The sequence below is a fragment of the Thamnophis sirtalis genome, unplaced genomic scaffold, assembly GCF_051295495.1.
Source record: "Thamnophis sirtalis isolate CommonGarterSnake01/CBP01778 unplaced genomic scaffold, rThaSir2_p1.2 scaffold_15, whole genome shotgun sequence".
Classification (NCBI taxonomy): domain Eukaryota; kingdom Metazoa; phylum Chordata; class Lepidosauria; order Squamata; family Natricidae; genus Thamnophis; species Thamnophis sirtalis.
This window is the reverse complement of record NW_028261395.1, coordinates 17418791-17562969: the sequence shown is the minus strand read 5'-3', so window position 1 is coordinate 17562969 and position 144179 is coordinate 17418791. Positions and strand designations below refer to the sequence as shown.

The following is a 144179-nucleotide window of genomic DNA, read 5'->3' as shown; positions in this document are numbered from 1 at the left end:
ACTTCATCCTTTTCTTTGAAGAAAAAGATATTCAAATCACGTGTGCATCTTTCTGGCTACAAGTATCCAACCAAACCTACAGATCCAAGTAGCTAGTAGAGGAATTTCAGATCTAGTCACTATCTAGATGAACAGGGCTATAGTCTGGATCGTCCTCATCATCCTCCAACTCCAAGTCATCCATGTCCTGGAACAATGATTCATCTACTTTCCACCATCTTCTAAGAACTGAATATCAGATGTATCAAGGTTATGATCTGTCTCAAACAGCTGCTTTCCTGTTAATTTATTTTTGCCTCATTGTTCTTCTTCTTTCATTTTTTTCTTTTAATTTCTAAAAGCTCCAAATCAAATGTTGCCTTCCAGCGTAAAAAGCTTTCAATAGTGATGGGGGTGCCATGAAAACATTGCTTTTCTGCCTCCTCTGCCTCTTTTTCTTTCTGTTTCTTTTCTGCTTCTCTTCTTGTTTTTATTAGATCTACTATTTCATTCAGTCTTTCTTGCACAGCTGACACCAGTGTGAAGATCATTACCATGCCTAGATTCTCTTCTGACTGTTCCTGCAGTAGTTTTAATAAGTCTGCAATATCATTATTTTCAAGATTCTCATGTGCAAGCAATTCATATAGTGGGACTTCATCTGGATACTTTTCTGAATAGGTGAATTTGAGGGTCGTCTGAACAGTTTCATCATTTTCTCCCGCTTCAGATGTCACAGTGATAGTGAAACTTGTAGGGTTTTCTGATAACACTGTGAAGGAGTCCGGATAGATGGCCTCCAAGGCCTCCAACTCATTGCGCTGTTCCTCCCTGTAGTCAGTCATGATCCCCCGCCGCCGGCCATGGAACGCGCCGACCCGCAAATTGCCTCCTCCGGCAGGGGGAGCCCTACACAGGAGACGCCGCAGCAACCGCGCAGCCGGAGGGAAGATTTGCCTAATGTTGTACTAACGGAAAAAGCTTCCAGTGACAGGAAACAAAGGACTGTTGAAAGAAATGTCCTTCTGGGTTCAGCTCCAAGTGGGGAAGAAGACAATGGAGACATGGAGGCTGCTTGGAAAGATGGTTTATTGTTGGACAGGGCCACATGGCTTGAGCCCTGAACAGAAAAGGTGATCACATGTTTCAATGTTGATGGAGAAGAAGAGAGACGGAAGGGCTGAGGAAGGGGCTTGCTAGGCTTTTATACCCTGTTCAGTCCCACCTCTCTGTTTCCTGTTCCTGTGTAAGAAATGTATTCTGACTGGTTGTCAGACTCCCATGGTGCCATGCAGGGGGCTACTCTCTAGGCTGTGATGAGTTCTCAGTTGCCTTGTGATCAGTTGAGTAATATCCCTTCCTCCTACAGCTGCAGTGAGGAGAAGTCTTTATTATGTAAAGTGGGCTAGCCGGGCCATCTTAATGGCCCATTAGCTGGGGATGGGCAGAAAGCTATAGGCAACTATTCTGTCTTTTAAAACATGTTTCTTTTCACATCCAGAGAAATATTCTGCCTTTTCAATATTTCCTAGGATATTTCATTTTTCTGGGAGAGGGCTGGATAATAACTTCCCACAGGACAAAACAAAAACACAAGCAAACAGGCAGTCATTTAAGAACCAGCTTCATTTGTTGCAGAATTAGCTGAAAATGTTCTGCATTATTTAACTGGGCTTTGGAATCGGGTCCCAAAAGATGGTTCAGGGGGCCTCTGTAGCTCCTGAGTGATCTTGGAAAAAGTTGAGAGAAGATCCTACTACCATTAGAAGTTAACTGTTATTAGCATGACAAAGAACCAGGCCCCTTCTAACAACAACCATAGTTAAGGATAAGAATGTGTAAAGCTCTTAGACATCTCTGGAGAGTGGTTATGCCGGAGAAGGGGAAATCATTTATGAACAATTGGACGTATTAAAGTTAATTTCTAGTGCGGGTTGAATGGACATTTTAAGAGCACAAGTGAGACAGATTTTAGAAACAGGTTCAGCTGTTATAAGGGAGGCTTATCATTCTTGCCCTGATAGATAGTCCCTCAATTCAGGTCATGGTAAATAATCTTTACTATGGAACTGATGAAAGAAATGTCCTTCTGGGTTCGGCTCCAAGTGGGGAAAAAGACACCGCCGGAGACATGGAGGCTTCTTGGAAAGATGGTTTATTGTTGGACAGGGCCACCTGGCTTGACCCCTGAACAGAAAAGGTGATCACATGTTTCAATGTTGGTGGAGAAGAAGTGAAGGGCTCAGGGAGAGGCTTGCTAGGCTTTTTATAACCTGTTCAGTCCCACCTCTCTGTTTCCTGTTCCTGTGTAAGAAATGTATTCTGATTGGTTGTCAGACTCCCATGGGGCCATGCAGAGGCAACTCTCTAGGCTGTGTTTTGAATCCAGGTTTGATTGAGTTCTCAGATGCCATGTGGTGAGTTGGGGCCAATATTATCATGCTTTAACCCCATCCCCCTGCAGCTGAAGTGGAGAAGTCTTTATTATGTAAAGTAGACTAGCTTGGCCCTCTTAATGGCCCATTGACAAAGTGGGGATGGGCAGGAAGCTACAGGCAGCTATTCTGTCTTTTAAAACATGTTTTTTTCTTTTCACATCCAGAGAAATATTCTGCCTTTTCAATATTTCCTAGGATATTTCATTTTTCTGAGAGAGGGCTGGGTGATAACTTCCTACAGAACAAAGGAGATTTTAAATAAATATTTAGGGACTGAGCAGGGAGAAAGAGCACAAATAATATTTGGTTTGCAATCATTCACTTAGTGACCCTTTGAAGTTACAATGACACATGACCATGCCATTACAGCATCTCCATGGTCATGTGATCAAGATTCAAACATTTTACAACTGATTCATATTTAGGATGATCTGTGTCCCTGGGTTACGTGATCACCTTTTGCGACCGTATAACAAGCAAAGTCAACGGGGAAGCCAGATTCACTTTAACAACTGTGTTACTTACTTAACAACTGCAGTGATTCACAGAACAACTGTGGCAAGAAAGGCCATACAATGGGGCAAAGCTCACTTAACAACGGAAATTTTGGGCTCAATTGTGGTCGTAAGTAAAGGACTTCCTGTAATTGTGCTATAGAAGGGGTGGGAAACTTTGGTTCTGTCATTCTGGATTTCTAGATCCCAAATCCTCTGCTTTAATTCAGCCCGAGTTTTATCAAGTCACAGAGAAGGTAGTTCTGACAAGGTAAGACCTCAATATGCCAAATATTATTACTTTGTAAAAAGATCTAAATCCAGGCCAGTGGCGGATTGAGACTCATTGGTGCCCTAAGCACTGACAAATGTTGGTGCTCCCCCTCCTTCGTTCATACTGTACAAATCTTCATTGGTTTTTTTTTCTTTCTCAACTTTGTGGTGCCTCCTTGGGCCTGATGCCCTAAGCACATGCTTAGTCTGCTTAAGGGTTAATACACCACTGATCCAGGCATCTAAATTACACAGTTAGAAAACTTCAGGTAATTCAACTAATTTTATATTCTTTGCAAATTAGGGAAGTGAAGTTGCCTTGCTCAGTGACTAGAAATCCTATTCATCCTCTCTTTTATAATTTCAGCAAGCACTGTCCTTATAGGATTTATTAAAAATTAAATAAAATTAGCAAGTAAAATAGCCAAGAAAAGAAAATATAGAGTAATATACACTATGTGCATGGAGGAAAGGGAATGCTGGAATGCTGTGGTCCATGGGTCACAAATGGTCGAATCACAACTGAACACCAACAATTGCATCCTTGTTCAGTTTGGTGGCCCCAGCACCTCAGATAGAAAGTCCCTACAGAGAGTGGTAAGGACAGCTGAGAAGATTATAGGAAGCCCACTTCTGGTTTTATTCAGGACACTGCTTATAATATTTAGAGCTCAAAGCATTGTCAGATTCCCCACTCACCCATTTTATGGTTTGTTTCTGTTGCTCCCTCTGGGAGGAGGTTTTGAAGTATCTATAGCAGGATTACCATGACCATATATATATGTCATGATTATGTAGTGTATATTGGAGGTGGTGACCCTTCGAGAGCTGTATGCAATGAAATTTCATTTTAATGTATGCCCATTAGTGTACATTCAAAGTGACACTAAAGTTCTCCTCCCCACTCCTCTTGCCTTCCATTCTATTCTATATACTATGTGTCATGGTTGATTTGCTATGCAGCTCCCTTACAACTAGACAACTGTAATGGCAGGGGAGAGGGAAGACGTGGGAATACAAGGGAGGTTTGGAAGGGAAAGCCTGAGACAGACGCAACACATCAAGGTCTGCTCGGTTGGGAAAGTCCAAGGCAGAAGATTGTTCCCAAAACAAAGAGAGTATAAATGATTGGTGGACAATGGACAATATGAGGTCCAGGGGAAGAAAGAGAAAGCTTTCCTATGCTGTTTGCGTTTGAGATTGTTAGAACTCGCTTTTCTTCTGTGGGAAGTTATCATCCAGCCCTCTCCCAGAAAAATGAAATATCCTAGGAAATATTGAAAAGGCAGCTTTCTGCCCATCCCCAGCTAATGGGCCATTAAGATGGCCAGGCTAGCCCACTTTACATAATAAAGACTTCTCCTCACTGCAGCTGTAGGGGGAAGGGATATTACTCAACTGACCACAAGGCATCTGAGAACTCATCACAGTCTAGAGAGTAGCCCCCTGCATGGCACCATGAGAGTCTGACAACCAGTCAGAATACATTTCTTACACAGGAACAGGAAACAGAGAGGTGGGACTAAACAGGGTATAAAAAGTCTAGCAAGCCCCTTCCTCAGCCCTTCTCTTCTTCTTCACCTACATTGAAACATGTGATCACCTTTTCTGGTCAGGGCTCAAGCCATGTGGCCCTGTCCAACAATAAACCATCTTTCCAAGCAGCCTCCATGTCTCCAGTGTCTTCTTCCCCACTTGGAGCTGAACCCAGAAGGACATTTCTTTCAACACTTCAATAACGTTTTTTTAACATGGTTAAAAAAATGTCCCTTCTGCTGTCTAACCTAGTGGAATGATTGACACCATGTGTATTTCCTGACTTAGGGATGGTTGTGTTTTGGGGTCAGATGAAAAAAAAGAATAAGCGCAGAAGACAGAAAAGATAAGCTCGCCTTGATGCATAAAGCCCAACAATGATTTATATTCAGAAATGAGGTCATTTTATGATTATCTGCTTATTTATTACTGGCCACATCAAAGCTGAATTTTCCTTGGCTAGGGAATCACTATGGTGATTTTAGGCAAGAAAAATCCTCCATAAGGCATCATCAGTTCAGTTGCATCAATTCATCAAGAATCACTCCAGTTCTGAAAAAGCACCGAGTTGCTTTATTATTATTTTTTCCAATCTCCCTTATCAATGGCCTCTAATTGCATCAGTCATCAAACACAGCACAAAGCTAATGGGGGATGATTTAGCCAAATTATATGTAATGAAGCTAAGTGATGCTAAAGAATGTATTAAAACAAATTGGGGCCCATCTAGCATATTTTGTTGCTTTGCAGAGCAAAATTGAAAGATTATTCAAAGGATTCAGGATGGGAAAATCACCCATTTTGCAACCACACTGTATGGAATGTGGTAGATTGGTAACACAAGGTTCCTGAAAAAAATCAGTCCACTGTTGTTTATATACTAGCAGGTCTTTCAACCAAGCGTAGAAATATTTAATATTTGCACTAAGTCCCATTGGTCTTGCAGCTCTCTTGTGTAAGGCTCAAAAGATGATGGCTTATTTGTTGCTTTAACTTGGTTCTCTTAAACAAGGTCAGTCGACTGATATCACAACATGGATGGTCCCACAAAGGACAGGAGACTTGTGTTTCTCTAGTTGTTGTCCAACTAGAATCGCTGTACTAGCAATTTTGAAACAGAAGTTTCATGAGAAAGTTTTAAAACTCAGAGAACACCAAGAACTCCACGGATCAACCCGGAGTTTATGTTCTCTTGTATTAGAAAGTTCTTGCTTCGGTTTCTTCTCTACAGATATGTAAAATAGTCCTGTTTCTTGCTGTGCAAGCAAGAAACAATGAAATACATCCCTCCCAAGTCTATAAAATAAATCCATTGCTCACCACTATGTGTTTTGCCCTGAGGGGAAAAAAAGAAAAAAGAAAACCAAGTAAACTTAAGAAAAGTTCTTCTAGTTATATTTACCCTTCCACCCTTTGTAGTATGGACCAGCTTTTCAAACCCTACCTACCAATTGAAACCAAAATTGGAGTCGTGCCTTTTCTGACCAGTTTCTCAAAGCATTAAGGAATTCTGCTGAACTGTGCAGGCTTTTCTAGGCCCAAGTAATCATGAATGGAACAAGGGCAGCAGGGGATGAAGCTGAGGACTTGAAAAATATGTTTTCTGTGCCTGGGTGCATGGGGAGAGTGCACCCTTCAAAACATTATGCTTTGGGTGAAGCCCTTTGCCACAGGTTCATTGCACACTGGCACTTTCAGGCTGACAGGCTCAGGAGAAGGCTTTGCAAACAAGGTGCAAAGTAGCTCTCAAAGAGAATGGAGGAGCGCAACCAGAGCTGCTCTTCTTCACAACAGCCAAGGATAGAAGAGTTCGCTCAGGAGCAATTCCAGCAAAGAAGAACGGTGGCATAGCCCAAGCTCTCTGGGATGAATAAACATGTGTGGGGAGAAGAGAGAGCACTGGACAGGAGCTACAGGGGGAAGAGGACAACAGCTCTTCTTCTTTGCCCCTGCCCGGAGAAGGATGCTCTTGGCACAAGGAGACTGAGAGAGGGAGGCTTAAGGCGGCTCTCCACCCTAACCAAGAGGTGGCCTGGGGTACAACTTGCCCTTGGGCAACAGCTCTGCCTCCTCTCCTCCTCAAGCCCGGAAAGGACGCCCGCTCCTCCCACCAGATCCATCCAAGGAAGGAGAAAGAGAGAGAACCCGACTCGGCCGAGCTGCCTCTCCCCAAGCTAGAGGAAGCAGCAAGCATCAGGCCGCCACTCCTTCTGGGTTAGTCTTAAACTCCACCCACAGCGCCTGAGAAAAGGAGCTTTATTTTCTTGCTTGTGCCATGGAGCGTTGAGATCTCTGCCCTTAGTTGGTTCTTCTGGCTCAGGGAGAGGCAGCTCCGCTGCACAGGGCACAGCTGGGAGCATGCTAACCTTGTCCTCCCCGAGCGTTGGACTCCACTGTTGCCATCACTTCAAGAGCAGGATTCTTGGCTCACCCCTGTGCCATCTGGGAGACAGGGAAGAGCCCCGGCCTGGTGCACCCTCTCCTTGTCAAAAATGTTCACCACTGTTTCATGGCTGTGGCTTGGTTATGGGGTTCATGTGACTGAGAGTGCATGAGTGATGTCAAATTGGCTACCCCCATTCAGTCACATGCCCCCCCTAGCCACACCCATTGAACTGGTAGTAAAAAAAATATATGTTCTGTCCTTAGAATTTGGGTGGGGGAATTTAAATTCTTAATCCCATCAGCTTCAGCCTGGCTAAAGGTGTTTTGTTTATGAATAGGATGACTTTAGTCTTTCTGAACAAGTACAAAATCTGCATTCCTAGAGGCCAGCCTCTTCAAGCCTCTTAGTTTTCCTATGGCAGGAAGACTGGGGCTGCTTTCTGCTTTCATTAGGACTTTTTCTCCATTTCTCCTTTGGGGAAATATTCTATCCTGCCTATTTTTAATTTTAAGAATAAAGAGTATTTTAATAAAGAGTGGTCTTTCTACAATACCTCTACTTGCAAATCTCAGTCTTTTCTATTTTATCTTTAACATTACTGTCTCTCAGAATGATTGATTATACATCAATAATCAAAGCAAAGTGCTCTTCTGTGGTTGTCATTTCTTCTTATCTTTTCTTGAGATGTTTTTTCATATTCTTCTGATGACCAAAGTAGCAGAAACTTTGACCTAGAAAGGGTGGTTTAAATTCTGGTATCCAACACTCTGCTTAGTGCAGACTTCTGGTGAGGTCTCATCCAAGCAGACCTGTTTCTCTTATTATTCTTAATAAAAGGTTATTGCTGAACATTATTTCATTACAGTCTGATCAACAGCATTCAGCAGGTTCTGACCAATTCTGGAGAACCGGTAGCGGAAATTTTGAGTAGTTTTGAAAACCAGTAAATACCACCTCTGGCTGGCCCCGCCCCCATCTATTCTCTGCCTCCTGAGTCCCAGCTAATTGGGAGGAAATGGGGATTTTGCAGTATCCTTCCCCTGCCATGCACACCAAACCATGCCACGTCCACCAAGCCACACCCTCAGAACCGGTAGTAAAAAAAATTAATCCCAGCACTGGTCTGATTGCTCAACTAGCTCTCACAGTGGAGCTATGTTATTTTACTGTTAACACTATCATTATGTAAGCCACATTTTATCAACTTCCTCAAAACATCCTGGTGGTGAGATTTTACTGAGATAAAAATGTTCTACCCATGGTTTACCACACGAGGATGCAGAGATAAACTAGTCTCACATTTATTTTCTTGAGATATTTTGTGGCTTCTCCTCCTCCTCCTTCCCTTCCCCCACTGATTGTTTGGTTCATTCTAGACCAAAGCTCCTCAACGTTTCCAGCTTTGTGGTCCAGGCGGGGGGGAGAGGGGATGGTTTGCACAAGTGGCCAGCAAGCACATGCACATGCAGCTCTATTTGCACAAGTGACATGGAAATGGAGTTTGTGCCCACACATTCGCCCTCTGCTTGAACAGGTGAGGATGTGCCTGTGCTTGCTGGCTGTTTCCATGGCCCAGTTGCAAATTCCTCATGGCCTGCTAGTGGGCTACGGCCCACAGGTTGGGGACCCTTGTTTTAGACCTTTCAGGATTCACAAGTGAAACTCACTGTCAGCCTCTGCTTTGCTGCTGCTTCGGCTGCCATTGAAACGGGGAGGGGGGGCATGGTATTTGGGAGGGGTTTACTAATTGTGCTGGAGGAAGATTCTGGAGTTCTGCTGCCTGTCAGACTGCGCATGCGGAGGAGGTTCCCGCCAAGGCAATGGTACTGACATTCCATCTTGGTGATGCCTTTCGAAGTTATCTCACACCTGACACTTGGGAGAATTATGATTGGACTGCAACTGGGATGCCAAGGGGTGGGGAATGGGTTATTTTATATATCACTCGCTTTCGCACCTAAATAATCAGTCTTCGCTTTGCTACACTTCTGATCATTTATAATTAGTAAAAGTACACTTGATTTCTATCAATGGAGTCTCGTGGTTTTCTTTCCTAATTACTCAATGAAGGAGTGCTGAGATTCACCAATGGTTAGTGGCTTAATTTTCTTTTCCCCTTTTTGAAAAGTGGGCCATTTAGCAGCATCACTTGGCTGATGTCTGGACTCAAAAAATATGTCTGATCAGTTCTTGGATGGGAAATCTCCAAAGAATGGCAGGCTTGAAGGTTAGATTGGTAGGTAAATGCACACCCCCACACCTCACCCCCACACCAAAAGACTATTGTAAAGAAAACCACATGAATGTTCTCCATGAAGTTGTCAGATGTTTAGCTAATTTAAGAGACTTTTTATGCTTTTTAATATATTTTATATTTCCTTTATCATAGCCGCTAGGGCTAGGAATATTACTTCTAATGAGAATTGGAGCTGATATTATAATTTCTTCAGGACCAGGTCAAGATACTTATATTTATCCAATACTTTGAAATTGGTTTTGTTTGCTTTTATGCCTTTGCATTTTCCCTTGCTTGGGTTGCTTCTGCTTCAGCATCAGCCTGGAAGGTGGGTCTTAAAATTTAGCTTTTTTCTCCTGTACCCTGAATTTAGGTGACCCTATAATAGCTTTAAAATTGTTTGAAACATTTATTGCAAGTGTAAACTCATTCTAAGTTGAGTTTTCCCTGAACTGTTGGAAGGAAGTAGCCTGAGATTGGAGAAGAGATGCATGAACATGGAATATGGTGATCTTTTAAAAACAAAAACTATTTACCAGATTTTGTGTATTTAATGGATGCATTTATTAAGTTTATAGGCTGCTCATTTCATTGTTGAGTGACTCTGGGTGATTTTAGCCTCCAAATTATTATTTTTTCTTTTAAAATAAAATCCAAAAGAATAGCAGGGAGGAATAAAAATTGATATATTACCCCTCTCTACTATATATCTCTTTAAAAATATAAAGCCTTGAATTCAGGGTTTGGGGTAGGTGGTAGTGGTGTTACTGATGAAATACAGCCAGGCATATCTGGAAGTAGGTAAGGAAGATTTTACTCATTATTTTTTAAAGCAGGAGCTTTTAAATATTGCACAATACTTCACAAAGAGGATGGAAGAGAATTATGTACAGGGTGAGAAGTTATAATGGGGAAATTATTTGAATTTGTAAGTACAGTACATATCCCCTCCCCCTCGCTCCTTTCCCCCCCTCTCTCTCCAATAGTAAGTCCTCAACTTACTATCATAATTGAGCCCAAAATTTATGCTGCTAAGCAAGACAATCGTTAAGTAACTTGTACCTGGTGATCAATCTGCAGAAGTCTTGGATTTATCAATAAGGAGGCAAAATCCAGTCCCAAACTCAAACATATGAACTGGCAATGAGTCCATTTCCTAAAATGCCATTTAAAGTTCATTAAAATCCACCAACAGCAAATCGATCATGAATGAGGGTTAGGTGTCAAGAAAAGGTTTGCAAGGGAAAGGATGAATAAAAGAGCAATGGGTGCCCCAATATGAGGTGGCAATTTGGTTTTGCTCAGGAGTTCGTTCACTTGGCTTTGCAATACTCCCTTCCTTCCTCTACCAGAGAGGAATGATTAATTTATGAATAACAGAGTTGGAAAGGACATTGGAGCAGGGGTGAAATCCTCCCGGTTCTCCAAACCGGGCATAAACATCCCTGGTAGCCCCGCTCTTGCCTGGTCACCTGCTTGCCCATTCACTCACCGGTTCGCTTCAGGCTGCTTGGCGCTTCCCTTCTGCCCCACCCGCCCCCTCACCCTCTGTATAAGCTTCCTTTGCCCTGTGGCCTAGCTTAAGGTGACCAGATTTTCAGGTTGGTAAAGAGGGACACCTTTGACCGGGGGGGGGGGGGTTGATTAAAAATTTTATACGGAGCAACAAAAATTTTCATACAACCCCAAATTGGCTATCACCAACAGAAAGAATGACACACCCAAATTTTACAGATTGGAACAAAATTCTAAGATACAGAGATCTAATTGACAGATAGGGAAATTTTAAAACAATTGAAGAATTGGCAGATCAGAATATGAAAGGTGACTGGCTAACCTACCTCCAAATTAAAACTAAATACAATAAAGACACTAAAATATATGGTATTGAAACAGAACCACACGAATTGGATAAAATTATTCAAAGTCCTGACAGAAAGATGCTAGGGAAAATATACAGAATATATTATTCCTCTATATTATATCTATTTTCTGTTGTTATTCAGCCATTCAGAGTAGAATCTTTCTTGGCCTGAGCAAAGAGCCAGAGATTCAACAAAGACTTTCCTACATGCAGAAGGAGGATGCAACAAGGATGTACCCCTCCTCCCAAAAAAGGAGTGTGTTTTGCAGTAGGAAAGGATGTGTTGACTAATGCTTCAGGTTTATTTTTCCTTTTCCTTTTTTATTCACCAGGGAATCCCAGACTCTTTTTGTCTTTTGCTCTGTATTTTTTAGAATTACATGGTTGTTCCCAAAACTACAGAATTTACGTGGGCTGCCATTGTGATGTTAATAATACTATTAACCTGGCAGCACCACAGAAAGCATTCATCATTTCTGCTTAAGTATAGTGATTGTCTACAGATTTAATAACATAAAAAGGACTAATCCTGAAAAAGCGGCATACTGATGTACCTCTTCTTTTTCAGTATGAAACCTGGCATTCAGACACCTATATATGCAGCCCTCGACTTATAACCATAATTGGGACAATTGGGACATTGCTAAGCAAGGCAGCAATGAGTGGCACTTGATTTTATGACCATTTTTTGATATGGTTATTAAGCTTCTTGTCCTGCCTTCTGATGCTTTGGAGAATAGGTTGCCCCCCCACTTCTTTGTGGCAGCTCCTCAAATATTAGAAGACTGCTATCATGTCTCCCCAGGGTTCTTCTCTTCACTAGAGTAGCCATGCCAGGTTTCTGTTTTAGCCTCCTATCCCCTAATTATCTTGATTGGTCTTCTCTGCTCTTTCTAGAATCTCAACGTCTTTTTATATCATGGTGACCAGAACTGTATGCAGTATTCCGAGTCTAGTCCAATTCTCTGTGAAGTGCAGGAAAATCAGTTAAATCATTTATATATTTAGAACAGAATAGAATAACAGAATTGGAAGGGACCTTCCTATCTAGTCCAACCGCCTGCTCAAACAGGAGTCCCTATACCATTTCTGACAAATGGCAGTCCAATCTCTTCTTGAAAGCCTCCAGGGATGAAGCTCCCACAACTTCTGAAGACAACTTCTATTGGTTGATTGTCAGAATTTTTTTTCCTTATTTCTAGGTTGAGCCGAGGTGGCGCAGTGGTTAAATGCTGCACTGCAGGCTACTTCAGCTGACTGCAGCTCTGCAGTTCGGCTGTTCAAATCTCACTGGCTCAGGGTTGACTCAGCCTTCCATCCTTCCGAGGTGGATAAAATGAGGACCCAGATTGTTGTTGGGGGCAATATGCTGACTCTGTAAACCGCTTAGAGAGGGCTGAAAGCCCTATGAAGCGGTATATAAATCTAACTGCTATTGCTATTGCTATCTCTCCTTGTTCAGTTTCCATCCATTATTCCTTGTCTGGCCTTCTGCTGCTTTGGAAAATATGTTGACCTCCTCTTCTCCAGCCCAACTGCCCAACCAAAGAATCTCTAAGAGTGCTCCCACCCACACAGACAGTCAAGACACCAGAATATAAACTGACAGCAAACAGCACTCCTTACTAGCCCTCCCTCCCTCCCTTTGTTCTTCCCTCCCTCTCTTCCTTGTTAGGGTAATGAAACAAGCAAGCTAAGAGAGCACCAAGGACTCCTAATCAAACATTCCCTCCATGCCAGTCATGAAGATCCTCATGGAATTGACTTCCAACCATCTATGGGGAAAAGATTAGAAATATATACAGTAGAAGACAAGTTGGAAGACAGAGTTTAATAATCAATTTATGATGTCAGTTATTTTTAAGCAACCTAGTTCAAGCCAGGTGGTGGGTTCAATTTCAATTTCAACATTTAACTTGTATATCTTTAGAAAACAATGTGCAGAAGATCCATGGTTCCACTAAAGATAGGCTAAGTCACAATGTTTTTTCAGAACATATTTGGCATGGAGAGGAGGAGCCAATGTCACGATTAGACGACGTGCAATCTCAACGCTCTGAGATCACCATCAATACTTTTGCTGCTGGGTGGTCCAAACAGACCTAAACCGTCTTGTAGAGACGGTGAATGGGAAGAATACGTCCTGCTGATCTCAGGGACATCGCAAAGTCCCTGATCAATCCAGGAGAAATTCTTCTAGCTGGTGACAAAAGCACAGCCTCCTAGGCTGATGTGGTCAGGGCAGCTCCAAAACGGAAGGATACGGAAAGAGAAAGAGTTTTCAGCTGGTGAGGAATTTTTACTGTTTTAAAAGAGACTGCCTATAAAAAACTTAAAGTTAATTTAAATTTGAGAACAGAAGAAATAAGTGGTGAAATTAAGCTTTGAATGGTTTTGGACAGTGGTTATCTTACTTTTTAAATGCTATTTTCATGGATGGAATTTATGTAAGCCTTGTAAAACAAATGGATTAAGTTTTCTTCTTCTATCTTTTTTTCATTATTATTTTTTGCAACCTATGGACTAAAATTCTCCTTCTTCGTTACTATGTGTGTTTTCCCTTTTTCTTCTCTATTTCATTCAAAAATTTGACTTTTTTAAAACTTGGAATAAAAACAATATAAAAAGCAACAAAGAAAATTGTAACAACAGAGGGAAATACAACATTGCTACTCAGAGGCTGGAGGTTTGTGTATTGGAAACAAAACACTTTTACTTTCCTCACTGATTATTCTGGCTTGGCACTTCAAGGTCTAACTGTTTTGTCTATAGAGAGTGATAAGAAGAAAAGCATACAGATGTTCCTTTGAAATATATCTTTAACCAGAGAAAAGTGAAAATATTATTGTGAATTTATGCTTAATCTTGCAAAAACCTTCCAAGCCAAAGCAGCAGTGTTTGTCAGCTAGAGATAATGGCACAATCTCCACACAGAAAGAAACTTTACGTTTCCAAAAGATATTGTTAGAAATTCAGAAATTATCAAACACATTTGAGAGGATGGAGAAGAAGTTGGAAAATCTAGCGCATCTAACAGTAAAATATGATGAAGAAGTTGGAGATGTTTATCAAGTGGAAAACGTGGAGGTTAGAGTCCTAAAAACCGAAGAGAAAAATGACCACAAAGAAATTAAATCCACTGATGTCTATGGTGATTGGTTTGTGTCTGGAAATGGAAAGAGTGGAATACAGAAAGAGGAATTAAATGGAGGAGAATTCTACACCAGATGGCAAGATATAGAAGAAGAAAAAATAAAAGAATTTATGGATTCAAAGAGAGAAATTTTATTAGCAACATCATTGAAAACACCACTGACAATTAAAGATAAGCTGATTAAGGAAACAGAAGAAGGGCATTGAAATTGCATGACAGACTTAATAAGCAATGAGTTGCAAAGAGGAGTCCATACAAATTTGATTAAGGAGATGATTAGAAGACTGATACCTCAAATGGCAGAAGACATGAGATTGTTTTGCTACTGGAAAGATACAGGTTGATAGATGAAAGTGTATAATCTAAAACTAGTTAAACAGTGAATATTAAGGGACAATAGATACAGTTAAATAAATAATGGATAATGATAATAATGTATACATATGTATTGCTATGATAAGTAATAATTGGATATGAATATTGAATGGTACCTATGAAAGGAAGATTAGAATTTTTTTGGTTATATATAAAGGTTAAAAAAAAGAACTAAGTTAAATTTAGTTAAGTTTTGATTATTAGGGGGAAAATGTTATGATAAAGGATACAGTCAAACAAAGGAGGGATAATGATAACAAACGTATATGAATATATGTATGGGTACAACATAAGGAAATTGGATGTAAATTTTAAACAGTGATTTAGAAAGGAGGATTAGACATTTTTGTTACTAAATATTATGGATGTTTAGCCAGAATAGGCCATAAGGATTCAGTGTTATTGGAGGATATTAGAAATAGCAGGTTGATAGATGGAAGAATATAATTTAAAACTAGTTAAACCTAGTGAAATTTATTGACAATAGATATAGTTTAAGTAAATAATTGATAATGTTACTAATGTATACAATGTGTAGTGTTATGATGAGTATAATTGGATATGAATATTGAAAGGTACCCATGTAAGGAAGATTAGAAATCCCTTTGGATTATACGTAAAGATTAATAAAAAAAGAACCAAGCTAGATACAATTAAAGTTTTGATTATTAGGGGGAAAATGTTATGATACAGGATATAGTCAAATAAAGGAGGGATAAGAATAACAACGTATATATGTGTATAACATAAGGAAACTGTATGTAAATTTTAAACAGTGATTTGGAAACGAGGATTAGAAAACTTTATTATTAAATATTATGGATGTTTAGCTAGAATAGGACATAAGGATTTAGTGTTAGTGGAGGATTTTAGAAATAGCAAATGAAATGCCTGTATGTGGTTATGTTTTAAATCTTGGTATATTTTATGATGAAGGACGTTTAAACAATTATAGTTAAATGAAAATGGAGGTATGATGAGGGTAATATGTATAAATATATCTGAGTTAAAATACTTGAGTTAATATGAATTATGGTTGATGACTGTGGAAGAGATACACGAGTCTTTTGTAACCAACTGATACACTTTCTACAGTATGTAAAAAAGGAGGATTCTTTGTGTTGTGTCTGTTTTGAAAAATAAAAAAAATTAGATAGATAGATAGATAGATAGATAGATAGATAGAGATAGATAGATAGATAGATAGATAGATAGATAGATAGATAGATAGATAGATAGATAGATAGATAGATCAAACATATTTGGCATGCCAGATTCTCCAGTTGGACTGTAAACCCATTATAAGGAGTGATAATTCTCCTTTTAGGATTATGGTTTCCAAAGCAGCTTAGAGGATATTGATTGTTGCATGAGCTAGTGATTCTAAGAACACTTCTAAATGATGACAAAATAGACATTCAAAATTGTCTTAGTTCAGAGAAGGGTTATGTTTCACTTGAGCCCTCCCTCCCTTGTCCCTCCCTCCCTCCCCCTCCCTCCCTTCCTTTCTTCTAAAAAACATAGTTCAGTCTGTCCATTGGAGGTCACTATAGGCTTAGGCATGTTCTTGGAAGAACTGCATGAGACAAACCAATCACATTAAGGAGAGAACAGTGATTTTTGGAATAGTTCAAAGCAGGAAATATTTGTTTCGCCATAAAATCCCTTCTGTTTTTCTGAAATGATCCAAGAAGCGGAAGACAGAGTTGATGACAATGATGCCTTATGCACAGTGGTGGGATTCAAATAATTTAACAACCAGTTCTCTGCCCTAATGATTTCATCCAACAACCAGTTCACCAAACTGCTCCGAAAGTTAACAACCGATTCTCCCGAAGTGATACGAACTGGCTGAATCCCACCACTACTCATGCCATACCAAAAGTTCTGAAAACTGTTTGGATGTTATAAAATGTTATATTAATAAAAATATAAAATGTTATATTTTATAATGTTAAAATGTTATATTTATTGGAACAATGCATGTGTTCCTGCAATATCTTTAGCTAGCCGAGAGCCTTGGGAATCAAATCCAGTCAAAACAATCTGGCAGATAATGGAAAGAGTAACAGCAGCAATAGCAACTTCCAAATCTTAGGCTCAGATCTCTTCAATATCTTCATAAATGATCTAGATATGGACTCATCAGATTTGTAGATGACCCCAGGCTGGGGGGAATAAACAACACTTTAGATGATAGACTCAAGATCCAGAAGGATCTTCACAGACTTGAACACTGGGGCCCTATCTCACTAAAGGAAAAGGTCTTTAGGTTTTCTTTCTCATGCTTGTTTCAATCTGTGGACTATGTAATCACTCCAGTGGTGGGTTTCCAATTTTTTTTGAACCTATTCTGTAGGTGTGGCCTGTTTTGTGGGAGTGGCTCAGCGGTCATGTGACCAGGTGGGTGTGGCCAAGTTGGAAAATGTGGTGAAATTCACTTAACAACGGTCTTGCTTAGCAACCAAAATTTTGGGCTCAATTGTGATCATAAGTTTCCTTCCTTCCTTCCTTCCTTCCTTCCTTCCTTCCTTCCTTCCTTCCTTCCTTCCTTCCTTCCTGTGTCTCTCTCCCCCACTTATTTTCTTTCTTTCCCTTCCTTCCTTCCTTCCTTCCTTCCTTCCTTCCTTCCTTCCTTCCTTCCTTCCTTCCTTTCTTCTTGTGTGTGTCTCTCTCCCCCACTTATTTTCTTTCTTTCTCTTTCTCTTTCTTTCTTTCTTTCTCTCTCTCTCTCTCTCTCTCTCTCTCTCTCTCTCTCTCTCTCTCTCTCTCTCTCTCTCTCTCTCTCTCATACACACACACATACACACACACCATTTCCCTCATGTCTGCCACTGACAGCTCTCAAAGAGAAGGAAAGACTCCTGCCTTGGGAAGGGGTTGGACTAGATTACCTCCATGTTCGCTTGCATCCCTCTATGTTCTCTGTCCCACAAACATCCCCATTCACTTTAAAGTTGGTCGCAAACTCCACTCACCCTGCACGCACCCTGGTCCCACCCAAGGAGGCAAGCTGTGGGGTAGGGGAAAGGGAGGAGTCTGTGCCTCCACGTCTCTCAATCTTCTTCCCCGCCTTGGTTCTGCGGGTGAGAGGTGCTGCTGCTGAGGTGGCACAGTGGTGGCAGTGGCGGCGGGAGAATTGGGGCGTTGCCCGCTGAGCAGCGTGACCCACAGCTAGCCCAGGAGCAGTAGCTGCTGCCAGTCCCTCTGACACCATTGCTTGCTACCACTCAGACCGGAGGCCAGGCACGCAGAGGGGCCATGGTGGCAGCAATGGCAGCCAAGCGGCAGCAGGGCTTTGGTGGGCACTGAGAGAAGGAAGGAATGAAGGAGGTTGCAGGCTCATTTGCCCTTGGCTACGCAATCTCCTTTTGTTCTCTGCTGCCCAAATGAGTGAAGGAGGCAGACTGAGAATGAAAGTGTCAGCGTTCCAAATATCATGCAGAATTAAATCAGAGTCCAAGGCAGAGCTATCCTTAAAGTTCCAATTTAATAAGACAGACATGTTGGCACATCTGTGGAAACCCAAATCTGAAAGCTTCCTAGGTTTCCACCCAGTTGAAAGTTCATAATCTTGTCCCCACACCCACAAGCTCATCACATGGTCCAATCTTCCTCTGCCTCACTGGCATTTCCACCCATCTAGTTCTGGTCAGATGCAGAGGTGCAGAGACAAAGAATGATCTTGATTTCTAGAAAGGAGTTTTTTATTTTGAAAACAAACACATTCTACTTCTTACTATTCCCCCCTCCCAATTCCCCACTAATGAACAGATAGTAAAGAAAGAGAGAGAGTGTGTGGCAGGCCAAATATCTTAAAAGGAAATATAACTGCAGGCCTGACAGAAAGGAGATTGCCTAGCTGAGGCAAATGAGCCTGCAGCCTCCTTCCTTCACAGTTCATACCTTTGGGCAATGGGGAGGGTGCTTTCTCGCACGCCTTTGGAGAAAGAAAGAAGGTGTGCGAGAAAGCCCCCCCCACTGCCCAAACGTGTGAATGAAGGAGGCTGCAGGCTCATTTGTCCCTGGCTACGCAATTTCCTTTTGTTCTCTGTTGCCCCAACGAGTGAAGGAGACAGACAGAGAATGAAAGGAAATCGCGCAGCTGAGGCAAATGAGCCTGCAGCTTCCTTCCTTCACAGTTCACATGCTCAGGCAATAGGGGAGGCTTTCTTGCACACCATCGGAGAAAGAAAGAAGGCGTGTGAGAAAGCCCCCCCCCATTGCCTCTCAGAAGTGGGGCGATTGGTGAGCCAGCCAATCAGTGAGCGGTGGGTGGGGAAAGCATGGTGTGGATGGGAGGGGCGAGCGCCCACCAGACAAATGGGTTCTAAAAGGTACAATAAATTTGACAAACCCCTTCTGGCATACCGGTGCAAACTGGGAGCAACCCACCCCTGAATCACTCCTTCAAGTTGTCCCTCCATCCCTGTCTCTCTTATACATTCCCAGATATACAGTACATTAATCTGCAGAAACAGTTCATAAAGTCCTACTTGCTCAATCTGGGAATCATCCATTTTGAAATGGGAAATGTATGAATTGGTTCTCTAAGTGGAAAAGTTTTAGAAAACCATCCAGTAAACCCTTCTATGAAAGCTTCTGCATTTTTAGTGAAGATCTTTTTGTCAGATGTAGGAAAGGAGTAGAGTCAAAAGAGGAATCAGTCTAGAATCCCTTTGTAGTCACAAGCCAACTGAGTCCAATCTCCTTTGAATTCTGTTTGTTTTTATTTATTTATTTTGTCAAGCATGTATTAGATAACATAAGTATAAACATGATTTTGGATACATGAAATGGATATGAATAAAAAAGAACATTAGGACAGGGAAGGTAGGCACGTTGGTGCGCTTATGCACACCCCTCACAGACCTCTTAGGAATGGGGTGAGGTCGACGGTAGACAGTCTAAGGTTAAAGTTTGGGGGTTTGGGGAAGAAACCACAGAGTCAGGTAGAGCATTCCAGGCATTGACCACTCTGTTGCTGAAGTTGTATTTTCTGCAATCAAGTTTGGAGCAGTTTATCTTAAGTTTGTATCTACTGTGTGCTCATGTATTGTTGTGGTTGAAGCTGAAGTAGTTATTGACAGATAGGACATTGTAGTGGATAATTTTATGTACTACGCTTAGGTCAGACCGAAGGCAGCATAGTTCTAAGTTGTCTAAGCCCAAAATTTCAAGTCTGGTGGCATAAGGTATTCTGTTACAAGCAGAGGAGCAGAGGACTCTTCTCATGAAATACCTCTGGGCTTGCTCAGTTGTATTAATGTCCAATATGCAGTGTGGGTTCCAGACAGATACGTTGTATTCAATAATTGGTCTAGCAAATGTTTTGTATGCTCTGGTTAGTAGTACAATATTACCAGATATTGATCTTATCTAACTCTAAGAAGCTGCTAATCTTTAGTTGAAAAGATTCCTGTCCATAAGTATGAGTGACAATAAATCAATTGAATTAGACTTTCACGTGTGGACCTGATCTTTCCTGCCTGACTCTGGAAGACTGATAAAGATTTAGAAAGCCAGTGTCCTAATATACATGGGATATATGAGTTCTAAATGATAAATAGACCACTTGCTGGGATATTCTTGTAAAGTCATCACTTCCATCTGAATAAGTCTCATTTAAGAAACATATTTGGCACTTAAAACACAACATTATTACTTTCCAAAAAGCAGGCTCAAAATTGGGCTTACAGTGCTGATGGGCAAGAGGACCCAACAGGAAGTTGTTAAAATTATTTAGTTGAAATAAGACTATTCCCTCTTTTGCCAAATTTAGATTCTAGGGGAGCATGGAACAGTATCAACCGTTCCCTTCATTAAGAGCTAATGAAGTGGAACAGTAATGTCCACTAGCCATAATCTAGCAGCACATCATGAGATTTCACAAATCAAAATGCTTGGAGAAATAAAACAATTTATCACCCAGTATTTCCAGGATTGTTAGGTAGGGACCAATTACTATCCCATTAGAGACAACATCCAAAATTTTGCTATCTGGGAGCAGATAAATCAATTTCTCTGGCATTATCCCAAGCTTGCTTTTGTGTAAATAAACTCTTTACCCAGCTTTCCAAGAGACATCAATTTTCCCCCTTATTATGCCAACCAAATCCCCATTTCTTAAAATGTGGGATTTTTTTTTTACAATACCAACTAATGGTTCAAAAAAAATGGGGGGGGGGATCAAATATTTTTATATTGTTCTGACATGGAAAGTAGTTTAATTTTGGTCCATGAAGGATAGTAAGAAATGGCTCTTCCACATCCTATGGAAAAATATAACATACAGTGAAGAAATGAGGAGATGGGAGATAATTCTTGTGTCCACAATGTGTCCACATTGAGTCCTACATAGCCAGCTGTCCCATCTGTGTGGCCGCAAAAAGACCACCGGGGAAACTCCAAGGTGTTCTCCAAACTGTTGCATGCCCTGGGGCACCATGGAAGGAGATGTCAATGGACTTCATTGTCGAGTTGCCAGAAAGTCTAGGAAACACCGTGATTTGGGTTATCACCGACCTGTTTTCCAAACAAGTTCATTTTGTGGCGTGTTACAAAATCCCATTAGCTAAGTCATTGGCTTAATTGTTTATTTCACATGTATATCGGTTACATGGAGTACCTGAGTGCATAATTTCAGATAGTGGGGTCCAATTCACCTCCCTCTTTTGGAAGGAGTTCCTGAAGTTGATTGGATCCATCCAGGGGCTAAGCTCCACCCACCATCCTCAGACTAATGGGGTTTGTGAATGGACTAACTCGGTTTTGGAACAGTACCTCCAGTGTTTCATCAACTATCAATAGGATAATTGGGCTGAACTGTTACCACATGCTGAGGTGGTGTACAATAACTCTGTGCACAGCAGTACCAGTATGACTGCCTTTAAAGTTGTGTTGGGCCAGGACTTTGTACCGATTCCTGAATTACCATAGGAGAAACCGCAAATTTTGTCCTTATTTTTGTCCTGAGTGGAGTGATCAACTTCAACAGTTTTGGCCCATGACTCGCAAAGCATTGGAAGCAGCCCATCAGGCTCACAAAAAACAGGCTGATAAGAAGAGGACTAAGCCAAAAGAATACAAAGTTGAGGATCGGGTGTTTTTGTCCACCAGGTTTCTTCAAACCACCCAAAAGGCGAAGAAGTTGGGGCTGAAGTATGTAGGTCCGTTCCCCATTGTGAAAATCATGAATCCTGTATCCGTAAGATTGGAGTTCCCTAAGAACCTTAGTAGGATTTATCCTGTGTTTCATGTGAGCTTATTGAAACCGGAGCACACTTCTTCTTTTTGTCCACTTCAACCTGCACCCCCGGCCCCTCTTCTCATTGAAGGAGAGCAACATTTTGAAGTTAAAGATATCTTGTATTTCAGAAAACATAGAAACCACGTTCAGTATCTGGTGTCCTGGAAACATTTCCCCCCTTCTCATGCTGAATGGGTCAACAAATCTCATGTTAGGGCTCCCAGACTTTTGCAGAAATTCTACGCCAAGTAACCTGTGATACAGTGTTATTTGACATTTGCATACTTATATTGTATTTTCTATTGTGTTTTTGTTTTCTTGCAGGGATGACATCTCTTTCTGAAGGAGGGCTGGATGTCAGCCTCTGCTTCACTACTTGCTTTCAGCTGCCATAGAAACTGGTATTTGGGATGGGAAATAATTGGTACAGGAGTGAGTTAAAAGGGGAGTTTTGTTCTCACCATCTTCTGCGCATGCTGATGGCCGATGTTTGGAGTTGGTCAAGGCCAACTGTCCTGCATACCAACCTGATGATGCTTCTTGGAGATGCACCCACATGACACCTAAGGGATTTGCAGATTAGGCAATGGGGTGGGGGTTGTTGGGGGGAGGGGGTTGGGCAAATGTTTGATAAGTATGCTTTCGCGTGTTTCTGCCTCAGACCTCGCTTTACTTTGCTGCTATCTTTTCATAACCAGTAAAAGTATTCTTAATTCTACAAATGGAGTTAAGTGGTTTCTTTCTTGGTTGCTGAAGGAGGTGTGCTTGACATTCAGTAAATAATGATATCCAGTTCTAGCAGCCCTTTTATTTTTATTTTCTATAATAGCAGAATCTCACAGATCTGATTGTAGTGAACCTCTTCCTTCGTTTTATAATTAGGGAAAGGAATGTCTGAGTTATTTTAGGATTAATTAGAATAGAGTGAGAAGACCTTGAAGGTCTTCTATGCCAACCCCTTGCCCAAGGCAGGAGATTTTATATGGTTGTCCAATCTTTTTCTGGAAATCACTAGGGAGCATCCGCACTTCTGAGGGCAAGCTGTTCCATTGCTTAGTCATTCTCATCATTGGGAAATTCCTCCTTAGTTACAGGTTGGATCTCCCTGTGATGAGCTTCCACCCATGCTTTCTTGTCCTGCCTTCTGGTGCTTTGGAGAATAGGTTGACCCCCTTTCCCTTGTGACAGCCACTCAAGTACTGGAAGGGAGCTATCACATCATCAACCCTAAACCTTCTCTTCATTAGACTAAACATACCTGGTACGAATTAACCCACAGAACACTTATCATCTTTGTTGCTCTTCTCTGGTAGGTGTAAGCAAAATGTTGTTGAGACCCCAGAAAGAGTGCAGAGAAGAGCAACAAAGACGATTAGGGGACTGGAAGCTAAAGCATATAAAAATTGTTGCAGGAATTGGGTTTGGCCAGTCTAGAGAAAAGAAGGACTCAGAGGGACATGACATCAGTATTCCAATATTTGAGGGGCTGCCACAAAGAAGAGGGGGTCAACTTATTTTCCAAAGCACCAGAGGGCAAGACAAGACAGGATGGAAACTAATCAAGGAGAGAAGCAACCTAGAACTAAGGAGGCATTTCCTGACAGTTAGAACAATTAATCAGCGGAACAACTTGACTCCAGAAGTTGTAAATGCTCCAACACTGGAAGTTTTTAATAATAGATTGGATAACCATTTGTCTGAAGTGTAGGGTTTCTTGTCTAAGCAGGGGGTTGGACTAGAAGACCTCCAAGATCCTTTCCAACTCTGTTATTCTATTCTATTCTATTCTATTCTATTCTATTCTATTCTATTCTATTCTATTCTATTCTATTCTATTCTATTCTATTCTATTCTATTCTATTCTAAAATCTCTGGTTATTGTTAATTAGGGAAACATGTTCCTTCCTTATCTCAGAATCCTACGTGTAACTCTAGAGCGCTTCTAAAGGTTCTGCTTATTCCATTTGCAGTTGGAGATCTTTAAATGGGATCCAAATGTGGACTAGGAAATGGGGGCGGGGATCAGGCTATATAGGTCCATTTCCCTCTGAGAATTTCTCTCTGATTTGATGCCATTCTGACGGGACTTCATAAAGGTATCAACTTTGGGAAGCTGAACTTTGTGCTGCTTGACAACTTGGGATCATTGCAGGCAATAAAAAGTGGCATCTGAGTTATTTTAACAGAGATCCTAAAGAGCCATCAATATTATTTCATTAAGAATAAGAAAATGCCAGTAAGCAGCCAAAGGTCACTGTTGGCTTAAAAAGCAATCTTGTTTCCTTCTCTTTCCCTGCAATGGAAAATACATTGATGGGTGAAAAGACTTAGTGCACTTCAGCTGCCAAAGGCTAAATTAATATTAATTACCTGCCCTATGAATCTGGAAAGGCAGCCTCCCTCCATCTTTCTCTCCATCCCTTTCTGCAAGATGAGAAATCATTTTTCATTAGCGGATGCTGAATCACTGTGCTGGTGTTTTTGTTGTGTGTTGTGTATTGTTGACAGTAACTAAACATGACCCTGGAGTGAGCAGGTGGTAGCATAGGTTACAGCGATGAAGGGATTCAGGTGTTCATCTATTCCAAGGGGAGATCAGTTCTCGGAGATGACATGGATATCACTGGTGTAGCTGTTACTTTTACCCATGACATCACTGATTAAAAAAAAGGGGGGGAAAAGCAGCAGAGGGATGTATACTCGGTGCAATGCCGGGTACTGTACTACACACGGAGCAGAAACCAGGTGCCATATTCTGATTTTAAAAACATTCTGAACTCTCCTCCGGCAACTAACGAGCAAACATCTCTTGTTTCTTGTCTGCCTTTTGGGCACATACAATAAGCCTTGGCTCCAACCTTCTTATGCCATATCTGTTGATGGATGAAACCCTCAAGAGTTGTTTTTGGGATCCCTAAAGGAATGCCAGGGGATAGGAAGGAACCCCACAACACTTACCAGAAGTATCCCCCCTTCTGTTTTGTTTTTCCCTCATTGGTTCTGAAAAAAAATATCGGATTTTCACCCGGTAGGCTTGGACGGAACTTGAGTGACTTTAAGCTGAGCCTCCTTTCTTCCCTTCTCCTTGCTTTTTGAAGACTCTACCTGTCTGGTAGCTCAGCCTGGCCATGCTGCAGCAAATTTTGCGAGACCTGTACATCGATCCGGAGCTTCTGGCGGAGCTGAACGAAGAACAGAAACACATCCTCTTTTACAAGATGAGGGAAGAGCAAGTCAGGCGATGGGAAGAAGGAGAGAAGGGATGCCAAGAAGGAGACGTTAGCCTGAAGAGGACAAGTAGATTTCAACAGAGTAAGATGGGCTATTTTTGTTTCCCTCTTGTCCATAGATCAATCCTGCAAAGTTGTGTACAGTCTACATATTCTTCTACTTAGCATTGCCCATTAATTCAATGGGTACAAATGAGGAAAATGATATTTACTGATTTATTGACTTATTGACTGACTGGCTGACTTACTGACAGATGGTTGGTTCGTTAGTTCATTCATTCATTCATTCATTCATTCATTCATTCATTCATTCATTCATTCATTCCCTGCCTTTGTTAATCTAGTAGCTTGCGATGTCAGTGTTGCGGGGAGTGATCTTAGAGGTTGCTTGGTTGGGCAGTTTACTGTTAGTTTGTTCCTTGATTGGGGTATTGTTTACTTCTTGACTGTTGGTATGATGTTAATCTTGGAGATAATCTCTGCTCATCTTGGTGTTGAATCGCTGGTGGGGAGGTGTTTTTGGTCCTTCTGTTCACTTTTAGGTAAGGCCCTAGAAGAGGGAACCCCAATAGGGGTGGGTTTCAAATTTTTTTTACTACTGGTTCTGTGGGTGTGGCTAGATGGGGGCATGTGACTGAGTGGGAGTGGCCAACTTGATGTCATTCACGCCCATGCCCACTCAGTTCATATGCCCCCCCACCTAGCCATGCCCACAGAACCAGCGAAAATTTCTGTTTTGTCAGCTGGGAGGCTGGCAAAGAAGCCTCGCTTTCCCACTGCTGCAGCTGCTTCTCCCTCAGTGCCAAATGATCCATGTCCCCTCTACACACACACACAAACACACACACACACACACAATCTATCTGTTTTGTGCAGCTGGGAGGGTGTGCGTGAGCAGGGAGACACCCCTCAAGCGAGCACCAAAGCACAGCAAAGACGCACGCAGGGCAGGTGGCTGCTCACTTAAGGAGGGTCTTAACAGGATGCAAAAGGACTCGGCTTCTCTCCTGCACTAAGGCTCCAGCCATCACCTTGCTGTGTTATTCTGAGCAGAGGCGGAAGAACGGCAGGGCTTTGGGGCTGGCTGGTGGGGACAGGGGCCTGTAGGCTAGCATGAATGTTGGTTCCACCACAAAACTGCGTTCGACTAAAGCGCGCTCGACGAAACCGCGTAGCTGACGTCATCACAGGGCGACAACAGCGCGGAGACAGAAGCACGCTGTAAACGCTAAACCTAAAATTAACCCCTAAACCTAAACCTAACCCCCCTAAACCTAATCCTAAACCTAACCCTAACCCTAACCCTTAACCTAACCCTAAACCTAACCCTAAACCTAACCCTAAACCTAACCCTTAACCTAACCCTAAACCTAGCCCTAACCCTTAACCTAACCCTAACCCTAACCCTAACCCTAACCCTAACCCTAACCCTAACCCTAACCCTAACCCTAACCCTAACCCTAACCCTAACCCTAACCCTAACCCTAACCCTAACCCTAACCCTAACCCTAACCCTAACCCTAACCCTAACCCTAACCCTAACCCTAACCCTAACCCTAACCCTAACCCTAAACCTAAACCTAAACCTAAACCTAACCCTTACCTTAACTTGAATCGGCTTGCTTTCAAAGCACTATTTAAAGTGCCCTTCTTTCTCCGCGCTCGCTGTTGATGACGTCAGCGACGCGGTTTAATCGGGCGCGCTTTAGTCGAGTGCGGTTTTGTCGTGTCATGTGAATGTTTACCTGTGTGTAGGCAGCTACATTGGCTTTGTCCTTAAAGGCTGCTGCTCCGCACCTTTTGATCTTTCTCGGGCGTGGAGAAAAGCGACCCTGTGAAGGGACTGAGCCTCCTGCTGAACTTGGAAGTGAGAGACTTCTTTTCCACCCAGCCACTGGTGCAGGACACCAAAAAGATCTCTGGTCGCTGCTGCCATTTTCGCACATGCTCAGTTTTCTTCTCACTGGCTGGAGGACTTTTTGGCACCCTGCAGCCAGCGGCTGGGGGGAAAAGAAGCCTCCAATACTCCGGCACTCAAAGAGGCAACTGAGAGGCTTCTTTGCCAGCCAGCAGCTTCCCAGCTCCAGTCAGCTTGCCATCTGACAGATGCAGCTGGGTGAGTGAACAGCAACTAGGGGACTGGTTCGGGGATGTGGACAGCCTTTGGAGAGCCAGCCCCAATTTTCACTACCAGTTTGGCCGAATCAGTCCAAATCGGTAGGAACCCACCTCTGATCCCCAACCTCCTGGCCATAGACTGGAAGAAGTCCGTGGCTCACCCAGAACCAAGTTTTGCAAAGGAGTGAAGCCCCATCTGTGCATGTGCAGGATCAAGACAGCGCATGAAATCACACATCCTCAAGTCTGTAGAAAAACCTCCCCCCATGGAACTGTTCCCTGGCACTGGTGCCGTTGCCTTGGAATACAAAGTAAGAGCAAACTCCACTCCTTTTTGGCACTGATGATGTTACCTATTTGGGTAATGAAATGTTACCCAAATAGAAAAGCACTGAGCTCAGAGAGGACCAAGGACCCCTCAGACATTTTCTGCTTTACAGGGCTTGGAAATGGAGGTTGTTTAGGTTGGGTACCTTTTTCTTTTCAGCATCCTTACTTAATCTCGGCTCATTCCTTTGGGCTTAACGATATGGTGTTTTCACTTCGCTGGGAAATTTTTTATTCCCTTTTAAAGGGTGCACTTTAAAAGGAACAATTCACACCTCCAACAAATAACCTTGTTATACGATCTGTGCTGCATGACAGACCTGAGCAATGTGGCAGAACATGAAAAGTTATTAAATAGCTCACATTATGTTTAAGCTGCTAGAAGTTCGGCGTGGCACATTATAATGGATATTTAATGCAGTATTAATGCAATCTTCCTTTTTTCTCTCCTGCCAATAAGATAAGAAGACAGAGCTTTTCATTTTGCAATCACCGACAAACAGTTCCTAGAAACTTTGGAGAAAATCAGACAGAGAGATGAGGCAGCTCTGTAGAGCAGAGCTTCCCAAAACGAAGTCCTTTCGGTCAATGGCTGAAAAGGAAAATAAATAGAATGTTCTGCTTTATAATCTAGCCAGAAGGAGAATACCAAGCTTCTGGAAAATCCAGAGGCTTCATCTTTTCTGTGGACGCTTCATTGTGGAGGCTGAGATTGCAAATTTCAAATCTCTTTTGAGCCAGAAGATTTAGACTTTGAATTTGAAGACAATAACAAAGGGACCGTAGAGGTCTTCTAGTCCAATCCCTTGCTCAGGCAGGAACCCCTATATACCTTTTCATATAAATGGTTGTCTTCTAAAAACTTCCAGTGATGGAGCACCCACAAATTCAGGAGGCAAGCCGTTCCACTGATTGATTGTTCTCATTGTGAGGACATTTCTCTTTAGTTCTAGATTGCTTCTGTCCTTGATCAGTTTCCATCAAACTTAGTTTTTCCCATTTTCCAGAATTCTCCAACCAACAGAAGCGTTGCTAGGAATTCTGGTCTTTGTGTGTGTATGTGTGTGTAAAGTCCACACACTTGGAGGTTACCGAGACTGAGTTAGGTCTAGAACAAGACTATAGAACAAGACTATCAAGGAGAGAAGTGACCTAAAACTAAGGAGAAATTTCTTGACAGTGAGAACAATTAACAGTGGAACAGGTCACCTTCAGAAGTTGGGGCATTCCATCCCTGGAGGTTTTTAAGAAAAGATTAGACACCATTTGTCTGAAATGCTACAGGGTCTTTTGCTTGAGCAAGGGGTTGGACTAGAAGACCTCCAAGGTCCCTTCCAACTCTGTTATTCTTCATTCTTTAGAGAGGCTTATCCAGGTATGGACAACATGTAATGGTCACATTCCAAAAGGTGAATCAAAAGATATAAACTAGCAGAACTTTCATCTGAAGTGGAGATGGATGAAAACTTTCCTTGCAGTAGAGAGCAATATTTATGAGTCCAATACAATACCTACATAACTACGAGTAAATTCCACAAAATAAAATTTGACTTGCTTCTCCGTAGACATGTAAAGTGGCATGCTGTGATTTCTTTCTAAGATTTACTGGCTGGCTGTAGCTGGTACATCTAGGGGCAGTGTAAAATAAAAACACAGATCAATCCATATAAATGAAAGAAAAGCACATTCAAATAAAACCGTAGATTAGAAATAGAATAACATCTGAGAATAACCACATTAAAAACACACACATTATTTAAGAAGACCCGAGAATTAAACCTCTTAAAAAAAAAACACTGCTACAGGTAGTGCACAACTTGCAACAATTCATTTAGTGACCATTCAAAGTTACAATGGTACTGAAAGTGATTTCTGTCTGTTTTTCACACTTATGACCGTTGCAGCCTCCCCATGGTCACATGACCAAAATTCAGACACTTGGCAATTGACTTATATTTATGATGATTGCAGTATCTGCGAGTCATTTGATTATCTTTTGACATCTTCTGACAACCAAAATCAACGAGGAAGCCAGATTCATTTAACAATCATCTTACTAATTTAATAACTGGAGTGATTCATTTAACAACTGTGGCAAGAAAGGTCTCAAAATTGGGCAAAATTCACGTAACAACTGTTTCATTTAGCAACAGAAATGTTGGACTACAATTGTGGTTGTAACTCCAGGACTATTTGTATGAGAAGATCAAAAGGCCTGAGATAATAAGATTTTTCCTGGCACTGAAATATTTGTGCTGGACATAATTGGGGAAATCTTCAAGAAGCCTATCCAGGAAGAAAAGAGCCACTATTATAAAAGTCTTTTCCTAAGTAGTTTTTGGCCAAACTACAGCCAAGAGAGCTCCTAGAACAAAATGTTTGATGATAGTCTTCAAGGAAGGATGGTCTTGCTTCAATAATTGCAGGGAGACAAAACCAGAACAGAGAGGAAAGGTCAGCCTCATTTACCACTGATTACTTTGTGCTTAGAGTGGTCTCTCTCTCTCTCTGTGTCTGTGTGTGTGTGTTTGTGTTTTGATTTATTTATTCTCTATGCCCTGACACTGTGTTTTGATTCAAACATGGGTGGAAGATAGATTCAGACTTCGTTGTATTCCCATTTCATGGGAGATGGAAATATGCCAGAATGTTTTTCTCATCATTTAGGCAGCCTCTAAATGATTAAGAGAAAAATCACAATTACAGTATCAATGTTTCTTCCACCTTATAGTTTGAAGTAGCAACCAGTTAGTTAGTTAGAAACATCCAGTTGGGTTCCATATGAAATGGAATGGAATGCAGAATAGAATAGAATGGAATGGAATGGAATGGGATGGGATGCAGAATAGAATAGAATGGAATGGGATGGGATGGGATGCAGAATAGAATAGAATAGAATAGAATGAAATGGAATGGAATGAAGAATAGACTAGAATGGAATGCAATGCAATGGAATGCAGAATAGAATAGAATAGAATGGAATGGAACGCAGAATAGAATAGAACGGAATGGAATGGAATGCAGAATAGAATAGAATGGAATGGGATGCAGAATAGAATAGAATAGAATGGAGTGGAATGGAATTCAGAATAGAATAGAATAGAATAGAATGGAATGCAGAATAGAATAGAATGGAATGGAATGCAGAATAGAATAGAATAGAACGGAATGGAATGCAGAATAGAATAGAATGGAATGGAATGCAGAATAGAATAGAATGGAATGGAATGCAGAATAGAATAGAATGGAATGGAATGCAGAATAGAATAGAATAGAATGGAATGGAATGCAGAATAGAATAGAATGGAATGGGATGCAGAATAGAAGAGAATAGAATGGGATGAGATGCAGAATAGAATTGAATGGAATGGGATGCAGAATAGAATAGAATAGAATGGAATGGAATTCAGAATAGAATAGAATAGAATGGAATGGAATGCAGAATAGAAATGAATAGAATGGAATGGAATGCAGAATAGAATAGAACAGAATGGAATGGAATACGGAATAGAATAGAACGGAATGGGATGGGATGGAATGCAGACTAGACTAGACTAGACTAGACTAGACTAGACTAGACTAGACTAGACTAGACTAGAGCAGAGCAGAGCAGAGCAGAGCAGAGCAGAGCAGAGCAGAGCAGAGCAGAACAGACGAGAGAAGAATAGGCTTTATTTGGCCAAGTGTGGTTAATCACATAAGGAATTGTCTCCTGTAAGAGATAAAAGTGGAAAAGTGCTATTTTGTGTCCAGTGGCAAATCCAGAGGATTGTTTTTCAAAGAACATGACAGTAATTTCCTTCATATTTCCATCCATATGATTCCTTGATATGATTCTTTTTCACCTATCCCCTGCTTGCATCACATGCCCCAAACTGAGACTCATTATCTAAGCCAATCTATATGAGATTTTTAAGACATGCCTCTTCAGTTGACTTGGCAACAATTCACAAGTTTGATTTTGAATTTGGAAGCTGCTTTCCTAGGTTGGTTGACTTCATTCATACAAGCACTTCTCAACCATCATGGATTACTTTCAGCTTCTCCCTCTCCTTTTGACTTTAGCACCAAGAGGAACCCTACCTGGGCTCTGACGTCCTATAGCATTAGTCTCAACCTCACTAAAGTAACATTGTATCATGGAGAACATTCTTCTACCATAGAAAATACCAGCTACATGGTTTAACATGTGTCTGAAATTAAATAATCAGTCAAAACAATTGTTCAAAAATTATCAAATGGAACTGTTGGCTTTGGGCCACATCACTCAATTGCTCATCAATTTAGCTTGTGTCAAAATTATAGAATTCAAGTAATACTCTGATTATGTCAGTAATTAGCCGTGACTTCCATTTTTTGTTAACAGAGCAGTTTTGTTAATCAACTGCTGTCATCAATTATATAATAATTAAAGTATACTTAAAAATCTGATCTTGAAGGGTTGAACAGGATGATCAGAGTGATTTTACTGATGCTAAGAGAATTGCAGGTTTTAGAAAATAATGTTGTAGAATTGTGCAGCATCTGGCTGGGTTTTGGCAGGGTAAAAATTTGCATCTTTCTTTACATTAATAACTGTGTATGTGTGAGACTGGCAGCATGTTTTGAAATTCCACTTTGTTGGGAGAAAAATGCTAGTTTCAAATGGATGAAGAGGCTCTAAATGATCATTTTATTTAGCAAAACTAACAAGTTACATTGAGTGTGTTGCATCTATGCCATGCCACCTCTCTGCCTTGTAGGACTACACAAAATCTATATAGGTGGTTTCATCAAAGAATTACAGAAAAAGTGCACATTATACTGGAATAACCACCACCACTAAATACTTAGAAATAGCACAGGAAAAAGAAATGTGTGTATTTCTCAGATGTGAGAGGCGACAAAAATGGCACCGAAGATCCTTGATCGCAGGCTCTGCTGCCACTGCTTTATTGTTATTCTAGCAAGTTGCCTTCTTCCCTTTTTCACAATTGCAACAGAAAAGAGATAAGTGCCTCTTACCTGTTGCAGAGTACATTCCCAGGTCCTCAACAACTTCCAAGGACATTAAAATAGGACATAAATTCTAAGCTATGTGGGTACTCCTGACAAATCTTTAATTGATCTTTAATTATGTAGCACCTCACAGTGATAATTGATCAGGGGTTCTATAAGATATACACATCACACTTAGTAGGTAGAAAGCACAAAATATGTATGGAAATCAATTCTATATGACTATCTACTGAAATGGGATGCAAGGACTTAGGACAATATTTTTTAGTGGAGGTTGCAATGGTAACCAATACAAGCTATAGGTACTCAGAGAAAATGCAGCATTTCTAATAAATGTGGGTAGACTATAATATTCTCCATATATGAATACAGTGCTACCTTGCTACTCAGTGTTAATTGGTTCTGATAAGTACCAAAAATGGTGAGTACCAAACAAATCCCCCCCCAAGGAATAATGTAGTGAATTACAAGACAGATGACACTGACAGGTTTCAGTTTGTGCATTGAGTACCAAACAAACGATGAATAGAGGAACAAAATGTTTGTGTCAAAATGTGTTGAGTATCACATTTAATGAATTGCAAAGCAGTTGAGTATTGAGCTACTGTTGTAGTCATCAACTCTATACATTGGAATGTATTGAGCAGGTCTGAAAAAGTGAGTGTGAATGGGGATAGATAGATAGATAGATAGATAGATAGATAGATAGATAGATAGATAGGTAGGTAGGTAGGTAGGTAGGTAGGTAGGTAGGTAGGTAGGTAGGTAGGTAGGTAGATAGATAGATAGATAGATAGATAGAATAACTTTATTGTCATTTTGAATGTACACTAATGAGCATACATTAAAATAAAATTTCATTGCATACAACTCTCGAAGGGTCACCACCTCCAATATACACTACATAAACATGACAAAACAAATAAAAACAAAATTTTGCATATACCCACATATATTACATTACCCAGAGAAACAACACAGTCTCCATGTGTACATGGAGAAAAAAATGCATCTTGTGAGTTTGCCAGAGGGATGGCATATAGGGAACAAATTGAAATTGACCTATAAGGTTTCTACCAGGACTTCTGTTCAAGTCTGAATTCTCAATCTACCATCTCAAGCTGGCTATGGCCACTAATTAGAATGGATTACACCTTCCAGCATCCTTACTGATCTGCTTTGAAAGCTGTGGACAAGAACTATACTTTGCCTGATTATTTCCAACAGTCAGAAAATGTCTCCCTGCTCCATATTTTGTTAACATATTAAATAATTTAAAAGGATTGGCATACTGAGAAAAGTCTGAAGGAACTTGTTGGCCAATAGTCTTTTAAAAAATAAAATAACCAACAATGAGCATGTGGCAGTTGTACAGAGTTGTTTTGCTGAGTGATACACTTGGCCAGAGCTAAATACTGTGTTTCCCTTACTCAGAAAGTAAGTCCTAGCTTGATTTTTACAGGTGTACCCAATATAAAGATTGGGGGGGGGGTGTTTCCCCAGATGTGCCAATATGACATCTCTAATAAAATGGAACTTTGAGGAAACTCAACCCTCGGAGTCTTCTTTTGTTGGGGGTGTTGCTTGGAATCCTGACATAAGACCCTGCCGACTCCAGGGTGCACGGATAAAAATGGAGCTAGGGTGGGGATGAAGGGGTGGAGCTGCCCCACTTCTTACCTTGGACAGTTGCAGCCAGGTCTCGCACACCTTGGCCCATTTCTTCTGCGGCAAGGCTTTCCTGAAGGCCGATAACAGAGCTCCCGATCAATGCAGAGCTCTGTTTTTGGCTGCAGATGCCTTCAGGAAAGCCTTGCTGGTCTTGCCGGATGAAGATGTTCCTGAAGGCCTCTGATAGCAAAAAAAGAGGGTAGGGGGTGACATGCGCACATTGAGGTGAGTCAGGGGATGACAAGCCTCCCCCCTGAAAATAAGACTTGGTGTCCTTTTTGGTGGCAAAAATATAAGACAGGGTCTTATTTTTGGGGAAACATGGTAGAATATCTACCCTGAGAGTGCTTGCCAAATCAGAAGCTGAGCGTATCACCCATAGAGAAGGACTGAGACAAGTAGAAAATCTTCTCTATTTGAACTGAATACTTAAGGAGAGACACATTGGGGATTATGAGCAGATTTTTCTGAATGGAAGAAGGAAGACAGAACAACATTTCCTTCTTGGAATTGCTGAAATGCTGGAAGCAAGTTTTGAGCTGAAGGAAAAGGTGAAAGGCAAAAGGCCCCCTCCCCTGAAATTGCAATCTCTATAGAGAGCTTGTATTTTCAGGTATTTGCTAGTGCATGAGAAGTAATGGAAGCAGCTTAGCTAGTAAAATTCTCAAAACATGCTTGCTCAATTGCATGCAACTTCATGCAAAGGAAACCTGATGGTTGCAAGAGCAGGGAACAAATTACCACACAATGGTTTGAGGAAAAATGTTGGCATGCTATGCTATTTGTTACTGGAAATTAAGGGCAAATATGCTGATGATTGCTAGACAGTATTAACAAATCTTTTGTAAGGTTACAGACTGACCTGAGAGGAGACATAGAGGAGATATTTAAGGAGAACTATCTGTAAAAACTGTACTGTTGAAGGAGTGGCCTTTGCAAAGGCCTAGTAGGAATAAACCTCCTGTGGTGTCCTTTCTTCTACCTAGAACAGGGGTGTCAAACTTGATTTCATTGATGGGAGCATTAGGGTTATGTTTGTCCTCATGTGTGTGTGTGTGTGGTCAGGTTGGGCATGGCCAGCTTGATGTCACTCATGTTGGGGGGCGCCTGTGATGGCCCAAGCACTCTGCCAATGAAAATGTGCTCCCGAGCTCCGTTTCTGGCTGGGACAGCCTCCTGAAACCCTCTGCCAGTATAAACGGAACTGCGGCCCTCCTGAGCTCCATTTTCATTGGCAGAGGCACTGTGGATCAGTCCTTCGCTGTTTCCAGGGCAGCCCCACTGGCCAGATCTAAGCACCCCATGGGCCAGATCTGGTCCATGGGCTTTTACACCCCTGGTTTAGAATAAAGCTTTTGCAAATCTTCACCTCAAGGTGTGGTTTATTGGGCATTGCATACTGGGAAGAACCAGTTTTCTGAGACAACAGACCCTTAGTTTTGTATGGGTGTGGGTCCAAGTGTGTAAGCTTAGTATTGCTTTGCTTACCTAGCCTTTGTGTTCTTCAAATCTCAGTAATAGGTTTTTAATATGGTGATACCAGAGGTGGATTTCTGCTGGTTCGCTCCGGATTGGGCAAATTGGCAGTGGCGGCAGCAGGAGGCTCCTCCCACCCATCTGGATGCTTCTGCGCATGCACAGAAGCATCGTGTGCGTACATGAACACAAGCAAAATGGTAGTAAAATAAATTGAAACCCACCACTGGATCATACAGTTATTGCCCTGTGCTGCTTCTGTGTTTAGAAGGCATGGTAATGTATAATGGTCTCCCAGCTCACATCCTCTGGTTCTTTATTCTGAAATCCATACTTAATTATGCACAGCATACCATTACATGACATGCAATATTTTTTTGGGGGGGGGAAGTATTCTTAAGAATAATTTCATTCAAATCAGGAATCTACTTACAAGTGCTTCACCTGCGAGAGTCATAATTTATACATGTGTGAGCTATTCATCTAAACTGGCCTGTATTCACATGCAGAAATTGGATTCTCAGTAAGGGAAATAGAACGCAAATTGGCTGAAAGCCATCTCTTTCAAAATACCTAGGAACTCAAACTCCCAAAGTTTCAAAAGATCTAACTGGATAATTGTTACAGGTATTCATAAACGATTCCGGCTGAAAACAACAATACTAAATAATGCAGTTGGAGAACATCAAGCAAGAAGTTAAATGTAAACCCCAGCATATTTTGTGACTAGGTCTGTAACTAAGAGTCTCTGGCCATAAGGCCTGGGAGAATTGGAACCTGAAGGATAACATTGATATGGCAGAAATCCTTGCTGTTTGGTTCAGCTGTGTGGTTTTGAGTTTATTGGCCTTTTCCATCTCTCTGTTTCGTCATATACTTGTCTGGTTCAGTGGTGGGTTTCCATTTTTTTTACTACCGGTTTGCTTGTGCGCGACGCTTGTGTGAGATGCTGTGCATGCATGCAGAAGCGTCTGGGTGGGTGGGCGGAGCCTCCTGCTGCCGCCACTACTGGTTTGCCCGATCCGGCCCGAACTGGGATCAACCCACCTCTGGTCTGGTTCCTAAGTGCTAGCTGGTATGAGTAGATCTGGAGTTCCTGTAACTTTGGCAAGCTTCTTATACCCTAATTTCTCCCTTTGTTGTCGGATTTAAAACTAAAACCTATCATTGTTTTTCCAGTGTAGGGTTTGGACTAGAACCACACCTACCTACAATGATCCTGATGGTCCTGTCTAAGGTGGCAGGGGGGAGAAGTGAAGGCTGGGGAGGGGAAAATGGGACCTCTTTTCAATCAAACATGTGGTGGATGCTTACCTGCATGTCTTAGGTGGAACAGGTGGCCAGATACCCTACAACACTGGTAAACGATGTAGAAATTTACAGATGTCTGGCTGGATTTGGGCAGACTTGTGATATACATTAATGACTGGACCATTACTAAGAACTGTGGTAGCACAGTGTTGAGAATGTAGAATTGCATGTTGACTCTGCCACTGCCAAGAGTTCGATTCTGAAGGATGACTCAGCCTTCCATCCTTCCAAGGGGGGTAAAATGAGGACCCAGATTGTTGGGGGCAATACACTGATTCAGTAAAACTCCTGGTGCTGTAAAGACTATGAAGTGTTGTTGTTGTTAGTTGTGAAGTCATGTCCAACCCATCGCAACCCCATGGACAATGTTCATCCAAGCCTTCCTGTCTTCTACCATCCTCCATTTAAGCTCACACCTACCTATTGACTCCATCCAGCCACCTCATTCTCTGTCATTCCCTTCCTCAATCTTTCCCAATCTTTCTTCTCCAGTGACTCCTTCCTTCTCATTAGATGGCCAAAGTATTTGAGTTTCATCTTCAGGATCTGGCCTTCTAAAGGGCAGTCAGGGTTGATCTCCTCTAAGACTGACCGGTTTGATTGTCTTGCAGTTCCAGGGACTCGCAGGAGTCTTCTCCAGCACCAGAGTTCAAAGGTCTCAATTCTTTGTTGCTCAGCCTTCCTTATGGTCCAACTTTCACAACCATACATTGCAACTGGGAAAACCATAGCCTTCATTATATGCACTTTGGTTGGCAGGGTGATGTCTCTGCTTTTTTAGTATGATGTCTAGATTTGCCATAGCTTTCCCCTCCAGGAGCAATTTCTTCACTGCAATCTCCTTCTGCGGTGATCTTGGAGCTCAGGAAAATAAAATCTGTCACTACCTCCATTTCTTCTCCATCTAATTGCCAGGAATTGAGAGGGCGCATGCCATGATCTTAGTTTTTTTAATATTGAGTTTGAAGCCAACTTTTGCACTCTTCTTCTTCACCCACATCAAGAGGCTCTTTAGTTCCTCTTCACTTTCTGCCATTAGAGTGGTATCATCTCCATATCTGACATAGTTGATATTTCTCCCAGCAATCTTAATTCCAACTTTTCATTCATCTAGCCCTGCCTTTCTCATGATGTGCTCTGCATATAACTTAAATAGGCAGGGTGACAGTATACAGCCTTGCTGGACTTCTTTCCCAATTTTGAACCAATCAGTGGTTCTGTGTCCAGTTCTCACTGTTGCTTCTTGATCCACATATAGGTTCCTCAAGAGACAAATAAGATGGTTTGGTTCTCCCATCTCTCTAAGAATTTACAACAATTTGTTGTGATCCACACAATCAAAAGCTTTAGCATAGTCAATGAAGCAGAAGTAAATGTTTTTCTGGAATTCCCTAGCTTTCTCCATGATCCACCTTATGTTGCCAATTTGATCTCTAGTTTCTCTCCCTCTTTGAAATCCTGCCTGTACTTCTGGTAGTTCTCGATCCACATACTGCTGGAGCCTAGCTTGTAGGATTTTGAGCATAACTTTACTAGCATGTGAAATGAGTGCAATGGTATGATAGTTTGAGTGTTTTTTGGCATTGCCTTTCTTTGCATTTGGAATGTAAACTGACCTTTTCCAAGCCAGTGGCCACTGTTTCTTTCCCCAAATTTGCTGGCAAATTGAGTATTGCACTTTTACTGCATCATCTTTCAAGATTTTGAATAGCTCAGCTGGAATACTGTCACCTCCACTAGCTTTGTTGTTGTTGTTCAGATTTCGTAAGGCCCACTTGACTTCACATTCTAGGATGGCTCAAGGTCAGTGACCACCCCATCGCGGTTATCAGTGATGTTAAGTTCGTTCTTATATAGTTCTTCTGTGTAATTTTGCCACCTCTTCTTAATCTCTTCTGCCTCTATTAGGTCCCTGCCATTTGGGTCCTTTATCATGCCCATCTTTGCATGAAACGTTCCCTTCATATCTCCAATTTTCTTGAAGAGATCTCTGGTCCTCCCTATTCTATTGTTTTCTTCTATTTCTTTGCACTATTCATTTCAGAAGGCATGCCACTTTATGAAGTGATATATAATTCTAAACACTATTGCTGTTGCTACTATAGTGAGGAGCTTCTTCTTCTCTTCCTCTTCTCCTTTTCTCCTTCTCCTCCTCTCCTTCTTTCCTCCTCTGCTTTCTCTTCCTCCTCTGTCTCTCCTTCTTCTTCTTCTCTCCTCTTCCTTCTCTCCTCCTCCTCCTTTCCTCCTCTTCTTTCTTCCTCCCTCCTCCTCTTCTCTCCTTCTCCTGCTCTTCTCCTCTTTTTTCCTCCTCCTTTTCCTCCTCCTCCCCCCTCCTCCTCCAAAAAGGCAAGCCTGTCCTAGCAAGTACTACCAAAGGCAAGCATCAACACCATTTTAATGTGTGTCTAGGAGAAGGACATCCATAGGTGCAGAGATAAGTGGGGGGAAGCACCACGTTATAGAAGCTTCCTGCATCAGTTTTTATCAGGAAACTCTATCAAGTGTAGAAGTCCTTTAATTTTTCCAGTGATTCCTAAAGCCACATTTTAGTTAAACACTAATTAAATTAGCAGTTAATCTGTCATAGAATAGAATGATGGAAAACTACCTGAATACTGCATTTGGCTGAGTGTTGCAACTTTGTCTAATGAGAGGTATATCTCTGAGATGTGATATTTGGTTGGGCTTGCAATAGACTTTCTGAAAAAGGGAATCACTTTCTGGAGGTGAAGATGGCTAGCAATTAGGATTTGTCAGGGGTGCCATAGTTGCTAAAAACAATGATAAATTATCCTGCTTACAGTAAGCTGATTCCAGCAATATTTAATCAACTCCAGCTCCAGTTATTTTAGATAGTGTTTAATTAGCAACATGAATGCACATGAATATAGGCATCAAATGAGAAAAGCATGCCCTCCTTGTATCCACTTGACTCTGGGCACAGGTTTTCTTATAATATGGTAAATATCTGTAGCTCGGGTGTAGGATGAGGGTGGAGGTTGAGTTTGTGGGATGATTTCTGAATGTTTCATTACCAGGCTAGGTAATATATGCAACAGAATTGGGGGAATGTCAGTGTTTGTGTTCTGCTTATAAGGGCTTTGGGTGGTCAGTAGGTCTTGTGATGGGAGGATCACACCAGGTGAGGATCTAATGATGGATCTTGTGATGGGTCAGGTCAGGTGAGGGTCTTGTGAAGAGTCTTGCAATGGGTCTTGTCTTGTGAGAGGTTTTGAGATGGGGAGGTCACATTAGGTGAGGGTCATTGTGAGGTGAAATGCTGGTTGGGACTGGTTGTGGGTTGGTTGAAGGTTGGAGCTGTCGCTGGTTGATTGTGTGGGTGATTTGAATTCTCAGGGGTTCGTAGGCTGGTTGTAGGTTGATGTGTTTGTTGGTGGAATTACTTGTGGAGTGCGAGGCTTCGATAAACTCTCATGCATGGCAGCATGGCCAAGGATTTTTGTATTGATGCAATCAAATTGATGTTATTTGGGGTCAGTGTGGGTTATTAGGGATAGCGATTAGGGATTTTGGATTGAGGCATTTATTGCCAGCTGGGGATCATGGACCCTAGTTTTCAATTGACGTGATGTTTGTCCCATGTAGAATTAGTTGCAATCGTTAGAGTTGATTTTGTAAATTGTTTCTTTCATCCTTCTATATCTTGTCTTTGGTTCTGGATAATTCCTGGTGGAGTGTGGCTGTGGGTTTGTGGGCTGGTTTTCTTACATTGTCTAAAAAGGTCAGATTATACTGATAATTGTGGTATTTGCACACTTTGTTGCAACAGCTATCTATTGCAAGCTTCTTCAAACAAAGAAATGAACAGGTTGCAGGATTTTCAGACTTCGGCACTGACAACTAGGCATAAATAATTTATGTTTGGCCTCACTGTGACAATTTGTGGATTCATTTGGCCTTGTTATTTTCCATAGCTAATATCAAGTATGCAAGTGGCCAGAGGGCAGAGATACAAGGGGCCATTAGAAATTGATCCAATCATATTTAGTTTCAGGTATTTCTATAGCTCCTACTTCTGTGTAATGGAGGCTTGGTTGATTCTTTCCTTTCTAGGAATCTGTGTTTGGAACTGACTTGGATGACCAAAAACATTTATTATGGGGTGTTAAGGCAGCTCCCATCATTCAGAGGTGGCCTCTCTTGATGTGCAGTGCAAACAATAAACTTTATTCTTGCCGATGGAGGAGGTAGACAGGCCAAGCAAATAAAGACAACTCTTCACTATTTACCTGTCTTTGTATGCACTTCATATGCCAGTTCCATATAGTTTTCCATATGATGCCCATGTCATCAAGTAAGAATAATGAACCTCTTGGAAAAAATCCAACAAACCATGCTACATTGTCCAACAGAGAGTGAATCAGAAAAGATTTGGCCCAAGTAGAAGGTCCAAGATGTATCTCATGAAGGATGATGATACTGATAACAATTACAATGTGAACTGTTCAGTTGTGTCGAACTCTTGATAATTCTATGGTCCACTTCTCTCCACATCTTCTAATCTTTCACGTCTTCTTTGACCCAAAGGTGCTTTTTCAGGAGGCAACTGGACTTTCTGATTTTTCTTTGAAGACATGAAACTTCTTCAAAGAAAAATCAGAAAGTCCAGTTGCCTCTTGAAATAGCACCTTTGGATCAACCGTGACCTGGAAGACAGAGAATCTACATAGACACTTCTTTTTTTGAGTTGTTCTAGGCTCTGGATGGTATGAGCTTTGATGGTGTCCAGTCACCATGTTCTTTGGCAGCCTGGTTTCTTCCAAACTATAATTGTTTTTGTCAGCAAATTCCCCTCTTCTCATGGACTACCAACTAAGGGTCAGTTGGTTTACATTTTTATACAACTGATACAGGACTTTATTAAATTTTAGCACAATTTCCCCCTTCCTTCTTCTACAGCTTGATCTGCTATTTTAAAGCTGAAACATTATTTTATTTTTTATCTGGGAATGGTTTCATTGTCTTCATTTATAAATACCTCTGCAACTTTTCTGCCGAAAATTTTCACCAAGCTCCTTCTCCAATTTTCTTTGCACTTAAAACACATCACCTGGTAGAACAAGCAAGTACTTTTTAGTCGAAAGTGGCAAGAGTTACGTCTTTTCTTTCAGCTGAAGCAGAATGTTTGAAAAAAAAGAATAATAAAAACAACAATAATGAGCACCATTCCAATATTTGAAGGGCTCCTATAAAGACGAGGGGGTCAAACCATTTTCCAAAGTACCAATACACAAGACAAGAAACAATGGGTGGAAACTAACCAAGGAGAGAAGCAACCTAAGAACTAAGAAAAAATTTCCTAATGGTGACAACAACAACAATGGAACAACTGGCCTTCTGAAGTTGTGGGTACTCTTATCACTGGAGGCTTTCAAAAAGAGATTGGACAGCCATTTATCTGGGATCGTATAGGACCGTGCTGGCAAACCTATGGCACATGTACCAGAGGTGGCATGCAGAGTCCTTTTGTGCCATCACCAGCTGCACTTCCGGGTTCTGTCCCATGCGTGCACACCGACCAGCTGGTCCTCACGCATGTTGCCACCCAACCTACCCAGATGGTGCTAATAGAGTGACTTTCATAAGAAAGTCAGCTGAGCATATCCACTGTGAATTAACCATTGTCTTTTGCAAACTCTGAGATTTTTTTTAAAAAAAATCTTTGGGTTTTCCCCCCTCAAACCCGAGCTTGGAAAAGAACAACCTCAGCTTCTGGTGTGCACTGTATTAGGCAGGTCAGTTCATTCGAGATGAATGATTCTTCAAGAGCCCCATCTTGAACTTGCTATTGCTCTCTAAGGTCTTGTTTCTGCAGTTCATTGCGATGAATTTCAGCCAGAAGCCATTTCTATTAATCTGTTGTAGAAAGGACTGGAAAAGCGCAAGCAAATATTATGGTTCCAAAATGAGGATTCTCTACATTTTACCAGTACTAACGAAGCTTCATTTTCTGGGTTACATTAGTCATAGCCTTGTGCCTTATGGAAAGCTGATGCTGCAAATTGGGCTGCTGGAAGGAGAATTTGCCCTAATGTCATTTCTTGGATAGGGGCTAAAATCATTGGTGCTTGGAGCAATTCATCATTAAGCAGATAGTTCCTGGATTCTTTCTGTTCTTTTTTAGTCAGGAATTGGAGGTGGTGGTTTTTTAAAATGATTCTTCTTTACTGGAAGACTGTGTGTGTTAATAGGTTTAGATATTACATGGTTAAGCCTTGCATTCTTGGACTACAGCACTGGTTTCTATTTAGTTAGGTGCATTGAAGGTATTGATTGCAAAGTCTATGAAGGTTCTCCATCATCCAAGTCTTGGTTGTCCCAAAGATGTTTTTCAAAAGGCAACTGGATTTTCTTGGTGTTTTCCTTGAAAACCTATCTCTTCTCATGCAAAAACCTTCTTGAGTTCTGATTGAATGGTGAGGAATGGAAAGGTTTATATTCTTTTCAGTCATTTGGTCATTAGCACCTTTGGGGCTGTTGATTGTGATATAGGAAAACATGAGAAATATGGGACCAAGATTCCTGGCAGATAGTTCAGGTCCCTCCATTAAAGGGGTCCATTTGGTGGGACCACAAAGAACCTTCTCCATGGTGGTTCCCTCCCTTTGGAATATCATCCCCTTGGAAATAAGACTAGACCTCACTTTATCATTCCTTAAAATAGGTTTAGGTTTATTCGATTTATATGCCGTCCTTCTCCCAAGGACTCAGGGCGGCGTACAACATTAAAAGAAACACATAATACAAAAGTTAAAAAGAAATTAAATAGGATATCCCAAACCCAATTAAAATTGACAATGACATTTTTTTAAAAAAGAATTAAAATTAATAGTAATCAATAATTTGTTTTGTTTTGTTCAGGCCAGGCTGGCTTGCTGGAAAAGCCAACTTTTTAGGGCGCGTCGGAAGGACCGGAGGTCGGGGATTATACGAAGCTCCGGGGGTAGCTCATTCCAGAGGGGCGCTCCCACAGAGAAGGCTCTCCCCCTGGGGGTCACTAGCCGACACTGTCTGGCCGACGGCACCCTGAGAAGACCAACTCTGTGGGATCATACTGGACGATGGGAGGCTACCGGTGGCATGAGGTGGACTTGCAGGTACCCTGGGCCTAAGCCATGGAGTGCTTTAAAGGTCATAATTAGTACCTTGAATCGCACCCGGAAGACAACCGACAACTAGTGCAGGCCGCCTAAAAGGGGTGTAACATGAGAGTACCTGGATGCCCCCATGACAACCCGCACAGCCGCATTTTGGACTAGTTGAAGCTTTCGGGTGCTCTTCAAGGGTAGTGAGCGTTACAGTAGTCCAGGCGAGAAATGACGAGGGCATGAGTGACTGTGCACAGAGCATCCCGATCCAGGAAGGGGCGCAACTGACGTACCAGGCGAACCTGGTAAAATACCCCCCTGGTCACGGCTGTCAGGTGTTCTTCTAAACTAAGCCACATATCCAGGAAGACGCCCAGATTGCGGGCCCTCTCTGAGGGGGCTAAAATTTCTCCCCCTATCATCAAAGATGGAACAAGATGCACAAATCAGGATGACGGAAACCACAGCCACTCCATCTTGGAGGGATTGTGCTTGAGCCTGTTCCTCCCCATCCAGATCCGCACAGCCTCCAGGCATCGGGACATCACATCGAGGGCATCGTTTGGGTGGTTTGGGGTAGAGATGAAAAGTTGGGTATCATCAGCATATTGATGATACTGTACCCCAAAACCACGGATGATCTCACCCAGTGGTTTCATATATATGTTGAACAGGAGGGGTGAGAGAACCGACCCCTGGGGCACCCTACAAGTGACATGCCTCGGGATTGGTCCCTGCCCTCCAGTCAACACAAACTGCGACCGATCCAAAAGGTAGGAGGAGAATCAATGTAAAACGGTGCCCCCCACTCCCAACCCCTCGAGTTGTCACAGTAGGATACCATGGTCGATGGTATCGAAAGCCACTGAGAGGTCTAATAGGACCTGGACAGAAGAACAGCCCCTGTCCCGGGCCCACCAGAGATCATCAACCAACACGACCAATGCCGTCTCCGTGCTGTATCCAGGCCTGAAACCCGACTGAAATGGATCCAGGTAGACAGCTTCATCCAGGGACTGGGGAAGCTGACCTGCTACCACATTCTCAACAACCTTCGCTACAAAGCGAAGGTTGGAGACCGGACGATAGTTGGCTAAAGAAGCTGGATCCAGGGAAGGCTTCTTAAGGAAGGGCCTCACCACCGCCTCCTTTAAGGCGGTGGGAAAAAACCCCTCTCTCAATGAAGTGTTGGTAATCGCCTGGAGCCAGCCTCGAGTCACCTCCTGGGAAGCCGAGACTAACCAAGAGGGACACGGGTCCAGCACACAAGTGGCAGCACTGAGTCTCCCCATAATCTTGTCCATGCCCTCGGGGGTCACAGGATCAAACTCATCCCAGATGGTCTCCACAAGATTCATCCCCGTCGAAATAGCCCAAAGACATGTTTTTTCCATTCATTTAATGTTCAACTATTTGTGATGACTCCTCTGGATGCTTTCCCAGATACCTCTCCAGATGTCAGCTCGGAGGAGGATGAACCAATTCCAGAGATGTCTGGAGGAAAGTTGGTCAATGGCTCCAAGTAGCCGTCTGAGAGGGATTTGGCTGAAGCACAGCTGCAGCAGGAGCAGTGAAGACTCATGAAGAGGCAGCCTCACCCTTCTTGATGGTTTAGAGGATCGAGGCAGGAACGACGCGAGAGCCAGGACGTAACAATAACAACAGGAGTTTATTCAGAAGCAGGAGCTGACAGCGATTCAAAAGTAACAATTCCGCGCCAAGGTATTTATACTTGCTAGTTAAAACAGGGGAACCAATGGGAGGCCTGGTAGTGTCTAGCAACTGCTGACGTAGTACCCTGGCCAATCAGGTTGGCTCGGCTGGCTAGCAACAGGCTATGCTGCGCCTCAGCCAATCAGGGCGCAGCCTAGACTGTTGCTGGCCTCCCGGTCGTAAATGAAGGATTTTATGAATCCTCAACACTCCTTCCCCCCGGCTTAGAGCGCATGCCCCTGATTGGAGCATGCGTAGTCCTCTAGGTAGGCGGGGTGGCACCGGACCTGCCCAGATCTTCGCAGTTCACCTGCAGTCGTTGGAGGGGTAAGACCTGCTCATGGTAGCTCCTCCCCAAAGGGAGTGGAGCTCCAAGCGATGCCATTTTGGAACGGCCCAGAAGGTGGGCTTAACAAAAAAGGTAGGCCGGGCCGAGGGGGTGCGGCCACAGGGGAAACTTCGCATTGCCGGGAGGCGGCGATTGGCGAAGGAGTGTAGCTTGGTGGGAAAACCGTTTCGGGTTGAGTTTGCTGAGGCGCCTGCCAACAGGGGGCACCTGGGTAGGTAGGGCCTGAACTGGGGAAGACCCTGTCATACTGCGCCTTGTCAGATTGAGGAGGCTCAACTGGAGCTTGCAACTCTTGAAACAGAGGGTAGGAGAGGCCTGCCTGGGGAAAGGCCTGGAACGTTGGGACCGGCTGGCAGGCAGCTGTGTCGTTGGGCCCTGGATCCCTCGGGCCGCCGGTCTCCGCAGGGAGGCGCCTCCTTAGTTGATCCATGTGGCGCCTCCACTCGGATCCATCAGCCAGTCTGACCCTGTAGGAACATGGGCCGGTTATGGATACTACAGAGGCAGCCATCCACCTAGGATCCCCTGAAAATGAATGGGCCCAAACCAAATCCCCCACACGGAAGGATCGGGGAGGGGTAACCCCCAGGTTGCACGACTGATCCCCTGAATAGAGCAGGTGAAGCCTATCCAGGGGGGTCCGCAGGCGCTGGCCCATCAAGAGCTCCGCGGGGCTTTTGTTGATCATTGGGCAGGGGGTGGAGTGTTTGCTTAGCAGGTAAGCCACCACCCTTGTCTGCCAGTTGCCCCGGTCCATCCGGCCCAGTGCCTCCTTGGCTGAGCGGACCGCCCATTCTGCCCGACCATTGCAGGCCAGGTGGTACGGGGCTGTGGGCGTGTGCCGGATTCCCTGACAGGCCAGGAATTCCTGAAATGGTAGAAGTAAATTGGGGCCCGTTGTCTGAAACGATTACCTCTGGCAACCTGTGGGTTGCAAACAAATGGCGAAGGGCCCTGACCGTACTCTCAGATGATGTGGAGGTCATGAGGACCAGTTCCACCCAGCAAGAGTAGGAGTCTACCACAATCAGGAATGTCTGGCCATGGAAGGGGCCGGCAAAATCTACATGGAGGCGGGACCACGGGCCTCTCGGAGCCTCCCACTCTCGAGAAGGGCCAGCTGGGGGGTTAGGCTGGGAGAGTTGACAAGTACTGCAGCGGCCTACGTAGGCCGCTATCTCTGAATCCAGCAAAGGCCACCAGACATAGCTGCGGGCTAACACTTTCATCCGCACTATGCCGGGGTGGTCTTTGTGGAGCAGAGGCAGGACCTGGGTGTACAACGCAGCAGGGATCACCACCCGATCCCCCCAAATGAGGCAGTCACCATGAAGGGACAGTTCTGCTTGCCGGGCTTTAAACGGCCGGAAGCAGTCGGCTACCTTCCCCAAGGGCCATCCCCTTAAGACTCACGAGCAGATCGGCCTTAGTGTGGGCCGCGATGTCCGTGGCCGAGAGGGGCAGGCCGGAGGGAGCAATCAAGAGGACGGGGCCGGGTCTGCATCTGGCAGGGGGCAGTGGCTAAGGGCATCAGCATGCCCTAGCTGCTTGCTTGGACGGTAGAGCAGCGTATAAAAATACGCTGTGAGGAACTCCGTCCAGCGCGTCATCCTGGGAGAGAGGATGGGGGGGGGGTGTCGGCTTGTCGCCAGCCAAAAGCCCAAGGAGCGGCTTATGGTCAGTGACAAGGGTAAAGTGCCGACCATACAAATAGTCGTGAAACTTTTTAACCCCGGACACTGCAGCCAGAGCCTCCTTGTCTATCTGGCTGTAATTGCGCTCTGCTGAGGAGAGTGTCTGCGAGTAAAAAGCCACGGGGGCCTCTGAGCCATTTGGGAGGACATGGCTCAGGACCGCCCCCAGACCGTAGGGGGAGGCGTCACAGGCTAACGTCAGCGGCAGCTCTTCGCTGTACTGTATTAAGACAGCTGCTGACGTAAGCGTGTCTTTGACAGCCGTGAACACATGTGCTTCGCGGTTGCTCCAGTGCCAGGCCGCGGATCGGTCGAGCAACCGATGCAGCGGCTCGACTAGTGACGCCTTGTGCGGTACGAATGGCACATAAAAATTCAAACGCCCCAGGAACACCTGTAACTCTGCCTTGGAGGAGGAAGTGAGGGTGTTTCTGATGGCTGCCACCTTAGCAGGTGTAGGGTGGATTCCTTGGGTGTCAATCAAGAAACCCAAGAACTCCACCCTAGGGACAGCAAACAAGCATTTGCTGCGCTTGAGTTTTAAACCCGCGCCCCTAAAATGAAGGAGGACCTTCCTCAGCATTTCGATGAGTTCTGAGCAGCTGGAAGCAGCGATCAGAGCCAAGGTGGCGCAGTGGTTAAATGCAGCACTGCAGGCTACTGCTAGATCAGCAGGTCAGCGGTTCAAATCTCACCGGCTCAGGGTTGACTCAGCCTTCCATCCTTCCGAGGTGGGTAAAATGAGGACCCAGATTGTTGGGGGCAATATGCTGACTCTCTGTAAACCGCTTAGAGAGGCCTGAAAGGCCTATGAAGCGGTATATAAGTCTACTGCTATCAGAACGTCATCAAAATACAGAACCACGCCAGGGAGCCCATGCAGCAGCCGCTCCATGAGGCTCTGGAAGATCCCCAAGGGCCACGGAAATGCCGAATTGGAGGCGGCGGCAACGAAAAGCCCCACGATGGGTGATGATGGTCTGGGCGTCTGCCACATCATCATCCACCGGGAGCTGTTGGTAGGCCTGCGCCATATCCAGTTTTGCAAATGTGCAGCCCCGCCCCAGGGAATGGAGCAGGTGCTGCACCACAGGGACTGGATAGGGGTTTGCCTGGAGGGCAAGGTTGATAGTCGACTTGTAGTCGGTGCAGATCCGCACCGACCAGTCTGGCTTGACAGGAACCACGATCGGGGTCTCCCATCGTGAGTGGTCAACGGGTTCGAGTATGCCCTGCTCCAGAAGCTTATCAAGTTCAGCATCAACCTTGGCCCTCAAGGCAAAAGGCACCCTGCGAGCCTTCAGCCGAATTGGAGCAACCTGGGGGTCGAGGTTAAGGGAGATGGGGGTGCCCTTGTAAGAACCCAGCTGGCCATCGAAGATGTCAGAGAATTCTGTGAGGACATCTTCCAGGGAGGAGGGAACCACCCTATGTACCCCCCCCGATAGACAGCCCCAAAGCTGGAAACCAATCAAGCCCCAATAAGGCAGGCAGGGAGTTTTTAACAATAAGAATAGGCAAACGGCCGTGAAAATCCCCATAGTCCACCCAAATGGGGAAAGAACCCAGGGTGGGAATAAGAGTCCCCTGGTAGTCCCTGAGGGAGGTGTCCACGGGTTGCAGCTGGGCGCAGGAGATGTGGGGGCACAGGCGGGACAAAGTGGCCCAGGAGAGCAGGGAGCGGGAGGAGCCAGAGTCCACCTCCATTCGGCAGGGCTGACCTTCCAGCTGAAGTGCGGCAGAAACCTTCCGGGCCCTGGCAGATGCCTGGCTGACCGTCTCCCTGACGGCCTCAGGCTGATAGACGGTGTGGCAGTCTTCAGCCCGCCTAGGGGGTTGCGGCGGCTGGCGGCGCTGCTGCGGTTGAGATGTGGCAGGGCTGCTGCAGGAAGGATGGTGCAGGCAGGGAGGCGCGGCAGACCTGGGCAATATGGCCCTTCTTATTGCAACGGCGACAGACTGTGCCTTTGAAGGGGCAAGCCATGCGGGCATGGTGGCCACCGCAACCCACACAACCCGTCGTGGCAGGGGCAGCTGGAGGAGGTGGTGGGGGGGGCCTAGGCTGCACCCGGAGCTGGCCAACTATCTCAGAGCTGGCGTCTTCGGGTGGCACCAGCTCATCCATGAGGCAGGCTTGCGCGGCAGGCGGAGGGCACCCAGGCAGCGTCGGAGGAGGTGGCAGGGAGAGCTGCAGGCGTTGCATATCGGCCGTGGACTGCTCAGAGAGCTCGGCTGCTCTGGCAGCTTCCACGGCCTGCTGCATTGTGATGTCGGGATGTCGCAGGAGGAGGCTTTGCAAGTTAATGTCCTTCACCCCGCACACGACTTGCTCGACCAGGTTTTCATCCAAATTTTGGAAGTCACACTGGGCCGCCGTTACGCGGAGCGACTCCAGAAATTGGCTGATGCTTTCTGCCGGCTTCTGAACACACCAGCGAATGCAAAGCGGCGAGCGATGCGGGAGGGCGCCGGGGCGTAGTGATTCTTCAGCCGGGACATTAGCGTGTCCCAGCTGAGCTGGTATACAGGCCGTGGGGCAGCTAAAGCCCTGGCCGATGCAAACATCGTGGGCCCGCAACAACTCAAAAAGAAGCTGCATTTTTCCGCCTCCGGTTGGTTGTGGTTCTTAGATGCTATTAAATAGCATTCGAATCGCTCCATGAAACCTTCCCAGGTTTCACCAGCAGCTCCGAAGGGAGCAAAAGGCGGTAAGGCAGATGCCATGTTCGCCACGGAAGATGTGTCTGTTCAGTAGACTCGAGAGAGAGTAGACGGGGAGCGTAGAGAAGAAAAAAAAATTCAGCGGTTCGTCGCACCAGCGGTCTGACGCGGCTTGAGCGACTATGGCTGAATCTCTTCTCGCTCTGTCCTAGGCTCTGCTTCGGGAATCGCTGGATCCCACCTTCGTCACCAGTTTAGAGGATTGAGGCAGGAACGATGCAAGAGCCAGGACGTAACAATAACAGGAGTTTATTCAGAAGCAGGAGCTGACAGCGATTCAAAAGTAACAATTCCGCGCCAAGGTATTTATACTTGCTAGTTAAAACAGGGGAACCAATGGGAGGCCTGGTAGTGTCTAGCAACTGCTGACGCAGTACCCTGGCCAATCAGGTTGGCTCGGCTGGCTAGCAACAGGCTATGCTGCGCCTCAGCCAATCAGGGCGCAGCCTAGACTGTTGCTGGCCTCCCGGTCGTAAGTGGAGGATTTTATGAATCCTCAACAGATGGGCTGTACCAAAAGCTCGCTCCTGCCTTTTCTCTGACCTATTTATTCTTGGGTCAGGTGAAGAAGCAGTTCCTCTTCCTCATCAAATGGCAGCTGCTTGCTTTCCCCACCTGGAGCCTCAGGGCTCTCCTGCTGCAACTGTGCTTCAGCCAAATCCCTCTCCGACGGCTGCTCAGAGCCACTGACCAACTGCCCTCCAAACGTGCCTGGAACTGGTCCATTCCCCTCTGAGGTGACATCTGGAGTCATCACACTATTTCACCTAATTCACTACCTTATGAACTTATGTCCACAAGTTTTCTCTTTGTCCAGAATAGGATTCCAAGAATTGGGTATGTCTATTCTAATGAAAAGAAGGACTAGGGGTGACATGATAAGCAGTGTTCCAGCATTTCAGGAGCTGCCACAAAGAGAGTGTCAAGCTATTCTCCAAAGAACCTGATTGCAGAACAAGAAGTAATGGATGGAAACTTATCAAGGAGAAATCCAACCTTGAAATAAGGAAAATTTCCTGACAGTGAGAACAATCAACAGTGGAATGACTTTATCTCCATAAGTTGTGAGTGCTCCATCACTGGAGATTTTCCAGAAGAGATTGGACAAAGATTTGTCCATAATGTATAGATTTCCTGATTGAGCAGCGGGTTGGACTAGAAGACCTCCAAGGTCCCTTCCAACTCAGTAATTTTGTATTAAGCAGGTCTCTTCACTGTCTCTCCATTCTACTGTGATTATTGCTTCTGCTCTCAGTACAACCATCTTCAATTCACCATTGCTTTTCCAGAAGTCCTCTCTATTTCTGTATCTCTAAATCTGGAAAGAAGAATAAATACATTTAACAGTAAAGTAAGATACAATATGAGAACATGATAAATACAATAAAAAGATATGAGAATTATAGACATTGGGAAAATAAAGATGAGTGCATTTGGGGAAGGAAAGATTGAGCAAAGATTAGAAGGTTGGCTGTTTGATTCAATCGGCAAGTGAATTTTTAAACACAAACTAACTGTAGATAACACAAGCTACGTAGGAAAACAGCAATGATTAATAATAGTCATAAAATAAACAGAACACATGGAGGAATGAAATTTTTAAAAGTCAGTGGGAAAGAAAATGGGAGGCAGTTCTTATGTATCCAAAACAGATTAGCCTAGCAATATAAAAGCATAATAAGGGATTGCAGTTTACAAGTCCACAAATATGTCTCATTAGAGATGAGAGCTAATGAATCTTAAATGTATTAAAAAGGAAGCCAAAAGCTGAATAAATACACATGTATAATAGCTGAAAAAAACACCTTGATTTACTGTGATGTTATTCTTGGAAAAAGACATAAGAGGAGGTAACAAAGAGCTTTTCCCAACCAGTTACTCATGTTGGATTTAAATTGTCATAATCCTCAGCCAATTCATCTAGGATCATTGATTGGTTGATTATGTACATTCAAGTCACTGTTGGCTCTTAGTGTAATACAGTTATAATAATATAAATTTAGTTTGTCCATGATGATCTCTCTCTAACTTGGCCCTTCAGATCTAAAGTTATTTTGACTTTTTTCTTTGAACAACCCTGTAATCTCTTGCATTGTGGTGGTCTTGGTGACTGAACGGAGCTTGGGAATTTACTGGGTGGATGCCTTTCCTGACGCCTGCAGGCAGTTCACAGCAGACAATTATTCATTTGCGTCCACAGAGAGAAATATCTGCCACTACCTAGGATTGAACTCACAGCCTCCAGATTGTGAGGCAAGAGCTCCACCTCTAAGTCACTGTACCTCTTAGAAAATAAAAGAAAGTATATAACTTGAAAAAGATGGCAGAAAAACCAAAAATTGGCACTGTGCAACAAGGTGTTTATTTATCTCTATAAAGTCTGGATCAACAAGAAAAATAGTAATAACCATGTTGCTTCTATGAAAGCCAATTTATAAAACAACCACGCCTTTATTTGCAGGAAGTATCAGCTTATACCCAGAAAAAGATTAGCTTGTGACAATAGGGAAGTGGTGAAATTTATTTTATAATTTAAGGATGCAGGAGATAGACATTGTACATCCTTGTCAAGAGCCGATGCATACTTTATATCTGGTTATTCCAAGAAGTCAAGGAAATACACAGGTCCCCTCCAAGGTCTCTTCTAATGCTGTTATTTTGTAATTCATGCAATTCTATTATTCTGTATATGATGAAGACTCTCTTCAAGCCCTACCTTAACTAGGCTCTTCCAGATACAGTGAATGCCCTTTCTCCAGCAAAGTAAAATAACTTGGCCCCTCTGATCATTTTTCTAGAAGCAGGTGGTCAGGTCCTTTCCAAGGCAACTTCAGAGAAACGCTTTGTTTGCAGCATGGTGGAAATGAAGTTCTCCTTCATGAACCTGAACAGGCCCAGTGCTTAGTTCTCATTCCTTGTATTTTAAGACGTGTGTTGTTTGATTGATGGCTCTGAGATTTTCCCTTCTGGCAACACATTTGGATGGCTATTCCAGGTGACAGGAAACATGTTCAGTGGCTTCAGGGAGCTGATGGCGAGGTCTGGGTTTGGATCATGGGAGACGCCCCTGGAGACAAGTCATATGAGCAAATTTCAGAGGAGCGTCTTGCAGAACGAGCCAGACAGCAGGCCCAGAAGGAAGCTGAAGAACTATGGTGAGTATCTGCAAATCAATCACATCTAGAATATTGCTGTCAAAAAAACTACTGAATGAGAATTATTTTGGAATTCTATTGGATAATATTGTCTTTGAAATGTATACTCATTTCTGAATATGCCAAATCTCAGTGGGAAGTAATATCTTGCTTGGACTCAGAAACTAAGCTGGGTCAAACATAGATACGTATTTTTTGGAGTATAAGACTCACCTTTCCCCCAGCTAAAAGAGGGTGAAAATTTGGATGTGTCTTATACACCGAATGTAGCCCCACCCACCCACCAGCCCCCACCCTTGGGGCCTCTGTCTCCCAGCAATTTACCTCTTTGCAGCAAATGGGGCTTGTGGAGGCTTCAATAAACTATAGCAATCCCTGCAGCCTCTAACAGCTGATGATCGGGAGAAATTGAAAGTGAAATTTGCTCCACATGGCAAATTGCTGGGAGGCAGATTTTTTTTTCTTGTGCTAATCAGGCTGTTTGCTGCAAGGAGGTAAGTCAACAACTATGTCTATAGAATGTTCAAATTGTTAGACTTATTTTTAAAGACTGCTTTATTATTGTTCTAGACAACTTAATAAAATGAAGAGACTTTTTAAAATAAATGCTTGATCTGAAGAGGCCCATTGCTATTGTTTTAAGAAGTGCTATTCTTTTAAATAGCAGAGAATAACTATATTTCCAGAAAGCACATTTTAATAGCGTCTGTACAAGTATAGTCTGAAATATAACACTACAAACAATGTATATTGTCTGTACTGTTTGTTGCAAGGAGGCAAATTGCTGGGAGGCAGAGGCAGATATTTTCCCCTTGTTTTCCTCCCCAAAATCTAGGTGCATCTTATAGTTCGGAGCATCTTATACTCCGAAAAATATGGTACTTATGAAGAACAGTTGCAGGGGAGGCATGATAGCATCTTCCAGAACTTGAGGGGCTGCCACAAAAAGGAGGGGGCCAAGCTATTTTCCAAGGTATCTGAAGGCCAGACAAGGAATAATGGATGGAAGCTGACCAATATTCAACCTAGAAATAAGGAGAATTTTTCTGACAGTGAGAACAAGCAACTGATGGAACAGAAGTCACCTTCAGAAGTTGTGAGACCTTCATCACTGGAGGCTTTCGAGAAGAGATTGGACTGTCATCTGTCAGAAATGGTGTAGGGTCTCGTGTTTGGGTGGGGAGTTGGACTAGATGACCTACAAGATCCCTTCCAACTCTGGCCTTCTGTATTCTATGGTTAGTATTTGGATGGAGACCATCAGAGAATCTCAGGGCTGTATTTTAAACTCGAAAGTCAAAAGAAACTCCCAGATGGAGACAAATATGGATGCAAGTTATCTGTGAACATGGACATGTCCGTGAAGTCACGAGGAATTCCATTGGATAGAAATTTAAAATTTCTTTCAAAACTCTTCAGAACTTCAAGTCTCTCTCTTAAATTATCTCTCTTAAGTATCTCTCTTAAATCTAAAATGATATAAGAACAACAAGTATAAACTGTTTGGTTTATACTTGAATATAAAATAATGTTTTGTTAGACTTACCAAAATCAGTTTCTCTCTCTCTCTCCCTTCTCTCTCTCTCAATTGTTTCTCTCTCTTTTCCTCTCTCTATTCTCTCCCTCCATAATTCTCTCTCTCTCTCTTTCTCTCTCTCTCTCTCTCACACGCACACTTGTTAGTTGCAAAGTCATGTTCTACTCCATGGACAACATTCCTCCGGGCCTTCCTGTCTTCTACCATCCTCTGGTAAGCTCAAACCTACTGTTTCGGTGACTCCATCCTTCCACCTCATTCTCTGTCATCTCCTTCTTTTGCCCTCCATCTTTCCCAGAATTAGGCTCTTCTCCAATGAGTCCTTCCTTCTCATTAGATGGTCAAAGCATTTGAATTTCATCTTCAGGATCTGGCCTTCTAAAGAGCAGTCAGATCCTTGATGCTTCTAGAAGGATAGGTTTTAGGATATATGCAGTTATCCTGATCAGCAATCACCAATGTCCCCTGTGAACTTCAGTGTATGTACATGAGATTCTGTCATTATGATGGCTGTTGGTAAAAATGCCAAGGTTGTCCAGTATTCTTAGACTTTTGTTCTACATGAAAACTCAAGGTTGACTTACTCTTCCTTCCTTATCTTGCCTCTCTTTCTTTTTTCTTTTTGGGAAGGAAACAAAAGGAAGCTGAAATCAGGAAGAAGTTCCGTGATGCTATGGCAAAGGAGAAAGCTCGAATAGTGGCAGAGAAATGGAAGATAGAGGCAGAAGATCGCAAAGCAGCCAAATTGATGGAGGAGGAGAAAATCCAGGAGGAATTAAAGGTTGGGTTATTCTTTCAGCAATCCTGCCTTCTAATGTTTGGGTTTGTACCTCTTAGAATATTTCTGTTCTGTTCTGTTCTGTTCTATTCCACATCACTCTATTCCATTCATAGTACATTGGGATTTAGTTATTTCCAAGCTCCTAGCTATCAGAAAGTAGACGAGCAGGTAATCACTCTCCACCCACATTAAGACAAATATACATACAGAATGATCATGTTATCTATTGTAGATAGGTTTTGAAAGGTTTAATTTTGGTTAGTAATTTAATGGAAGTGAAGTAGAAATTACCAGGGCTACTAGGAAATGCTAGAAAGATCCCACAAGGAAACAATTCTGTACTATTGTCAAGAAAACACCATGAATGGTTTACAAAATCAGAAGGAGTTAAAATTCGCTTGAGAGAAGTGTTGTAGTTTCAAGACTTGCTATTGGAGTCAGGTAAGATAATAAGTAAAGGTGAGAACCAGCACAAGTTGACATTTGAAGGAGAATCCTAAAGATTCTTCTTGTCTATCTTCTACCCAGGATGCAAGTTAGATATATTTTATCTCTGAATTTTCCTTACCCCTTTTATATGCTCCTCATCTACCTCAAGTTAAAAGTCCTTGAATCTTCATTCACTATTGAAAAGGATATTTCCAGAGCGTATGGGTCAAAATCTACAAGAATAGCATCATAAGAAAAAACTTGCTGATTTTCAATATGCCTGCAGATTTTGACCCACCTGCTTGAAGTCCAAGTTAAAAGCTAACCGAGGTTTTGGAATAACTTCTATAACCAGTTTCCCAGGAGGTAAACATTTCTTAGGTTGGAATCTTACAGAAGGATATTGTTTTTGAAAAAGAAAGACTAGGAGAGTAACCTGTGTTGGAATGGGACAACTCACCATGGCCAACTTACTGCAGGATAATTCAATTTAATTATTTAACATCATTAAAAATATTTTGATGTTCATCCTCCACATTTCATTTGTTCTTTTTCATTCTTTCTTTAACAATTATATTGCACCATCTCTTCAATATTAGTGTAACTTTTGTCCTGCAACGAGGTGTCCTGCAGCGACTTGGCTGTGGTGAGTTGGGTGCGATGAGTTGGCCATGGCAAGTTGGCTGCAGTGAGTTGTCCTTTGATTGCGTAGGTCTTTATCATGGAAAATAGTTGCATGAAGAATTTGTACAGTCAAGAGTAGTTTTATCATGCAGCTTTCTGACAGCTTGATATATGCATGTGAGAAAGAGAGGTTATTATATATTGGTTGATTTATGGTAAGTGTATGATAAAGCATACATGGAGGTAAGTTTGGTTGTTATGAATATTAAGTAAAGCTTACCAAAAATAAATAAATAGAATGCATCACAAATGTTTCACATTCAGGAGCAAGCAAGACAAGGATATATGACATTCCCTTATTCTTTAATGTACTTATATATAAGGAATGCTTCTTGTGATGTTAGTGGTTGGGAACATGAATATAGATGTACGTTTTTATGTGGATGATGCCATGTTGTTGACTTAGAATCCAAAGGATTTTCAGCCAATATTTAGGTTAGATGATGCAAATAAGAATTGGACCTAAAAATATTTCAATCATTTGTATGCTGCCCATTTCTACAGACATTAATAAAATCTCAGGTCCTCAAATTAGCATACATCTATATGTCTACAAGGTCACTGAATAAATGAAAGCATACAATTATACCTTTCAGGATCAAACCTGACAACCATAATTTTTAAAGCCCATTCTCCCAAGACTTGACAGAAAAGGTTGATTTTTCCAAAAAGTTGGAGCAGTGATGGAGAAACCCTCAAGCTATCAACCTATCAGAAACGTAGGCCCTTGAAGGAAAAAGAAGTGAATCAATCCAAACCATACCTAAAGTAAAGAAACTATCACAAAGAGATGAATCTGAGTAGCATGTTTATTAGCAGTGGAGAAATGGAAGAATAAATTTTAAGTTGCACAAAACTCAATAAATTTAGAATGGAAACATGAGGTCTGCTGTTGAATGGATGCTTGTAGAAAGAAGCTACAACATTAACCAATGAACTGGAATAGTGGTAACCATGTTTCAACGCATGCACCCAATTTGGTCTGTGGCACCCATAAGTATTACTACAAAGATAAAATTGTTCAAGAGTATTGTTATAACAACTGCAAAAGAGAATGACAATGTTTTAGCCTCAAAATTTTTAAGGCTGCGGGGACTAATTGTCCTCCGCCTGTGTGACAGCGTTTGAAGACCTAATGGCTGGCATTGTGGTCCAGATGTGTCTTCCAAGTATCTTTGGTATGTAAAGCCACTGCAAGGTATTTAAATATGTTGGCCTCTTCTAGGTCATGCCCTTCTACTCTCCACGAGTATCAAAAACCCCTTTAAAATCCTCGTTTTTTTTTAGTAAAAACGAGGATTTTCAATTTATCGCAATTGAAGACCGAATTATTTTGTCTACAGTACTTTAATGTTGCTGCAACAGCTTTCTTCAGTCCAATTGAGGTTTCTGAAGTAATAGCAGCCTCATCGGCATAAAGGAGCATTGGGATTTAGGAGGATGCAAGTCTGGGTTGAGAAAGGAGAACATCAAAAGGCAACTCATCAAGGCAAAAAGCAACATATAAAACTTTCATATGGAGTTCAGGGAGACAAAGATAGTTTGTAAGGGTATAAAAATAAAGAGCGGTATATTTAATGGCGGGGTGTAATTTAGATTTTCTTATCATCCATCTTCGGTTTCATAGTTTATTACTATTTTCTCTTTATGTTTTTTTTATCTATAGAGAACAGTGTCAGAAATACATATTATATGATGGATGCTATCTGTTTAAGCAAAGAACCCATTGAAACCAAGTTTTATGCATGCAGAAACACAAAAGACAACATGCCATGACTAGCCTCCCACCATTTTTAAAAAAGTGAACTATGAGAGGCGTCTTAAAGGTTATTTTTCTGATGTTTCAAGTCTTTCAGATTGTTTATTAAATCAGTGTCATGTGACAAAGAAGCAGAGGAGAACCAGGTTAAAAACCAACCTCTCTCAATTCACTCAGTATGTGTTTTGTTGAGCTACAGTAGGAGCAGAATCTAATAGTTTACAATCAAGCTGTGCATTCAAAATAATAAGAGGTTGCCTCAATCCCCCACCCCCCTATTATTATGCAGTTTTCTACTTTGCTTTAATTAAAACTCACTCCGTGATTAAGAACCCAAACAAAAACTTTGGAAAACAAAACAGTTTTCCCACCAAGGAAGAATTTTCCTGCAGTTCCCTGAGGATTCTCACAGTAGTTTCTAGTGATATATTTTTTTTGCTTGATCAATTTCCCAAAGATAAGGAAAACTGCAGAGGCATTTATATGATGTGACAGGTCTCATTATCCTCTGTAGCAGATTGCACCTGTTTTATGGCTGCAAAATGGGCATAACGCTCAGCTAGAAAAAAGCTTATGTCTTGATAAAATAAAATAAAAAGCTGCACTGTCTTTCTGAAGAATTTTCATTGCTCCTTTAAAAATACATTTTGCAGAAATATACAACCCGGTATTTTCGGTCTCCCACTTTCCCTCCCTCAATCTCTGATGTGCTTCCCAAATGTTGAGCAATATGTGAATTTAATTGCAAGCCACCTCTTCCAACTTTTGGGCCAGTCCCTGATATTCTCTCCTATTCATTTTGGGAGGGAAATGAGGACAGATCCCAAGTAAGTTGCCCTGAACTTTCAGGAGAAAAGGCAGGTGTGGGAGATGACCAGACTGAGCCCCGAGGGAGGAGTCAAACACGTCATCAGTCTCGAATCCCTGCATGCTCACAAAGAGATCTAAGTCCAGCCCACCTTGAATTCTTATCTACTGCCAATTTGCTTTGACTGTTACTAGTTCAGATTCTTGCAAAGAGCATTAGCATGCAATAAACCAGTATTCCTTTGAACTGTTTGGACTCTTGATTTCCTGAGCTTGACATCAGGACATAAATGCAGTTAAGTCTATACATAAATCAGTGGAAGAGGAAGAGCACTGAAGGGAGAACAAGCTGTGGAAACTTTACTTTGTTTTTCTACATTCTCAATAAATTAACATTTTTTTTTCACTTACATTTTTTTCCTTTTAAAATGCTGGGTTTGTTGAGATCCATTACGGCATTTTTAGGCACAGTCTGGGTTAATATTGGTCCCATACCTGTTCAATATGGTACTTGTAGTATAACTATTCTTAAAATCTTAACTTTATCATACCATCCAAACCCCAGATTGTAATATTGTAATTCTAATGTTTTTTTTTTTAATTTAAAAATTTCTCAGCAAAACTCACATTTGGACCAAGTTGTGCTGTAAAACATAATTTTCAGATCAGGCAAATCTAAATCTCCTCTTTCCTTTGCATCTTTATATCTAACCCTTGACTTTTCCCCTTTCCATACAAAACTAGATATATCTGTCTCCCTTAAATGGTATATTAGTTGTCAGAACAGGTATTGTTTGAAGCTATAACATCATCCTGACAAACCATATATTTTTATCACTGAAATTGTCCCCAACAAATAACAATTGCAATTTCTCCCATCTTCATATGTTTTCCTTAATTTCATCCCATTTATTAACCTAACTTGGTAATTTGGTTTGGTGAAGTGGTTAAGATGCTGGTGTCAAAACCAGGAGGCTGTGAGTTCCGATTCTATCTTACGAATGAAACTGATTGAGTGATTCAAGATGCTGGACATATCTAAGACTTCCTCCTCCTCCTGTTTTCCCCATTTGTGAGGTGGGCTGGGCTAAGAGTGAGTGACTTGCCTAAAGTTGATACTAGTACCTTAAACATCAACACTAAGATAAGTAGCAAATAAATGCTGTCTTCTCCATGGGTTCCTATGAATGGTGGTAGATTGGGATAGGAAGGTTCTTCTTCTTTTCTTTTCTTTTATTTTTAGCACATTTAAGTTTTTACATATTTCACTTAAGAGCTGTGGTGGTGCAGTAGTTAGAATGTAGTTTTGCAGGCTAATTCTGCTGACTGCCAGCGGTTCGATTCTCACTGGCTCAAAGTTCACTCAGCCTTCCATCCTCCTGAGATGGGTAAAATGAGGATCCAGATGGTTGGGGCCAATAGCTGATTCTGGAAACCACTTAGTGAGGGCTGTAAAAGCACTGTGAACTGGTATATGCCTAAGCACTAAGTGCTAAGATGTTATATCCTTCAGCCACACCCCATGATTGATTGACAGTAACAGGATACAGAACCTTGGCTTTGGAAGTTGTGGAAGCTTCCACTTGAGACTTTCAAGAAGCGATTGGACTGCCATTTGTCAGAAATGGTGTAGGGCAGGATGGCAAACCTATGGCATGTGTGCCACAGGTGGTACACGGAGCCATTTGTCAGGGCACACCAGCTGAGTTCAGCCTTTTTTAAAGCCATTTTTTGCCCTCCCCAGACTCCAAAGGCTTTATAGGAGCCTGGGCAGGGTGAAAACAGTCTCCCCTGCCCCCTTGGGGCCCTCCGGAGGCTTCAGGAGTTTCCCTGAAGCCACCGGAGAGCAAAAAACCAACCCTATGGGCAAAGCAGAAGTTCAGGAACGGACTTCCTGTTTGCTCATAGGGCCGGTTTAAGCCCTCCGGAACCTTCAAGGGCCTTCTGGAGGCTTCCCTGAAGGCTCAGGAGGATGAATAAACAATCCAATGGACAAACCGGAAGTCACTTCCGGTTTGCTTGTAGGGCTGTTTTTAGTCCTCCAGAGCCTTCAGAGAAGCCTCCGGAAGGCCCCTGAAGGCTCTGGAGGACTAAAAATGGCCCTACTTCTGGTTTGCTCATAGGGTCATTTTTCGTCCTCCGGAGGCTTCCCTGAAGGCGGAACCTTCAAGGGCCTTCTGGAGGCTTCCCTGAAGGCTCAGGAGGATGAATAAATGATCCAATGGACAAACCAGAAGTCACTTCCGGTTTGCTTGTAGGGCTGTTTTTAGTCCTCCAGAGCCTTCAGGGAAGCCTCCGGAAAGCCCCTGAAGGCTCCGGGGGGCTTAAACCGGCCCTACAAGCAAACCAGAAGTCCGTTCCCAAACTGGTTTTTTGCTCTCCAGAGGGCCTCCGGAGGGTGGGGGTGGGGGAGGCTGTTTTTGCCCTTCCCAGGCTCCTATATAGCCTCTGGAGCCTGGGGAGGAAGAAAACAGCATGCAAAAATTGGGGGGGGGGTCATGCCTGTCATGCGTGTATGCGCACTGGGTGGGGTGTCACATATAGCATTATGGGTGTGGCATGCCCACGCATGACCCCCTTGCGCTCCTGCCGCTTATGGCATGAGAACCAAAAAAAGATTACACCCCAGGGTTCTGAAGGAACTGGCAGATGAGATCTCAGAACCACTGAACTATATCTTTCAGAGATCCTGGAGCACCGGGGAACTGCCAGAGGACTGGAAAAGAGCTGATGTGGTTCCCATCTTCAAAAAAGGGGAAAAAATAGATCCAGGAAACTACAGACCTATCAGCCTGACCTCAATACCAGGAAAGATTCTGGAAAAGATAATCAAGCAATGAATTAACGAACACCTAGAAGTAAACAAAGTAATAGCCAAAAGCCAACATGGGTTTGTCAAAAATAGATCATGCCAGACTAATCTCATTGCATTCTTTGACAAAGTGACAAAATTAGTGGACCAGAGGAATGCCGTCAATATAGTTTACTTGGACTTCAGTAAGGCATTTGATAAGGTAGACCATAACCTACTACTAGATAAAGTAGAAGAATGTGGGTTAGACAGCATCACCACCAGATGGATTCGTAACTGGCTGACCAACCGCACTCAACGTGTAGTCCGCAATGGAACTGCATCTACATGGAGGGAAGTATGCGGTGGAGTACCCCAAGGCTCTGTTTTAGGCCCAGTACTCTTCAACATCGTGCTCTACATGGGGCTGCCCTTGAAGAGTATTCGGTGACTTCAGCTGGTCCAGAATGCAGCCGCGCGAGCGATCGTGGGTGCACCTCGTTTCACCCACGTAACACCTATCCTCCGCGAGCTGCACTGGCTACCTGTTGATCTCCGGGTGCGCTTCAAGGTGCTAGTTGTCACCTACAAAGCCCTTCATGGTATTGGATCTGGGTACTTGAGAGACCGCCTACTGCCAATTACCTCCACTAGGCCGATAAGATCCCATAGATTAGGCCTCCTCCAAATTCCATCAGCCGGTCAATGTCGACTGGCAACTACCCAGAGGAGAGCCTTCTCGGTGGCTGCTCCGACCCTATGGAACGAACTCCCCGTGGAGATTCGTACCCTCACCACCCTTCAGACCTTCCGCATAGCCCTTAAAACCTGGCTGTCCCAACAGGCCTGGGGCTAAAGACTTCAGCCCCACCCGAATAGTATGACTGTTGTGCTTTTTAATGATGTATTGTCTTTATGTGTATAACTTGTTTTGTCCTTCCCTCCCCCTGAATTGTGAGCCACCCTGAGTCCCCTCAGGGAAAAGGGCGGCATACAAATAAAGTTAAATCCAAATCCAAATCCAAATCATCAATGATTTGGATGAGGGAATAAATGGGGAACTCATCAAATTTGCAGATGACACCAAGCTAGCAGGAATAGCCAACACTCCAGAAGACAGGCTTAAGGTACAGAAGGATCTTGACAAACTTGAACATTGGGCACTATCTAACAAAATGAAATTCAATGGTGAAAAGAGTAAGGTTCTACATTTAGGCAAGAAAAATGAAATGCACAGGTACAGTATAGGTGGTACCTTGCTCAATAGTAGTAACTGTGAGAGGGATCTTGGAGTCCTAGTGGACAACCATTTAAATATGAGCCAGCAATGTGCAGCAGCTGCCAAAAAAGCCAACACAGTTCTAGGCTACATAAACAGAGGGATAGAATCAAGATAACATGAAGTGTTAATACCACTTTGTAATGCCTTGGTGAGGCCGCACTTGGAATACTGCATTCAGTTTTGGTCGCCACGATGTAGAAAAGATGTGGAGACTCTAGAATTGAATTTGAATTTGAATTTATTAAAATTTATAGGCCGCCCTTTTCCCTGAGGGGACTCAGGGCGGCTTACAATCACAAGGGAGGGAAGTGCAACATCAAAAACAAAACAAAATGTGAACAAAGAAAAAAAATAGTAAAACACAACTTTCGTTCAACAATCAAACACTCGGGCTGGTGAATTAGGAACCTATCCCCAGGCCTGCTGGGAGAGCCAGATCTTGAGGGCTGCGCGGAAGGTCTGGACGGTGGTGAGGGTACGGATCTCAGCGGGGAGATCGTTCCACAGGGTCGGAGCTGCAACAGAAAAGGCTCTCCTCCGTGTGGTCGCCAGTCGGCATTGACTGGCAGATGGGATTCGTAGGAGGCCCAGTCTGTGCGATCGAATTGGTCGAAGGGAGGTAATCGGCAGGAGGCGGTCTCTCAAGTAGAAGAGTGCAGAGAAGAGCAACAAAGACGATTAGGGGACTGGAGACTAAAACATATGAAGAACGGTTGCAGAAACTGGGTATGTCTAGTTTAATGAAAAGAAGGACTAGGGGATACATGATAGCAGTGTTCAAATATCTCAGGGGTTGGCACAAAGAAGAGGGAGTCAAACTATGCTCCAAGGCACCTGAGGGTAGAACAAGAAGCAATGGGTGGAAACTAATCAAGGAGAGGAGCAACTTAGAACTGAGGAGAGATTTCCTAACAGTTAGAACAATTAATCAGTGGAACAGAAGTTGCCTCCAGAAGTTGTGAATGCCCCAACACTCGAAGTTTTTAAGAAGATGTTGGATAGCCATTTGTCTGAAATGGTATAGGGTTTCCTGCCTAGGCAGGGGGTTGGACTAGAAGACCTCCAAGGTCCCTTCCAACTCTGCTATTGTATTGTATTGTATTGTATTGTATTGCATTGTATTGTATTGTAACTTGGGGGTGCCATTATCAAGGGAAACATCATTATTTAGAGTGAAGGTCAGGTTTTGCTGCTTCTCAGTGATGCCCCCAAATTTGCACCAAATGTATTTGGCTCTATTAGTCTAGTCTATGATCCTAATAAAGATGGATTTGATTTGATTTACCTTGTCCTATAGGATTTAGAGGGAGCAACTTGAGTTTCAGAGTTTTTCCTAAAATACCTTCACTCCTTTGTGTGCACTGTTGTAGGTCTTGTTTTTTTGGTGGACTTTGCTACAATTCTGATGAAAATGATTAAAGAATTGTATTTTTAAACTGAAGAGCACTATGGGTATATTGTTTAACCAACACAAAAACATTGCAATCCCAACCCAAGCCACTTTTCTCATTCTTTCCCAGCATTAATTTTGGAAGATTGTAAGTAATATTGAAAGTGTTGATTTCTAAATGACGGGCCAGAACAAATGGTAACTTGGACATTTTATTTATTCATTTTTACATATTTAATCAGACTTTTGCCCAAGAGATGGAGTTGCCATGTTAAAGGGTAGTAAAATAACACCATCCACATCCAATTTTAGTTGCTGCAACATAAAAAAGATGTTGAGACCCTGGCAAAACACAGAGAACTAAAATGATTATGGGGGGCCTGGAGGCTGAAACATATGATGAATGGTTGCAGGAATTGGTTATGTCTAGTCTCATGAAAAGAAGCACCAGGATGACATGATAGCAGCGTTCCAATATTTGAGGGGCTGCCACAAAGAAGAAGGGCTCAAGAGATTTCCCAAAACACCAGAAGGCAGGACAAGAAGCAAGAGATGGGAACTAACCGAGGAGAGAAACAATCTAGAACTAAGGAGAAATTTCCCGACAAGAGAGAACTATGAATTAGTGAATGGCTTCCCTCCAGAAGTTGTGGGTATTACATCACTGGAAGCTCTTAAGAAGAGACTGGACAGGCATTTGTCTGAAATGGTATGGTCTTCTGTTCAAGCAGGGGTTTGGACTAGAAAACCTACCTTCCAACTGTTAGTCTATATTCTATGGAACAAATACAAATTGTTTTATGCTTACACTGCCTTGTTTCAACACTGGAATTTAAGACACTTCCGGGGCGGGACCTTGCTGTTGGCAGCGGCTTAATTGAGCTGCCCCCAGGTTTCTAGTTGCGTTATCTGCCTAAACACCTAGCAGATATCTCATTCTTCAGGCAAGAAGACTGAGAGAGAGATCCAGCTGGTAAGAGCTTTCTTTGAAGTTTGCAGCTTTTTTTCTGCTGTGAACAGAAGCGGGGGGGGGGGGCAACCAAGGCTGAGTCATATCTCCGGCCAGAAACCTCGGCTATTTTCACAGCGCAAAGCAAGGAACCCCCTCTTAGGACAATTTTTGAGATATTTATCTGAAACTAATACAAGCAGAGTCCGTACCTGAGAACCTTATTTGCTTTTCCTAAAAAAAATCCTAGCTTCAGTTTTACAAGAGTTTCCTTTGTGCAATTGCTCCCAAGATGGCGATTCTGCAGCTTCCGCAATTGCAATAATGGTACATTCCTAACTCCTCGGCAAAGACAGTGATAACAAAGATCAAAGGAATAGCCTCTCACTAATTAGCTCCACTTCTCTGAAGAGATTACAAGATTTTTTTTCTTATCAACCTTTAAAAGTTTTAAAAGACTCTTTGCTAATATAGAGACATTCCAAACAGAGGTATAATGCTAATCTTTTGAAACCTTCCGCAAACTCTCTGCAAAAAGGGAGGAACTTTTCTTTTTCTTTTTGTAAGCTGCACAGCGGGCCAGCAGAGTTTGATTAATTGCTTGAAGAAAAGACATAAAGGCATCAAAATTAAATCCTGGGAAATTACCTCCTAGGGCTACGTCCCCCATACCTGGCACAAAGTTGCAGCCTCCACCCTCTATGCCCCCTAGTGGAGATTTGCTAACGAAAGAATTCTTTTTGGAAATGTTTAGAGAATTTAGAGAGCAGAATTTAGAAACTTTCAGAGAATTCAGAGAGGAAATAAAGAATGAGATGAAAGTCTTATATGATAAGTTTGATACTAGGATCGCCAAAATGAATGATGATATGATGGGACTTGTAAATGTACTGACAGAATATGTTTCTGGAATGGAAGATAACTTAGAGGTTCTTAATGAAACCAATACTAATTTGACATCTAAAACTGAAGTGGTGGAACAAAAAGTTGAAAATGCTGAAAAACAAATTATTATGATACAGTACAGACAGATGGAGCTTGCATTAAGAGTCAGGGGGCTGCGCGAAGATAAACAGGAGAACTTGAAGCAGATGTTTTCAGAGGCTTTTGACTGTCTGGTGGGAAGACTGGGGTCCAACTTTGACTGGCAGATCGATAAAATTTATCGCGTTAATTCTTGGGCGGCAAAACAGAAGCAACTCCCCCGAGATGTAGTTATATACTTTGCTACAAGAGAGTTCAGAAACATGATACTACAAGAGTCCAATAACAACAGGCTTCAAATTGGCAGACAGGATTTGATTGTCTTGAAAGAAATACCACCTCAAATGCTAAGAGCCAGGAGAGATTATGCTTTTCTAGTGGAAGAGCTCAGAAATCGTCAGATACAGTATAGATGGGACGTGCCATTTTGGTATTATAATTACATTTGACAAGCAAAGATATCGTCTCAACTCTGTATGGAAAGCTCGAGATTTCTATCACAAGATTCTGAAGGTGGGACACCCTGAATCATCTGGATCTGGAGAAAGACCACGAGAAGGACAAGATAAACAGCAAACCACACAACTACCAGACAAAATGTACCATCTCCTCCTCCCGGAAGGGCAAGGAGTCAGGGAACAAAGACCTAGCCGTATGACTACCAGACAAATGGAAAAACAAGCAACAATGCAACAATCTCAACAATCACCGGCCATCGGCCAAGGAGTTACAGCAACAAGCTCAGAAGCTGTGGGAGGAGCCAGGCCAAAGGTTAGACAGGCCATGCAGGAGGCTCTAAAAAAGCTTCACGCAACCAAAAATGACAACTAAGATTTTGACATGGAATGTCAATGGACTGAACTCTCCACAGAAGAGAAAGAAAATATTTCACTATCTTAAACAGTTCAAGAATGATATAACTTGTCGGCAAGAACCTCATATCAAATCAACTGATCAAAAATATTTGTTCAACCCCAAACTTGGTCAACATTTTGTGACCTCTGCTACGGAAAAGAAAAATGGTATAGTTGTATACTTAAGAAAAGACATTAAGGCTGAACTAATTGAAGCAGATCCCTTTGGAAGATATATCGCACTAGACCTAATCTTAGAAGGGAAAAAGACACTACTTTTGGGAATTTATGCTCCTAATCAACAGCAAGACGGATTTTATAGAAATCTTCATGTTAAATTAGTACAGTGGGACTTTAAGTCTTGTATACTATTGGGTGACTGGAACGGTGTGATTGACACTAAAAGAGATAAGAAGACCTCTCGCCCAAATACTAAAATCCGAGCTAAGTTACCCAAATCTTTTTTTGACATGATGGACGACTTCGAATTGAGAGACGCTTGGTGAGAAAGAAATGCAGAAGAATATGACTTCACCTTTTTTTCTGATAGACATCAATCCCTTTCAAGGATTGATTTTATACTAATCACTAATGATTTACTTTCTAGGGTGAAGAAGACAAAGATTGCGGCGAGGGTTCTTTCGGATCATAACCCAGTTTGGATGGAATTGGGAAGGGTAGTGCAGGCAAGAAGGTCTTGGAGGTTGAATGAAAACTTATTTAGATATGAAAAGTATATTAATGATTGTAAAAAATTGTTATCTGAATACTTTGTTCTGAACATGAATAAGGGTACATCTATGGAATTTGTATGGGATGCAAGCAAAGCGTATATGAGAGGAGTACTGATGAATATAAACAAAATACATAGATATAAACAAGGGCAAAAACGAAAAGAATTGGAAGAGGAAATTAAAGGGAAAGAGTTGGAACTAATATTAAATCCAGGTGATACAAAGGCTAAGGAAGCAATCTCTATATTAAAATCCCAATTTGATATGTTGATCTCTGACCAGGTAGCCACTAGTTTATTATATGCAAAACACAATACTTTTTGTAACGCAAACAAACCCGGCAGGTGGTTGGCTTATCAGATTAGGGAAAAAAGAAAAACTCGAAATGTATCTAAATTGTGTTATAGAGGGAAGGAGGTGTTTCAACAAGAGGAGATTCAAAAGGCATTTCGGGAATTTTTTACAGAATTGTACAAAGGGGACAAAATTAGGGGTTTAGACATAGACAAATACTTAGATAAAGAGAAAATACTCCTAGTTAGAGAAGAGTACAGGCAAAAGTTGAACCAACCAATAACCTCTGGGGAAATCCTGCAGGTAATCAAACAACTAAAGTTAGGGAAAGCACCAGGCACAGATGGCCTGACAGCGGTTTACTATAAAAACTTACAGTTAGAAATAGTAGAACCTCTTAGAGAACTATTTAATAAAATTCAAACGGAAGGTAAAGTGCCCCCATCATGGAAGACAGCATTTATATCGTTGATACCCAAAGAAGATCAAGATATTACCCAACCAAAAAATTATAGACCTTTCATTACTTAATGTAGATTATAAAATTTTTACTAAAATACTAGCAAATAGGTTAATGGTGGTTATTCAACAATTGATACATACTGACCAAACAGGTTTCATACAGGGGAGACAGATGAAGAGTAATGTTAGATTAATCATTAATGCTTTAGAATATTTGGGAAAGAACAATGAAATCCCTGCTGCGTTCATATTTTTGGATGCTGAGAAGGCCTTTGATCGAGTTAATTGGCAATTTCTGTTGAATATATTGCAAAAAATGCAGATAGGAGATAGCTTTTTACGGTCAATTAAAGCAATATACCAACAGCAAACAGCTCAAATCATAGTCAACGGAAGTTTAACAGACTCCTTTCAAATCGAAAAAGGTACAAGACAGGGCTGTCCTTTGTCCCCACTATTGTTCATTATAACTTTCGAAGTATTATTGAATAAAATACGGGGCTTGGATGGTTTAAAAGGGATCAAGATTAGGCAGCAAGAATATAGAGTCCGTGCTTTTGTGGATGATTTGGTCATAATATTGGAACAACCGCAGGAATCCAGTATGGTCTTAATGAATATGATTAATCAATATGGTCAAGTCTCTGGCTTTAAAATAAATTTAGGAAAAACCAAAACATTAGCTATAAATATGAATACTAAACAAAAGGAAGAATTAGGAGTGATGCTAGGATGTGAGGTAGTTAAAAAAGTCAAATATCTTGGAGTTAACATTTTAATTTCAAATGGGAAATTATATAAGCATAATTATGAACCACTTTGGCATAGTATACAGACGGAGATGAAAAAATGGGAGAAATTGCACTTATCTTTGCTGGGTAGGATAGCGGCAGTGAAAATGAACATTTTACCAAAATTTTTATTTCTTTTCCAAATGTTACCAATACTTAAAAAAGATGCGAATCTTTTAGAATGGCAGAAGGGTATCAACAAATTTGTATGGGCAGGAAAGAAGCCAAGGGTAAAGATGAAAATAATGCAAGATGTATGTGAGAGAGGAGGATTGAAACTACCTAATTTAAAATTATATTATGATGCAGTGGTATTATCTGCAATTAGTGATTGGACCCATTTAACCAATGATAGAATATTGAATATCGAGGGACATGATTTGGTATATGGTTGGCATGCTTACTTGTTATTCAACAAAAAATTGGATAAGAACTTTAAAAATCATATTTTAAGAAATGCTTTATTGCGGGTCTGGAAAAAATATCAACATAAACTAAATGATAAGTTGCCCATGTGGGCAATTCCTAGACATGCAATTGAAAATATGAATATAGAACAAAAACACGATAGAACCACTTACAGACAACTTATCACTTCAGAAAGGGGGGTGCTACAATTAAAATCTTTAGAGGTACTAAAAGAGGAGAAGGTAATTCAAACATGGTTCCAGTATGGCCAATTACAGGCCAGGTGGAAAATAGACCAAAAAACTGGTTTTGTCAAAGTTGAGGATAATCTGTTTAAACAAATAAGAGATCAAAGCTTAATGCATATAAAGAGGATATATAATGTACTAATACAGATGGATTCGGAAACGGAATTGATTAAAGACTGTATGATAAAGTGGGCTCAGAATATTGAAGAACCAATAATGCTGGACACGTGGGAAAGAATATGGTAAGAAATGTGAAATTTACACAAGCACAAAATTTGAGAGAAAATTTTTATAAGATGTTTTATAGATGGCGTTTAGATCATAAAAAGCTGGCTTCTATGTATCCGAATGTACAGCCTAAATGTTGGAGATGTGGTTCTCTCGATGCTACATATTTTCACATATGGTGGACATGTCGAAAGGTTAAGGCATTTTGGATAAAAATGTGGTGGATCATGCAAAATATCTTCAAAAGAAGGATAAAATTCACTCCTCAGCTATTTTTACTAGGTATATGTACTGACTTTACAGCGGTAGAGACCAATTTGGTTCTGCACTTAATAACGGCAGCAAGACTGTTGTTGGCGCAATACTGGAAGAAGGAAGACTTGCCTACAACTCAAGAATGGACACTGAAAGTTACAAACTTAGCCGAGATGGCTAAAATATCAGCATATCTTAAAGACCACTCAAATGAGAGATATAAATGAGACTGGAAAAAATGGATTGACTATACACAAAACAAATATGGGACTAAGAAATTCCAGATAGCCTATGCTTAAGATTAGGAATAAGTTAAACTGCTTAAAGTTTGGGTAACAGCAAGAAGCTGAGTCCAACGTAGAGATCTTATTGACTTTCTTTCTTTTTTTTCTTTAAACTCCTTTGTTTTAATATATTTTAGACTGTGTTTGTTAAAAAGCTATACCGTGTACGGGCTCTGGGAAGTCGGGCGGGGGAAGGGTGGTGGGGTCTTAGGGGGGAGGGGGGAGGGGGGAAATATAGTATGTGTTAGATTCTAAAGTAACATGATTGCATTTGTATACTGTGGCTCTTTAATTTTAGTGTAAAAATAGGACAAGCTGAATATATTGATAGACAGTAGAAATACACCGAAGGGAGGAGTAGAGGGAAAGAAGAAAGAGGGGTAGAGAGGGTGGGAGAGAGGATTGGAGGGAGGAGGAGAAGGAAGGGAGGGAATGTATTGGGAGAGAGGAGTGATAGAAGGGGAGGGGAAGTAGGGAAGTAGAGGGGAATGTTGGAAGGAAGAACGAAAGTTGGAGGGGGGTGAAAGAGGGTGTATGGTGGGTCAAGGTGGTATATTGGGTTTGTATTTTGGGGGGTATTGTTGACAAGAGGGAGGGCTGTGTTTATTGTTCAGTTATATGCCCCGGTTATGCACAGTATACATGTGACTGTACGAAATGAAATGGAAATAAAACATATTTACACACACACACACAAAAGAAGAGACTGGACAGGCATTTGTCTGAAATGGTATGGTCTTCTGTTCAAGCAGGGGTTTGGAGTAGAAAACCTACCTTCCAACTGTTAGTCTATATTCTATGGAACAAATACAAATTGTTTTATGCTTACACTGCCTTGTTTCAACACTGGAATTTAAGATCAAGATGGCGTGCTTTGAACTGGAAATATTTTGAACATGAACAGTTTGCACAGTCCTAAGGCTGGCTGCGTCCTGCCCCATGTGCTTTTAAGAGTAAAGAAAGGAACAGAATAAAGATGCCTGCAGCTCTCTTTCCACCAAGAATGATGTCATTCCTGGGCTCTGCAGCTGTCTGCAGGTGGGAGGTTATATTTGGAAGGCAAATTTCTGGGCTGTTCTCCAAGTGCAAGGAAGATCTTCATCCATAATTCTTCAGACTGAGTTTATCTTTCATAATATTGCTGGGTCTTCATTTATAATCCAGGGGGAAAAAAGCTATCAAGAGCTTGGAGTATTCAAAAAAGAAGAGGCAAAAAACCCTCCCTTAAAAACAGAAACGCTGCAGAGATCTATTAATCATGGCAGTCTTTATGCACCAAACTCTCTGGATTTTTTTTTAAAGCTCCCAAGTTCCCAGCTAGTATAAATAGCTATGCTTACCTTTTTCAGTGATAGCAACCCCATTGCAGCTTAAAGAAATGTAAGCTTATACCATTTTTCACATGCTTGGCAAAGCCTCTTGATTTCTGGCCAACAGTAAGCAACCTGCCCTGATTCCCAATGTTGCATCCCCTTGCGTATGATAAATGTTTGTAATTAGCAAATTGCTACCCTTCCTACTGCTCATGTTTGAAATGTCAATGGACAAAAAGCATTTTGAAGGTCGTCAGCTCCAGGTTGCTCTGAGCAGGTTATCTTTCTGAAACCCAAGACACCTGTCCTTGTTTATTTACACTTGAAAGAACACTTCCGTACTCTCTCCTCCTTGCTAACAAGAAATGCCAATATTCCTTAACTACTCGTTCCTTTAAAAATAGCTTTGGCCTCTGAACCATCAAGCCTGGCTGGTATCTTAAAGGTCATGGAGACCTGCTGGAGAGCCTTCTGAAAGATAGTAAATCTTCAGAGACTTCATGCTCCTACTACACATATTTGCCAAAGTGCAGTGTAGCAAGCTCTCATAAAGAGAATCCATGGATCGAAGTGATTTCCCCAATCTCATGAGAAGCTTCTGAATCTGCATCAGGTCTATTGATTTGCTTCTAGGTAACTGATTAGTAGAGAGCTTTATGAACAAAAATGTGAAGAGTTGACGTATATTCTTGATATCATACTTAGCCAAGATAAATAGAAGAGATTATTTGTAGCTCAGGTTTTAACTGTGGGGTCCTTAGTGCTCTCTGAGCTTGGGGTTTTTTTTGGCAGACATTTCATTACCAATGTAGGGAACATCATCAGTGCTAGTAACCCTATTCCCAGCACTGCTGATGTTCCCTACTTTGGTAATGAAACACTGGCAAAAAAATAAACTAAGCTCAGAGAGCATCAAGGATCCTACAGCCAAGATAAAGCTAAACCAAGTAAGGGATTTGTTGCTTCATACAGTACACACTTTGTGGCATTTCAATTTTATTCAACAGGACTTCTTTTTAAGTCCATTTAGGATAGGTTTATTATTTTTTTTTGTTAAAGGCAGGTTTTTGGCACAATGTTGAATATCAATATTTCTGAGGTTCAGCCATTCTCTTTCTGTTTTGCCTTTTTTCATATATTTATCATACAAGCAAACAAGAACTTTTGGCATATCTAGCATTTTAAGCCTATGCTCCTTCATCAGGTCCTGAAATCTTGGAATTAAACAAAGTGTTTTAAAACCAAATTCTACTCCAAACCTTTGCTTCGGCTTACCAAAGTTAGGGATGATAGAATTAGAATATGATAACTGCCTTGAAGATTGAAATATTGGAATGAAGATAGGATCCAAATACAGGACACAAATGTTTTCAAAACCAATTTCCGCTGCAACATCCATAGCCATTCTCTTTTTTTAAACTTTTTTTAATGCAAACATAACATCCTTGGAACAAATTTCACTTCTTTTACTAATTGTGTTTCTTTTATCTGTACATATATATGTGTATGTGTATGTGTATGTGTATGTGTATGTATATTTATATGTATATGTGTGTGTGTGTGTGTATGTATGTATAAACACACACACACACATTTTATTTCATATTTCTTTTCTCTCCATTCTATATATAATAACTATTATATACATTTAAATCATCTGATATCCATTTCTTACTGTTAATTTGCTACAGTCTATTTTATATTTCTATCTTTCATTCATTTTCTGGTTTTGTAATTATTTTTTGATTTGTTGATCTTTCTTCTTTTCTTTTTTGCTTTCCTACCTTTTTCTCTTTTTCCTCTAGCCAATTGTACCATAATTCCCATACTAAGTAATATGTAATGGTAATATGTTCCTTGTTGTTGATTGCATTTCCAACACATAGGTGAACACTCTGGGAACATTTTCGCAATTCTCGCTGGTGGGAGATGCCATCTGTATAACATCTTATATATGTTTTCTCTGTATGCTGTTGCCATCATTAATTTATAATTTGTTTCCCAATTTTTTCCCATCTGCCAATTCTATAGTATACCCAAAATTTGTCGCCCATGTTATCATTATTTCTTCCACAATTTATTCTTCCATTTGGAATCTTAATAAATAATGATATATCTTTTTAATCAATTTTTCTTCAGTTCCCTGTAGAATTTTATCTAACTCTTGTGGCTCCTTATAGAATCCATCTCTTTTTCTGTCTTTTTTATATCTCACCTGTATTTGTAGATATGGCCATCAGTCTATATCTATTCCCTCACCTTTCAATTCTCGCCTTGTTTTTAACCTCTCTTGATTGTCTAATATGTCTTTGTATCTTATTATTTTATTTATGTCCAATACATTCGGGTAGATCAATGCTTCCATAGTGGATAGCCAAATTGGGTTTTTGTTACAATGTTTTCTTTTAATTTTTGACCAAATTTGAAGTAGGTCATTTCTAATTTGATGTCTTTGGAAGTAGCTGTGGGTTTTGTCCTTCCTATCCTAAATAAAGGCGTGCCAACCCAATTCTAAATTATGCCCTTCTAATGTTATATTCTCCTATTGTTAAGGTTAATCCAATCCCTTATCCAGGTGAGAGCTACTGCTTGATAGTAGAGCTCCCAATCCAGGAGTCCAAAACCTCCTTTTTCTCTACTGTTCTGTAGGAGTTTTAATTTAATTCGTGGTTTTTTCCCCTAACCAGATGAATCGTGCTATTAATTTATTTAAATCTGTGAAAAAGTTTTTTCCTGGGCTTATTGGCACCACTTGAAATAGGAACAAAATTTTGGGTAAGACATTCATTTTAACGCAATTCTTCCCATTAATGATATTTGCAGTTTCCTCCAATTCTCCAATTCCTTTTTAATTTTCTGAATTATTTTCTCATAATTATCTTCCTTAATTGTTGAACATTTCCTTGTTTGCCAAATTCCTAGATATTTTACCCTTTTTACTATCTGCATTCCCATAATTTCCTTTAATTCTTGCTCTTCTACATTACCAAATTCTTCTATATTTTGGATTAATTTAGTTCCTGTTTCTAATGGCTCCTCTAATATGAATACCATGTCATATGCGAATGCCTGTGTGTTTTGTATTCCTCCTTTTTTATTTTTAGTCCCTTTATTTCCTGATTGTTTCTAATTTCTATTAATAGAACCTCCAGTGTTTATATAAATAATAAGGGTGAGAGTGGACATTCTTGTCTCACTCCCTTCCAAATTTTAAATTCTTCTATGGTGTCCCCATTTATTATTACTTTTGCTGTCTGAGCCGAATATATTGTTTCTATCATTTTTATAAAATTATCTTCAAATTTCATATTTTTAAACTGCGTAATGATGAACTGCCAATTTAGATTGTCAAATGCCTTTTGAGTGTCTAAAAAGACCAATGATGCCTGTTTCCCTGGGTTCTCTTCATAATAGTCTATTGTGTTCATAATTACTCTCATATTATTCTTTAGCTGACCCATAGCCATTCTCAAGGAATCTCAAGGAATCTCAAGGAACATAATTGGCATCCATCTTACCTGTTCTGCCTTTTGAAAAGTATACAAATGCTCCACATGAGTAGAGAGAGTGAGTGGTGACTTTGTTTCTTGGTTACTGGAATCATTATAACTCGACAAATGTAGGATAAACATGTTTCCTTTTGATGCCTAAAGTCTCCAGAGAAAATCAGTATCTGTGGTGTCCCACTCACTCACATACATGTAACTATGGTTTAGTGGGTTTATTATTTCCCACCAACTCCCTTCACTAAAAACCTAGAACTGTCTCAAATAAATCCAGCCAAAAGCAGACCGATGAAGACTGACAGAGCAATGGCCAATGAGTCCACAAGGCACTTGAAAGTTTCCCAAATAAGATAAACCTACTAGGCAAAATTAAACCCACAATACAAGAGGATTCACAAGGCGAGAATAGTCCAGAGTTTACAAGGCATGATCCAAGTCGAGGCATGGTGTTAATCCAAAGCAAGACAGGGTTCACAACAACCAGGAAACACACAGCTAGGAAATAAACAGGTTGTTCCCAGCATGGCCTCCATCACTCTGCTGTATAAATAGTCAGATTCTGGTATAGAAGGGCGAGGCTGCCTCCTTGCAAATAGTCAGGCTGACCTTCTCTGCTCCTGCCTTTTCTCTGCCCTATGTGCTCTTGGATCAATGCAGAAGGCAGTTCCTCTTCCTCATCACTGACTGGCTGCAGCTGCAGCTGTGCTTCAGCCAAATCCCTCTCAGCTGGCTGCTCAGGGCCACTGACCAACTCCCCTCCTGACATGCACAGAACTGGTTCATCGTCCTCCAAGCTGACATGTGGAGAGATATCTGGGGAAGTGTCCGGGGGAGTCATCACAGTATCATGGCCTAGTATGACCATGCTTATTCAATTCAAATTCAGTTCATTGTGTATATTTGCCTTTCCAAAGTCCCAAATTGTCACTTAAATAGCACAGGTTGATTGGTGGTGGATCACAGTACAGTGCCTAGGACTCCTGACAAGAAAATTCTTTGAGAACAGCATTGCAAAAAGAGGAATTGTCAGGATTCCCATCCCACCAGCTGTGCTTTGCTTTACTGGCATCCTGCCAAAAACCAGGGGGACCGGGGGGGGGGAGGAAGAATACTGGGAAGGGGTGTGTGCGACAGGAACCAGAAATGCCAAACAAATGGCTGAATGATCCAAAGATACAGGCATGGGAAAGCATGCAAATGTTCACCAAAGAGGTGCCAAAAGTAGAACTCTTACCAAAACAACTAATTTAAGCTTCATTGGACATTAGCATGATGTTGTGGGTGGTGGAGGGAAGGCCTGGAAGAATGAGGAAAATTAGTCAGTTTACACAGAAACTTTCAGATCCAACTTTTCTTATGCTTTAACTACAAACACGCTGGGACAGGTCTGACAGGAATCTTTTTCTCCCCCTTTCTCAAATTTCTTGTTCTCCTCTTATTTTTAGAGAAGAGAAGAAGAAGAGAGGCAAAGAGGAGAGGAGCAAATTCGAAATCAGGAGGAACTCAGAGCTCAGGAGCTATACAGGAGTCTCAAGGAGGCCCACCAATGCAGCAAATACAGTGAGAAAGAAGACCATGAATGGAAAGAACAGTGTGAGTAAACCTTTGGAGGATTTCAAATGAGGCCAAGATCTTATGCAGCCTGAACAAATTCTACATGATGTATGAATTGAGTCTTCCTTGAAGGAAAACTCACAGGTCTAAGGACTTTTCTCCACTTTTATGAGTTGAAGTGCTCTTAAACTTGTTTGGTCTCTGTCCTTGTGTAGGCACAAAATAATACCAGCATGACCTTTTCTGTACCCATTCTGTCCCTCTTATCTTCAAACCTTGAAGTCCCTTAACTTTTTCCCAAGATAATAAGTGACAAAACTTAACAATTTCCACTGTGTTAGAAAAAGGCAGGAAATATTATTTTAGCCCTGCTCCAGTTACAAATGACTTAAACCTATCTCAATCCCAGATATTTCTATAGGCTTGGCATTTTGGTGGGAGGAAAGGGGGGGGAATGGAGTGATCTCTGTTCTGAACCTCCCCCGCCCCAGCCTGCAAATAAACCAGAACACAGGCTTGGCTGTTTGCCACTATTTAATTACTGAGATAACAAATCCTTTGGCTGAGGGCCCAGACAACTCACATTCAATAGAATAGCTTGGCAGCAACCCAGATAGTTCAAATGAAGCAACGCAGATAATCCAAACGAACAGACATGGCTAGAATACAGACAGATTTTCTTCACTACTAATTTGAATGGTTGTTTCCTGCAAATGTACCCTCCCAACACCTCACTTATAAACTCTCTTGGGAGGGGCCCATCCACAACCACCTGTGTGTAATTATCTTCTATGAGTCTGCCTACGGAGTTGCTGCTTCCGTTTCTCAGCCCTTCTCAATCTGGCATCAGGGATAAACTGCCTTTGATCCTTCCCACTGTTCCATGCCTCAGGTGCCTCCTGGTGGCCAACCAACCTCTCTGATCCCTGTTCTGAGTCTGAATCATGCCCAAGGTCCTCCACATCGTCCAGAGCAGACTCATATGGTTCCTGGCTATTCAAGTCCATCAGCAGCTCAACTGGATCCTGCTGGGCCACAACAGATCTCTATATGAAGTTTCTGTTTCTCTGCAATGATGTAGTGTGGGAGGGGTTTGGCTAGCATTGGTTTAAGTAGCTGGTCTTAAGTGAGAAGCTTCAGTTCTTGCCTAGATCTCTTGTTATCACAAACCTTCCAATAAAAGCTCCTTTTGGAAGCACTCCAGTTTCCAGAGTCCTGCTTTCTTGGGAAGATTGGAGAGGCAAGACCTGACATTAGGCAAGAACTGCAAAGTGGTCAACCTAGAGAGGTAACAGCCCTACTGTGGGGACCGTGCACACCATGTCTGCTCAGGGCAGTGATCACAAAGAGGCTGAAGACTGGGGGAGAACCCCCCCCCCAAATCTCAATTGAGGCCCTCAATGTCTGGGTTGAGGAGAACATTGCCTCAAGCACTGCTGCCAAGCTGAGGTGGCCCATCGGTGTTGGGAAGATGGAAGGTTGGGTTGGCAGAACCAAAGATGTTACCCTCACCCATGGGAGCCAATGATCTGGTTGAAAGCAGGATATGGGGACTTTTACAACAATGATGAATTGGAAGGAGCCCCAGCCCAACCAACTCTTGAGGGAAGCCATGACCCACATGAGGAAGGCCATCCACGGCTTGAGGATCCAGGATGCCCAGGCTTGTACTGCAAGCCAGTTAGCAATAGCAATAGCAGTAGACTTATATACCGCTTCATAGGCCTTTCAGGCCTCTCTAAGCGGTTTACAGAGAGTCAGCATATTGCCCCCAACAATCTGGGTCCTCATTTTACCCACCTCGGAAGGATGGAAGGCTGAGTCAACCCTGAGCCGGTGAGATTTGAACCGCTGACCTGCTGATCTAGCAGTAGCCTGCAGTGCTGCATTTAACCACTGCGCCACCTTGGCTCTTAGGAGTACAAAAGGGGACTAGCAATGAACAAATGGGATCCCCAACCGCAGGGGCAATGGCTGAAACCACGGGGGCTACTGATGAACTCATTTCCACCATGGAACATCCGCTCAGGAGACAACTCAATGCAAAGCAAGGCTTGCGACTCGATGAGAGGAGGCTTCCACCATCAGAATAGAAGGCATCCCCACTTGGCATCAAATTCGATAGCAATCCCCAGCAACTAGGTTTTTTTCTCACACATGTACTGATTTACATGCAGGAGTATGGGATCTCCCTACAGAAGGCGCCAAAGTCAGGGTTGTCACCTTGACTCTAGGAGGATCAGCTGCACATTGGATGGTGAGCCTCCATAATGCAGATGCACCAGAGCTCCACAACTTCAATTGTTTCAAGACAGCCCTGAGACAGAGATTTGACCTCCTAGCTGATCGCAAGGTTAGAGACCACATAAGGCACATTAAACAGGGACGCCGTCCAGTCACCGAGTACATCGAAGAGTTTCATGATCCGACTTGCCACATAGATTGGCCAGAGGAAATGCTCATGAGTTGGTTCAAATATGGCTTAAACGATGACCTGTACAATGCCTTCTTTGATTGTGGAGCCCCAATCTGCCTGCACAGCTGGTGAGTTGAGGAAGTGGAAATCAACCAAGCTCGAAACCAGTACCAAGAAAATCACTCCTGGAACAGATTCCCAGCAGAAGGGAGAAGGAAGGAAACCAAACCACGCTCTGCCCTGCCGCACTCAGCCACCTGCTTCCATTGAAGGAAGGTCATTGTGCAACAAGTGCCATGTGAGAATGTCCACCCAAAAGGGAAAGAAGCAGGTCAAAGCCACCACTGTGTTCCAAATATATCTCCCTAAAGACCCATGCAGTCTTTGAGTTCCCACCAGAACCAATTACAGTGTGAGGAACTCTGACCCCTCTGGTGAAGGAACCCAGTCACTTGGAGAGCGACTATGAAGACCCTTTAGTGAGTGAGGTTTTCTGGCTTCCGTTGGGCCCGGTAGGTCTGTTTTTCGCCCTCCCCAGGCTCCTAGAAAGCCTCTGGAGCCTGGGGAGGGCAAAATATGGCCCAACACACACAAACCAGAAGTTCAGGAACAAGCTTCCGGTTTGCATGTTGGGCAGATTTTTGCCCTCCGGAGACTTCAGGGAAGCCTCTGGAGGGTGAAAAACAGCTGAAAATCAAGACCAAAAATCACCTGGCCAGTGCACGAATGCGCACTGAAGCTGATAGGGCAATGCTTTATGTGCCCTCAGAAATGGCTCCACATGCCATCTGTGGCAAGCATGTCATAGGTTCGCCATCATGGCCCTACCCTTAATGAAAGACATGCTGTCTCCTGGCAAAGGGGAGACTTTTTTTTCTAAACTAGACTTGTGGGATGCTTATTACCAGATCTGGATCTGAGAAGGGGATGAGTGGAAAACAGTGTTTAATTGTCTGCTAGGATGTTTTCAGTTCAAGGTTTTGCCATTCAGACTCCAAGGGGCTGCCGCTGTTTTCATGCAGCTAATTAATGAGTTCCTGCACAAGCACTTGTATAAGGGAGTTTTGGTTTATCTTGATGATAGATTGATTGATACTGAAACTAAGACTCAACATGTTAAATTGGTGCGGGAGGTTTTGAAGAAATTAAGGGCAGCTAAGTTGTTTCCCAAACTCTCCAAATGGGATTTTCACCAAGATAAGATAAATTACCCAGGGTACAGACTCTCTCCCCAGGAGATGGAAATGGACCCCACAAAAGTCAGAGCAGTCCTCAAGTTGGAAACACCCCTTATTTGCAAACAATTGGAGAGCTTCCCAGGGTTCACTAACTTTTATAGGCAGTTTATCCCCTCTTTTGCCCAAATAGCATTGGCGATTACAAATCTCTTAAAAACAAAGGGAGTAGATAAACCAAAATCTAGCCAACCACTGAATTGGACTATGGACTGCCAAGTAGCATTTGAAAAACTGAGAAAACTGAACCTGTATTAAAACACCCAGACTTAGAGAAACCATTTGTAATCCAGGCCGATGCCAATGATGTGGCAGTCGGTGCTGTTTTACTCCAAGAGAACCTTATAAAGTTGGGGACAAAGTTTACCTTTCTATCAAGTTTTTAAAATCTTTGCAGCAGTATAAAAAGTTGGGTCCTAAATATATTGGGCCTTTCCCCATACTTTGTATTATTAACCCTATCATGGTAGAATTACAACTCCCTAAGTCATTACAGCATTCCACCCCATTCTTCATTGTAGCTTTCCATTGTAACCTGAAGTCACCTCTGATCTTTTTCCAGCTACTACCTCTGTTCCGTCCTCTATTATGGTAGAAGGTTAACAACATTTTGAGGTTCGGGAAATTCTTGACTCTAGGAAATTCTACAGGAGCACTCAGTACCTGGTGACTTGGAAACACCCAGTTTATTGCATGCCAACACCCTCTACAAGAATCTGAAGTATTAAAAGTCAAAGCAAATTGATGGTAGATAAGAGTCAACAGAATACAAGGTAGGCTAGAGTTAGATCTATTGTGGGCGCAAAGGGACTTGAGAAAGATTATTTGACCCTCCCTCAGGCTCAGCCTGGTCATCACCTACATGAACATTTTCATCCACCACATGTAGAAACTACCAAAACTGCTGTACATACCTTCCAGCTGTAGATGTGCATATCTACATCCAGATACATCTACTTCTTCCTCAGAGACTGCATTCCCAATGACCAGTGAAATCAGAAAAGGCTCTGATTTCATCTACTGACTATGCTATTTCTCCTAGAACAGGGATCCCCAATCCCTGGTCCGTGGACTAGTACTGGGCCGCGACATGCCAGCAAGTGGCCTGCACGCACAAACAAGTGAAGCCCCATCCGTGGGATGCAGGCAGGATATTAAGCCATGCCCCCTCTGATCCTCCGAAAAAGCTCTCCCCAAAAGGATTGGGGGTTGCTGTCCTAGAACACAGTGTAATAAAGCAAGAAGGTGCATCCCTTCCCCAGAAACTGAGAGGAATAACAAATGATGAGAGATCTATAAGAGGAGAACCTGCACTCTGAATTTAAAAGATGGCAGTTGAGTTGTGTGTTCTAATTTCATGGCTCTCTTCCTCTCACTTCTGCTTCATATTTCGTCCATTAGCAGAGTTCTCTGCAAATGGATGATCTAAAGATACATCTGAATTCAGGCTGATGCCTTCCTGGATGACTGAAAATTTAGTCTGACATCTCTGGAGGGTGCAAGTTTGGTAAAAGACCATTTTAGATTATTTTTTCATACAAGGATTTTTCGTACAACTGGTATTTAAAACATCTATTTCAAAGAGCAGTTTGAGCTTAATTTATCCACTGAGTGGATAAATTAACTGTGTGTGTGTGTGTGTGTGTGTGTGTATGTATGTATGTGTTTGTGTGTATGGGTATGTGTCTCTCTTTATCTATCTATCTATCTATCTATCTATCTATCTATCTATCTATCTATCTATCTATCATCTATATATCATCCACCTACCTACCTACCTACCTACCTACCTACCTACCTACCTACCTACCTACCTACCTACCTAATCTCTCTTTCACACACACACACAAAAACACAGAGACGTGGGATTTCTCTGTTGGGATTGAGTTTAGCAGTGGAAGCATGAGTGTAATTTTATAAATAAATGCATATCATTAAGAAATATTTATAATTATGCAACTAAATGCTGTTAGTCTAAATTCTAATTCCCCTCCCTTTTAATGATTTTTAGAAGGGACCTGTCCCTGCCCAAAAGCCAGGCTGGCATGGGACTGAACAGGGTCTAATGTTATTAGATATATTGGATATATTTTAGGATTCATCTCCCCCTTAACTTTTTAAAAAATTGTTGATACTACCTTGGTGCAACATAGGGTAGTACAAGGGCTACATAACTGAAGGTTGGTGTGTGTGTGTGTGTGTGTGTGTGTGTGTGTGTGTGTGAGAGAGAGAGAGAGAGAGAGAGAGAGAGAGAGGATACGATCGGTCAATCGATCGATTGATAGGTAGATTATACAGATTATAGAGATAGAAGGATAAAGAGAGAGATGACCACAGCTTTTTATTTGACTGGTTTTTTATCTGGAGTGGAGGAAAAATGTCAAATTCCAATTTTAATGTGGATTTATACACTTTATGCTTCTGAAAGCTGTGGACAAACCAGAATAAGCTTCTCAAATGCTGCTGGTAGGCTCCTGGATTGTATGACCTCATTTGAAAACAGAGAAATAGAAAATGGTCAGGTTGAGGAAGTCTGAAAGCAAGATTCATTTTTCAAAATATGCCAGTTTATATTAGTGGAGAGTGTTCACACAAATGTTTAGATTGCAAAAAAATAATGTGAACTACTTCTCTCTCTCTCTCTCTCTCTCTCTCTCTCTCTCTCTCTCTCTCTCTCTCTCTCTCTCTCTCTCTACCTACCTACCTACCTACCTACCTACCTACCTACCCATCTATCTCTGTCTTTCTATGTGTCTGTCATCTCCCTGCCATCCATCCATCCATCCATCCATCCATCCATCCATCCATCCATCCATCCATATATCAACTATCTAACCACTCACCCACCCATATCCATCCATATATTGATGTTGATCAGTGCTAAGAGCAATGAGTTAATAAACAGTGAAACTATATACAGATCTCTCATGTCTCTCTCATCTCTCATCTCTCTCACACACACTATGTCAACTCTCTGTGTTGACATTCCACATATACTGTCAGTAGAGCCGAATCTCAGATTACAGTAGCTGGTTTGAGATGTGTGTATCTATTGGGTAAAGTGATTTATGACACAGACTGAGGGGAGGAAAGGAACAGGGGCAAAGTTCAGAAGCAGATAAACAAAGCAAAAGAAATGGCTGCAAATAAATCTTGCCTAATGAATAATGCCTAATGAAGCTGTTAATAAATCACTAGTTTCTGTACTGAAACATTGGCTCTTATTATGAGTTAGTTACAACATCGTTGGGAAACTTTACACCCCCCACCTCACTATCTCTATCATTTCTCTCTGTCTATCATATCTCTCTTCTCTCTTCTCTCTTCTCTCTTCTCTCTTCTCTCTTCTCTCTTCTCTCTTCTCTCTTCTCTCTTCTCTCTTCTCTCTTCTCTCTTCTCTCTTCTCTCTTCTCTCTTCTCTCTTCTCTCTTCTCTCTTCTCTCTTCTCTCTTTTCTCTCTTCTCTCTTCTCTCTTCTCTCTTCTCTCCTCTCTCCCTCCCTCCCTCTCTCTCTCTATGTCTCTGTCTGTCTGTCTGTCTGTCTCTCTCTCTCACACACACAAACACACACCTATCTCTACAGAAAAGAGTCTAGAGAAAAGAGAGAAAAGCTTGTTACATTTTTAAAAAGCTTTGAGAAATCCCAGTATCACTTTTATCTGATTTATATGAAAATATGCTTGTTGAATCATTCAGGGTGGGGTTCCCTAACTGGATGCCTACAAGAGATGTTGGACTCTAATTGCCATAATTCCTATTCCATCACTTTTGGAGAGATGCAGATTGATAAAAGGTATCTAGGAGTGGGCATCCAGGTTGATGGAGCATCCAGGAGAAAATTTCCAGGTTGATGAAAGGTATCCATAAGATGGTATCTGGGTTAATGAGGGGCTTTCAGGTGGTTTCCAGATTGATGAAGGCTATCAGGTTGATGAAGAATATCTAGGAAAAGGTTTCCAGGTTGATGAAGGATACCCAAAACCTGGAATCTAAATTGTTGATAAAGGCTATCCAGGTGGATGAAGGATATCCAAAAGCTGGAATCCAGGTTGATGAAGGATTTTCAAGAGAGGTTATCCATATTGATGAAATTGTGTCTTGCTTTTGGCATAATTCTTGCCCACACCTACTTTAGTTAGCATCTCTGGACAATGTCTGATCCAAGTTTATGCCTTCACACAACCCAAGAGATGATCCCTGATTCTTCCTATGTCCTTCCTCTTCCCCTTCAGTCTACAGCAATGCTAACCTGGCTTTTCTCAGCCAAACTTGGCAGCCAAAAAGATGCAGAGATGTTAGTGTGGACCTTAATTTGCTACTTTGTGCTGTCAGTAGAAGCCCAATTTATCCATGAGGGGCAGAGCTGGCCCCATCAGGTTTTTCAGTTTTCAAGTCAGTTGCTCTGCTCAGCACTGCCAGGGGTCAGAAGGGGTGGTGTTGGACTGAGTGCAGCTGCTGTGAGCAGTGAATGTTGCAGGGATATTGATGGTGCAACTAATTTAGTTAGTGGATAGAATTTCTAAATGAATGAGGATTCATCTCGTCCCAATGCTACTGACTGCCAAGTCAATAGGCGAAGCGTTACTAATTTTGGTGTTCTGCTTAATTCACTGCTGTGGTTCTTTTTTTTGCTGAGCCAAACAAGTAATAACATTGCTTACTTCTAGGTAATTGAGATAAACCCTTTAATCCTCTTTTTTTTTTAAAAAAACCCCAACTTTTTAAAATGCAGAAACAAGCTCTCTTCTGACTTTCCATCTGAGAACTCCAACTTATTTCAAAATAAGGTGGAGTTCAAAATAAGATCTATCTGGTCCATTACATGGACAGTGGCCCAGTCAGTTACCTTGGCTTTCTCCAAGCGGGTGTGATAACTCTGGTGGCCTTTTTCTTCTTGCTTAACTTAGGATCTAAACTACAGGGAAATTGCATTCTGTGAATGCAATGAAAATTCAATTTAGCTGTCACAACTAATAACCACAGAAAAAGCTGCCTTCCATGAATTAATCTACCCCCCCCCCTTTAAAAAAAAGCAAATGAAATTTGAATGTTTGAGAAGGGAGAAAATGTTTCCTCTTTCCCTTGTCTGTTTATAAATATCTCTACTGCTGTTTCACCACAACCAATTTGCTTCTTCTAAACAATTATGCAGACAAATAGAAATAAAATTCTTATCATCTTTATATTGTCTTCAAAAGTTCTTTCTGCGGCAGCAACCTTTTCCCCCCAGGAGTTCAAAGTCACCTGCGTAGTGTCTTCTTCTCTCCTATGGGGCAAGTAGAAAATGGATGGAAACTAATCAAGGAAAGAACCAATCTAGAACTAAGGAGAACAATTAATCAGTGGAATGACTTGCCTGCAGACATTGTGGGTGCTCCATCAAGGAGAGATTGGAAAACCATTTGTCTGGGATGGAGTGAGTCATGCTTGAGCAGGAGATTGGGCTAGAAGACCTCAAGAGTCCCTTCCATCTCTGTTATTCTGTTTAAAATAATTAGCTCAAAGTTTTCTAGTGAGCTTCTGTAGCTAAGGAGGGATATCCTCAATGCAGTTGATATTTTTAATTCCAACTTACTTATCAGTGAGGTGATACTGATGCTGGGATCACAAAAGGCCAAAGCTTGCATTTAGGCAATGTGTTCTGAACATGGAAGGCCAAAATAGGCCTCTTTTTTTGTAAAATTAAAGCCAGCTCACCTCTTAATTGCAATCAGTTCCTAAACAGATACTTTGGTTTATTAATTCAGGTGCTGGATTGGAAGACTGTCTCTCAAGTCAGACTACCTCATAAGTTTTTGTGAGAAATTAGGAGTTTGGCACATTGTGTACTCATCTTGAACTGTAAAAAAATGAAGTTAGGAGATGATGATGGGACTTCCTGTGGTGACGTCACTGTGCTTGGAGCTGAGGAACGGGAGTTCTCCTAACCTCTAACTCTAACTTTTTCATTTGGGCTCATTTTTTAGCACTGTGGATCCTGAAGGGACCAGCAGATTAAGGGGGAAACTCTGAAGACACTGGGGTGATAAGGCAAATCCAACATCGGGTAGGAGAAACCCACTAAACGGACGAGGATCTATCCTGCCACTTGGTCAGGACCGGAACAATGGCAACTGCATAAGAAGGAAGCAGAGAGAGAAAGCAGTTGAAATTGAAACATCTGTTACTATTATTGACAACCCAAAGAAGAAGAGGACAATGTGAAATTGGCAGAGAGGGTGAGCTGGAAAGAAAGACACTCTGGGAAGCAGACTGTTTTTGCAGTTTAGATTTTTGCCGAAAAGTAGTGAGAGCATAGACACTGAGTTGGAATTGACAGCCTGAATAACTTGAAGGAAAGTGACCACAGTGAGAACGAAAACCCGGCATGGACAACAGGAGTAGGACGTATTAACTGCTGAGAAGTCTTGGAAAGCACAGAAGGATTGTTCAACAGTCGGGTTGGTTGTTGACTTTTTTCTTCTTGCTCTTCCTTCTACTGTTTTATTTTTCACAAAGAATAGTTGAACTTACCCACCCCCCTTTGTTTTCCTTTGCCGCTGGACTTGTTGTATTAACTGATTGACACTAACAGTGATACTGAGGAGAGGGTGACACCTAGTGGATTATAAATTTGAACCAGGAAGTCTGATGCAAGAAAACCAACGGTGACATAAGCTGATATATATACATAGAGAGAAACTAGTTACTAGAATTGACTACCTGTATAACTGATTCAATTGAGAGACATCTATTTGTATAAGATAACAGTGTGATATATAACCAGTGACGTGCGGTGAGGTTTATGGTTGGTGAGGCACTGACACAAGGGTTTCAAATTTTTTTAGACTTGTGGACTTCAACTCCCAGAATTCCACAGCCAGGCATGCTCAGTTCCGATTTAAAGCGACAGCATTTGTTTTTCTCCTTTGCGAAAAAGTTTTACTTCATTCTTTTTCTTCTCCCTCTCCCTCCTTCCTCCCTCTCTCCCTTCCTCCCCCCTCAAACAGACACACGCACACAGAGAAGTTGGATCCCTCTCTCTCTCACTCACTCACTCACTCTCAAACAAACACAAACACAGAAGTTGGATTGGATATATTTTCCAATGGCTTGAAAGCAGCTCCTCTGCCATAACACCCCTCCCATTCCCCTGCTGCCTTCTGATCTGAGCCTTTGATTGCAGGTGGAGCCACATTGCCTTTTCAAACTTGTAATCAGTGAAGCTGGGCTTATATACTTTTATCCATCTCTCTCTCTCTCTCCATCTCTCTCTCCATCTCTCTCTGTGTGTGTGTGTGTGTGTGTGTGTGTGTGTGTGTGTGTGTGTTTGAAAAGGCAACATGGCTCTGCATGCAATCAAACCTTTTGAATTCCTCCCCCTCGCTCCAACCCACATGTACCTTTTCCAGCTGTTTCAGAGAGGATTTCAACTCTGCTCTTGCCTGCCATCATGAAAAGAAGAAAAATGTAAAAGGAAAAAGGCATGAGCTGAGGCCAGGCTGAGCTAGTTGCTGCCAGAGCCTCTAAAAAGCCTCTAAAAAAAACGCCCTCTACAGGAGGCAGGAGAACGACGTGTCTCATCTACGTCAGGAATTTTTCAGCTCTTAACCCTTGCTTAGCTCTGCTTGAGTGATCATAAAGTCAGACTAGATGAGGTACCTCGTTTTCCTGCTGCCTCCTGTAGAGGGCACTTTTTAAGAGGCTTTTTTAAACAGTTAAGCACTAAGCAGAGTCATCCATGGTGATTCTGGCAGCAATTAGCTCAACCTTTTGCCTTTTACATTTTTTTCTTTTCATGATGACAGTGGTGAGGCTCTGCTTCCCCTGCCTCCCCTGCCTACATGTCCCTATATATAACTCTATGGTATATAATAATTAAGGATCAAAAACAGAATAGAATAATACATAGGAATGTTTAGATATTGAAATGTGATATTAAGGAAGGCTAATTATTGTTAAATATTGAGTTATATAATTATTGATACCACTGATATTGCTGATAAAGTAGAAGTAAAGTAGAATTTATATGCAATTGTGGTCAAGGATAAATAGGGGGATAAAAATGGCAACTTCAGTAAAGTTAGTGAAAAAAACTACACCCAATATGATTTCGGCAATACCCCCCCTCCTCGAATCAAAGATCAATTGAGAGTGCATTGGGGCTGGAGAAAGGTGGAATGATGGCAGGAACAACAGGACCAGCACCAACAATACAGAGTATGCAATTGATGCTCCAGATGATACAAGAGACATTGATGAAAAGCCAAGAAGTGATGGCTACAAATCATGAAGAGACAAGGAGGAATCATGAAGAGATGAAAAATGAAATGGGAGAATTGAAAAAAAATATCAAAAATGTGGATGACAAAATTGAAAGGATACAGAATGCCTTAGTACTCAACGAACAGAAAACCCAGAACATCGAAACAAAAATAGAAAAAACAGATCAGAAGATGGAAAAAATGGAATTGGAATATAGACAAGTTAATAAAGAATTAGAGTTATCAATAATCTGACTTGAAAATGAAAGAGCTGCATTCTATCTAAGATTCCAAAACATACCGGAAGAGAAGGAGGAAGACCTGAAAGGAAAAATGACCGTCAGCATCTGGTTAGAATTAGATAAGGGTGAATGATATTCCAGGAGGATTGGAGTTGGAGTTTGCTTGTGGCTACATAGGGGTTTCTAGGTTGATTCATCTTTTCACTCCACCCCCATGTTCTGCCATGTCTTCTCCTACAGCTATATAGAATTAGATTGACTTTTAATAACTCTGGTTACTCCTTATTCCTTTTCTATTTCCTAGCTATGTGTCTTTGCTTCCCATGAGATCAATGAACAGCGTCATTTTTGACTCTCCAACATTTCTATGGAGTACAGGGAAGCACTGCAGTTGGAAACTCAGGGGAGGCTAAAACATTCCTTCTTCATCTGGAATCTCATTTGTGCTCACTGGAAATGTTCACATAAAAGTGTATATATGAGAGAGGAGGTGGAGGAGGAGGAGGAGAAGGAGGAGAAGAAGGAGGAGGAGGAGGAAAAGGAGGAGGAGGAGGAGGAGGAGGAAGAGGAGGAGAGAAGAAAGCAAAGGAAAGGAGAGCAAGAGGGAATTATAATCTGCTTGTAAGACTCATATCTCAATGGGACTCACTGGGTAATTTTGATCCAGTCAGTTCTTCTCCATCCAATCCATTTCTCAGAGCTGAGTAAGAAGAATGAGAAAAGACATCCAAGAAGGTTGCTTTGAGCTCTCAGATGAAAGATGGGGCTATCATTGTGAAGGCTCATCAAGTCAGACACAATCATTTCAGACGTAATCAATATTAGCCATGATCTGCTTAAGTTTTCATTGGCAACCTCATATTTTTTCAAGAGTCAGGTTTTGCTTTATGGCTGAAGACAATCATACCATGCAATATTTGCAGCTAAATACAGTTTGAATCCAAATTATTTGTTGTAAGTGCAACTCAGTCCCAATTAGCTACAGACCAAGGACTATTAACAAGCAAGCAGCTGGAGGAAATGATAAAAAAGGAAATGCTTATTAAAGGACCTCTTTATGATATGTTTCACTGTGACTCGCAGCTCTTCAAAACAGTAAATGGAACCCTAACATATGAACATTTTCTAATCTGTCCCAAATGATGCCGTTTTTCTCAAATTCAGCCCCAAGAGCAGGAATTCATTGATGTCTTTATATTAAAAAATGCTGTTGGATATCACATCAAAGCAGTTCATAAAATTTGCTGTTAAACGAAACTAGAGCAATAAAATGTTTATGCGCTTTTTTAATGCAGTGCTTCATTTTGGACATGGAGAACCAAAAATGAAGGAGAAAGAATTTATCCAATTTTTATTTTCTAAACATTTAGAGAAGTTTAGGATGAGTGTCTTAAAGGTGCTTTTGCAAGAGGCAACTGAACTTTCTGTTTTTTCTTTGAAGACATTTTGCTTCTCATCCAAGAAGCTTCTTCAGCTCTCTTGATGAGAAGTGAAACGCGAGAAGCTCTCTTCTTGGATGAAAAGTGAAACATCTCCAAAGAAAAATTAAAAAGTCCAGTTGCCTCTTGAACATGCACCTTTGGGACAACCATGACCTGAATGACTGAGGGTCTCCACAGACATAGATTGAGTAATAGTTCTGCCAAGAAAAACATTTGAACTCACAATTCCACATCAGATATTATAGTGGGGGCAGCATCCAGACTGCCTGTAGAAAGATCTTGGATAAAGGTGATTCAACCTGAAAGAAGAGATCTAAGTTTATTAAAAAAAAGATATCACTCGTGAAAGAAAGAAAGAAAGAAAGAAAGAAAGAAAGAGAGAAGGTTGGAAGGAGGGAGGAAGAAAGAAAGAAAAATAGAACATTTCTGCAAAGCATTGTCATTTTTATTTTTATTTTGCAATTGGTGGTTTCATTGATTAACTTCCCTTTACAATCCCAGATTATAAACCATCAACTCTGTGGGGAGGTCTTTGCAATAGAGCTCGAAATTAGCTATTTTTGAACAAATCCAAGATTGTTGGCCTTTGTGCATTGAGACTGAATCTTTAGCCCCATTTGGAGAGGCTTCAACTCCATCTTACTTGATGCCTGACTCAGTGGCTTTTTGAGTTTGATCTTACTTTGGGGAAACATTATTTCCTGGACAAATTTTAATATGGCAGCTCAGCATATAGAAAAATAAAAATGAAGTTTCAAGTCATATTATTGCAATTTTATTGGTGACTGTATACCACAGATTTCTTCATAGCATCCAGGATGCTTTTGATTTCCCAATCCTACTTAGCAAGGCCAGTGATTATTGCTACCAAATGAGGTTCTGCAATATTTATTGATTCATTTATATCCCACTATTATTTTTACAAATAACTCAAGGCAATGGATGCATCCAAAACCTCTTCCTCCTTCTATTTCCCCCATAACAACAAAACTGTAAGGTGGGTTGGACTGAGAGAGAATGAGTGGCTCAGGGTCACGCAGTTGGCTTTCATGCCTAAGACAGCTCCACTTGAGGTTGTGAGGTTGATCTTTCTTCCTCAGCTTCTTTCTGGATCCTGAGGGTTGAGCATCTACCTTCCAGAGCACAGGTGGGTAATGTCATGGCATAAGAGTATGTGTGAATGACCTTGGAAGATGGGGGGGGGGGGAGAGACACTGCCTATGGGACGATCAGATAAGGGGGAGAAGAACCCAAAGATGCCCAACAGACAGAGAAAAACCCTCAGTCAACTCAGATCCCTGACACCGCCCTAACTCATCAGGCTACAAAAAGAGATGGTGATAGGTTTATACTTTTAGACTTGTAAAATTCTGTTAATGCAACCTTAAGTAAAATTGAATTAGCTCATCCACACTGTTTTTTTTGTCTGGTCTACTTGGGAAGGCTGACATGTGACTTCACCTTGTTCAGAAAGCTCCAGAAATCCAGACTTACTGCCTGATTGCCATTCTCCACCTGGGCATCGTCTCCACTATGTGAAGGTGTTTTAGATGTTTTTTTTCCACCCTGAAGGCCAAGACATCTGTCATCTCATGGTTGTCTGGCCTGTAACTTCTCTTCCTCTTGCATCCCAAGGTTCTTCTCACAGACCATTACAGTAGATAATGCAAGGGAGACATTTATGATTCTTTCTTTCTTTCCTTCCTATTGGCCTGCCTGCAGTACGTCGTTCCAAGGCGGCAGATGAAGAAAGGAGCCACAAGGCTCGCCAAGCTCGTGATGAGTATCAGAGGCACTCCTTACGGGCCATCCGTAAAGGAAAAGTGGCTGATCTAAGCAGCATGTTCCAGGCAGCTGGTTTGAATATCGAACAAGAAACCAAACTGGCCAATTCTTGCACCATCCCATCCTTGAATGTGGTGACACCAATCAGGTTGGTTTGTATTCTGATAAAGGAAAGTTGAATTTAGAATTGATTTCCCTATTGTATTCAAAATGGTTGTATGGAATGGTTTTCCAATAAAAGGGGATTTCGGCTGAATAGTAGGAGAACTGCTGAGAAAGTAAGAGCTCAAAAGCTGAACAATTGGGAAGATCCTCTTTACTGACTGTTTTCAATTGGGGCTGGATAGTCAAAATCAGGAACAGATACATGGAGTGAAGGGTTAAAAAATGGAATATCACCATACTCCATGATTGTGATCCTCATAGCTATAGGAGATCCCCAACTAAACCTACTCCAGGAATGGAGAATTGGAGTCCATTCAGTCACTAAGTCATGTCCGGCTCTTTGTGACCCCATGGACCATACCACACCTGGTTCTCCACTGTTTACTGGAGTTTGCCCAAATTCATGTTCATTGCATTGATTTACAGAGTTATAGACAATGAAGACCTGGTGCTGGATAACCAGTAGTGTGGATAGTGAAGGACAGAACAGGACAGAGCTGGAAGGGACTTTGGAGGTCTTCTAGTTCAGCAGGAGAACCTATACCTGTGATGGCTAACCCTTTTGTCCTTGTGTGCCGAAATTGCGTGCCCACACTCATAATACAATGTGCGCATGATATCCCCATGCCCCCCCCCATGCGCATGCACACACAACCCCCTGTGCTCCAACCCCCACACATGCACACATGACCCCTTCACAGCCTGTTTTGGGCTTAGTAAGCTTCTCTGAAGCCTCCTGAGACAAAAAATGGAGCACCGAGGTACCACCCCCCACAGCCTGTTTTGGGTCTAGCAGGCCTCCCTGATACCTCCTGGGGTAAAAAATGGGGCATGGGGGGAATGCCCTCCCCTGCATGCCCCCTGATGCATACACATGCGTCTCCCACATGTGCAGGAGAGACCCAAAAATCAGCTGGCTGCTGGGAGGTGCGCGGTGGAACTGAGCTGGGGGCGACGGATCGCATATCTGCAGAGAGGGCTCTGCATGTCATAGGTTTGCCATCATGGAGCTATACCATTTCAGACAAGTGACAGTCCAATCTCTTCTTAAAATCCTCCAGGGATGCAGCACCCACGATTTCTGAAGGCAAGCTGTTCCACTGATCAATTGTCTTCCCGGTTAGGAAACATTTCCTTAATTCCAGGTTGCGTCTCTCCTTGATCAGTTTCCATCCATTGTTTTTTGTCCTGCCTTCTGGTGCTTTGGGCAATAATTTGACCCCCTCTCCTTTGAGGCAGCCCCTTAAGTACTGGAATACTGCTGTTATGTCACCCCTAATTCTTCTTTTCTTTAGACTAGCCAGACTCAAATTGTGCAGCCGTTCTTCATATGTTTGAATCCATAGTTGTTCTTCTCTGAATTTTTTCCAAAGGAGGATAAAAGAAGCCAATGGGGGAAATATCACCAAGAAGTCTTCTCTTGCCTGTCATATTCATCACCTCTCTTTCACATTCCTACTTTATTTAAAGGAGATTATTTGCACCTCAGGGTTGAACAGTGGGGTCTTTGGTGCTCCCTGAGCTTTTAATTTTAAGGGTGGCGACAAACAAATATTTTCTAAGACATATTTTTACTGATTTTACTGGAGGGAGTGCTGGAGAGAGGGAGGAAAATGGAATGAAGGGAGGGTTGGCAGGAGAAAGACAGCAAGGAAGGAAGGAGGAAGGAAGGAGAGAGAAAAAGAGAAAGCTCTAATATATTTTATGAAGTGTAAGCTGCCCCAGAATCATTGACTGAGATGGGCAATCATAAAAATTGAACAAACAAATAAATACAAGATGCAGAATTGTTACCCACTGCTCTTTGAAAGAGTTTTCCCTTCAGATGCTGTTGCTTTTTATTATTTTCATTACCCCCATCTGGCAAGACCTCCTTGTCACTATCAATCTATTCTTCAACCACCTCCTTACCAGGACTTTAATAGGTGCCAGTCAGCCCTCATGTTTCAAAAGCCTCGGGATGAGAAGAATAGTGAAATTGACTTATTCAAAATGCTGAAAAGGCTTTCTCCAGGTGACCTTGCCTCTCCTGGCTTGCATTGGGTCTAGATTTAATACCCAATTATGGCTTCACTTTACTTACAGAAGGTGGAAAATATTATCGTCACCTTCTGTGAACAGAACGACAAGTCCCTCTTATTTTGTAACTACAATGCGGTTTCTTCCTAATGCAGCTCCTCTCTGCATGGCCTTAACCTCTATTTCTTTTTAATTTAACACAGCAAAGCATGGGAATGGCCCCAGAGGCCTTTGTCCAGAGAAGTCATCATTCAGTGGTTCAAAGAGGAACAGATTCCACGGCGGGCTGGCTTGGAAAGAAACTCCAACACTATTGCTCCTTGGTTCCATGGTAAAAAAATAATCTTTATTAACATTTTGAAGTTTGAAGGTCCTTCACCCATCTGTTCTCTGGGTGATGGTGAATTTCTAGACATGCTTTTTCTCTGGAAGGTTGATGGCTTTGAAATGTGTCCAGCATACGTTTATAAGCAGAACTGGCTTTTTGTATTTTCTTTTTAAAAAGATAATATGAAGCTGATATATCTCCAAAGGATATACCTCAGCTTCACACGCACAATATTTATTAGCTGGAGTAACCTAGTAGCTAATGGTGACCAACATGGGGACCTAGAGATGAAGAAGGTTGAGAGTTCAATCATAGGCATGGCAAATGTTTCTCTGTCAGGGTGTCAAGAGAAAATATTTGCTGTGAACTCTGTGTAGGCATCAGGAAGGGCATCCAGCCAGAAAATGCTCAACTCCATTCAATTGTCCGGACTCCACCTTGATAAAAGGGATTACAGTTTTTATGAACTTTGCAAAAAGTGTCCAAATAACTTTATTCTCCAAGTGGTTTACAGCAGTGGTGGGATTCCAATTTTTTTTACTACCGATTCAGTGGGAGTGGCATGGCTGGTGTGGCATGGTGGGTGTGGCAGGGGAAGGGTACTGTAAAATCTCCATTCCCACCACACTCCAGGGAAAGGTTACTGCAAAATCCCAATTTCCTCCCAATCAGCTAGGACCCGAAAGCCAGAGAATAGATGGGGTGGGTCCAGTCAGAGGTGGTATTTACCGGTTCTTTGAACTACTCAAAATTTTTTGCTACCGGTTGTACGGAACTGGTCAGAACCTGCTGCATGCCACCTCTGGTTTACAGTATGAAACAATAAACTACAGTTTATAAATTCAGTAGCATATGTTGTCCAAGATAAAAATTGGCAACTAGATAATCAGAAACATATATTCATAGTGGCATAGAATGCTCAAATATATTTTTCTGAAAAGAGACAAAGGGGTTCATAATACTTTGAAAAAAACAAACACAACTCTGACCCTTTCAGGTATTTAAACACTCTTAAAAGCTTTTTCTAAGTAACATCTCTGTTCATAATTTGCATCTCACCAGAGCAGAACTAGAGAATTTGTGGTGGCTATTTTTAATACCAGGCACTTAAAAATAAATGACTTAGAGCAAATGTAATTGCATAGAAGTGAGGGGGGTGTAGGAAAGAGCGGGAGGAAGGGAAGGATCTTGGAGAGGAATAAACCACACCTAATCAAAATTATAATGTGTAAAAAGAGGAGGATATTCTGAACTAGTACTACTCTCAGAAAATCTCTTTTCTGATAGACATCACTCTCTGGAACAGAGAATTTAAAGCTTAATCTGCAGAGTTAGAAGGAAAGTGATCTTTCAGCATATCAAGCTACCTGAAAAATGTTTTCAATATTATTTCAGTAAGAGTAACAGAGTTGGCAGGGACCTTGGAGGTCATCTAATTCAACCCCCTGCTCACTCAGAAGACCTACTGGTATACTATTTCTGACAAGTGGCTGTCCAGTTTCTTCTTAAAAACCTCCAGTGATGGAGCACCAACAACTTCCGAAGGCAAGCCTTCCACTGGTTGATTTTCCTCACTGTTAGGAAGTTTCTCCTTAGTTCTGGGTTGCTTTTCTCCTTGATTAGTTTCCATCTGTTGCTTCTTTTCCTGTCTTTAGGTGCTTTGGTAAATAAGTTGGCTTCCTCTTCCATGTGGCAGCTCTTCAAATATTGAAACATTGCTATCATGTCACCTCTGGTCCTTCTGTTTGCCAGACTATACATACCCAGTTCCTGCAATTGTTCTTTGTATGTTTCATGCATTCTCATCTCACTGTTGCCTTGAATTACTAATAAGGTTGTAATGATAAGCAGGACCACCCTTTGCTGAATTGGAGAAATCAGGATGTTGGATACAAAATATGTGCAAACAGTTCTGGTGTATCACACATTCATTCAGGATCATTGATGCTTGTTAAAAAATTAGGGGTGAATGCAGATTAAGCATGTGCTTAGGGCACCAGGCCCAAGGGGGCACCACAAAGTTGAGAAAAAAAACAATAAAGATTTGTACAGTATGTACAAAGGAGGGGGGGCACCAAGATTTTTCAGTGCTTAGGGTACCTGTGAGTCTTAATCTGCCACTAGATGAATATAAAAACATTTCTGGTGTTGATGTGAGAGGGATGTTTGTATTTTTGTGTTGACTTGCAGGGAATATTAGAAAGAGGAATATGGCTTGAATATTAATGGATCAAAGACCGAAAGAGTTGAGTTGGATAGGGAACATGCAGCGATTAGTTGCAAGTCATATATAAATGAAGAACAGTTGCAAGTATGTCTAATTTAGTGAAAAAAATGAGTAGGGGTCACAACCTTTGAGGGTCTGCCACAAAGAATAGGGGGCCAACTTATTTTTCATAGCACCAAAAGGCAAGACAATGGATGGAAACTAATCAAGGAGAGATTCCTAACAGTGAGGACAATTAACCAGTGGAACAGCTTGCCTCCAGATGTTGTGGGTGCTCCATCACTGGAGGCTTTTAAGAAGAGACTGAATAGCCATTTGTCTGGAATGGCAATGGGGTCTCCTGCTTGAGCAGGGGGTTGGACTAGAGGACCTCCAAGGTCCCTTCCAATTCTGTTATAGAATATAATTCTTTATTGGTGAAGTGTGATTTGTCTCTTGTGGACACAAAGAATTTGTCTCTAGTGCATAAACTCCCAGTGTACAAACAAGCAACAAATGATACATTAATAAATAAATCATTGTTTTGTTATTCTGACAATAACCCCTCTATCAAGTAGATTTATTGCTTTCCACAGTAGAAAATTTTCTAATGAATAGAAATTATTAATATGTACAAATGCCAGGAGAAAGACAGTAGGCGGTATCTAGTCTATGGCAAGGGATAAACGCTGACATAAGGAGTCCTTGTTTCTCTCTGAGCTCTGCTGTTTTCTTGTACACGTTTCATTACCAAATTAGGTAACATCACTGCTAATGAAATAGCTGCAAGAAAGGAACCAAGCTGGGAAAGCACCAAGAATTCTCTCATAAATACAACAATCAGTTTTCTTCTAAACAATATGGAAATAGTTTACCTGTCAGCACTCCTTCATTGAGTAATTAGGAAAGAAAACCACAAGACTCCATTGATAGAAATCAAGTGTACTTTTACTAATTATAAATGATCAGAAGCATAGCAAAGTGAAGACTGATTATTTAGGTGTGAAAGCGAGTGATATATAAAATAACCCATTCCCCACCCCTTGGCATCCCAGTTGCAGTCCAATCATAATTCTCCCAATTGTCAGGTGTGAGATAACTTCGAAAGGCATCACCAAGATGGAATCTCGGTGCCGTTGGCCTTGGCGGGAACCTCCTCCGCATGCGCAGTCCGACAGGCAGCAGAACTCCAGAATCTTCCTCCAGCACAATTAGTAAACCCCTCCCAAATACCATGCCCCCCCTCCCCGTTTCAATGGCAGCCGAAGCAGCAGCAAAGCAGAGGCTGACATTACCACTGTCGTCTTCTAGATTGTGTCTCAATTTCTCAGTCCAGCCTAAAGGCCTGGACTTCCTTGGTGGTGTTCTACCGGTCAAATATTAATAAGGTCTCATTCGATTTTGGTTCACAAATACTTTCATTCTTCTGGTAGTGTGTTGCTTCACACTAATTCTGAATAATTGTTTATGTCTGTTCATCTTTCTGAATGGTCTGTTATTCTAAAGCTGTTGTAGTTGATCAAAGGGGGATCAAGACATTATCAGCCAACTGGATAAATGTTTCAGAGCTGCACCCTCCCAAAGGAAGCAAGCAGAATATCCAAGTAAGGTAACATGAGCTGTGACATATGGCAAGGAGAAAGGAAGGGAAATATATATAAAATACCAGCATTGCTATTACGGTGAAATGAGAAACCTAGAATCCTGAATTATTCATAGTGATGATCTAATTGCTAATGTGAAGATAGGTTTTGCTAACCTCCTACAATATGCCAAACATCCTTGGTTTGTGTTTAACTCAGACTCAGGTGTTTATGTACTAAGACCAAGGATGAAGTTGCTTCTTGTGATTCAAAAAGGAAAAGAAAAGAATGATGGCATTAGGATGAGGGGTTGGCATACACATATTCAAAGGTTTATGAATTAAAGCATAATTTTGGCTTTGGGTCCCATTCCCTGACTTCAAGATGACTTTTCAATTCAGTGTAAGCTTTTCATCTAACCTTGTGGTTAAAGCAATGAGGATCAGCATGGAGGCCCAGTGTTGAAGACACTTGCCTCCCACTTGGAAGGTTGATAATTCAATCCTAGGTAGCAGCAGAGGTTTCTCTCCAATGAAGGAGAATATTTGTAGTTCAGGGTTGAAATGCGGAGTCTTTGGTGCTCTCTGAGCTTGTTTGTTTTCTTGCAAATGTTTCATTATCTTAACTAGGTAACATCATCAGTGCTAGCAAATGTTTTATTGCCATAACCTAGTTAGGGCAATGAAATATTTTCAAGAAAACAAGGAAGCTCAGAAAGCACCAAGGACCTCTCAGATGTTTCTCTCCTTGGGAGCAAAGAAGAAAAATGTCTGCTGTGAACTTCATGTAGGCATCAGGAAGGGCATCTGGCCAGTAAACACAGTCGCCCTGACTCTATGCTGAATTAAGGGATTACAGGGTCATAAAAAGGAAGTTTTTAAATATTGTAGTTAAAGTAATAGTAGACTCATTAGGCAAATGGGACCTTAAAAATGTCCATAGTCATCTGTAGAGATGTTGAAGCTTGTATTGGCTACACTTACTAGAAATATTTTTTCATTAGGAGCATCACAGTGATTGAATGAAATGTTGGTGGTCCAAAGACTAAATTAAAGTGTTTTTGTGCAAGTGTTTTAGTGGTCCAGAAATTAATCAAATTCAATGCAGAGATTCGCTCCCAAAGAATCACAGTATCTCAGGCAAATAAGAAAAATTTTTGGAATGTTTATGAACATCCGAATTAGACCCACTTTGCACAACTCTGATACTAATGAAAAACTGCATGGATCAAGCATTGGACTAATGAAAAATCCAATTTTACATGATTAGGCTCTGGATTTAATGTGTCCAAGACCTTCTTTTTAATGATAGCTTCTATGGGAGACAGAAGATATTTTCTCTTTGGTCAAGGATTAAAATAATTGGCATATTTCTTCATTAAAAAATGGGGGATGAACCCCAGAGGTTTGAATGTGAAAGAAAGTAAAATGGGTAATTCATCTCTCCTTAGGGCTATGGTGGTCAGTTTGCTTTCTGCTTATTTGTTTACATATTTATCATTTTTATATACCCCCACAATCTTACAAGGACTCTTGTCTGCTGAGAAAAAATAAATTAACCACAGTTCCTGAAGTGACTGTAAAAGGCTCTGTGTGCATTCTTGCAAACCAAATTGGAATTAACAAGAGCTCTGATTAGAAGTTAATTGACCCCAAAACTACTGAAGTTCTTAGAAGATTTCCAGTAGCAGTTCCTCCTTTGGAAAAGAAAACCCAAGCTGTTGGATGTCATGTAAATGGGCTATTAAAATCCTTTATTCCCCAGAGGATGAAAATGTTGGCAAGATCATCAGTGAGTAGCAGGACATTTCTGCCTATTTTCTTGGTTGCATTGCATCTTCGTGAAATATTTGTACTTTGCATGAAAAAGATAGAGATACATTTTTGGTATCTCTAGCTAGGTATGAGACAATCCTTAGAGTACATGGACCCAGCATCATCTGATTTGGAATGTGATCATTTTTGTTGCTACACTTTTCTTGAAAAACATCCTTCTCGTAGTCCCAAAGAAGCTTCTTGGATGAAAAGTGAAACGTCTTTAAGGAAAAACAAAGAACATCCAGTTGCTTTTTGAAAAAGCATCTTTGGGACAACCATGGCATGGATGACTGAGAACCTCCATAGATAACCTTCCTGTAGGTTGTCCATCTCCAGTGGAGGGTTCCGGAATCTGTTGCAACCAGTACGGTTGCAATGGGGCCTGGTGTCTATCACATGAACGCACACAGCGGGCGCACACGCGTGTAGCATTCACATGTGTCCTTACCTCTTGCGACGCCTCTGGGAGCCTCCGCAATGCTCCAGCTGCTCAGCAGAGTGTCGCAGAGGAGCCGTGCACTCCATGCACCGAAGCACCAAAGAGCTCAAATACAGATAAGGAGCTCAAGCGGGTGGGTGGGCCCTCCGGAGCACCATACCGTAACAGTACCCGGTGCTCCGGGCAGGCACTGGTACGCCAGTACCAGGGCATACCACCTGCAACCCACCACTGTCCATCTCCTAGTAGAAAGGAAAATGAACAATTAAATTAGAACATTTAAGTCTTCCTATAAGCTCGACATTCTCTCAAGCATTGCTGAGAATTCAACAGGGACATAGAGGGTCTCCAGCAGTACATGTGGTCCTTGATGTAGGGCTATAATTGACTCCAGAATTACAGTCATAAGCCATGCCTGTCATTATGTAGGTCATCATATGATGAACTCAACTTTGTGGCATTTTCTTTGCAGTAGATGTTAAGCATTAAAATGAGTCCCAAATGTGATCGTGTGACTCAGAGGGGATTGGGATATCAGGACTTCAAATCCAGGTCATAAGTACCATCTGTTATGGGGAGGGTCTGTCAGAACCTGATATGGTTGCTAAGCAGTAAACAGTAACAGAGTTGGAAGGGGCCTTGGAGGTCATCTAGTTCAATCCCCTGAACAAGGAATTTGAACCACCAAACTGCTGACCTTTCTGATCGACAAACTTCATGTGTTAGCCACTGAGCCAAGGACAAATCTGTATAAATATCACCAGTGATTTAGTGATATAGACACTAAAAAGATATGCGCCTGAGCAATTTAAAGATAGATTTCTTTTTTATATGGCATTAAATGTTTAAAGTTTGAAAAAAAAAAGGATTGAGCAGCTCTTTTGCTATTCTATGGTTAATGTCAGTGGAATTTGGCAGCAAAATGGCTGAATTTTGGTGGCTGGTGGTTGATTGCCTTTTTCTTTTTAAAAATTATTATACATTTGATTATTTCCAAAAATAACATTGTAAATGAAAGTATGAAGTCACTGGGAGGGGACAATTCTTGTTCTGATAGAAAATGCTAATGGTTGTTTATATAATTGGTATTCCTAACCTGAAAAATTATAGTCTCCAAAGCTCCTCCAGCACATTGGCAGTTGAATCTATTAGGGATCCTATAATTCAATAACTCTTTCATAAGCACCTGTGGCAACGATGTCACTGAAATAGTGACGGAATTTTCAAAGTTGAAACTCTTGCTAGCAATGAATTGCAGGCGTTAAATCCATCTGTATAATAAATGATCTGAATCTAGCATTACAAATGTTAATATCCACTTCCTCCAATGTTGGCATTCATTTCCATGGTTTTTCTTTCTCATTTGATTTAATTGGAATGCTATGAACATAATAGCAAAATGTTGACCCTACAGGCGGCTTCCTTACAAACGGTCTCCCTTTTGACCTACCTCGTGACTGCACAAATTATAGGGAATATTTTATTGATTCCGCCTTTAGGCAGCAGCCACTTAAACTGTCAGTCTGAAATCTTCCTTGGCAGGGGTGAAATTCCTGAGGTTCCTCCAGGCAACATTATGCTCATGATCTGCCCTCACTGGATTTGCTTGCAGTTGTAGAATCATACAAGGGAAATGTGTTTGGTTATGCTGCACTATAAGGAAGAGTCAGACAGCAAAACAGTTGCCGTTCAGGAAACAGCAGGAAGCTGTATTAACCGACTTCATATTCCAGTGGAGAAGTAACAGGAAACATTGGAAAATAGAAAGGCTCAAAGAGTGCATAGAAAAGCAACATGGATGATTAGGGGCCTGGAGGCTAAAATATATGAAGAAGAGTTGCAAGAATTGGGTAAAGCTAATCTAATGAGAAGAAGGGCTATGGGTGACATGATAGCAATGTTACAACATTTGAGGGGCTGCCACAAAGAAGAGGGGTGTCAACCTATTTTCCAAAGCACCTAAAGGCAAGACAAGAAGCAATGGATGGAAACTTTAACAAGGAGAGAAGCTAGCATGAAGGAGAAATTTCATGACATTGAGAACAATTACTCAGTGGAACAACTTGCCTCCAGAAGTTGTTGTGCTCCATCACTGGAGGCTTTTAAGAAGAGACTGGACAGTCATTTGTTTGAAATGGTATAGGGCCCTGATGGGAAAGGTGCCAGAAGTGGCATGCAGAGCCCTCTCTGTGGGCATGTGTGCTGTTCACCAGCTGCTCTTCTAATTTTCAGCGCACACATGCATGCTGGCCAGCTGTTCTTCATGGGCACTGGAACATCAGAAAATGCCCCCAAATGGCCCCAAAAATGGCCTGAAAAGAGCCCAGGAAATAGTCAAAAAGCGGCATGCATGTGCCAGTCAGCTGGAGTTTGGGTTTCTAATGCTTTGGGCGTGTGAAGACCAGCTGGCAGGTGCATGCTGGAAACCCAAAGACCAGCTGGCCAGTGCACACATGCACACTGGCTAGCTGGTCTTCAGGTTTCTGGTGCTTCGGTGCACGCACATGCACGAACGTTCCGGTTAGGGGACTAGGTGCCAAAAAGGTTTGCCATCACTGGTATAAGGTCTCCTGCTTGAGCAGAGGATTGGACTGGAAGACTGCCAAAGTCCCATCCAACTCACTCTCTCTCTCTCTCTCTCTCTCTCTCTCTCTCTCTCTCTCTCTCTCTCTCTCTCTCTCTCTCTCTCTCTCTCTCTCTCTCTCTCTCTCTCTCTCTCTCCCTCTCCCTCCCTCCCTCCCTCCCTCTATCTAATATACACAACTCATGAATTCACTTTTGTAGATAACAGGGATTAGATATGTAAATGAGAATGAGTAACCTATTCCTGACTTCCAGACTCTGAAAAACCTGGAGCTGCTGACCATAGTAGAATTAAGAGTCAGTGAGTAGAATGGTTCTTTAATTCCTCTCTGGAAAAGGAGAAGGCTTGAGGTTGCCCACAAGTACTCCTCACAAGGAGACCTTAAGACAGCATTCTCTGGAGGGTTTACTGCTCTGGGAGATGAGAAATCAGGTACCCAGTCTGATTGTTTCTGTCTGAACAATCAATTGTGCACACCAAATATTCCTAATGATTTGAGAATTGCTTCCTTTTGAAAGTAAGTTGATTGAATACTGCTTTACTGTACCTTGGTTTCTTCATGTCTAACCTAGCTGGGTATTCATATTTTCCATTCGCTCCATGTTCCCCAATACTCAGATTGGGCTTTCTGCATTATACTTCAAGAATAAGCAGCTATTTTCAAATTAGCACAAGTACCCAGTTAAACACAGCAGATGAAGTTCTCTGTAAGTGGCTACCTAGAGAAAAGCTGTGAATGGTAAGGGACAGGAATCAGCAACTGAGTATCTTATCAATGGTAGTAATATGATATCTTGTCTTTTATCAAGTTGCCCAATTAACCTTTAGACAATTCAATATCCACACAACATGCCAATCTTTTTGCTCTTCCATCGCTAAATAATTGAAACCATGTCAAGAAATTGTATCATTGAGTACATTGATGTTGTCAACAAAAAATTATATTCTGTTGACAATAAACTCAGAGGAGAGAGGAAACAAGGTCAATTAAACCAATATTTTAATTTTAATTATTGATGTTTGCACGCAATAGATGAATTAATTCATACAGTGTGCCTGTAACACAGAGAATTTGCTAATGTAAGATATTTTCATAGCTTCCTGAAATCATAGAAAGGTTGAAAGATATCTTGGTATCTCATCTAATCTGTTGACTTTCTCACTACAAAATCCACTACCAGAGATCTTGGTGGATCAAATAAATCCATGAAAAGATCTAATCAGAAATGTTAAAATGACTTGGAAATGCAATCAAACTTTCTCCTCTTGAAGAAAAACAGAGCTTTCTCTAATGAACCTAGAATGCATTTGATCCTACTTATCTGAGTAGTATTGAGACAAAAAAGAGAGAGAAGAAAAGAAGGAGGGAAAGAGAGAGAGATGGAAAAAAAGAGACGAAGATAAAAATGTGGCTAAAGGCCATAGTGATTCATTCCTGCTCCATATATAAAATAATCTTTATTTCAACATTCTTGATAGGGGCATGTCCAGCACATACGGTAGTATGAGCCTGGTGTCTGATTGCATTTCCAACATTTAACAGATTTGTTTTTATACATATGATATGATACTATAATAAAAAAAATTCTGGAATGTGCAGAGATGGATAGGTTAACCCTAAAAATTAAAGAAAAAGAAGATTCGGATTATTTTACAAGATGGGAACTATTCTACAATTGGTTAAAGGACAGATATTGAGGTTAGAGGAGTGGAATTAGGTGAAATATGGTCTACATGAGAAAGAAAAATAGACGAGTAAATATTTTGTATAATCGATACTATAATGGAAGACAGTATATATTGTAAAGATGATTTATATTATTGCATATTTGTTTATACACGATTGCTTATTTGTTTATATATAATTACAATGACGATTATGATGTTTGTATGTTAACATCATGAACACCTAGAGAACACACTGCTCATCATAGAAATGGAATATATAATATAAAACAATAAAAATATTTCAAAAAAATCTTGATAGGATAGCATTTCCTCTCTAGAAAAGAGATAGCAAGGAGGTTCGTGTCAAACATTGTTCTGTCCTCTGTCCTCCACAATAGAGAACTTTTTGGGATATTTATAAGGTAGGTGGTTGCCATAGAGTCCAAATTGTTCTACCAAAGATAATGACCATATTGTGCTTAGCAATTAAAAAAGAAGAAATTCAAAGGTAAGAGATGAACCCATCTATTTTTCTTAAAGATCATGACTTTTCCTGATTTTTCTGGAGTCTTTTTACTAGTTGAATTGGTTTATTCCAAGGGAGGCAAATCAAAGCAAAACCTTGAACAGACTTTGCCTTTAAATGCCATCTTACCAATTCAAAATTGCAAGATTTACTTAGAACTCAAGAAACTTGCTTTTATGGTGAATGCTCTTGAATGAAAAATAAATAAATAAATAAATAAATAAATAAATAAATAAATAAATAAATAAATAAATAAATAAATAAATAAATAAATAAATAAATAAATAAATCAAGCACAGGAATAATTTCAACTTCCTTAAACCTTTGCTAAGGAAAAAAGTCCATCAAAAAACAATGTGTTTTGTTTAATTAACCTACTGTGATGGAGCAGTAAGACAGCCAGAAATGCTAAAGGAAGCTGGTGCTGAGATATATTTTTTATGCTACTTCAATCCTCAGGATCTGGAGGAAAAAAAAGATACTGCTCTCAATGGGATTTTCTTTCATGAAACTCTTCATAGGTTTTGAGTGTTTAGGCTAGACTTTTGTAAACATTTTGTTTTCTGGCTGAGGAAAATTGCATTTGAAATGCTTGGAAGGGTTTGCTAATCAGGAAAAAAAGCGAGAAGTACAGAAATGACCGAAAAGCACATTTTTATATTTGTTTTTATATATGAATTACTTTTCCTTATTTTTAATGCAGTTGAATATTCCTTTCTTTGGAATCTTGAGAATTCTTTAAGATAATTATAACAACAGAATAACTGAGTTGGAAGGATAGTTCATCTAGTCCAACCCCCCGCCCCCCGCAAGCAGGAGACCCTACACCATTTCTGACAAAGGACAGTCCAGTCTCTTCTGAAAAGCTTCCAGTGATGAAGCACCCACATCTTCTGGAGACAACTGTTGCACTGGTTGATTGTTCTCACTGCCAGGAAATTCCTCATTTCTAGGCTGAATCTCTCTTTGATAAGTTTCCATCCATTCTTCTCTTGTGAAGCATTAATCTATTTTTCCATTTTTGTGCATTAAGAATTCCTGCTGCAGTCAGCATTTACAATAACAAAGTTCTAGACTTTTTTCCAAGCTCCTTGTCCAGTAGTCCTAAATGAAAAATCTCTGGTTTCAGTTTTATATTCAATTTAAGAATCTTCTGCATTAAAATACGAACCTGACCTTTCCATGTTGTTCTAAATGATAAAGTTTTATGTGCTCAGGTGTGGTGGAATGCAGTATGGATTCCCAGGAAAGAGGAGTTGCATTCCAGAAGACCAAGAAACACCGAAACTTAGAGAGTTGGCAGAAAGAGAGTTAAGATGGTTCTTCCCTAGAAGTTCTCAGAGTAGAACTTAACGATGCAAGTAGTTGCTTTAATTTGGTAAGATTTTGTCTATAGGTAAGAAAGCTGCTGTGGAGAAACTCAGTGTGTTTTTCTTGGATTTTTGGGACTGACACACAACTTATTTTAATTTAACCCACCAGTGTAGTATGTATCCTGAACCTCATTCATTTTCTCTCCCTGATACACAGCATTGGTGAAACAAAGTCTCCTCTGATGAATGGGTGCATATGTGTCATTGAGAAAAGCAAAGGCTGTGTGTTTGCTCCCAATGTATGAGCATCTAAAATAAGTGGGAATAAAATGTCTGTTTTTTTCCCCTTTCCACTGCCAACTAATTAACTGGAACAAAGGCTTTGTCGGCTTCACGTGAAGCGTAATAGAGGTGGCATCCCAAATTACATATTTTTCTTTACAAGCATTCATAATATAGAACACACAATGAACCACATGCTTTAGGTTAATAACTAGTTTCACACTTTGAAAAGAGCTGTGAAATGAAAATCAATATTGTTCTCTTTGTGTATGTATCATTTTCTCTCTCTCTCTTTTTCCTCTTTCCATCTCTCTCTCCTTCTCTCCCCACCCCTCTCTCTTACTCTCTTTCTCCTCTTTCTCTCTCTACATCTCCCTCTTGCTCTCCATCTCTTTCTCTCTCTCCTTCCCTTTCTTTCTTTATCTCCTCTCTTCTATTTCTCACACTCTCTGTCCTTTCCTCTTTCTCTCTCTCCCTCCCTTCCCCTTTCTCTCTCTCTTTCTCCGTTTTGCTCTCCTTCTCTTTCTCCCTCTCTCCTTCTCTTTCTTTATCTGCTCCTCTCTCTTTTATTTCTCTCTTTCTCTCCCTTCTCTCTTTCTCTCCCCTTCCCTCTCTCTCCTTCTCCTTTTCTCTCTTTCTTTATCTCCGCTTTGCTCTCCTTCTTTTCCCCCTTCTCTTTCTTTCTCTACCCTCTCTCTTCTATTTCTCTCTCCCCCCTTCTCTCTCTATACATCTATCTTTCTCTCCCTTTATCATACACATTTTAATAACTTCTGAAAAAAATCCTCAAATTTTATTGCAGAAACAGAATATATTATTAATCTCTTTTGAAATAATGATATGGCTATTGGCTGCAAATAGGTTTTTATGCACTGGACTGTGCTACACCTTGCATATGAAGATCACTTGCTTGATGGAATCCATTTATTATAATTACTGTACACCTCTCTTGCTGGAAGTTTCTATTTTAAAATGTTTATAATTAGGTTGCACTTTTTACAGTTGGTAGTGCTAGAATGCTTGCAGTTTGGCACTTCTCAAAAAGATCTGTGGAATTTTACACTAGTTTCCAGCTGATCTCTCTCTCTCTCTCTCTCTCTCTCTCTCTCTCTCTCTCTCTCTCTCTCTCTCTCTCTCTCTCTCACACACACACACACACACACACACACACACACACACACACATCTATCTATCTATCTATCTATCTATCTATCTATCTATCTATCTATCTATCTATCTATCGTCTGTCTGTCTCTAAGGAGGGACTGTCCTAAAATCAATCTTTAATTGAAGAGAGGATTGATAGTCAGGTCAAGAACAAAGGACATCTATATGAAACTGAACACAGAGATTGACTGAAATGTTGAAATCTAATTCATCAAGAAAACCAATGAGAGGTTGGAAGAGAGTAATTGCCATAAAACACTTAAAGCTAATTTGGAAAAGGGTGAACTAAATAATTTAAAAGAGACTGAAGCAGAGACAGAAGGTAGGTGAGCAGAAGGAAATGCAATTAATAAAACAGATGGACAACAAAACCGAATAGCCACAAATGTGGGTGGAGAAGAAAATTGGGAGATCCATCAGGATACAGATGAGGGAGAAAGTCATGTTAGTTGCACAGACATTTATCACAAGTCGTTACATATTTTTTTATAAACAAGTTAGTAAAAAAAAGAATAAGGAATTAATGTTTGCGTATCTCTCTCTTTCTGTCTCTCTCTCTCTCTCTGTGTGTGTGTGTGTGTGTGTGTGTGTGTGTGTGTGTGTGTGAGAGAGAGAGAGAGAGAGAGAGAGAGAGAGAGAGAGAGAGAGAGAGAGAGAGAGAGAGAGTTTGATTGCGGGTCCCCATGTATTCGTCTAAGGGTATGGCGTTACTAACAAATAAGATGAAACAATGTCTTCTGCTTTTACTTTTCATTCTTCTGGGTGGTGGGTGTTTTCCTTAATCTTGGGTCCTCTACCCAAGGCCTGGAGGGAGTTGAAGGTTCTGCCCAGGACCGTAGCTATTCCTAGCACCATACTCTTCTAGACAGAGAGCTATTGTTATTTCCTGCGACCTGTTGAAGCAACACTCCCAGCTTAAGAGTCACAGCCCTGTGTGGTCCTACCACCATTGGGACTGCTTTTGCCTTTACTTTCCACATCTTCTCTAGCTCCTCCTTCAAGCCCTGGTGCCACTCTAGCTTTTTCCTTCCAACGTGGCTTGTTGTTTGCACCACCACTGTCTTCTGCTCTATGTCTACTACCACAATATCTCATTGATTAGCTAGTACCAGCCTGTCTGTCCGGATCTGGAAATCCCACAGGATCTTAGCTTTCTTATTATCTTTCTTAATCTCCACGACCTTCTGTGTAGTGTCTAACACACACACACAGACACACACAGACACACACACACACTGGAGGTAGCTGCTGGATTGGTGACCAACTCCATTCCCCCCAATCTCGTTCTCTATTTTCCATTTGTCCATCTTTTTGGTTATCATATTGATGTATTCTCATAGTGTTTCTTTTTCATTGTGTTCCCTTTTGATTTTCATCATTCCAGAAAAGACTGAATGGTCACTTGTCTGAGATTGTATAGGTTGTCCTGCTTGAGCAGGGGGCTGGACTAGAAAGCCTCCAAGGTCCCTGACAAATTGTACTCTACTCTACTCTACTCTACTCTACTCTACTCTACTCTACTCTACTCTACTCTACTCTACTCTACTCTACTCTACTCTACTCTATTCATTGTTTACTTTATGGTTCTACTTTTTTATTTCTATTTACAAGCCATTTTGGGTTGTTTTTTCCTTTTTATTATTGTAAGCAGTCTTGGCTAGCCCTGCAACGACATAGGCAACAAAGAAATGTAACAACAGCAGCAACAATAATGCGCACACTCACACACACACACACACTTTCCTATAATATGGATAATTTTGTACTCAGATAACATGCATCATTCTTCTAGGCAAGTTTTATATGTACATTTTTCTATACAAAATTCAGACAATTGGGAAACAATCTAGACAGTATTGCAAGGAAAGTTTGCTTAAAAGTGGAAAACAATTTTCTCCAACATTTAAAACATGTTGAATCCAGCAAAGTGGGACTTGTCACTAAATTAGAAGTGGAAAAAAAGAAGACGTGGCATCTTTTATTTGTCTCAGTGAGTAACACAGTCAAGTCAATGACTGGTGGCAGATCCTTGCAGTCTTCTGTGATAGTTGGAAGGGAAGACAGGAGGGTGGAGACAAAAAATAGAATTAGCACCAATGGTTTGTTTCAAAAGGAATTAATTTGCAACTCCACTTTGCAAGCAACGTGCATCAACTACTAATATGGTAGGCTATCTTCTTGTGTGCGGCACAGCTTGTTAGTGAACAGAGGGAAAATATTTTGACAGCATGAGAAATGCTCTGTAGTGCTCAATAGCCTGGATGGAACGAAAGTTCAGGGACAACGGGAACCTAAGTACGAGTCAACAGTAGTTGCATAACTAATTTGCAGGGAAACTGCTGGAAAACTAGAGAGCCAGTTTGGTCTAGTGGATAAGGTACCAGACTAAAAATTGGGAGACCCTGAGTTCTAATCCTGCCTCAGCTGTGAAAGCCAGCCGGGTGACATTGGGCCAATCACCAGGAGACAGAGTTCTAGTTTCCTCTTAGTCATGAAAGCTTCCTGGGTGACTTTGGGCTAATCATTCTCTCTCAGCCCAAACTCACAGGGTACTTGCCAAGGACAAGAAGAGGAAGGTGTGTTGAATATATTTGCCACTGTGGCTCATTTGTAAAAAATATTAAAGGCTGAATACTAATAAATAAAAATAAAACCAAGTCTTGAACTTGAGAGCCGAGGTGGCGCAATGGTTAAATGCAGCACTGCAGGCTACTTCAGCTGACTGCATTTCGGCTGTTCAAATCTCACTGGCTCAGGGTTGACTCAGCCTTCCATCCTTCCGAGGTGGGTAAAATGAGGACCCGGATTATTGGGGGCAATATGCTGATTCTATAAACCGCTTAGAGAGGGCTGAAAGCCCTATGAAGCGGTATATAAGTCTAACTGCTATTGCTATTGCTACAGAATTCCTTCTGACCCTCTGGAAAGTGTTGTGGCATTAGTGGTACCAATGGCCCCGATAAGCCATAACATGGCTTCAGGTTTGATTCTACTACTTCCATCTCCATATTGAAGGCTTGCCTCTCTGGTATCTGCTCTACAAGGACCCAAACTGCAGCATTTCCCAACTGGGTTGGATAACATCTCCTTAATTTAGATCCAAGAGAAAGAGACTTTTCTTTTAAAAAAAATTAAAGTGTTTTATTTTTTCATTTTCATAATACATAACCACATGTATATTGTTACATAACCAACATAATTTTATATTATTAAATATTAATATCAATTCATCTTACCATTAATTCCCAAAAAACAATTATTGGCTCCTCTGCTCTCCATACACCATATTACCCTGTCCACTTTCTTCTCCCTCTCTCCTCCTCCTCCCTACCTCCTTTCTAACCTTCTTCATTCTTCTCTTTTCTACTTCCTCTCTTCTCTCTCCCCTTTCCACTCTTTCTTTCTCTCCTTTTCTTCCCCCTTATCCTCTCTCCTTACCCTCTCTTCTTCCCTTGCCTCTCTTCTCTTTTCCACACTCTCCCTCTCATTCTCTGAGCAAGCTCAATTTTATGTTGATGGTATTTATAATTTCATATCAATAAACCTCTTTAATTTTAACATCTTTTTTGTAAGCAATGAAGAAAAAAGTATACATATATAGCAATTACATTTTTAACACCCCCCCCCAACTTATTTTAGTCCGGAATGTGGACCTGATTGCAATTCCCAGCTATTCTCATCGTAATATTGTATAGTTATATATCGTTACCCGCCCCAAATTTTTAATCTGTCTTTATAATCTCATTATAAGTATATTTCATGTTCACCCACCATTTTTCCATATCTTAACTTAGCTTATATTTGATTGTCTTTAAATAATCCAATGCTCAGTGTTCATTACAATTCCATTGATCTGCTATGTAAAGTAACAAGCAATACACACCTCACTTTGTTAATTTTCTTAAACTTTCTATATACATTCATATTTCTTATATTTAACCTATATTTAATTGTCTTTCCATTATCATATTCAATCAATTAATAACTCAGTTTAATTTATCATGTGAAAGAATATTTCATATATTTTAACTTTTTTAAAATTATATTTCCATTATTTATTTATTTATTTATTAGACTTATATACCGCTTCATAGGGCTATCAGCTCTCTCTAAGCGGTTTACAATTTTTTTTAGCAAATTGAGTTAGCAACTTGCCCCCACAGTCCTGTTCAATCAGTTAGCAACTCAGTTTAATTATCATGTAAAGATGTAAATCACATGCCTCAACTTTATATTCCCCCCATAACAATTTTTAAATATCAGATTTTTCCCAATTCCCAATTGGGAATTGTCCCAATTCTCTATTCCTGTCATCTCCCTTTTCTTTGTTCGGACTTGTCTACTCTTTTCAATTTTCCCCAAGCCACTGTCAAGCCCAGTGAAATCTTTTATCTTCTTTTTATTTCTCTTTGTTAGGACATATCCTCCCTCTTCCATTTTCCCTGTGCCACTGTCAGAGTCAGTGAAATCTTTTTTCTGCTTTTTATTTCCCTTTATTGGGACACCTTTTCCCTTTTCAATTTTCCCTATGTCACTGTCAAGCCCAATAAAATCTTTTATTTGCTTATTATTTCCCATCATTTCATTACCCTCTTCCTCTTTCATTTCCTGCTTCTCCTCAGATTCTGGCTTCAAAATTCTGTTTAAACTTAATTTTAATGATTTATGCATATTTGTTATCATTTCACGCAACTCTTCAAATGCTGATCTTTCCATAATGTCCAGTTCCAAAATTAGAGTTAGTTATACTGTTAATTATAATTTAAGTTCCAATTTTTCCAAGGTTCTTCTTATTTCACAATTCCGGTTCAACTTATATTCTAGTTCAATTAAAACAGAGAGACTCTGATCCAGCTATATATTTCAGTTCAGCTAACATATAGAGGAAGAAAAGGGGGAGACATCTTTATCACTTCGCTTTCTTTCTTTCCTCTGGCAAATGATTTGCCGATAGTTTCCAGCAATACAGCTTGATAATTTAAAATCCAGTTTTAAATCCAGGCTAGTGTTTTTTCTTGATTTTTTTCTTGTTACATTCCACCTCTGATTGATTAGAATTGCTTAAAATATGTTTTAATTAGAACAAAGTTGAACAGGGTCGGACAAAGCAAATCTCCTTAGTATGCTTTTAACTTTCGTTTTACCTCCCCTTCCTGCTTTTTCCAAATTCTGATTTATGTCCATAGGTTAATTAAATCTTCTTTCCAAACTTCTTTCTGAAGTTTCTTTCCAAACTTTACATTCCATTCATTGCTCAGACAAGATTAGATTATAAGGGAGCAAATAGTTATTTAAGATATATTAATTAGGACAAAACTCAAACAAAGCAAGCTTCCTTGGTATGTTTTTAACTTTCGTCTTCTATTCCTTTATAGAGTTCTACATTGTCAATTAATCTCTTTTAAAGACACAATCTTTTCAAATCCAAAGTTTGTGTTTCAGTAGCTTAGTCAATTCTCTGTATTCCTCATTTCTGTCAGCAAACAAGCTGTTCTTTTTGGACTTGATTATTTTTAACCCCATCCCCCTCTTTTCTTTCTGCCAAAATCGCAATCTATCCATCAGTATTATTTATACTCACAAGGTTCTTTGTCTTTTCCAAATTCTGATTTATGTCAGTGGTTAATTAAATCTTCTTATCAGGTTTCACATTCCTTTGTACACTGCTCCTGCTCACAAGATTTGGCCAGAAGCCTTCACCTTAATGGTAGCCATGTTACCATGCTACCTTGCCTGACACCGGTTCAAAGAACTAATCTCTGACCTACAAGGAACCTGTTACCCTCCTCTAGGTCTGATGAGATGCAGTTCCCTCTTCAATCCCCCCACAGGGGAGTTCTGACCCAAAAGGGTCCTGGCATTGGTTTCTCAGACAGAATTTATGTGAGGTTCTTCAGCGCCCATATTTTTTCTTTCTGTCTCGCTGAGGTACTCCCGCCCCCTTCCGAGAAAGAGACTTTCCTAATGGCAAAGGTTTATCTGTGCCAAGAATTTTGATTGTTCCTTTGGTTTTAGAACATAGAATCATAGAGTTGGAAGGGACCTTGAAGGTCTTCTACTTCAAGCAGGAGATGCTATACCCTCTTGAGGAGAAGGGCTAGCTCTTGAAAACTGAAAACTAAATTCACCAATGTGTCCTATTTTAATACAAGAACATTTGATAACTCTCTCTAAGAAATGTCCATAACATTCCTTGGGAAACCAAGCTGACATTTTGAGAAAAGTTGAAATGATCTCTGAATACATAGTACACAGTGTTTATTTTCTGCCTTTTTTCTCCTCAAATACAATTATTTATATAATTGTACGATTATACGATTGATTGCCTAGAAGGATTTCTTTCTTTTACTTAATTTCATTTGTATTAGTTAATCTTCATTGCTTCTTCCCAGCGTCATGATTGTCCTTTTGCCAGTAGCACAACGAGCAGTTGGGTATTATTTTGTCCCGATGAGTCCATGAATTCAGCATTTTGGTACTGGCAGATGGTATATCCTTCCAGCAGTTTAGTTTTCAAGGCCAGCTGTTTTTGATTTATTCTGCATTGCTTTGTTGAAAAAGAGGTTTTTAATTTTCTTTTAATGCTTCAAGTGAAACAATAAAAGAGCCGTAATATTTTGAAAAGATCATTTGTAGTGTGGTAGATGGGATTCATTTTTTCCACCTGTTCTTCCTTCCTTTTCCAAATGCACATCTGTAACACTCAGGGGAAAACCCAATCATTTTTTGCATCACAGAATTTTTGTAAAATTTTACCATTTCAAACCAACGTTGGGTTTTCTGAATACGAGATTATTCAACTGCAGCATTCAACCAGAAAGGAATGCCTTGTTAAACAGTTTCAACAGTATCTATCATCTAATTTCTTTGGCTAAGTAACAGAATAACAGTTGGATAAAGTTGGAAGGGAGCTTGGATGTCTTCTAGTCCAATCCTCTGCTGAAGCAGGAAACCCTATACCATTCCAGACAAATGGTTATCTAGTCTCTTCTTCAAACCTCCAATGTTGGAGCATTCACAACCTCTGAAAGCAAATTGTTCCACTGGTTAATTGTTCTCACTGTCACGAAATTTCTTCTTAGTTCTAGGTTGCTTCTCTCCTTGATTAGTTTCCACCTATGGCTTCTTTTCCTGCCTTCAGGTGCTTTGGAGAATAGTGGTTAAATATTCTGTAAATCTTGTAAAGCATTAAAAGCCAGCTTTGCTTTTGAGCCTCATCTTAAGTCCAACATTTCAAACAATATCTGAAGACAGTTGTTGAAGAAATTGTAAATAAAAGTAAACAAAATAAATATACCCAATTTTTCATGTGAACCTTTTTTGCTTTAAAGCAGTGGTTTTGTAAATCCTTTTGTATAACCACTTTCTTAAAAAAACCAAAAAACTGAAGGGACTATGAAAAGGAAAAGGTCAGCCTTGCTGATTGCCTCAGAGATCAAAATTGTTCAAATAAACCAGATAACAGCAATGGTGGTTCAGAGCAGAAAATTCTCTGGAGAGACAATGAGGAAGCGAGATCACTTGATTTCAAATGTTCAAGAAGGATTTTCACAGGTGTTGTTTATTTTTCAATAGCCATCCCCAGGCAAACAGCAACACATTTGTGAGTTTTCTCCTCTTCTCCAGTTGCTTTCTTGTTGCCATGAAAACAGCAGAGTCTCTTTCGGAGCCCTAGAAGGTAACATTTCCATTGCTGTAAAAGGCACCACGTTGGCAAATGGTAGAGCCAAGCAAAACCCAACTGGAGAAGGAGGGAAGAGAAGGTTTTCTCCAGCTGTGGGGGAATATCAGAAGATTAAAATCCATAAGTGAAGAGCATGTTGAGAAATGTAATAATCAGAGGCATGGAAAAAAATGAGAAAGTGCAATCAGAGTTATTGGAGAGAAAGGCACTGTTATTCTTAGCCACAGCTTTAGTGAGAATCAGGCCTTATTAATTTAAGAAGAAAGTACTTGAAAAGTTTCTCAGCTTTCATGGCAAGATAATTCAGGCTCACTCCTCTTTCCTCTCTCCTTCCTCTCTCCCTACTCTTCTCTTTCTCTTTTTTCCCTCCTCTTCCCTCTCTTCTTTCTTTTTCTTTCTCTCTTCCCCCCTCTCTCCTCTCCTTTCCTTTCCTCTTTCTCTTTCTATCTCTCCTATCTTTCCTCTCCTCTTTTTCTTTCCCTCCTCTCTCTCTCTCCTTTTTTCTCGCTTTGTCTCTCCTTTCCTCTCTCTGTCTCTGTCTCTGTCTCTCTCTCTCTGTCTCTGTCTCATCTTTTAAATTTGACATTTCTCATCCACTTCCATGATGGCTGACTAGGAATGAAATTAAATATTCTTTTTTCATTGGAATAAAGAAACAAGATTTAGAGCATAGTTGATGTGCTTTATCTGTTAATCGTGGACAAAGAAAAACTGGGTAGTTTTGAGTTCAGTGTTTCTATGGTAATAGCAGGTGTGGAGCATGGGTTAAATTCATGACTTTTCTCATTGCTTTTCAGAAGAACAGTATTGTTAATTGCTCACAACTCAAGAGTTGATGAAGTTAACTAACATAAACTTAAATTAACTCAAATGTGGAGAACCTTAAATTCAAATTAGGAAGAAGTTTCTGTGTTTATTCAGTAAGTTATGAGGTATTGAAGAATCATCAACATTGGCTTTAAACTTCCAACAACATTAACTTTTACCCTGATTCACTGCCTTCCTTTTCCCAAATTTCCTGCATTGTTATGAAGCATATGCAATATTACCCCTTAGTATACCAAGCATATTGTTACTTTGAGCAGTTCCCAGCCCTTAGAATAAAAACATTGGATATCAATTTTGGATGCAATTGATTTCTTACAATTTGTATTATTCCAATGTTTGGCCTGTATGGGCAACAATGCATTATGTTAGATTACTGACCTGATGGAGAATGAGAGAGCATGAGAGAAGGGAGAGGTTTGTCTAGGGAATGGCATTCATTACAAAAATCTCAGTGATTGCCTTTGAACTAATGTGATCATGCTGGATTCTGAACAAACAGTTGCTTGATCTGTTGGTTGGGGAACACTCAACAGCTGGAGGTTGAAATTTTTCATTAACCAAGTGAGAACTTGCTTCAAGGAAAATATTGATTGAATGTATTTGACTTTGAAGTATTCCCTTTATTAGTGGCTGCTTAATTGTCATGTGTGCATGTGTGTAATATATATATATATAGAGAGAGAGAGAGAACCCCATTTAGATGTAAAAGTCAAGCTACCAATCTAAAAAGCAAGACAGAAGAGAATATTTGTAGCTCAAGGTTGAACTGTGGGGTCCTTGGTACTTTATAAGCTTGATGGTTTTCTTGCAGATGTTTCATTATCAACTACTTTCATTATCAGTTTTAGAAGGTTGAATACTAACTCTCCTACTTCTAGCACTGATGAAGTTACCTGGTTGGGTAATGAAGCATCTGAGAGCATACAGGACCCCACAGAAATCAAGACTTTGTGAATTCTAGTCCCAACATAGCCACAAAACCCTTTGGACCATTCACTTTCCCTCAAGCTAAAAGACAAACCACTTTCAAAAAGATTACCAAGAAAACTGCAGGAATTTGTCCAGAGACATGAAGGTACACAAGGACACACGCACTTTTGTGAGATGTATATGATCTGAGGTAATATCAAATTCTCTCCCTAAAGTGTACAATATTTCTATGCTAAACTTCGCTATATTCTCTCTCTCAAAGATTCAATAGCAAGGTCATATTTCTAATATCTGATTTTTAACAATCCTTCTTTTCTCCAAGTTCCTCTAATATATCAGCTGGATAATGAGGTCAAAGTTAAAAAAGAAAGACAAGTTGCAATCTATCAGCATATCTTCTTTTCCCAGAATCGTTTTTCATTTTGTTGACTTAGATCCCTTCTAAATGTTTGATATTTGATCCACTAACATTGCCATCCAAATTAATTCATACACTGGTGTTTCCTCTGTATAAAAGATGAGATTCCTTTTGCCTCTAGCACTGGGCAACTAGAGATACTGAATTATCTCCAGGAACATTAGATTAAGATTACTGGTTTGCTGCCACTGGGAACTGTGTTTCATTACCAGCATTGTTAGCAGATGTGGGTTGCTCCCGATTCGGACCGGTTCTAGAGAACTGGTAGTGGTAATTGGCATGGGTCACCAAACCAATAGTGGCCGGCCACGCCCCCAAACCAGCTCGCTTGGATACTCATCCTGCCTTGCCTTCGCCATGTGCATCCACACAACTGCCTCCTCCTGCCTACACACAGGTAAGCAGCATTCATGTTAGCATAGCCCCCCTCCCCACCAGCCAGTGTTGCAGCCTGACAAGCTTAGCATGCTGGAAAGGGTAGTGGCAGGCGGATAGGGCATCGACAGGAGAGGGCAGTGGGCTCAGCTGCAGCCCAGACGAACTGAGGAACTGTGGGGAGCCTCCTGCATGTTGCACATCCCTCCCCACTGACTGCAGCTTGGGCCCTGCCTGGTTAACTGGTCAGCTGGCCAGGAAAGTGGCAGGTGAGCGGGTGGGCAGCAGGGACTGGCCTGGCCTCCAAGATCTGTTTGGCAGGGGCAGCAGTAAGGGAAGTGAGCCCCAGGATGGCATCCCTTCCTCCTTCCTCTGAGAGCCATGGTGGCAGGGAAAGCAAGGTGAAATGGGAGGTGCCCCACTGGCAGAGGCTCCACATGGATGGAAAGGGAAGGGTGCAGTGGCAGGGGAGACTGGCTGTTCCCCAAGGAAGGAGGCAGGGATGCTGGCTTGAGGCTTGCTTCCCTTACCACTGGCTGCTGCTTTCCGCATTCCTGTCCAGCTGTCCAGCTAAGCAGGCGGGGCCCAGGCTGCAGCCAGTGGGGAAGGGGTGGTAAGGGAAGCAAACCCCGGGCTGGCATCTCTGCCTCCTTCCTCCAAGAACCACCTTGAGAGACAGCCAGCCTCCCCCACCGCTATGCCCTTTTCTCACCTTCCACGTGAAGCCTCTGCCAGTGGGGTGCCTCCCATTTCACCTCACTTTCCCTGCCTCCATGGCTCTCAGAGGAAGGAGGAAGGGATGCTGTCCCAGGGCAACTGCAGCCGGCAATGGGCCACAAAGGAGTGCCGGCAGTGGATCTGGCCGAGAGTGTCCCCAGGTTGGTGGGGCGGCAGGGAGGTTGTGCAGGGCTGGAGGCAGAGGGGAGGTGAGGGTTGAGGCCACCCTGGGCACCTGCAATGGGACACAGCAGCTTCCTTGTGGCCAGATCAGGCCCCGCTTGAAGAAACTGCCACTAAGCCCACACAAATCGCACCAGACTGGGCTTCTGTGGTGTCCCAGCACTACTTCCTAACTTTGGAAGGGAGCAAGGTGATGTGAGGCTGAGCCACAATGCTCCAAAAAGGCTGCCTGGTGGGCGAGGTCTGAGCCTAAAAGCCCCAGGCTGAGTCTCTTGGAGCAGCAGGTTGGATTTCTTAGTGGGGAAGCCTCCGCGCAGCTCTGAGACAGCTCAGCAAAGCCTCCCGAGGCCCTTCCTGGGAAAGCGAGCAAGCAGGCAGGCAGTGGCGAGTGGTAAGGGAAGAGAGGCTGCCTCGGGAGGTACACTGCCGGCAGAGGGTTGATGTGTAAGGCGAAGGAAGGATGCAGCAGCGGGGAAGGCTGGCCGTCACCCAAGCCAGCTCTCAGAGGAATGAGGCAGAGATGCCAGCCTGGGTCTTGCTTCCCTTCCCACCCCCGCCCTGCTGGCCCCACTTGCTTAGCTGCATGGCTGGGTGGGAAAGTCGTGAGTGGCGGTGAGCGGTAAGGGGAGCGAGATCCAGGCCAACATCCCTGCCTCCTTTCTCAGAGGGCCATGGCAGCAGGGAAAGTGAGGCTTCTTTGCCAGCCTCCCAGCTGGCAAAACAGAAATTTTCATGGTTCTGTGGGCATGGCTAGGTGGGGTGTGTGTGTGACTGAGTGGACAGGTGTGTGAGTGATGTCAAGTTGGCCATGCCCACTCAGTCACATGCCCCTCTAGCCACACCCACAGAACCAGTAATAATTTTTTTGAAACCCACCCCCGATTGTGGGAAGCAACACATCTTCCCTGTCACTCCTAATTATTCTGAGGAGTTGCTCAGGGTTTATCAGTGATAAGCATTATTGATCTTCTACTGCCTTTATGGTGCTTCGTGGGAGGGAGCAAATGCTGCTTAAATGCTGTTTGGACAAGAGGAGGATACAATTTGAGTTGATCACCAGGATGGAAGGTTTATTTTTCCAAGCTTTCAGACTCATGTTGTGCCCATCCTCAGGAAACTTCGCACTCTCCAGAAAGGGACACAATCTGGAGAGTGAGAAGTTCCCTGAGGATAGACTCTGATCCTGGTGACCTACAATATTATCCTGGGACATGTATATTTGGCTTTATTCTAAATAACTGTTGACTTTTGACCACCCATGGTGATTGAAAGCCAGAAATTCCTTTTTGCCCAGTTGGTCATTTGGCTCCCAGGGAAAATTGGACAGCTATAAAAGATGGCTAAGAATTATTCGGGACCCACAAGCTGCAAATGGACCATGTGGGATTGAAAACCGATGGCTGTAGAATGAGTCTCTATTCAACACTTCCTTCCCCCTCTATCAATATGTATTAATTCAAATATGAATAATAAAGCTATTGAAAATGACATGTCATGTTAAAGAAATAGATATGGAATTTATAGCATGCAGGCAAAACCTACAGACTGGATTCACAGTCTGGGAGCATCACGAAAGAAATGTCTCCCCTATGTGTTGGAAAGATGATCTCTGAAGTGTATTCAAAAGGGCTTTTCCTACAGATTTTAGTTGCCATGAGTTCACAATGAGAATGTTACATTTGTGCTATTTAGGGCTTTAAAAATCAACAGCTTTAAACTCTGCTAGAAAGAAAATTTTCAAACACTATTATTTTGAAATGGCTCAGGGGATAAGACTAGATTAATTGCAAACTATTACCAATGAAGCTTAATCCTAATAACAAAGATGATTAGGGAACCAGAGACTAAAACACATGAAGAATGGCTGCAGGAATTGGGTATATCCCCTCAAGTGAAAAGAAGGACTAGGGGTGACATGATAGCAGTCTTCCAATATCTATGCGCCTGTCACAGAGGGTGTCAAACTATTTTTCCAAACACCTGAAGGCAGGACAAGAAGTAATGGATGGATTTTGCCTTCAGAAGTTGTGGCTTCTCTACCACTGAAAGTTTTAAAGAAGCAATTGGACAGCCATTTGTCTGAAATGGTATAGGGTCTCCTGTTCGAGCAGGGGGCTGGACTAGAAGACTTTCCTATGACTATCATTAAGTGTTGTACCTTATGATTCTTGACGAATGTATTGTTGTCTTTTTATGTACACTGAGAGCATCTGCCCCAAAGACAAATTCCTTGTGTGTCCAATCACACTTGGCCAATAAAGAATTCAAATCTCTCTCTCTCTCTCTCTCTCTCTCTCTCTCTCTCTCTCTCTCTCTCTCTCTCTCTCTCTCTCTCTCTCTCTCTCTCTCTCTCTCTCTCTCTCTCTCCTCTCTCTCTATCTATCTATCTATCTATCTATCTATCTATCTATCTATCTATCTATCTATCTATCTATCAGACTACCTGTAGTCTGTTCCAAAGCCTGATTAAAATTGATGTGATACTTTGTAAACTAGAAATAATACTATAAGCTTCTATTTTCTTTTCTTTGTATGGTTTCTCTCTTTGTGGAAGGCCAGAATTTGTTAGAACTGCCAGTTACATAAGTCACTTTTGTTTTATTTTGAAACTGGTAGGTATTATTACTCGTCAAGAAGCAGAAGAACTGTTGATGCACAAGCCTGAAGGGACATTCCTCGTGCGGGTCAGTGATAAAATCTGGGGATATGCCCTCTCTTACCGGCATCACAATGGCTTCAAACATTTCTTGGTGGATGCATCAGGAGATTTCTACAGCTTCCTGGGAGTAGATCCCAACCGTCATGCGACACTCACAGATCTTATCGATTTCCATAAGGTAAGAGTCACTAGGGAAAGAAAGACCAGCCCCTGAACTGGACAAATAAATAATTCAAAAGAAAGGAAGTGTTTTCCAGTGGTACTGGTCTATCCCGGCAACCTGGTCTACCCAAGTATAAGATGGAGCATACTGCTTTTGCTTTTGCCATTCAGCCCCAATCCAGGAATCTTCGCAGGCAGTCACATTCGCAACAAACTATTTTTGTGTTGAATTTACATTGTAAATATATAAAATGTAAATTCAACTCAAAAGAAAGGAGTATTACATTAAGCATTTGATCTATGGACAGAATTCATAATTATCAACAGACTTAACTCCAGGAAGGTGCTAGATAAACTGGATCTAGCTCCAGAAAAGTCAGAAGCAGTTGTGGCCATTGCAGAAGATTGCAGCAGGACAGGCACCAGACACTCTTAAGTTGTATTTCTAAATTCAATTTGCTCTTTAAATATGAATTCCAAAAACAAGATTTGTTTGCATTCAATTGCAACACAGCATAGCAGGAAACTGACAGGAAACTATGTAGATAAGGCAGGGGTATCAAGCTCAAATCCTGGGGGCCGGATCCGGCCTGCAGGATGCTTAGATCTGGCCCACAGGACTACCCTGGAAACAGTGAAGGACCACCCCATGGTGCTTCTGCAGCAAAAATGGAGCTTGAGCAGGCTGCATGCTCCATTTTCGTTGGCAGAGGGTTGCAGGAGGCCATCCCAGTTGAAAATGGAGCTCAGGAGCCTATTTTCACTGGCAGAGTGCTCAGGCCACCACAGATGCCCCCCGACACGAGTAACATCAAGCTGGCCACACCCACCCTGGCTGTGCCCCCCCCCAGGGTCAAACACAACCCTGATGCAGCCCTCAATGAAATTGAGTTTGACACCCCTAAGATAAGATGAAGATTTTGTGTGACTGTCACCTGTGTTCTGCGTGCGTGTCTGAAATTATTCTGTCAGTTACTAAGTGAGCAACAACTTGGCTGATCTTAGATTTTAGAAGATAAGCAAGGTCAGCCTTGGTTAGAACTGAGATGGAAGACCACCTGAAAAATTCAGAATATATCAGAGATGATGGTGACAAATCACACAGCCAAGAAAACAGTATAAATGTCATCACTAGAAACTCGATTCCCTTCAAGATCATCCATACCTTTCTCCTCTTCTTTCATTTGGTCTGGTTGGGAATGTTGCGACGGGACTAGGTTAAACAGAGTTGTTTTGAAGCTCTTTAAAAATACCTCAAAATCATGCTAATATCCCCTCTACTCCCTACTTTATTCCTACTCAGTCAAGCACAGCTAATTTCACAACACAACAACATGGTTTTAAGTTTGTAGACTGAGAAGCCCTTCAAACTTACTTGAGATACCGATAGACCTGAAGACTTGTGCTAATCAATATTTTTCATCCCACTGATGACATTTATTTTGCATTTGCAGGAAGAAATAATAACAACTTCTGGTGGAGAGTTGCTTCTGGAACCTTGCAGACAGACGAAGAGCACTCCTGACTATAATTTGTTATTTGAATGACTGCTTTTATGGTCTACTCACCCCCTTCAGGACCCTAGTAGAGGTTCTGAAGAACCAAAATTATTAGCAGAAGAGCCCCTCTCTGAGAAGTAAGGTACTTATTATTGTCAGATCATCATCTGCAACCTGTACAAGCAGATGCCGTATGAAGATGATCCAAGTTTCTATCTGTATGCATTATTTATGTCATACATAATACAAAGCTGGGAGCAGCTGGACCTGGTGGTTCTATAATTGTACTCCCAAATATAGTAAATGCCCAATAAAGATCAAATCGCTTTTGATTTTTAAAATAATTTTCACTATGAACCATTACAAAATTATATGATTGATCCTATAGCAATGGTCCAAAGGCTTGTTGAAGTTTATCACCTGTTGAAAATTAGGAATGGTTCTTTGTTATTCTGATATCTTGTCTATTTTTCTGAAGACAATATAGTTAAAAATACTTACTGTCAACAAGGAAACTGCCATTGGCTACCTTAATAGTAGGAGATAAGTTGTCTACCAATTGTCCCAAGATGTCACCTACTGACTTGCAACCATGAGAGATGTCACCAGAATTTTTTAGCTGATACATTTTGAAAATGTTGGACAAATACCTACGGAGAGTCTTAGTCATTCAGATCATGGTTGTCCCAAAGGTGCTTTTTCAAAAGGCAACTGGAGTTTCTTTGTTTTTCCTTGAAGATGTTTCGCTTCTCATCCATTCTTCAGTTGAACTGAAGTCCAGTTGCCTTTTGAAAAAGCACCTTTGATAATCTGAATGACTCTCCATAGGTATTTGTCCAAAAATTGCAAAATGTATCAGCTAAAAAATTCTGGAGACACCTGTTACAGTTGCTAGTCAGTAGGTGAGGTTGTGACTTCTGAAATGACATTTCATGATACATCCCTTCACTCAGCCTCTCTAGTTTGTGGGAGAATGGTTGAAATTCTCCATAATGAAGGAATGGACAGTGAAGATGATGGAATTTGTTGAGAAAGCCATCATTTTTTTCATCTGTCTTCTTTGATGAAATAAAACATATCTACATTTATTGCTGACCTGAAACCCCTTATAGAATTTTTGCCGGGGGGGGGGGGAGGAATTATGATTGAGGTTTTGATGATTAGAAAAGATAGATTATAGAAAGAAGAGACTCATGTGGTAAATTTAGAGGTAATTGTATAATTGTACTTACAACTGCTGTAAAGAAGACTGGAAGTTACTTTTATTTATTATTTTTCTTTCTTATCTATTTTTCTTTTACCATTTTTCATTTCTTGCACTTTTTAGCTTTCTCTTTTATTTTTTTTCTTTATATTGCTTTATGTCTGTTTGTATTCATTTTTAGCTTCTTTTAAAAATTCTTTAATAAATACTATATATGAATATCTATCTATATATGAAATGAAGTTGGGTGTCTTCCTTTTGCTGTGAATGTCAGGCGTCAGTGCAAGAACCATTAAAATGTTCTCTGCTGGTCTCATTCTGAGTGGATTTTAAATTCCTTGGAGATTCATCCACATTGGAAGGAAGGACGACTTTCCTTGACATGAGACCCTTGAGTCGTTTTTCACTTGCTTCACTGAATTCTTTTTGTCACTGAATTTTGAGATGTAACATCTGTCACTGGGTGACTGAAAAACATCTTTTAACGCAAAAGTTATCTACACCCAACTGTACTAAAGTTGGTGTATGCCCTGCTTGTTTTCCAATGGCAAAGAAACTTTATGTTTATGAAAGTGAGTTTATTTTCAAAATTTTGGGTGAAAGTATACCCTCAAATTCCATTAATACCCTTTCAATATCTAATACCTTAAAAGTCACATATATAGACACAATTCCATTAAGCAAGCAACAAAAACTTTCAGAGTAAACAAACCAAATGGTTTAAAATGTAAAAAAAGAATATTAACAAAACGGTAAATTGTTGGAATTATTTTGAAATTGTTGTTAGTTGCGAATATGTGTCCGACCCATTGCAACCCCATGCACAATGTTCCTCCAGGCCTCCCTGCCTCTGCTATCCTCTCGAGTCCATTTAAGCTCATGCTGATTGTTTCAGTGACTCCATCCAGCCACCTCATTCTCTGTCGTCCCCTTCTTCTTTTGACCTCAATCATTCTCAGCATGAGGCACTTTTCCAGTGAGTCCTCCCTTCTCATTAGGTGGCCAAAGTATTTCAGTTTCATCTTCAGGATCTGGCCTTCTAAAGAGCAGTCAGGGCTGATCTCCTCTAGGACTGACCAGTTTGATCGTCTTGCAGCCCAAGGGACTCCCAGGAGTCTTCTCCAGCACCATAGTTCAAGGTCCTCCATTCTTTGTTGCTCAGCCTTCCTTATGGTCCAACTTTCACAGCCATACATTACAACTGGGAAAACCATCACCTTGATTATATGCATTTTTGTTGGCAGGGTGATGTCTCTGCTTTTTTAGTATGATGTCTAGATTTGCCATAACATTCCTCCCAAGGAGCACGCGTCTTTTAATTCCTTGGCTGCCATCCCCATCTGTGGGGATCTTGGAGCCCAGGAAAATAAAATCTGTCCCTACCTCCATTTCTTTCCCATCTAATTGCCAGGAATTGAGAGGGAGAGATGCCATGATCTTAGTTTTCTTAATGTTGAGTTTCAAGCCAACTTCTGCCCTCTCCTTCTTCACCTGCATCAAGAGGTTCTTTAGGGTTAGCTGCAGAGTTCTGATTAGTAAAATGTTAGAAAGAAGGTTGTAGTAACAACCCAAGAATTTTGCTACTTTTCCAATTAGAAAGCAGTATTTTTTCCGCACATTGAATAGTGCCAGCCTCTACTTTGCTTGCTTGCTCTCGGCTGCCATAGTAATGGGGAGGGGGGCGTGTGGTATCTGGGGAGGGGATTCGTAGGTGCTGGAGGAGTTATTACAAAGGAAGTTTTGTTCTCACCATCTTCTGCGCATGCTGATGGCTCGTTTTTAGGCTTGGTCAAGGTCAGCAAGATCTGCCTTTGCACCCACCCTGGGGTTCAAAGCTTCCAGGCGGGTGGGTGCATCAACATGTCTAGCCCCTGCAGCGACCAGGAGGACATGGGAGCTGCTGGATCCTCCCATCTGGAACAGATGGCTGAACTGAATCTGGAAGAAAAATCAGTCCAACCCAGATGGCCGCTGGGAGTGGGACAGATGAGTGATTCTGAGGAGATACTGGCAGGGGTTACGACGACCCGATGCCGGTGACCTGAGGCTGTTTGGCAGGAAGATGAAAAAGAGGATCTCATGATGACTCAGGCTTTATACCTTTTACAAGAGGCCTGGGGGAATTGCCGTTCTGTGAAGATCTCACTGAAAAGGAGATTGGTATTGCCAAGCAGGCAGAGGGGGGAGCAGACACCCTGGTTAACCCTGAATCAACCCTGGGAGTTGCTACAGGAGCTGGGCAGGGTGGAGGAGTTCCAGCCACAGCAACAGCAGCAGCAGCAGTTCAAGCTCCACCAAAAAGTCCCACAAAGGCGTCAAAAACCAAAGCGTCCTCCTTCTGGAGTAAAGTTTGGGAGAGATCCCAAAAGGCTGGGCGGGGGGGGGGGATTGGTTCAAGTCTGGAATTACATGGAGAGGATTTCTCATCAGAGGTTGCCAAAGTGAGAAGTGTTACTATGCCATTGGAGGACAAAGCAGCTGACTGGATGGTGGTTCTACACAAGGATGATTCTCCCCAGCTGAGGGATTACAATGTATTTATGATGTCCCTGAGGACATGCTTTGATGATACCCTGCAAATCAGAAGGCAAGAACCAGGATGAAAACTTTAACCCAGGGACAGAGATTTGTGGCAGAATATACTCAGGAGTTTTGTGAGCTGTCGGTGCATATGCGGGGGATGTCACAGGAGGCATTGATGGACAGCTACATGGATGGACTTAACAACAATGTGTACCAAAGCTGTGTGAACAGCCTCCCCCCCCTGCAATCTGCAATTCTGCTATGTGCTGGCAGCTGATGTGGAAAGTGACCTAGCCAGAAATCAATATCATGGAAGCAGCAACTGGAACAACCCCCCCTCCCTACCCCAAAAGAGCAGGAAAAGGGGGGGGGTCAGCAACCAAGGCCAGATCAACAGCGTGTTTCCAATGTGGAAAGGAGGGGCATTGAGCTGCCGACTGCTACTCTAAGCTTGGCCCAAAACCAACTTCACCAGGGGAAGAAACCCGACAAGCAGCCAGGGAAATGCCACAAAACAGACCTGAAAGGCATGGAAGTCACTGATTTCCTTCCTCCAGGCCAGGAGGGGAAGGAATCCCCACTTTCATCTGGAGAAAGAGAAACTGATTCCAATGATGACCCCATGGTAAGTCCTCATGCATGCCTATGACCATCCCAGTACAACTAAAAGTGCCACCTGGGGGGAGATGCTGGTCCTTTTAGATTCTGGCTGCACCACATGTTTTATTAGCCCAGAAGTGGTGGAAAAATGGGTTTAAGACTGAGAACTATGAAATTACCCATCACTTTTTTTCAGTTGGATGGGTCAGTTGCTGGAGGGGTGGTGGTGGCCCATTTTGTAACTGAAGTGATAGAGATGTGGATGGGGGGACTACCAAGAATCCTTGAGTTTTGTTGTGGCACCAGGGAGGGAACGGCCCCTCATACTGGGATTGTCTTGGCTATGGAAATGGAACCCTCGACTGGTGGAAGGGGTGGCTATGCATCAATTCGGCCAAGCCGACAGAGGGGGAGGAGAAGACTTCCCACCAAGCCAGAACCGTAACAGACCTGACAGCATTTTCGTGTGAGAAAATTGAGGGAGAGGAAAAAATTCTGAAAGAGTATTTGGATCTCAAAGAAGCTTTCAGTGAAAGGGCTTCTGACAAGCTCCTCCCCCCTGTGTGCCACTGATTGCAGCATGGAAATCCTCCCAGGGGAGAAGCTCCCTAAACCACAGATTTACTTGACGACCCCACCTGAACTAGAGGAATTACACAACTTCATTGATAAAAACTTAAAAACTTAATTTTTTTCATCAAATTAGATTTAAGGGAGGCCTACTACAGAGTCTAAATAAAGGAAGGAGATGAGTGGAAGACTACTTTCAATTGCCCTCTGGGGTGTTTCCAGTTTAGAGTACTCCCATTTGGACTGCAGGGGGCGCCAGCCATTTTTATGCAGTTGATTAATGTGGTGCTGCATGAACACCTGTATAAGAGGGTGTTAGTTTACCTTGATGACATTCTTGTCTACATGGAAACACTAGAGGAACACATAAAGCTGGTGTGCTCAGTCCTCAAAAAACTCCAAGCCGCTGAACTTTATGCTAAATTGTCTAAGTGTGAATTTCACCAGGAGAAAATTGACTATTTGGGGTACTCTCATGAGTGTATTGAAATGGATCCGGAGAAAGTCTGGGCTGATACAGAATAGGTGGCGCCCTGCACCCACAAGCAGCTACAAAGTTTTTTTGGATTTGCCAATTTTTACCACCAATTTATTCCCTCATTTGCTAGCATTACATTGCCAATTACAAACCTCCTAAAGTCAAAGGGAGAAGCAAAACCAAGGCCTAGAAAGCTCTTGAAGTGGACTATGGAATGCCAAGCAGCCTTTGAGAAATTGAAATGGCTATTTGCAGCTGAACCTGTTATAAAACACCCTGACATGGATGCACTTTGGTCCAAGCAGATGCAAGTGACATGGCTGTGGAAGCAGTGTTACTTCAAACGAATGCAGATGGCAACCTGCAACCTTGTGCCTACACCTCCTGAAAATTGATGGAAACAGAAAGGAGATGGGCAATTTGAGAAAAATACGTTTTTGAAAGTCTGGTGGGCTTTACGAAGTTGGTGACATTTTCTCAAGGGGGCTAAGCACCCATTTGAGGTATGGACTGATCATAAAAACCTTGAAGCATTAAAGACCCCGCTGAAATTGTCGCCTAAACAAGTTTGCTTGGCACAGCATTTAAACCGATTTCACTTACACTGAAATACATCTCTGGGGGGAAGAACTTTGTGTCTGATGCCTTGTCCAGGCTACCCCAGTACAATAGTGCTAGGTCGGTAGTGATTCATCCAGTTATTCCCGACAGACACCTAGCTGCTCCAGTGGTCACCAGAAGCCAGGGGATAGTGGATTTGGAGGTGCCCACTGATTTGACAAAAAGGCTGAGGGAAAGCCTTGCATCTGATGAGTGGTTCAAGTTACACTCCAATGAGTGCACCATGCAGGATGGCCTTGTGTGGATAGGAACCAAGCTGTATGTTCCTGCTAGTCTAAAAAGTGTTGTCCTCCAACAGGCCCATGACTCAAAAATGGCTGGGCATTTTGGTTTCATGAAAACATTACATTTGGTTAAAAGACAGCTTTGGTGTCCTTCTCTGAAAAAAGACATAGAATCATACATTGCTAGTTGTCCCGTTTGTGCCGCAGCAAAGAGACCACAAGGAAAACCTCAAGGACTACTTCAAAGTGTCACACAACCTAGTGCACCGTGGAAGGAGTTATTAATGGAATTTATTATTAAGTTACCAGAAAGCCTTGGAAATACAGTCATCTGGGTGATCACCAATTTGTTCTCCAACAAGTGCATTTTGTGCCCTGCTCCAAGATTCTGGCTAAACTGTTTATTTTACATGTGTATAGGTTACATGGAGTTCCTGAACGCATTATTTCAGATAGTTCAGTTCAACTCCCTCTTCTGAAAGGAGTTCCTGAAGTTAATAGGCTCCGCCCAGGGTCTAAGCTCCACCCACCATCCGCAGACAAATGGGGCTTGTGAAAGGGTTAACTCAGTTCTAGAGCAGCTTCTTAGATGGTATGTATTATCAACAGGATAACTGGGTTGACCTCTTGCCCTATGCAGAGTTGGCATACAACAATTCAGTACATAGCAGTACTGGAATGACTCCTTTTAAGGTAGCATTGGCCAGGATTTTGTACCTATTCCTGAATTGCCTCAGGAGAAACCACAGAACCTATCTTTGTCTGAGTGGAGTGATCAGCTTCAACATTTCTGGCTTATGACTCGTAAAGCCTTAGACGAGGCTCACCAGGCACACAAAAGACAAGCTGATAGAAAAAGATCAAAGCCAAAAGTATACCAGATTGGGGATAGGGTGTTCTTGTCCACCAAGTTTCTTCAGATGACCCAGAAGTCGAAGAAACTTAGTCCTAAATATGTGGGGCCTTTCCCCATTGTTAAAATTGTGAACCCTGTCACAGTGCAATTGGAATTGCCAAAAACCCTTAGCAGAATCCATCTCTTGTTCCATGTGAACTTACTAAAACTGGAACATATGTCTTTAATGTGTTCACCTCAACCCCCACCCACTGTTCCCCTCCTTATTGAAGAGGAACAACATTTTGAGGTTAAGGAGATCCTGGATTCCAGGAAACATAGGGGAAGAATACAGTATTTGGTGGACTAAAAACATTTCCCTCCATTCCATGCTGAGTGGGTGAATAAGTCCGATGTCAGAGCTCCCAGACTCTTGCAAAAATTCAATTCTAGGTATCCTGATAAACCCTAATTGTGATGTATATATGTTTTGTTATTGTTGTTGTTTTATCTTTTTCTCCAGGGATGATGTCCTTTCTGCAGGAGGGCTGAATGTTAGCCTCTACTTTGCTTGCTTGCTATTGGCTGCCATAGTAACAGAAGGATGGGGGCTTGTGGTATTTGTGGGGGGGAATTCTTAGGTGCTGGAGGAGTTATTATGAGGGGAGTTTTGTTCTCACCATCTTCTGTGCATGCTGATGGCTTGTGTTTAGGCTTGGTGAAGGTCAACCATCTCCGCATACCAACTGAATGAGGCCAGTTGAAGATGCACCCCACATGACACCTCTGGGAGTTGCAGATTGGACATTGGGTTGGGGTAACTGGGGGGTGGGTCCTGGGTAAACATTTGATATGTACATGTTTGTGCCTTTTTGCTTCAGATCTTGCTTTTCTTTAGCTGCTTTCATTTCATGTCTAGTAAAAGTACCTTTATCTCTACTCAAATGGAGTTGGGGGTTTTCTTTCTTGGCTACTGAATGAGGCATGCCTGAGAGATAGGAATCTTCTGGTTCTTTTTCTCCCGGTGTTTTGAAGTAAAAGTGAAAAGTCTCATCACATCTCCTACAAAATGAGGCTAGCTTGCATGGTGGATTATTTTCAAAATGTGACTCAACTTCTTACCAATCTAAGAATCAGGTCTTACAAAGCCAGCAACACACAAGCAGACTGAATGATCTGTGCCACTGTCCTTTCATTTACCCATCTCATTTCAAGAAGCTGAGTCATTTACAGAGTACCTTACCTTGTGACTTGAACACATGAGATGATGAATCAGGAGACATTAATAGTTTCAATTATTTTAAACTAGTAGCAACTTTTGTTGGACTAAGAACATATCTAGAAGGCAATGGAACATTCTTCAAAGGACTGGAACACCTTGCTGTAAATATGGCTGATCCCTGCAACTTTGGATATATTTCTGAATGTATTTTATAAAATAGTCTACTAGGAAAAAAAATGCAGTCAGACCTGCCTCCTTTCATCACAATGGCCAAAAATACTGTCCCTTTGCTTTGCACTGAGATGGATACACATATACATTATTTTTGAAAAAAATATTTATGTTTCCACCATTAAAAAAAAAAGAAACCTCACTCATACTCACCCATTACTACACATGTTACAGAACACAATACAACCTGGAAGTGTCAATAAAGGAGAATATTTGTAACTCAGGGTTGAAATGAAGGGTCATTGGTGCTCTCTGAGCTTGGTAGTTTTCTTGCAGACATTTCATTACCCCCAAACTAGGTAACATGATCAGTGCAGCATCAGACCACTGATAATGTTACCTAGTTTGGATAATGAAATGTCTGCAAGAAAACAACCAAGCTCAGAGAACACCATGGGCCACTCACTTGGAAGTATGACAGAACAGAGGCAAGTTACATCTAGTGGTGAAGGCACCAGGCTAGAAAGCAGGAGACAGTGAGTTCTAGTCCCACCTTAGACATGAAAGCCAGATGGATGACTTTGCATCAATCACCAGAAGAGTTCTAGTCCTGCCTTAGGCCTAAGAGCCGTCAGGATGACTTTGGGCCAATCACCAGGAGACAGTGAGTTCTAGTCCCCCTTAGACAGGAAAACTGGATGGATGACTTTGGACCAATCACCAAGAGATGGTGAGTTCAAGCCCTGCCTTGGCCATGAAGTCCAGCTGGGTGACCTTGGGCCAGCCCCTTTCTCTCAGCCCAAAGCACTTCACAGGAATGTTGTTGTGGGGAAAATAGGAAGAGTAAGCCGTGTTAGATATGTTTGCTGCTGAGTTATTTGTAAAAATAATAAAGCTGGAATACAAACAAATAAATATTTTGCTCATCAAAAATGTTATAACCAAAAATTATCCTTTCTTAAACTTTTCAAGATATTATCTTGAAACTGCAACCCTGCAGACTGAAATGATTGTCTGGGATTGTTCTCAAGGGGCGATAGCTGGATTTTTAAAGGCATAATACACCTCTGGAACAATTCCTAATGTGGCAACAGTTTATGGATTATTGCATGATGCTAGCATAGAGGAGAGTGAAAAGTTGTCCTTTGACCTGTCACCCCAACTATTTTCTAATGAACATATACTGTATAGCCTAGCTATGTAATTTTTCATGCCGCTGTCTATTTCCCCCCCTTTTAATGGGCACTTCTTCCATACCTCATATTTTTTAGGTTTTACCTGGCTTTAAAATAAATTCCTTCCAAATTCTCCAGCAAATGAAGTGACTGGATAGAAAATTGCAATTTCATCTAGAGAGTTTTATTATGCTAATAAATGTCAGGGTTTTCAAATAAAGGAACTGCTTTTTCTCCCCGCAAAAAATAATGGGGGAAAAAAATCAACCCTCAGTCAACTCATAGAGTGCCGCCAAAGAAAACCCTGACCATATATAACCAGAAACCATCTAATAGAGAAGCTGTTGATAAATGTACAAGAAAACAGAAAGAGATCCCAACAGAGAGGAGTTTAAACGAATAGAAGTCTCACCAGGAAAAGAAGATGCATAGCCACTCTGGGGGAAGTGAAAGGAATCAAAATGAATGGGGGTTATGTCTTTTCCTAAGCTCAGAAGGCTGTCCAGCTGAATTTCATAAAATTACTCAAAGGTCATCATTGGAGGAGGAGGAGGAAGATGAAAATGATTCTGGAAGTTTCTATATTTGACCATACATTTTATGAATAACATACTGTAATAGCAGAATTGGAAGGGACCTCAAAAGTCCCTATACCAGTGACAGTGAACCTTTTTCTTATGGTGTGCCAAAATTGTGTGCGTGAGCGCTATTAGGCATGCATGCATGCCCACACCAATTTAATCCTCCCTGCCCACCTGCACATGCATGCGCAACCCCCCTGCACATGCGCGCACAACCCCCTCAGGCTCCGGAGCCTTTCCTGAAGCATGGGGAGAGCAAAAACATCCTCCCCCAGCCCCTGGAGGCCCTCCAGAAGCTGGCAATGGATTGTTTCCAAACTTCCAGTTGGCTCATTGGGACCATTTCCTTCTTTCCGCAGCCGCTGGAGGCTTTCCCAAAGCCTGGGGAGGGTGAAAATGGCCTCCCCCAGCCCTCCGGAAGGTCAAAAATCAGCTGGCTGGTGCACAAATGTGTGGGTGGTGGGTGGACAAGTGGTTGTCTAGTCTCTTCTTAAAAGCCTTCCATGATGGAGCACCCACAACGTCTGAACGCAAGCTGTTCCATCGATTAATTCTCACTGTCAGGAAATTTCTCCTTAGTTCAAGGCTGGTTCTCTCCTTGATTAGTTTCCATCTATAGTTTCTTATCCTGTCTACCAATTGCTTTGAATAATCAGTTGGCCCCATCCTCTTTGTGGCAGCCCCTCAAATGTTGCAACTCTGCTATCATATTGTCCTTAGTCTTTCTTTTCACTAGACTAGCCATACCCAATTCCTGCAATTATTCTTCACATGATTTAGCCTTCAGGTCCCACATGGTCTTTGTTGCTCCTCTCTGCTCTCTTTCCAGAATCTCAATCTCTCTTTTGTATCATGGTGATGATAATTGGATGTAGTATTCCAAGTGTGGTCTCATCAAGGTCTTATAAAGGGGTACTAACACTTCATACAATCTTGATTTTATTCCTTTGTGCAGTGCAGCCTAGGATTGCATTGGCTTATTGATTGTCCACTTCCAAGAGCCCTCTCATGGTTACTGTTATTTAGCCAAGTTTCACCTAATCTGTACCTGTACATTTGGGTTTTTTTCTTGCCTAAGTATAAAAAATGTTACTTTTTTCAACATTGAATTTCATTTTGCTCCATGTTCACATCTGTCAAGATCCATTTGGATCATGAGCCTATCTTCTAGGCTGGTGGCTATTCTTTCCAGTTTGGAATCATCTGAAAATTGACGGTCTGGTATACTTTAGACATGTGGAACTATCAGAACTTAAATTCTCAGCTAGTTGAGTGGCAGTTGAAGTCCCATATGTGTTCTGACGCACTTGTCCCACACCAAAGCACACCGAGCCAAAGATACTTTACAGAATTTATTAACAGACAGACAGGTCCTTGACAGCAAACCAGCACAGACAAGCTTTGGCAGCAATCCAGCACAGACAAGCCTTGGCAGCAATCCAGCCTGCCAAGCTAACACTACAGTTCTCCAACATTAGTTAATGCAAATTAGACTCCTGCAAAAGGGGTGTGTGCACAAGCATTCCTTTTATAGTCTTGAGAGGAGCCTAATTACCACCAGCTGAGTGCAATTACCTCCTGTAACTGCACAACTGTTCCTTATACCTATTAGCTCTCCAGTGCCGGGCATCCAGGAACAACTCCCTTGGCTCCTCCCCACTGCTGACATCCAGATCACACTCCCTTGTCTCCTCCCCACTGGTCCAAGGCTCAGGTGCCTCCTGGTGTCCAACCAGCCTTTCTGCACCCTGCTCGGAGTCGGAATCCTGTCCAGGGCCCTTCACATCCTCCAAAGCCGACTCATAGGGCCCCTTGCTGTCAGAGTCTGGTGGCAGCTCCAACAGCTCCTGCTGGGCTACAACACATATGTATATGGAGGGCAACATGTTGGAAAACATGGGTGGATCTAATTTTGACCTCTCTAGAGACTCAAGTGAAAGGGCTTTTTTCCTCTGTCTCAGCAATTATATGAAATATTGTATTCATTAATGCTGAAAATAGTCTGAGGTATTATTCAGGTTACCCATTACTGCTTTTGCTAAGGTTCTGTTGGTAAGAGGTGTCAAGAATGGGAGAAAGGAAGAAACAAGACAGAGGTATTAGTATGCTTGGGTAGGTAAAAAGGTAACGATTTCCCATGTCCAGTTATGTCTGACTCTAGGGCATGGTGCTCATCTCCATTTCTTGGGTGAGGGAGCCATCGTTGTACAAAGACATTTCTGTGGTCATACAGCCATCAGAGCTATACGCCAAAGGTGCACAGAACATTGTTACCTTTCCACTGAAGTGGTACCTATTCATCTTACTTGCATTTGATGCTTTCGAACTGCTTGGTGAGCAGGAGCTGGAGCAACAACAGGAGCTCACCCCATCATGTGGTGCTCAGGTCTCAAATCCAGCTGACAATCTGTCTCTTTACCTGCTGAGCCATCACACCCACTTGAAGGATTCCGTTATTATTACAATATTAACAGCAATAACCCTTAGACATATACAGCTTTACAGTTATTTAAAGCCCTCTCTAAGTGGTTTACAGAGTCAGCATATTTCCCCCAACAATTGGGGTCCTCATTTTACCGACCTTGGAAGGATGGAAGGCCTGTGAGCCTGGTGAGATTTGAACTGCCAAATTGCAGGAAGCCAGCAGTCAGCAGAAGTAGTCTGCAGTACTGTGTTTTAACCACTCCACCAGTGTGCCTCTTTTATTATTATTTTATTAATATTAATATTTAGAGGCTGCCATTCTTCTGGATGATTGCAGGAGACATATACTTAAAAGAAAGTATAGTCAGGTGTGTGAGAATGAACCAGCTGATGAGGACCCATTTTTAAACAGTAACAACTGGCTTTTTCTCAAAATATTTTATTTACAGTAGCCTTTGGCACCTCTCCATCCATTTCCCTCCTTTTCAGCACTGTCAGCTTAGTTTTCCTCCCACAAATCTTCTCCATATATAGAGAAAATCTTAGTCATTGGTTACAGGGAATGGATCTTTTATGGTCTTTAAAGAAGATACACTGTTTGACATGACATAACTTACAGTTTCTAGAAGCCAGAGTTGCTTTTCATGAAAAGGACAATCTGTTCCTTCTTCCCTGGCCATTCTCACAAGTACTTACTTTGATTTGTTGTTCTTGGTCAAACTGACCAGCATCAGAAACACGGCACTGGGGACAATATCAGTTTAGCTCATCCATCTGAAAAACTCCAGGTAACCATATTTTTGGAGACGCATGAGCATTTAATGAGATCATAGACATATTGAATACTGAATATCCTTTGCAGCCACAGAATTGATGTGAAACAACACTGGAAAATAAAAAATTGGGGTGAGTACAGTCATCTGAACACCAGAAGAGATTTCTGGGTGTAACCCCTAAATAGAAGCTCTTTTCTTCAAATTCTACCATTTCCTCTGAAAAGTGTATGGAAAGGTAATATATGCAGCCTTGCTTGGTTGAACTCCAATGATTTATTTTCGTATTTGATCTTGCTGTCAACATAACACCAAGATGATGGAACGGGAGAGCAGATGCTGTACAGAATTCAGTATGAAGCCATGTTCTCTACTTTCATCTCACTGCTTTACCACTATTTTCTATACATCTCACTACACCTCCATTTTCTAAACTGTCTGGTTTTTCCAATATCACAGTTCAAATCTATATTTTCTTGATGTTGGGTTCCTATTGTACTGTGAATGTTGTTGGTTTCCTGCAAGTGTTCTGTTACCAGACATAGTAACATATCCATGTGTGGGAGAATGAAGTTGGCTGGTTGTTTAAGTATAGTAGCTAGCCCTGCCATTCCTGGTTGGATGGTGGTTTCTTCCTTGAGGAGTTTATGGACCATCTATTAGGCACTCTTGACCACAACACGGAAGCAGTTTGTCACTACCTTTTCCCAAAGTGCTTCTCGGTATCTTCTGAGTGATGTAAACCTCTGATATATTTTCCCCAAAATTAATTCATTAACCTTTGTTTGATACATATACATTACTGACTTAAAGTAACACTTAAGTAGACAATGTTGTCTACTGGCAGGACAATCAACCTCCATTAACTCTTCTGAATTTACAGTGGGATGATAGAAGGTGCTTTATTGGTTTTATTGTTTCTGATTTTTTTACAGAAAGGATGCCGAGATCCTAGAAAGAGTATAGAGAAGAGCAACAAAGTTGATAAAAGGTCTGGAGGCTAAATTGTACAAAGAACAGCTAAAGAGAACGAGGTATGTTTAGCCCAGGGGTCTGCAACCTTAAACACTCAAAAAGCCATTTCAGCCCGTTTCCCACAGAAAAGAAAACACCAGGAGCCACAAAACCTGGGTGGGCGTGGCCAACTCAACATCACTCCCATCCAGTCACATGACCCCCTCAGCCATGCCTACCCAGATTTCATGGCTCTCAGTATTTTCTGTGGGAAATGGGTCTCCCTCCCTCCTTCTCATTTCTGTTTTTCTCTTTTTCCTCTCCCTCCCTCCCTCCTTCCCTCCCTCCCTCCCTCTCCCTTCTTTCTTTCTTTCTTTCTTTCTTTTTCTTTCTTTCTTTTTGTTTCTCTCTCTCTTTTTCCCTTCCTTCCTTCCTTCCTTCCTTTTCTTCCCTTTCCTTTCCCTCTTTCTTTTTCTTTCTTTCTCATTAAATATGATAGCAAATAAAAAAAAGTTATTAATTGTGGGAAATTGCTTCTCTGTAATCTTTTCATAATGAACTCTAAGTTGATAGAAGCTGGCAAGATTGTACTAACAGCAATAGCATATATATATTGATTTCTTTTGAGTTTGACAATATAATACATTATCCAAAATTTTAAATAATCTTATTTTAAGATGCATTTTTTGCCATCTCTGCTATTTTCTTTAAAAAAAATCAGACTTGCTTTTAATTTGTGCCATCTGGCAAACTGTAGTTTTCATAGCAAGAGATCTAGCTTGCCATTGCTTTTGTCATAGGTCTGAGAGAGTTTTTCTTTCTTTCTTTCTTTCTTTCTTTCTTTCTTTCTTTCTTTTTCTTTCTTTTTTCGCTTTTCCCCTTCTCTCTCTCAATTGTTTCTCTCTCTTTTTCCTCTCTTTATTCTCTCCCTCCATAATTTTCTCATTTTCTCATTTTTTCATCTCTCTCTCTCTCTCTCTCTTTCTCTCTCTCTCTCTTTCTCTCTCTCTCTCTCTCTCTCTCTCATGCCTGAACACGCACACAAGCGGGATACCCTCTTAGGCCGGGATCATGGTGGCATCCTCCTCCGCTGCCACCACTGCATGCTCAAGTGTGTAGCCACCCCTGCTGTGCAGGAGAGCAAGAGCTCTTTCCTCCCTGTATCCGGTAATGGCGGCTGCTTCCCCTTCCCCTCCTTCCTGAGTTGACATGAAGGGGACTGCAGTTGGCGCTGAGTTGCCCGTGAAGGACACAGAATTGCAAAAAGCAGCAAGTTGGGGGCAGTGTGGAGAAAATGCTAGGGGCGCTTCAGCTGCGTGGCTCTGCGGAGAGGATTGCGCCTTCTTGGGGTGGAGAGCAGGTCGCGCATTTGGGTTGGCAGGGAGCCGCAGGAGAGGGGTCAAAGAGCTACATGCAGCTCTAGGGCTATGGGTTTCAGACACCCGGTTTTACCTAATTAAGAGAAGACTCAGGAGAGACATGATTGCCATCTTCCAATACTTGAAAGGGAGGAGGGCATCAATTTATAGCATCTGAGGGCAGCACAAGAAGCAATGGAAGCTCCTCAGAGAAAGATTCAACTTGAAAATGAGGAGGCATTTCCTAACAGTGAGAATGATTAATCAATGGAATGGCTGGCCTTCCAAAATTGTGGGTGCTCCTTCACTGGAGGTTTTCAAGAAGAGAAGATTGGACAGCCATTTGTCTGTAATGGTATAAGGTCTCCTGCCTTATGATTAGACTAGAAGACCTCCAAAGTCCCTACCAGCCATATGATTCTTTGTATCCTATGAAGGTATTTATTGTTATGGAGACATTGACCTTCTGGTTTCTTGAAGGATATGGGAGATCTGGAGTTCAGTAGTCCTTTCAGGAACAATGACTAAGGGCCCTCCTTTTTGCTGTTATCCAAAAGAAGAACAAGGAAAACAGACAATTTGCCTGAGCTGAATGGTTGTTGATTTGTTTCAGTGGCAGTCATACTTCAGGTCCTCCAAGTTTAGCAAAGTGGCACTTAAAAAATCAGCTGTCAAAATGGCAAAGAAGAACAGAAAACCCAGAAGAAACAGGGAATCTACCAACTCTGAAAAGAAATGTCAGCTTAGCAAACATCCCACAGGGAAAGTGCCTTATTAATGAGGTCCTAACCTTTGATACCTAAGACAAAATAATACAAGGGAAATAATATGAAGGGCTCTTTTAAGAACCACTCTGGGATCACCAAAAGAACTGGTGGTATTTTTACATCAGATCATTTGCAAAGTTCCTTCAACAATTACTGATTGTTTCCCTCTTGAATGGTCTCTGGGTGAATTCATACTAGATTAGCATACTTGGGGGTGAGGGGGGGTAGATAAGATCTTTTTGAATTGCTGCTGGTAGAGGATTATTGTTCCCCTAATAGTTTCAGCATTTGGGGCATTTTGTTTTTAATAGAAATTCCTCCAAGATGCAAAAGAGCATTTTAAAAGGCCAAAACACTTTCTAGTTTTATTTTCACTTCACAATGGGAATATTGACCATCCTGGTGCCCTCTGAGCTTCGGTTTTGTTTTTTATTGCAGACATTTCATTAACCAAACTAGGTAACCTCATCAGTGCTAGTCACTGATGATGTTACCTAGTCAGGTAATGAGATGTCTGCAAGAAAACAACCAAGTTCAGAGAGCACTAGATACCCTTCATTTCAACCCTGAGCTACAAATCACTTTTATTGATGTTGAACTCCTATGTTCGTATGAAGATTTGGATTTCATCTTGCCAAAGCTCCACATTGAAAAGATGGGAGGAGTGGTCTCTGTTGGGCCAAATGGGGCCTAGAAAAGCATTACATTTCAAAGACTCTTCCTCTATGCACCCAAAACATCTACATGAGATAGCTTCTGTTTGGATGTTAAAGAAAGTCCTGCTTCCATGTTGGAATATGTTGAACTGGCTTCTGGTTGCTACTTCTTTGAGCTGATGCTTAGATTACATTAACATTATGTGGACGTATCCAGAACAAATTGTTATGATGTCTGGAGATGGACCCATGGCACCACCAAATGTTTGCTATTACCTTCTTTCAGAGGCTTTTTTAAAAATTTCAATTCTGGTCTAAGACACTTTCACCCAAATGGTAAGTCCGAAGGTGCTTATTGTTTGCTAGATCCACCAAGCTAGACAAAATCTCCCAATTCACCACAGTGAAGAAATTTACCTATTAGTTGCTATCTGGATGTTTGATAGGAGAGTGTTCCATGTTAGCTGAATGATTTTCACAAACTTTTATACAGACATTTGCCAGAAACCAATTTCTGCATGTTTCCTATGAGATCAACAGTGAATTGAAGAACATTTAATGAAAGTGAATTTAGAGCTCAGCCCTAGAGCTTCTGTTATGGAAAGCTTGACTTTGCAATAAGAGTTCAATATTATTCTCTTTAGATTGTGATTTTTTAAAATTTTGTCTTGAAAGTAACACAAATGCTTTCAAGAATGTTTGAAATAATATTTTCTAAGGGGTAAATGAGATTGGTTTAACAGGGCTTGAACCAAAGACTTTTTGGGCACAGTCCAATGAAAGTCAGGGAGAAGATAGACTGCATGACTAAAAAGTTCCTTTTATGGAATTCATACTCTGTTATTCACAAATTCTATTTCAGGTTTCAATCAGAATAGAACTAGACCTTGGAGGACTTCTAGCCCAACCTCCCTATACCATTTCAGACAGGTGTTTCTCCAGTCTTTTCTTAAAAACCTCCAGTGATGAAGCCCACAGAACCTCTGAAGGCAAACTGTGCCACTGGTTAATTGTTCTCTTAGGAAATTTCGCCTTAATTCCAGGTTGCTTGATTCCTTTCCATCCATTGTTCTTCTCTTTCCTTTTGGTGCTTTGAAAAACAAGTTGATCCCTTCTTTTTTGTGGCAGCCCCTCAAATACTAGAAGACTGCTATCATGTCTCCCCTAGTCCTTCTTTTCTCTAGACTGGCCGTACCCAAAACCTGCAACCATTCTTCATATGTTTTTTGTCTCCAGGCCTTTAATCATCTTAGTTGCTCTTCTCTTCACTTTTTCCAAAGTCTCAACATCTCAACATCTTTTTTGTAATGTGGTGACCAAAACTGGATGCAGTATTCCAGGTTTGGCCTTACTAAGGATTTATAAAGCAATACTAATCACTTCACGTGATCTTGATTCAATGCCTCTGTTTATGCAATCAAGAATTTTGTTAATTTTTTTGGTTGCCACTGCACGCTGCTGACTCATATTTAATGGTCATTTCACTTAACTTCATCAACTGCTTCAACTACATGAAGTAGTGAACAACTTTGTCAATTACTGCATAAACTGGGGGGGAAACGGTGGTAGCCAACCTATCATCCAGAATATTTCTGTCAGAGAAAAGGTTGAAATGTGTAGTGAAATTCTCATTGGCTTGATAAAGACAAGCTTTGCTGTATCTAAAAAAATATATGTGTCAGTAATTTGCAAATACCCTTCCTACTGATGTATATTGTAGACCCAATTATTGTATTACATGTTCAGCTTTCAAATATTGTCAATGTTCTTATTGGAAAGATATAGCCAGTTCCTTAAAAAATATAGCAACAAAAATAGCAAATGTTAAGCAAGTTTAACATTTAAGCAGGAAATCCCATGGATGTGGGCTTAATCACCAAAGAATACAGGTAGTCCTCTAACTTACAACAGTTCATTTAGTGACCTTCAAAGTTAAAACAGCACTGGAA

The 144179-nt window shown here is 41.7% G+C and overlaps 1 protein-coding gene and 1 pseudogene across 1 annotated transcript; one reads left to right on the top strand and one right to left on the bottom strand.

The window, feature by feature from the left end:
* Positions 1 to 55: 55 nt before the first annotated feature.
* LOC148042511 (RWD domain-containing protein 1 pseudogene) lies at positions 56 to 929 on the bottom strand (annotated as a pseudogene).
* A 24183-nt stretch (positions 930 to 25112) lies between these two features.
* Positions 25113 to 125142, top strand: SH2D4B (SH2 domain containing 4B). Its single transcript, XM_014065029.2, has 8 exons — positions 25113 to 25296; positions 53697 to 53856; positions 56024 to 56174; positions 78072 to 78219; positions 93480 to 93690; positions 95930 to 96057; positions 123391 to 123611; positions 125050 to 125142. Exons 1-8 carry the CDS (start codon positions 25113 to 25115, stop codon positions 125140 to 125142), a joined length of 1296 nt encoding a protein of 431 aa, XP_013920504.1.
* Positions 125143 to 144179: the final 19037 nt, after the last annotated feature.

Bases quoted from the DNA above. Each gene is read 5' to 3' on its own strand.
- SH2D4B (XM_014065029.2), top strand. From the start codon at position 25,113: ATGCTGCAGCAAATTTTGCGAGACCTGTACATCGATCCGGAGCTTCTG. The intron at 56,175-78,071 runs GTTGGGTTATTC...TCTTATTTTTAG, and splicing joins AAATCCAGGAGGAATTAAAG to AGAAGAGAAGAAGAAGAGAG. The intron at 93,691-95,929 runs GTTGGTTTGTAT...AATTTAACACAG, and splicing joins AATGTGGTGACACCAATCAG to CAAAGCATGGGAATGGCCCC.